A 144179-nucleotide genomic window follows, 5' to 3' on the forward strand; every position below is an offset into this window, starting at 1 on the left:
GCTTAACCCTGATTGCCTTGCATCCAGGGCTATTTCCAGTCATCCTGATTCATATCTGGCTACTGGACCCAGATGGCTCCTAAGCAGAAAGTGAGACTGGTGACTTAGACACAGCCCCCCCCCCCCCACTCAAATCTAATGCTTGTCTTGGCATCACCTTCCTGATATCATGATCTTCTTTGAGAATGAAGAACAAACATCATTTATTAAGTATGTACTATGTGTTGGGCAAAGGTAAGGACCTATATTTATATAGTATTTTCAGGTTTCCTTAGGGTCACATGGCTGATAAGCATCAGAACTGAGATTCAAATCTAGATCTCCTAATCCCATGAATTGCTGAGGCCAAAGTCATATTCCCTGGTTTCAGTTTTTGAACAGTTTCATACTTTGAATGGTCCCTGGACAATATATAGAAGTTTATGGAAAGCCTGGGGTCAAAGGTTTTCCTGTGTTGGTAGTGTTGGTGCTTCCCTGGCCCAGGCTCTGGGATATCCAAGGTCTTTTCCATGATATGATAGAGGGGTGTGTGTGTGGGGGGGCAATAGCATTTCTTAAGCACTAAGCTCTTTACAATTATTATCTTATTTGATCTTTCCAAGAAAGACATTCATTTTATAGTTTAAGAAACTGAGACAGACAGAGATTAAATGAACTTCCAGGGTCACACAATTAGTAGATGTTTGAAGCTAGATTTAAGTCTTCCTGACTTCAGGAACTATCCAGGAACTATTCAGTGAACTATCCATTGTGCCACCTAGCTGTCCAATGTATTTCACAAAACACTTCCAGAGTAAGGTCTCTGTGTGTGTGTGTGTGTGTGTGTGTGTGTGTGTGTGTGTGTGTGTGTGAAAGCAATCAGGTTAAGTAATTTGACCAGGGTCATACAGCTAATAAGTTTCAGAAGTGGGATTTGAATTCAATTCCTCCTGACTCCTGGATTGGTGCTATATCTATAGTGCTATTTAGCAGTATTTTTATAAAACACTTCTAGAATAAGCAAGCTTTTGGTCATCATTATTACTACAGAGTTTCCTGTAAATGGATAATTCCTTGACTTGGTTTTTCTAGAAATTCATGTTTTTCATTTTAAATCCCCCAATGATGGACTCAAGAAAGAGAAACTTCTATAGACTACTTTCAGTCATGTCAGAATCTTCGTGACCCCATTTGGAGTTTTCTTGGAAAATATACTGTAATTGTTTGCCATTTCCTTATCAGTTAATTTTACAGATGAGGAAATTGAGGCAAAGTTAAGTGATTTGCTCAGGGTCACCCAGGTAGTAAGTATCTGAGGCTAGATTTGAGTTCATAAGGACAAATCTTTTTGATTTGACTTGGCTCTCTGCTCACTCCGCCACCTAGTGGCCATAGAGAGAGGTACATGATACTGAATGAGGGAGAAGAGAATTGGAGTGCCTTTTGCTTTGCTCATTTTGTTGTATTGTGGTCAGTATTTTATGACGGATAATTACAAAATAGAGAGAAAATCATCAAAGACATTTTGGGTTGAATGAGAAAAGAATTGAGGGATCGAGTCATGATCATTGCCTGTAAGTGTCTGAAGGGCTGTCACATGGAAAAGGAATTTGCTTTCTCTTACTTAGTCACAAGCAAATTTAGTTTCTATGTCATAAAAACTTCTCCAAATTCTGGATTACCCAAAAAAGAGAATGAGCAGCCTTGGAAGGTATCAAATTTTCCCTCATTTAAACAAAGCCTGGATGGATACTTGGTAGCATGACAGTTGAGATTTCTACTGCAGTATGGGATGGAATAAAAGGTTTTGTGGTACCCTTCAACTCTGAAATTCTATAGCTCTACGAAAACGAGGATCCAGCATGAAAATTACCAGTCTACTTTGAGATTGGACAAAAGGAGTAAAGTTTCCTTCATTGACAGAAGCTGAATCTTAGAAAGGAGAAAGATAATGACAATGTGTTTCTGAAACATTTACTGAGGGATTCCCAACAACTCCCTGAAAACTGTGGCAGAGCAGGCAGATGCCCAACTCAGGGACTGGCATGGCATCTAGAGATAGGCTTAAGGGCATCTAGGGTCTGGGGTCATTACAGCCCCTTGGCCCTTCTAGCCTTTCATCAGGAAGTTGGGTCATGGCAAGATTGACATTTTTCTCATTGCCACAGTATCGACAGATATGGGCAATGATGAATTGCACTGGCATTTCCACCATGATTTTAGGAGTATCAGGAAGTAGAAATATATCTGGCATGGAAAAGATTTGGTGGAGGAAGAGATTGGCTATTATTTGGAAAGGATAGCTAGTGTGTGATGGAGTCTTATTTGGGCTGCAGAGAGCATTTGATAAAGATTGGAAGAATGAATGTGTGGCATTAACAATTAATTTTTGAACTAATAGAATTTGCAAGGCACAAGAAGCTATAGTCAATAAGTAAATAGTAATTTGTTAAGTTCTTACTATATGACAGGTACCACTGCTAGGTGGTGAAATGTGTATCATGACGATCTGACTTAAAATTTCGTCTCAGATTCTTGTTAGCTATGGGACCCTGGGATCCTATTTGCCTCAGTTTCCACGTTTGAAAAATGAAGAAGGAAATAGTAAACCACTTCAGTATCTTACCAGATGAGGTCACAGGGATTTGGACACAACTGAAATGACATAGCAGCGATAAATGCTAGTGATGATCAGATGGAGAAGACAGGAAGTGATAGGATCAAGATTGAATCTAGGTGAACTGATGTTGAGTGAAGTGAGCAGAACAAGGAGAACATTGTACACAGTAACAACAACATTGTGCAATGATCAACAAAGATGGATTTAGCAATACAATAATCAAAGACAATTCCAAAAGACTCATGATGAAAAGTGTCATCCGTATTCAGAGAAAGAACTATGAAGTCTGAATGCAGATAACGCAAACTATTTAAACTTCTTTTTGTTTTATTGCGTTTTTTCCTTTTTTCCTTTTGTTCTTTCCCAACATGACTAGTGTGGAAATATTTGAGTAATTGCATATCAATAACCTATATCAGATTGCTCGCCATCCTGGGGAAAGGGGATAGGAGGGCAGGAGGAAAAATTTGGAACTCAAAATTTTATTAAAAATGAACATTGAATACTTTCTTTACATGTAATTGGAAAAAACCCACTATTAAAAAGATAGCATGTAGGATTGCATGTATTGGCAAAGAGAAGGTCCCCCTCTTCTATTTAATGAGTGACATTCAAAAGATAACTAGGGAAGAGTGATGTGAAATGAGGAGAAGGTGAGAAGAGGGAATAGTTTAGAGTGTTATATCCTCAAGGTGTTGATTGAAATAATAATTATATTCACATTTATATAATATTTTAAGGTTTGCAAAATACCTTACACATGCTTTCATTTGGTGTTCAAATACTTTTATGAAGTAGATGCAATTCTTCTTTTATGGATAAGGAAACTGAGCCTGATGTTAAGCAACTTGACCAGGTAAAGTTCTCCAAACAACTGGTTCAGTGTCTAGGTCATGAAATTCAGGTCTTCTGGATTTCCAGCCCAATGCCATGGAATTTGAGGGCTTACATGGATGGAACCTTAGAGCATAAAATGTTTACTGGGAGCAAGCTTCAACATAAAATATTGGTGTTCTTCGGGACTTGAGAGAGGATTTAGTAGAGTCTTTTCATTTTACAGATGAAGAAACTGAGACCCAGAGAGATTAAATCACCTGTTTGAACTGTTAGCTTCACTTCTGGTAGCCCTCAAGTATATCACTGCATTGCAACATGGTACAATAGCCATTGTGTGTCATAACCTTGAGTTTTCCAAAAAGAGATAAATTATATGCACCATACATGGATGGACTAAAGTTCATCTATTGTGCTTCTTTGTGACATGAAGACAGTCTTGGACTCTTAAAGGTCTCTTGCATTGTGCTTTGTGGCCATGTTCATGGTTTTTGATATGTCACATGTACATGTCACATCATGTTCTATATATTGGTCATTCACATCAAGTATCAGTTTGAAAAAGAGAGGATGATGAAATGTGATCCTAGAGTTTGCCTCTCTGATGTGTTCATCTCATTCTCATTTTTCTTCAGTCATTTCAAATTCTTTGTGATCCTATTTGGGGTTTCTTGACAAAGATACTGGAGTAATTTGCCATTTCCTTCTCCAGCTCATTTGACAGATGAGAAAATTGAGGCAAACAAGATTGAGGGTCTAAATTGGATTTGAACTCAGATCCTCTTGACTCCAGGCCCAACACTATTCATTGATGGATACAGGATCACAGATTAAGATCTCAAGGGAACCTAAGAGGCCATCTAGTTTAACTCCTTCATTTCCCACTTGAGGAAATTGAGGGCCAGGGAAGCTAAGTGACTTGCAAAAAGTAGTATGGCTCAAGAGGCAGAATTAGAAACCAGGTCTTCTGCTTCTTAGAACCTCATCCCATAGTAACTGCAGCTATTGACTTGACATCTTTTCCATCATCAAGGTCTTTTTCAATAAGTCCCATTTGCTTGTTAAATGGCCAAAGTATTAACTCTAGCTTTAGGATTTGACCTTCCAATGAATAGCCTGAATTTCTTTAAGTGTTGACTTATTTGATCTCCTTTGCTAAGAGACTCTTTAAAGTCTTTTCCAACACAACAATTGAAAGCATGAATTCTACGGTGCTTAGCTTTCTTTATAGTCCAACTCTTATTCTTGAAAGGTAGGCTCCCACTGTTGGGCAAGCCACTTGACTCCATTGTTGCCCATTTTCTCTCACTCCTTGGGAAGGGCAGAGCCCTGGCACTAAAATTCAGATCAGTTTGATGTTAGTTGGATGGAGGTGTGGGGGTTTGGCAAGTACACTGTCATAAAGAACTTGGGAGATGGGCAGCCTTAGGGAACAAGGTGTGGGTGATGGGGACTAGGGAAGATGCCACAGAGATCCAACCAGGTTGGAGATTCCTTTCTGATGACTGGTTCCTTCTAGAGTACAGTATGACATTGGTCTGGACGAAGTGCGAAACAGTTCTTTATTATGTAATTAAAAACAGCTCTACAGTCAATTCTTGATACACATCTTTCTGGTGGGAAAAACCAGAATGACCTGAAAGTTGTGTAAGGACTACCCTTTTAAAAAATGTGTGGTGCCCTGAAGTCCCTGGACCAGTATTGCTGGAATAGGGTTAATGATCCTAACCTGCATCAGGGACCCACACATTTGCCAAAGTCTCAAAAAAAAAAAAAAGAATCGGGTTTCAGTTGAGATTTAAAAAAAAGTCATTCCAGCAAGTCATTTACAGCATATAACCAGCTGCAAAATCATCTTGAATGAACAATAAAACACTTTGTACCGTTTTCCACTTCTAATTTTAAGAAACATTCAGGTGACAGCTTGCTGGGTTAAAATGTGACTTGTTAATCGAGGGCATTCCAATCACTTGCTGTTTTTGTGTTTCCTTCCTTACAAATTTCAATAAGGCAAGAAAAGTCCAGTTGTGACCTCGATTACTAAGTTATATCTACAAGTGCTACATTGTTATTTATTTAGAACAAAGAAAGAATACATTGTTGCTCAGTCAGAGCCCAGCCCCAGAAAGAAAAAATGTCCTGCTCCATCGTCTCTGTAGCCAGCTGAAAAAATTGATGTGTCCTGAAAGTTTTTTGGTTGCTTCCCCATGCTTGCTACAGTGTGGACGGAAGACAGGTTTCTTAGGAGACTCGAGGCCCTGAAGTGCATGTAAAAATCTATACAGTACGACAGAGAGAGAAGATATATATATTTCCCCCCTGGAAAACAGTAATACCACCAAGGTGAACAGATAGCTGTTTGTAAACAATCCCTAGCATCCACAGAATGAGTTAGAACATCAAGGCGGAAACAGAGCTAAAGAGAGCCATTGAAAAGCAGTGAATAACACTGGGAGAAATGCTAATTTTACATAGAGTAAAATATAAAATCTTCATTTTTTTCTCCCCCCTCCTGGCCCCCCAGCTCCTTAAAAAGTGAATGAAGAAAAGTCATAGCCCTTCACTGGAGTTGGAAAATTTAATGGGTTGGGGGGGGGGGAGTAGATGGGAGGAGGTGGGGGGGGGGGAGAAAACAGGATGAAAATCCTGGTATTTAAAAAATGGGCCCATAGGAACCTAGGATTAGGGGATTGAGAGTTGGCAGGGATCATCAAGATCATCTAGCCCAACCCCCTCATTGTACAGATGAGGAAACTGAAAGTTTCCAGAAAGGTTGTGACTTGCCCAAGGTCACACAGGTAGTAGAGAGAAGAATAGATTCAGATTCAGGTCTTCTGACTCCAGCTCCCATGCTCTTTGGAAAATGCCATTCTACCTAAAAGAGTAAAAGCCCTGGCTTTGGGGAGAAACAGGAGGGTTAGGACATGGGGGTTGATGTTTAGGAGAGTAAAATGGAACTTCTAGGCTATTTCATGTTGCCTTTTTTCCAAACCAACTCTGGAAAAAATGGCTCCTGACAGCAATGGCAGCCAATGTGGGTAGTTGTCCAAAACCTAAAGTTTCCCCAAATGTGGGAAGTTGCCAACACAATTCTATTTTGACCCCACATCCATGTTCAGAAGTCTGTGACTCTGACAGAACTTGATCCCTGCTTCCTTCCCCTCTGGAGGTAGATCCCCTTCTTTAGCTCGTGTCTGTCCTCTGGTCTGGCTAGTTGGTTCCCAGTCTGAACGTTCTCATGCTGATCAGAGGGAAGGTTTCTCCTCTGACGGGACCCCAAAGGGTGATGATGGCTGAAGAATTCGGGGACTGAGTTTCCATCTCTCTCTTTTCTGGATTGTGTCTTTCTTCCCTCTTTTCTAGGAGATTTAAAGCCAGAGTTGTCTGACCCATCATCCATACATTAAATTAAAAGTGCTTGGGTTGGGTATGAAGGGGGAGATTTAAACACACATCAGTTTCTCTGGGAAAGTTTCCAGCCATAGACCCATTGAAGTTAGGCTTGTGTATTTTAGCCCAATTCATCTCCTAGATAAGAGACCATTGTCTCCCTGGTTGAAGTATTAGTTGGTTAAGTTTCTCTAAGCTCCTCTATAAGGACATGGACCAGATCTTATCTAAACTTTATTATGTCCCCTGATTCCCAGCATAGGGATCTACATACAATAAGTACCTGATAGATGTTTGCTTAATTGAACAATAGGGAAGCCACTCATCAAATACTGAGAAGTGATTTGAGCCCAGGTTACACCACCAGGCCAAGGCAACTCATTCTTTTGTCAGGGTATTGTCCAATAGTCCTGCTAAGTTTAAGACTATGTAGAGATTGTATGACAGACATGAGATGTCTGTAATGCCAGAAAATGAGGGTTGTGAAGTTTCGCTCTGTGAGGGGTTTCCTTTAAATAAGTTCAGACCCTGCCAACATTGGAACTCCATATGCTCTTGGCTGCCTTTTTTTCTCCACAGGCATGCTCACAAGATAGGCTTTCTGGAAATGACTTGACAGCATGGCTTATTTAAGTTCTTCTAGTCCCGGCCAGTCAACTTTAGGGCTGTCAGAGATCTGAAGACAATATGTTCCAATTTATGTTTTAGGCATTGGTTTAGAGCAGGGAAAGGGAATCTCTGACCCACAGACCATATTGGTCAGGTGTTGCCAAGGCAACTGCAGGATGGACTCGAAATTCAATAAATCTAGTAGTTTTTAGGGATGAATTAAAAAAAGTTTGATCAAATATAACCTGCAAATGATGTTATAAATATTCAAATGACCTTGACAAAAAAAGTTTCCTCATCCCTGGTTTAGAGGGATTAAGGGTGCCTGCTATTAGGTTCCTGCCCCAGTGGAGTCATGTAGGTGGTGATCCCACTCTGTTGCCTCTTCAAACTCATTTGAAAAGCTCATTTGGAGGGGAGAATTCTTTTTCCATTGAGAGCAAGAACCACTGTTGACAACATCTATTTCCTCTGACCTCTGACCCACGCTAGCACTCTCAGACTGACCAGCTTGTGTCTTTCTGGGGAGAGGACAGGGATGGGGGCAAAGAATGAAGAGGACATGAAGTAATGCAGAGATGGTCTGGGGGTTGCCTGGGCTGAGGCTGTTGCAGTTTAGGGAAGAATTCCCAGTGCTGAAATCGACTCTGACCACCTGGGTTACAACAACTTTGAGAACTTACTGGGAAAGTGTGGGGAGCAAAAGGGGCTGGAAGGAAAGAAAGCTAATGCCCCTGCATGCCCCAGGTCCTGAAAGGGACAGCAAACAGAAGGGGGTTTTTGTAGGTTGGGCTGGTAGTGAAAGGCTCATTCTATTATCGAATGACACCTGCCCCTAACCTCCTGGGTTTTGTATTGTTTTGTTTCTTTCTCTGCATGTGTATACGTGTGTTTGGAGTTAGGTCCCTTGTGGAGTGAGGCTAGCGAAGACCTCCCCTGGTTACACAGTTCTATCGAGAAGGGTCTGGTACTCAGCTGGGGAGTTTTTCAGACTCTGAAGGGGAAGTAGCACATTAGGGTCATGCACTACAGTTTCATAGGGTGGCACAGTTTCTAGGGCGATAGTGGAGATGGCCACCTGTCCTTGGGGGGATCTGATGGAACAGCCAGGATCCCCTTCAGCCACAGGCAAAGAAGCCTCATAGTCATCCTCATCCCTCTCCTCTGATGCACTGATCTGGATGGAGACATCTCTGTCCTGGCAAGGGTCATTCAGTGAATATGGTGGAGGGTCTTCGGTGGGGATGTAGATTTGAGTTGACCCTGGTCCCACACACTCCTCGTAGCTGAAAGAGAGAGAGAGAGAGAGAGAGAGAGAGAGACTGAGACTTTTGAGGTCTAATTCTTGGATAAGGGTCCTTTCAACTCCTAAAATATTGTTTTCTCTATTTTTTTCACATTTAAAGTATAAGGTACTTCCCAGTTCTGACAACATATCTATATCTATATCTATCTATCTATCTATCTACACATCCATATATGTATATATATGTATATATACTGACATTCTATGTCTTTAAGTCTCTTCCAGTCAACATTCTAGGTTATAACAAATTAATAATACCTAATATTTATATAATACTTAATGTGCCAGAAACCTTTACAAATATTATTTCATTGCTGCTAACAAATAACCTTGGAGGGTAGATGTTATTATTACTCTTATTTTACATAGGAGGAAGGAAGTAGTTAAGTGGACAGAGTCAGGAGGACCTAAGTTCAAATACAGCCTCAGATACTTAGTAGCTATGTGACCCTGGACTAGTCATTTCACCCATTTCTCATTTGTAAAATGAGTTGTAGAAGGAAATGACAAATTATTCCAGTATCTCAGTCAAGAAAACTCCAAATGGGGTCATGAAGAGTCAGAACTGAATTGATTAACCAACAGATGAAGAAACTGGGACAGAGATCAGGTGATTTGGCCAGGGTCACACAACCAGTAAGTATCTGAGGCTAGATTTAAACTTAGGTCTTCCTGACTTCAGGTCAAGTGCCCTATCCACTGTGTTGTATTCTATCATTAATATTTTGTGTTCTAAGATTTCTTCCAGGTCTGATGTTCAAGCATTCTTTGGAGCCATTCTTTTTTTTTTTTTGGTAAGGCAAGGGAGTTAAGTAACTTGTCCAAGGTCACAAAGCTAGGTAATTATTGCGTCTGAGGTTGAATTTGAACACAGGTCCTCCTGACTCCAGGGTTGGTGCTTTATCCATTGTGCCACCTAGTTGCCTCTTGGAACCATTCTAAAGTACCTTTCAATGATGTTGCTATTTGCCCGATTTATGAGCATTTTCCTGTCCTTGACCAATCTGAGATATCAGAAGGGATGCAATTGTCCCTGCAATGAAAAACTTACAGTCTAGATGAGGGAAGCAAGACACACATACACACACACATATTAAATAATGAGAATAACCTGCATAGTGAATGTATAACAATGGAGAGTACACATTTGGAGCCAAAAAGGGAGGGAGAAAAATGGCTTCGAAGGAATCAGGGAAGACAGAGGAGGATAAGGAGGAAGATAAAGAGGAGGAAGATGACGACGATGACAATGACAACAATAATGATGATGAAATTGGCCTTGAAAGATAGCAAAAGGAAGGCCAAGGGAACTTCAGATTAAAGTGGTCAAACACAAAGTTGCAATAAATAAGGCACAAGAAAATAGATTCAGACTATTAGAAATAGAAGGGGCCTTCGAACAGTCACAGAACGTTAGCGGTGAAAAGGACCTTTGGTAATAGAATGCCAGAATTGGATAAATTCTTAAAATAGAATGTTTGATCTGGGTAGAACCTTAGAACATACAATGATAATGACATTACAGTCTATCTGAGTTCAAGGAGAAATTAGAATATGGGATCTTAGTGTTGATTTTGGAGAGTGATTTTGAGAACTAGAATAGAGACTCTCCTCTCAGTTTACCTTTTTAGTAGATAGAGCACTAGCTGTGGAATCTGGAAGACCTGAGTTCAAATTTGATCTCATGGATATTTACTAGCTGTATGACCTTTGGGTAAACCAGGATTGATTCACATTCAAAGTCATCTCCAATTGTTCTGATCCATATCTGACCACTGGACTCAGGTGGCTTTGGAGAAGAAAGTGAGACTGGTGACGTAGCCCAGCCCCCCTCACTCAAATTCAGTTCATGGGCTTGTCATGGTATCACCTCCCCTGATGTCATGGTCTTCTTCAAGAATGAAGAACAAACAAAAAACAACACCTTACTCCCCTTCACAAATGCTATGGTTTTGACACACTGGTTTTCTTTCTGCTCCTCATAGACCATGCTCCATTTTCCGACTCTGGATTTCTGGATTGGTTTGTTCTCCATGGCTGAAATGCACCCAACTCAACTCCAACCTCATAGAAGACCTGGTCTTCTTGAAGGCATAATTCAAGTCGGACCCTAGTGCAAACATCTACTAGTTATGTGATCCTGGCACATTGCTTTGCCACTATCTGCCTCAATTTCCTCATTTGGAAAATGAAGGTAATAATACAGCTACCTTCTAGAGCTGTTTGGATCAAATGGGAAAATATTTATAAGGCACTTTGAAAACTTTAAAGTGCTATATAAATGCTATTATTATTATTATTATTTCTATTATGTATATTGATCTCTCCAACTACAAATGCCTTCCCTATAAAAATGCCTTGTATTTATTTTATATGCAAATATAGTACGTGTAAATATAATCTATGCTTACATCTCTATATGCAAATATTCTAACTTGTTAGACTATAAACTCCCTGAGTACAGGGACTATTTCATTTTTGCTTTTGTATCCCTGGTATCTAACAGATGCATAGCATATGGTAAGGACTTACTAAATGCTTGTTAGTTGACTGATTGATTGAAGTCATTTGTTCAGGGTCTCAAAGCTCAGTTGTGGCATAAATGGGACCAGAACCATGTACTTTTGAAAAATTGGTGTAAAACACCTCCTGGTTGGGCTTGGGGATAGTTCTTAAATCGTTTTTTGTCTGCTGCTTTCTTCTCTAGGATGATCAGCATTCCTCTTTCTGTATTTGTTCATTATTTTTTTTTGGAGGCAGTATGGGTTAAAAGTAACACCGGGTTAAGGACCATATTTAAACTCAGCTTCTCCTTACTGCAGAACCTTTTATTCTTTTCTGATACTTCCCCAAAGCTCCCATCACCCTTTACTGCCTGTTCTACCCCTGCATCTGTCAGACTGCTTTGTCCTGTTCACTTGAATCCCAGCCATGATTCCCCTTCACTAGCAGATATTCATTGATTAAGGGTGGGGGGAAAGGATTGCTTCTTTGCTTTCCTTCCAAAAAGACTCCTGGCCAGGATTACAGCCATTGAATATTAATAATTTGCTAAAATCTTAACCATGTCTCCCTGTTATCTACCCTTCTTTCCCCTAGCATTGGGGGTTTTCTAGTCAGTTGCTACTTTCTTTGTAGTCATTATTTTATAGTTGTTCAGTTGTGTTTGCCTCTTTGTGTCCCCATTTGAGATTTTCTTGGCAGAGATATTGGAGTGGCTTGCCATTTCCCTCTCCATCTCATTTTATAGTTGAGGAAATTGAGGCAAATAGGGCCAAATGATTTGTCCAGGGTCACACAGAAGATATTTATTAGGCACCTATTAGATGCTGACACTCTGTTAGGTGTGTGGGATACAAAGTATAGTTATTCTCTATCTTGCATTAATAAGGTGCTTTGTGATTGTGAAGCATATTCACATGCATTGGAGATTCACAAAAACTCCACAAAGGGCAGAATGATCATTTTATATTGAGGAAGCTGAGCGTTCAGTGAAGTCATATTCTTTGATAAGCCAGTGAGATAAGGGGTCAGTTCAAATGACTTTTAATGGTCCCTTTCAAGTCCATCAATGTGCCAGTAGGCTAGGACTCAGGTTCATTCCTTGACATCATATCAAATTTTCTAGATTTGCAATTGGGGGGACCTGGGTTCTAATATCCAGTTTGTCACCTTGGGAAAATCATTTTCCTTTCCTCAAGTCTTAGTTTTCTCATCTTTTAATAAAAGGGATTGGACTACAGGTTTAAAGTCTCTTCTACTCTAGAATCGAGGATATAGGGATCATTTAATCCCTCTTTTTGTTCTTTATGAGAAGTTTGCCCAGAATCACACAGCTAGTAAGTGTCTGAGGCCAAATTTAAACTTGGAGTCCTTCTCACTCCAAGACCAGTGAGTGCTCTGTTCACTACACCACCTAGCTGAATCCCTCTTATTCACATTTAAGTAGGCCTCTTTTGGAACTAAGTGTTTTGGAAGTAGTGGTAAGGACAGGGTTAATACCTACATCTGAGGTGGTTACCCTTCTACCATTGTGGGGATAGTAAATGGGGGTACCAGGGAAAATAAATCCAGATCTAGCTTTATCCTTTTCAGTGGGATTGAATAGAAGTAGGGTTTGTTGCCTGGGAAACCTAAGGGAGTTTAACTAAATAGCTATCATTCATGAAGAATGACCTTGGGTACAGGGGAGGCTCTTGGGAGGGGGCGCTGAAAGTTGGGAGAACTTCTGACCTTCAGGATAAAGGTATAAAGCTCAAAAACCAAAATGTATCTTTGATGAAAATCTTATTTTTGGCTTCATAAATCATTCAAGAGCTGGATTATCAGAGAGGTTAAGAAAAAAGGACAGGAATCAGAAGACATGGGTTTGGGTCCTGGATCTAACACTGTTACTAGCTGCTTAGTAAATCCCCCAGCTTCTCTGGACCTTGATTTCCTTCTCAGTACATGGGGGGGGGGGGCTCGAAAAGATGGCCTCTTATGGTCCCTTTAGGAAATGACATTGTCTGTATTGGATACTTCTCTCTGTACATGTTATTTTTCCCCAGTAGAATATAAACACAGTGACTATATTCCCGTTTCATCTCTGTATCCCCAGTGCCTAACACAATTCCTTACTTACATAAAGCAGGCATTTTATAGTTGGCATTTATGAAGCACTTTAAAATTTGTAAAGTGCTCTCATTTGAACAGCCCTGGAAGGTAGTGGAGTGATGGCTGTGCAATTATTATTCCCATTTCACAGATGAAGCAACTGAGTCAGATAGAGATGATGTGACTTGCTTAGTCAGTAAGAGTCTGAGGTGAAGTGAAACGGACTCTAAGTCTTCTTCCTGACTCTAAGGCCAGGACTCTAAATACCGTACCACCTGGCTGTCTAATACATGCTTGTTGAATTGAATTGAAGTCTAGGTTCCATATATACCATCTGCATCTATCACATTTGTGCTCCAGAGGAGCCTGGGGAGCAAACAGTGCTTCAAAGATTCTGCCAATTAAACCCAAGGAGAATTTGGCATCCTCAACAAGAGCGAGGTTCAGAGGCTTGTGTAACATGATGGCTCAGTTAGGACCATCTGTTCAAAGTGTGAGACCTGTAAACCTTACCAGTTTTCACTGTACCTCTCATCCACTAGTGTTGGTACCATACTCATAAATTATCACTATCATTCATTCAAAAGCCATTTAAGTGCTCACTATGTACAATGGATGCAGTAACTAGAGCACTGGGTCTGGAGTTGGGAAGACTTGTGTTCAGATTCAGCCTCAGACACTTAATAGCTGTGTGACCCTGGATAAGTCACTTAATTTTTCATCTGTAAAATGTCACCTGTGAAATGAGAAAGAAATTGCAAACCACTTCAATATATTTGCCAAAAATCCTTTACATGAGGCCACAAAGAGTTAAAAATGACTGACTTATAGTTTCTTGAGGACATTTTGAGGAGACAAATGGGACTCCACTTACATCCTCATGGAATTCACAATAGAATTAATAACCTCCACTTCTGTAATACTTAAAAGATTATAAAGTATTTTCTTTACATCACACCTCTAAAGTCAGTAGGGCTTCAAAAATTACTTCTCCATTTTGCTGGTGGAAAAAACCTGCAACCTTTTCAAAGAGAGGAAATAACAGTTTTTCTAGGCCTCAGTGTAACTATCTGTAAAATAAGGGAATTGGCCTAGATGGTTTCTTTAAGGTCCCTTGACTTCTACAGAAGTTGGTAAGTAGCCAAGACCTGACTACCCAATCCTGTGCTCTTATTGCTTCATCTCAGCTCACATCCACATTCATACATTATCACATGAGAGGATATTTGTAAATTGCTTAGCATGTATATAGTAGGCACTTATTCAATGCTTCTTCCCTTCTCTCCTTATAACTCTATTTTCACTGTTTTAATTTAACTCTTTGTTGACTATTATGCAAAGAGCTATGGGGAGGCCAAAGGGAGAGGACATTTCCAAGGTGGGGATCAGGAAAGCTTCCTTGGAATTGGGTCTGGAAGGGATATTGGGAAGGGCCCTGGAAGGACAAGGAGCAGGGTTGGGAAATGAGGAAGGTAATGTTCCTTCTTTGACCAAGGTTACAGGATGTTTTCGATCCAAAGAGCATTGAGTATCAAGCTCCTGCTCTAGTTCAGGCTCCCAGGGAGCTCAGCATTGTCTAATGGTGGAGATAACATGCAGACAACTCTGAACAGACAAGATAGAAACAGGACTAATTAGGGATATTCCTTTTTCTTAATTTTTGCAAGACAAGGGGATTAAGTGACTTGCGTCACACAGCTAAGTCAATTTTAAGTGTCTGAGGCTGGATTTGAACTCAGTCCTCATGACTCCAGGGCCAGTGCTCTAGCCACTGCATCACCTCAGTGTCCCAAATTAGGAATATTCTCATAAGAAGTTACCACATAAGCTTAAAAAGGATTTTTGAAAGTCTTCCTGTAGAAGGGGGAATATTAATTAAGGTTTTAATAAGTCAGGGAAGACAGGAGCAGTGGGGAGAGCATTCCAGGCAAAGTGGTCAGTCAATAAAAATGCCTGAAGTCAGGAGATGGAGTATTTTGTGGGAGGTACAGTAAGCAGACTGGTGTCCCTGGATTAAGGTCATCATCATGAGAAACTGTATGAGGTTGTAGAAAGCTCATCAAATTTATCCTCAAAGATATGGGTTTGAGTCAGGCATAGCCATTTATTGGCCATGTGAATAAGTCATTCCCCTTCTCATAGGGTCTATTTGCTCATTTGTAAAATGGGGATAAATCTATAAAGTGGGCAGCAAGGTGGTTAGGTGGAATATTCATTTCTAAAACTAGGGTCCCACTAGTGTTTCCCATTAATAGTCATCCAGTAGATGAAATGAGCAATTAGTAAAGGCATTTATAGCTATTTAAAACTCTATAAAATTTTGTTTAGGGTAATTAAGTGGCACAGTGGATAGAGTGTAGGCCTTCAGTTAGGAAGACACATTTTCCCAAGTTTAGATCCAGTCTCAGACACTATCCTGGGTGAGTCACTTAAACTTCTTTGCTTCAGTTTCCTCGTTGCAAGGAAACCCCCAAATGGAGTCACAAAGAGTTGGGCACGAATGAAAACCAACCAAACAATAACAAAATGGGGAGTTGTTAGGAAGCTAGAATTAGATAATACATGTGATAGTATTGGCATCATTATGGATATTCAGCATATATCTAGCATCCTACGGTAGATGGCACAGAATTTGGTAATCTAGGAAGTTCATTCCAATATTAATCATAACAAAAATCTCATTAATATTGGCAGACAACTTGTTTTTGTTTTTTAGAAACACTTTTAGCTCTGATGATGAACTAATTTATCTTCTTTCCTTTAGTAAGGACCTTCTATATATAAGAATGGTTCAGTCTCTGGGAACACGGAGTTAAAACATTGGTAGCCCTTGACCTCAAGAGGTGACATTCTACTGAAGTGGGCAACATTTGGAACCTGGGTTTGGAGTTAGGAAGACCTGGGTTTGAATCCCATTTTAGACTTGCTATGTGATCTTGGGCAAGTCACTTAACCTGTTAGCCTCAGTTTCTTCATCTATAAAATGGGAATAACAATAGCAACTACTTGCCAGGTTGTTGTGAGCATCAAATGAGATAATATATGGAAATTACTCTGTGACATTCCCAGTGACTGGAGTCTCTTTCCTGAAATTTCTTTTTATTTATTGGTACGTGTTTCTCTTCTGGTAGAATCTGTAAGTTCCCTTAGAATAGAAACTGAATGTGTGAGTTCATTGGTTCTAGGGTAGGAGGTTTTAAAAATGAGGTCTGGAGGTCTGGAAACCAATGGGAGTCTCCAAAACCTTTCAGGGGGTCTCAAGACCAAAACTATTTTTGTAATAACACTAAAACATTTTAATTTCTAATATGATCAATGTCCATTCATATAACCCATATAATAAGAACACTAGGATTCCTAATTTATAAGAACATAAAGGGATCCTGAGACCAAAAAGTTTGAGATCTTCTGGTTTAGGGAACTAATAAGGTAGCTCTGTGGTTAAGGATTAGACTGGAACTCAGAAAGACCTAAAATCTGTCTCAGGTATTGAAATAGCTGAGTGTATGACCTTGAGCAAGTCACTTAACCATAGTCAGTCTCAATTTCCTCATACATAACATGAAGGAGTTGGATTTGATGGCCTCTCTAAGGCCCCTTCCAGCTCCAAAGCTATGTTTTAGATTTAAATTAGGTTGTGGGCAGCTAGGTAGCTGGGATAGAGGATAGATAGCTGGGATAGAGAGCTGGGTCTGGAGTCAGTAAGATCCGAGTTCAAATCTAGCTGCCAGTGCCAGTGGCTAGAGAACCTTGAATACTACAAACTGTGCAACCCTGGGTAAGTCATTTCACCCTGTTTACCTTAGAGTCCTCCTCAGGAGAAGGAAATGGCAAACTCCATAGTGAAGAGTGGACACAACTGGACAACAAGGATGAACTCATAGATGACTTTCTTTTTCAGTATCTTCTCTACAACTTATATAGTCTCTCTATATTCTAGTTACCTAGAAGTGTAATGTCAAACTCCAACAGAAAGGGATTCCTGAAGGGTACAGATTGCCTTAGAAAACCACAAATTCCAATCATCTTTGTTGCACTGTATGCTTATTTCTTTTGTTCAATATTTCCCAATTACATTCTAATACAGTTTGGTTCAACCTGCTGGATCTCTGAGCTGTTGCCTCTGGCTTTGCTCATTAAGAGGTGAAATGACTTACCCAGGCTCACTCAGGTGTCATTTGAACTCAGGTTTTTCCAGGCTCTCGAGCTACCATACCATGATCCCCATTTCAATTTTGCCTTTGTATACCCTTGGCCAGCACAGTACCTGATGTGTATTAGGCACTTAATAAATGCGTGTCAGTTGACAGACTGGGCACAGACATAGACAGAAGTTATTCAAGGTCTAGAAAGGGAGAACTTTATGTTTTAAGAGATTAATTAACCTCCCAAATGAAGGCCAAATAAAAAAAAAACAGTTCCATGTGAGCAGGTTGATGAAAATAAGAGAGGTTTGTAGGAGAGGCAGCTCCAGGGAGGGGAGGTAGGGAATATAAAAGGATGGCTCCCAGCTGCTCCTGGTGAATGAAAAATAACCTTGCCCCCTCCCCCCATCCAAACTTAAGGTGAAATGAAACCTATTTCCTAAGAGATTGAGTTGGAGAGAAGTTATTGGAACACTTAGCATCTCTGTGGCCCTTGGTAAGGCTTTTCCCAGAAGTATGGTGGTGATTAATCAGTGAAGCCAGCCTGTGACCTCCGGAGATGGCCAACATTATCACTGCTATTTTCCCAGGGAGGGAAGGAAACCACAGAGGTTAAGTGGTTGGCCCCACAGCAATGGTGCTCCAGTTCCAGAGCCATGAGCTGCATTTGAAAAGGGCTATAGTCTTTTTCTTTTAAGTGTCTTTCATGTAGTAGGTACTTAATAAATTCTGGTTTTCTTACTGCCTTTCCTCTTTCTTTTCTCCTTTCTTTCCCTTCTTCCCTCTTTTCCTTCCTTCCTTTCTTCCATCCTTCCTTCCTTCCTTCCTTCCTTCCTTCCTTCCTTCCTTCCTTCCTCCCTCCCTCCCTTCCTTTTGTCTCCCCTCTCTTTTGTTAATTAATATTGTTGATTTAATGAAGGATCACTATCCTCTGTGCTTTTCCAGTAGCATGTCATGCTGAATAAGCAACACGGAGTGGGAAAATTTCCAGAAGGGAGTCGGGCAATTTGGGTTCTCGTGTGACTTTGTAACTCAATAGTGGTATGAACTAGCTATGAAGCCTCTTCTCTTCTTCCTAAAGTTCTTCTGGTGTGACATTTGATTAGACTGTTTCCCTAAAGCCCCTTCTGAGGTGACTATGTGGTGCAAGGGATAGAGTACTGAGTCTGGAGTCAGGGAGATTCATCCTACCTGAGTTCAAATCCAGTCTCAGACACTTAGTGACTGTGTGACCCTGGGCAAGTCATTTAACCCTGTTTACCTCATTTTCCTCATTTATAAAATGAGCTGGAGAAAAAATGGCAAACCACTCTAGTATCTGTGCTAAGAAAACCTGAAATAGGATCAAGATGAGCTGGAGATGCCTGAACAACAACAGCAAAGTTCCTTCCAACTCTAAGAGTCTATGTTCCAAGATTCTTTCCTGATTTAACATTCTAAGTCTTATGTGATAGGACATGTCTACAATCCCTAATACTGGGAAGACCGAGGCTAATGGATTGCTTGAGCATAGGAGTTCTAAGTAATTGTAGGTTAATGGGTATGATTGCAGTGCTCAATTGCAATGCTACTACTGCATCCATGGCCATCCCCAGTTGTTCTGTCCATATCTGGCCACTGAACCCAGATGACTCCAGAGGAGAAAGTGAGACTTGTGTCTCTTTGCACAAGCCTCTCTCACTTAAATCCAATTCACTGGCTTGCCATGGTATCATCTCCTTGGCGTGTTGGTCCTCTTCAAGCACAAAGGACAGGGGCGGCTAGGTGGCGCAGTGGATAAAACACTGGCCCTGGAGTCAGGAGTACTTGAGTTCAAATCTAGCCTCAGACACTTAATAATGACCTAGCTGTGTGGCTTTGGGCAAGTCACTTAACCCCACTTGCCTTGCAAAAACCAAAAAAAAAAAAAAAAAAGAGAAAAAAGTTAATCATGCTATTAACATTATTCTAATATTCCTTGTTCTCAGGTTCCCTCCAACTTTAACTTTTTATGGTCATAAGAAAGGAGAGGAAGGTGATCCATTACCATAGGTCATTGTTGTTGCTGTTGTTGAATGAGAGGAGAAGGGAAAGATATGAATTGTGGGAAAAGTAGAGAGAGAGAGAGAGAGAGAGACAACATTTTACCAATGTTCAAAGGGGTGCTTGTGGACTGTCTTTGCAGGCCCATCATTTCCCCCCTTGCCTGGGGTTTACAAGTGTCTTAGAGCAGAGGAAACTCTCTAAAGGAATGGGAACGAGAGCATGTCTAGTCTGAGAAAGCCCACTGGAGGCTGTGAAGGGCAGAGTTACATCAGCTTGTCTCCTTTCCCTTCAGGCCTGTCATCTTGCAGAATACTTCACATGAAATCAATGTGACAGGCAGGGCAGAGACTCATGGATTCATGAGGGAATCAGTAGCCCTTGGGGTAGGGTGCTGGTGACCTCTTCAGGGTTGTCATGATGGATTGAGTAAATAGCTATTTGGGGTGGGACAATCCTGAATCCCTTCAGGACCCTGACCAACCAAGGGGTTCTGTCACCCAATTCTTCCTAACCGGCTGTGGAAAACCATTTCAAAGAGAATTCAAATTCCTTCATGCAAGCAGCTGTTTTTAAGAAAATGGACATGAAAGGAATCTGGTCCAATGGCTTGGCCCTGTATGATCTCAAACAAGTGACCTCTTGTCTCCAGGTCTCAGCATCTGCTCCTCACTCAAATGAGAGGGTTTGACTAGATACTGTGTAAGGTCCTTTCCAGCTCTGTGTCTACTTTCAAACTTTCTGCTATTGAGCTTGTAGGACATTGAGGTGGGGCCAAAGATAGGAAAGAGGAATAATAAGTAAAGAGAATCTTAGTTATTTGACTCTCTCCAGTTATATAGTGGATTTAAGCCTCTAGTTCCATCACTTTAGAATTCAAATGTAATAGTTCATTCAGCCCCACACTTTCATTTCCCATATAAGAACACTGGAGCCCAGATAAGGAAAGCAACATTTTTTAGATCGATTTAAGTTAATAAATGATAGAGGATAGAATCTGAACCCAGGTCTCTTAGCTTCTTTCTTCCCACAGTACCATACTGACTTTTTGTTGTTGTTTTTTTTGGCAAGGTGATGGGGTTAAGTGGCTTGCCCAAGGTCACACAGCTAAGTAACTATTAAGTTTCTGAAGCTGGATTTGAACTCAGGTCTTCCTGACTCCAGAGTTGGTGTTCTATCTACTGTGCTCCCTAAACTGCCCCTCCTACCATACTGACTTCTAATCAGAGCTTAGTTTGGGATGGTATATATCGTATATATGGTTCTCTAATGAAAAATCAGACCCTGAATCTTAGCCCTTGTTCATCTGATTTGGGCTCCTAGGGTTCCATTTCTTCCATTTGGAGCTGTCCAAATGTTAAGAACAATCCCTGAGACCAGAGAACCTGAGTTCCAACCTTGTCTCCATTCCTTATATCAGAGTTTTCTCATTTGTGTAGCTTTGGGGAAGGTGTTTAATCTGCCTGGGCCTCACTTGCTTCATCTATCAAATGGGACTAGTAATAACACCTACCTTATGGGATTGTTGGAAGGACTGAACAAAGCCCTTAGTAATCCTCAGGGGAGGTATATAGCTAGGAACTAGCTAATGATAGGATCATGGGGTCATATATTTAAAACTGGAAGGGATCTTGGAGGTTATTATGTCTTACCACCTCATTTTACACATAAAGTTACTGAGGCACAGAGACTTTAAAGTAAAAAGCATTTATTAAATAGTTACTTTGTCCTGGGGCTTAGTGCTATTGGTGCAAAGAAAGGCCCAGAAATGGCAGCATGCAAACAACTACATACAGACTAGAGATAACCTGGAAGGGTTTCTTGCAGAAAGTGGAATTTTGAGTGAGACTTGAAGGAAGCTAAGGAGGCCAGGGGTCAGAGGTGAGGAGGGAAAAAATTCCAGGCATAGGAGACAGCCAGGGAAAATGCCTACATTTGGGAGATGGTGGGGGGGATTTGCATGTGGAATGGCATGGAGGACAGTATCACGGAGAATGTCGAGAGGAATATAATGTAAGAAGACTGGAAAGGAAGGGGAGGGACAGTTTAGGAAGAACTTTAAAAGTCAAACATAAGATTTTCTGTTGCATTGTTGGGGTATTAGAGAGCTAAAGAGTTTACTGAAAAGAGGGAAGGGGTCTGCACTAATATGTTCAGACCCCAAAAGAACTAGAACCTCCAAATTCAGGGCTCTTTCTAGTACAGGGTGCTTTTTCTACTAATGCTAACATTCTGTTCTGAGGCAGCCTGTCTCCTTGACTGTAGAAATCTATCACGTTCAGTTCCTAATTCCCACTCCTATATATTCCCCCCATGGCCACAATTCAGCTTTAGGTCATTGGAGTGTGTTTTCTAGGGTTCATTCACAAAGGAAATAGAACATACAAAATGAGAAATGATATACCACAGGAAGGTCATTAGACATGCAGATAAAAGCAGTCTCCTTAGTTCCAGACTGAGTGGCACCTAAGCTTTCTAATCTAATCCTTAAATTAAATTCCCTGGGTTTAGCATGGTCAGAAACCCCAAACCAGGGCACCCAAGGCTCCCTCTTGGCTCCAGATGAGGAGGGCATCTATCTCTCTCGGCCCTCCCCTCCAATTCTTCAGTACTGATTTGAGCATTCACCCATCTGTGCTCAATGGACCGAGCTTATTGGCTTCTCTTGCCAATCAGACAGTTAGGAAGCCACCAGATGGCATGAGGGACTGTGGGTATTTACATTTCATGTTTCCATAGCATCACGTTTCTGACTGATTCTTCCCTCAATCAAGAGGGATGAAAATGACATGGAACCGATATGGACTGAAGTCCCATTGTCTCAGGAAAAACAGAATCATTCAACACAACATTTGCCTCAACCCTGGAGTTGAAAAAATACAACTCTATTCCTTGAAGCCTGTGGTGGAAGGGAAAGAGGAATATGGAGTTCCAAGGCCTGGGTTTGAATCCTGACCTTATCACTAACTGGGTAAGAAAGGGGAAACCACCAGTCTGGTCTGAGTTGCAGTGTCCTTCTCTATAAACCTACTGTGGTGAAGAAAGTCCGTTGTGAATATTAAAGAATTTTAGAAATATGGACTGGATTAATGTTACTACACAGCCCCATGGCCAAACTGCCTTCAAAACTAACGAAAGTCTTGTCAAGAAGAGCCACATTAATGTCCTCAATGAATGAGGCACAATAATATTCCTAAAGACAAACTTCCCTCTCCCTAGGCATAGGGAATGGTCTGGGGTTCAGATAAGTAGAGCTTCTGGTAATATTCTCCATTAACTATTAGGGGCTGCATTGACTTATGGAATAATAATATTAATAATAATTGTAGCTAGGATTTAAGACTGGCAAAGCTCTTTACATGTTATCTCATTTGATTCTTGTGATAACCCTGCAAGGAAGGTGCTCTAAATATCCCTATTTTATAGCTGAGGAAAATGAAGCTGGGGGAGATTAAGTGACTTGCCCAGAGTCACATAGCCAGTAGGTGATGCAGGATTTGAATTCAAGTCTTCCTGAATCCACAAATATTGTCTCTTCCACCAGATATGAAGGACCTTTTTTTTTTTGAGTCTTTCTTTGTATAACCAGACCTGTATAAACATGCCAGATTACCTAACATGGAAGCACTCTGCATTCCCTATTGTGTGTATATATGTGTGTATTTATATGTGTGTGCGTAATTCATATTTAAAACTGGTGAGGAGACTTCACATTTTCTGCCTCGCATTCTTTTCTTTTTTTCTTTCTCTAAAAAAATTATTTATTTAAAGCAATGGGGTTAAGTGACTTGCTCAAGGTCACACACTAGGCAATTATTAAGTGTCTGAGGTCACATTTGAACTCAGGACCTTCTGACTCCAGGGCTAGTGCTCTATCCACTACTTTGTCTACCTGCCCCTTCTCACATTTTTTTCTAAACACCCCATCTTGCTGCCTCCAAAGGGTGAACATCACAATTCATCCATGATGGGAGCATCATGAATAAAGTGATGAGAAAGATTTTCCTTTCCTTGCCCTCTTCTTAATTTCTTGGACTCTAAGAAATGGGTCTAGTGTTCTAAGTTTCATTTCTGTTTTGCTTGGCCTCAGTTTTAGGTCCTGGTGGTGAATCTCATATAACTCAAGTCATGGAAATCTTGTGCTGGGACTCCAGGTGGGTTGGTGTAAGTAGTCACCTCAGCTTGGAAACCCAGAGGAGCCAGGGTGCCTGGGACTTGAGCCTTGAGGGAGTTTTGTTCTATAAGAATTGATCTAAATCTTGTACCTTCTTCCTCTCTCCAGACTGAGGTGATACAAGGGTAGGGATGGAGAGAGAAGACTATATCCCCAAGTACTGGAGGAATGTTTGTTGAAATCCTACCTGCGGAATAAATATTCCTTTGTAAAAGCTAATCTGATTCTTAGTGGTTAAATGGAACTGGGGTTCAACATATCACCCTCTACAATAAACAAGAATATTATTGGTAGGGTCTGGAGCTGTTTAATAGGGAGCCTAATCCTTCCCTCCCATCAAGTCCTTTAATAGTATCTTAGAACTCTGGGGGAGGAATGAAAATAGGAGATACAGGCCTTCATAGTACGTATCACAAAGCTACACAATAAGAACTTAATAAATATTGACTGATTAAAAGATAACAAAAGATATATAGACAATATTTTTAAGGTTTGAAAAGCATTTTATCGTTTTTTTCTTGTTTTAGTTTCATAACAACCATGAGGTAAGTTCCTCAGATGCTATTCTGCCCATTTTTTCAGACTGGATAAATGGGGTCTTGAAAAAATAAGTGACTTGCCCATGGTCCCACAGTGTCACAGGTGAAATTCCAATCTAGTCTTGCATGATTCCAAATTTGGAACTTTTGCCAGAATAGAGAAACAATATGAAAGTATGTTGAACTTGGAGTCACTGGGGCTGAGTTCAAAATCTGACTCTGCCATTAATTATGTATTTATAACCTTAGGCAAGTTGTTCAACTTCTCTATGGCCTCAATTTCTTCAGCTGTAAAATAGGACAATTGGGTTGGATGAACCCCAAATACTCTTCCAGATCTAAATGTTTGGTTTAAGAATGCCTTTGGCTGTTGGAAGGAGAACAATTCTAGAGAATAGGAAACTGGTCCAGGCATTGGACACCAGGGACCTAGTCCTCACCGTGCCTCTAAATGCATTCACTGTGTGACTTTATGTGACTTGGTTTTCTCACCTGTAAAAGGGGCTAATTCATATTTGTACTACTTATGTTTTACAGGCTTGTTGTGAGGAACAATGAGATAATGGACATGGAAGTATCTGATAAATTAATAAGGACTTTAATGGAAAAACCATTAGCTCTTAAGTCAGAGGACCTGGATTGGAATCCTACCTACCATTGCCACTACTTCCAGTGTGACTTTGAGCAAGTCAGGTCACCTCTCTAAGCCTTACTTTCTTCAACTGTAAAATAAGGGCATTTGGCTAGCTTAATATCCTCTGATAAAATTATCTCTAAATTATCTCCTATGATTCTTTGTTCCTAAGATCTCTGAGAATTCCTTACCCTGGTGGTGAGTCTGGGTACAGCACGTTGACTTGGGACAAGGTCTCCATGTAGGCACCAAAGTCGAAGGCTGGTGGAAATTCCTCGATGCAGGTGGATCTCAGCTCTCCAACAGAGCCACCATAGGAGAAGCCATCTGGAGCTAGAAAAGAAGGGTTAAGCTTTCAGTCCCTGGATCCAGGAAAGGGGAATGGCAGCCAGTGTGAGAGAGTGGTAGCAGCAGACGTTTGGTTGGATCTGTCTGGAGAGCGCTGTGGTGGAAAGAACACAAGTCTTGGTGTTTGGAGGGGTAGGTTCAGCTCATATACTTATTGCTTTGTGACCTCAAGCAAGTTGCTTCACTCCTCTAAATGTCTTCCTTCAACTATCAAAATGGAAACAGTGCTAGGTGTACTATCCAACTCACAGGACTGTGATGAAAGCCTTTTATAAGCTTTAAAACCCTACAGAAATGTGAATGATTATGATGATTATTAATTATTAAACAAAAATCTACCCAGAACAGGGTTAAAGTAGCCACACTGTTGGGGAAGAAATCACAAAATCAACTCAGTTTTCTTCCTTTAGATTATTTGGTGTGAGCATTATCACTGTACCATGTGGAGAGATATTTATTTTTCCCCTTCATGTGGTTTTTGGTTGCGTCTCTCAAAGGCTATAATGGAAACTTATTTGAATATCTACCAAGGGAGAACGAATTGGTGTTGCTTACTTTCATCCTGGTACTGAATTGCATTGCTTCTTTGGATCAGATCCTGTATTATCTAACCCATTCTAGTATTGTATAGCTTCTCGATGAATACGGAGAATAGAGAATTTGACTGTCTTTTTAACTTTGTTACTTCCCTATCCTCCTTTGGTCTCTTCCTCCTCCACAGTCTAGCAACATCCAGGAAGGTACACACATAGGAATCTCAAGGTTTTATTGAGATCTTGAAGCATCATAACTTAAGAGATATTACAGTACCGTAGGTGATACTTTGGCTTCCATTTGGTGCAGTGGATAGAGAATTGATCTTGGAGTCATGAGGATGGGAGTTCAAATTTGGCTCCTTAACTCTTACTGTGTGACCTTGGGCAAGTCACTTAACCCTGATTGCCTTGCATCCAGGGCCATCTCCAGTCATCCTGATTCCTATCTGGCCACTGGACTTAGATGGCTCTGGAGGAGAAAATGAGGCTGGTGACTTAGCCCAGCATCCCCTCACTCAGATTCAGTTCACTTTCTTATTATGGCATCCCCTCCTTAATGTTGCAGTCTTCTTTGAAAATGAAGGACAAACATTATTTCTTTTTTGGTAAAATAATGGGGGGGGGGAGGAAAAGTAAGGGTTGTTAGGTTAGATGAACTCTAAGGTATTTTCTAGCTTCTATCAATCTTGCTTTCATCTCTGATATTAAACTAATCCTAAGGTTCTATCTCTATCATTTGATTAAAATTTTTTATTTACTTAGGTCTCTTCTTCCATTGATATTGTATCTCATGTCTGTTTTGGCTTTAACATTCTGGGCTCTATGGTTCCCAAAATCTCTGTTCTGGGTTATTTCAGCTCTAACAGTCTATATTCTAATATCTCTCAGCTTTAAAATTCCATGAAATCTCTATGATTGTGCAGTATATAAGTTGATTTCTGTTCAGTGACACCTGAATGGTGGTTCCTGAATCAGCACTCCATGATTCTCTAAACCTGTAGCTTCTGGATGCTATTATATATTTTTATCTCAGCTTATTACACTTGAATCAATCAGGTTAATCTCTTCATGCTTCTCTGGTAGAAGACCATGACAAATATCATGTTGGTTGTTTCTTTAGCATAAGTAATAGACCGTTATATTCAAGTACCATAATTTGGATAATCATTCCTCAGCTGATGGGTATTTTGTCTTTAGTTTTTTACCACCTTAAAAGTTTCCCTATAAAATATGTTGATGCACATAGATTCTTTCCTTTTGTCAATGACCTTCTTGGTGTATTTTCCTAGAGGGGCAAAGGGCATGGGCAATTTAGCTGCATTATTTATATAATTTAAAACTGCTTTGTTGAATGGTTGAAATAAATTATATTTTTACTAACACAGCAATAGTATGGCTCAATGTTTTTGATCCAATGTTTTGATCCTGACATTGTCTCCATCTGTAGAAAGGTTGATCTGACACACAATAGGGGAAGTGGCTGCAGTTGATTAAGGGAGTCCTTCCTGTCTTGAAATAAAATTTAAAATGAAATACCCAGTTTTAGCCTGATGAAACAGAAAATACAGAGCCAGGGCCAGTGGGATCTAGAATTACAGAATTTCAAGGATGGAAGGGACCTTTAAGATGATCTAGTTCAACTTCTTCATTGCATCAATAAGAAATCTGAGGAGGCTCAGTGAATAGACAGTACTGTGTCAGGAGTTAGGAAGACATGAGTTGAAATTTAACCTCAGACACTCAAATATGTGATGCTGGGTAAGTCACTTTGTTTGCCTCAGTTTCCTCCTCTGTAAAATAGGAATAATAAGAGCACCTACTTCCCAGGGTTGTTGTGATGCTACAATGAGAAAAACTGAACACAGTAACTGATACTATCATAGTGACTACTATCTAAGAGTTAGCTTGCAGTAGTAGTGTAGGTGTTGTTGGTAGTAGTAATAGTAGTAGTAGTAGTGGTGGTGGTGGTGGTGGTGGTGGTAGTTAGTAGTAGTAATATATAGTAAGGTAGAGATTTGAATCCTGACTTCTAGTCCAGGGTTCTTTCTGCCTCTAAGACATAGCCACACATTAGGTCTGCGTGTATGCGTGTGTGTGTGTGTGTGTGTGTGTGTGTGTGTATGTGTGTGTGTGCTTGAGTATTTCCCTTGCTATAGATTTACAATGTCTGTTGCCCTGGGTAGGGAGAGGAAGATACTGGAGTTGATCCCTGAGGATTGGCAAAGGCTCTTGGGCTCCACTCAGTTTCTAAGATAACCTAAAATCCTATCCTGCTTATCCCCTGTCAGATCCCAGGGCTTTTGTTTTAGGGATGGGCAAGCCAAATGGATCAAAGTATGATTTATTAATGTGCTGAATCTGCTGTACAAAGGTCTGGGCCTTCAAAGATGAGACAGAGAATTAAGAATGTGCATGAAATCTATCTCCCTGCACTGCTGACTTGCCTAGGACCAGCCCACAATGCCAAGAGAAGAGCCTCCTTCCTCTACTTTCCTGGAAGGAAGAGCCTTCTTTGTATCTTGAGGCATCGCAAAGAGTGACTCATATTAATAATGGTAAAAATAAGTCCCAATTACATAGCACTTCAAAGCAATTTGGACATATCATCTCAAATTAACTGTATAACCATGGCTAAGTCACTTAGAGTCAGGTGATACAGAGTAAAGGCACCAAAAATACAGAATACTGGACCTAGAGACAGGAAGAGTTGAATTCAAATCCTACTCCAGACATTGACTAGTTGTGTGATCTTGGGCATGTCATCCTCTTGCACCTTCAGTTTCTTTATAAAATGGGGGAAAGACTCATACCTATTTCACAGGGTTATTGTAAGGATCAAATGAGATAAAAATATAAAGTTTTTAAAATTACAATATAAACATTAACAGTAATTATTAAAAACTTTCTGAGTCTCAGTTTTCTCACATGTAAAATTATTATATTACTTGTCCTACCTAATAAAATATAAGAAAATCCCTTGGTAAACCTAATGCTCCTATAGACATATAGACATAGTAATTTTGTTATTATTAATCCTCACAGACTTACTATGAGGTAGGTAGTATAGATATTAATTCTACTTTACATGTAAAGAAACTGAGGCTCAGAAAGATTAATAGAATCACAGAACCATAAATTTAGAGCTGGAAGGGAACTTAGAGGCCATTGAGTCTAATTCCTTCATTTTAGTGATGAGGTAACTCATCAATAAAGGCTGAGAAAGATTAAATGATTTTCCAAGGAAACTGAACTAGAAAGTCTGAGGCAGTATCAGGTCTTCCTGACTCCCTTGATCCACCTAGCTGAGTTAAGTGGCTTGCCCACATGAACATATTACTAATAAATGTCACAAAGTAGGTCTTTCTTACTCTTGTATTTATGCCCTCCCTTTCTCCTTCCTTCATCAAAGAATTATAAATCCTGCCATAGCCATCATAACATTGTTGGGCTGCTCGGTTCCCTGTTATCTGTAGGAACATTTCCCAATCTGTCTCTTTTCCTGTTCCCTCAAGCCTTGGGGTAAGCTTTTTTTTTAACAATATTTTTTATCTTGTACATGTCCTGATTTTTCCACTCAATCCAAATTGTCTCTTCCAGGGCAGGCAATCTGATATGGTACATGCCAACTTATCTCCCTGACACCATAAAGTCCTGCCTCTTTTCTGAATGTCTAAACCCTTGTACTCACACAGCTTAGTGAATGTGAATGATTACAGATCAGAGCATGTTTTAAAGCTGAGTGAGACCTTAAGACCATTGAATCCAACCTTTCTATTTGACAGATGATGAAATTGAGGCTTAGCGATGGGGTCATTGTCATAGTCAATCCATGACTTGTGGCAGAGCTGGGACTCAAGCTCAGGTGTTCTGCCAGTATTCCAAAATGAAGTGAATTGAATATACTTAACTAAACATCCATAAAATGCCTTTCTATTCTCGAGGGAACTGGGGTTGGTCTTGGGGATGCTAAGATGAAAAGCAGCAGCCCTTTCCCTCAAAGAGCTTTTAATTTATCAAGAGGGGCTAGAGGTCGTGTATATATATATGATAGCATTTGATAGAGATAAAGTAGTGATTCAATCAAAGTGAGCTGGGAAAAATCTCAGGAGGGAGAGTACTTCCATTTGAAGGAACAACAAAAAAAGGCTTCATTGAAGACGTGACCGCTGAACTTTGAAGGAAGAAACAGATTCAGAGAGGCAAGTTGAGTGGAGGACATTCTAGGCATGAGGGATGGCTTTTATGAATGCACAGAGGTGGGTGGTAGAATGTTGAATTGCAAGAACAGTCAGACCAATGATCAAGTGGTCCACTTAAGCAGGAATGTATGAAGGGGAATAATCTGAATAAGGCTGGAAAAGCAGTTTGGAGCCAGATTGTGGAAGGGCTTCAATTTCAGGATAAGGAACACTATTTGCACACCAAATATGTTCTATTGGTTATACAATTGCCTTCCTAATGTACCACTATGTTTATGTCATTTTTCTGTCTCAAACTTAGGATGACTCTCCATTGCTGTTTGTTCATTTTCTTTCTTGAAGGGAATGAAATCAGGAGGGTGATGTCTTTGCAAGTGAATTATATTTCAGTGAGGCAAGATTATTTAAAGTCACTGCCTCACTTTCTCCTTCAGATTCATCTGAATTCAGTGGCAAAACACAGGTCAGAATGACTGGATGCAGCAGGAGATCTTGGCTTTTTTAAGCTAAGGTCTTTCCCAGATCTCAATTTGTCCGAGGCAAAACCCAAACAGTGATTTAAGGCTCATTAAGAAATGAGGCAAAAGATGACCTAGTTTACCTTCTCAAAAGAAAAAAAAAATCAACCTCAACAGGGAAGACCTTAGGGTTTCTGACCAGGTCAGAAACATTTCCTATTTACATTCACTCTATGAGCCATCATAACCCAAACAAAGACCAAATAAGGTTTGGACTGGGACCTATTATTGGCCAATCAGTGAAAGCCAGAGTGATTGTATTTAAGGTGTATTCAGAGAGTCCATTTGAATTCTAATTGCCTTTTATCAAAGCTGGGTTTTCCAGAGCTCTATTTCAAGAAATAATAAATCAAGCTACATGGGGCAAAAGAGTTAATTGTTCCAGTCTTAAAAAGAATAATAGAATACATAGTTAGGGAAGAGAAAAAAAATTTTAAAAATTTAGCTTCCAAACCCCAAGAAATCTTGTGAGGTTTAGATGATATGAGCAGAGCACTCACATGGAAAGGTATGTGGATAGAGGAAGAGAAGGAAGGAAGGAAGGAAGGAAGGAAGGAAGGAAGGAAGGAAGGAAGGAAGGAAGGAAGGAAGGAAAGAAGGATCCTTTCCACTGTGGAGTAAAGAAGAAACTCACAATTCTGTCATTCTGAAGTCTCTCTAATTGTGTTGTAAACTACTAGTCCAATCATCTCAAGTATTCTCCATATAACCTATATTCCTGCTCAACCTTCCATTTCTGGTTTTCCTCTTGCCTGACCCCATCTCTGTGCTTTTACTCAGGTCATTCCTCATGTCTAAAATGTTTTACTTCTTCCAGGAAACCTTGGAAGCCTCCACAAACCCCTTCAGCCCATCTCTACTGTGTGGAGTGGAGATGAGTTCTCTCAAATGACTCATAGCACTTATCAGGAAACTCAACTTTGCTTGTATCTCACTCTTTTTTGTACCATAGATAATTGTACATTTATTCCATTGGATTGTAAACATCTTGAGGGCAGGCCTGTACTACATGAACCACTGTTTTCCTAAGCTTGGGTACAGGCCTTTAGACATGGTAGATACTTAAAAAATATGAGTTGTATGTCTGAAAGACTCTTTTCATAGATTTGTGTTACATAAAGACTAGGACCTCCAGGGTGACTACAGCAATGAAACATAGTTCACAACAGAGCAACAATTCCAGTTTTCTTTAAAGGTCACAGGACATAGGTTTAGAACCAATGATAGGAAACCATTTAATCCAACACCCTCACTGTACATATAAAGGGGAAGGGAATAAACATTTACATTACTCTTACTGTGTTTCATAACTGGCCCAAGCATACTTTTTTTTTTTTTTAACAAATATGAACTCATTTGATTCTCAGGAATAAATCAGGAGACAGAAGTCCAGAAAAGTTCAGGTTTTCAAAGTGACAAAGTTAGTGACAGGTAGGATTGGAAGCCAGGTCCTCTGACTCCAAACCTCAATTTCTCATGTACGCTGATGCCTTCTTTCTGCAGATACATCTAATTCATATCCTTATAGTTACAGAAGTAAGTCATTATGCTTTCATCAGGGCAGGTGAGTGCACAGATATGTTTGACTAGCCCAGCTTCCTGGTACTAGAGGAGAAATTTCTGAAGCTAATATTCAACGTATGTTACAAAGAGCTTTAATTTCTAAAGGGACAGATTCTTACTGAAATAATTGACTTTATTCAAAGAACCATAAATGGAAATACAAAGAGTAAACATGCAATTTATTCTTCCCCATTTTACAGTTGAGGAAACTGAGGGAGAAAGAGATTAAATGGCTTGCCCAGGGTCACACAGCTAGTAAGGTCAGATTTGAACTCAGGTCTTCTTGATTCCCAACCTCAGTGTTCTATTTCCTGAGTTACCAAGAGGTTGGTAAAGTACTATATGGCCATTCAGAGAGGGAGTGTAGGAGTTTGGACAAGTCACATTACCTCTCTTTGCCTCAGGACATTACTCTAGAGGTGTCATGGTGGCTAGCAACACTCCCAAGAGTGGACATTACTAGATCCCTTCCAGTGCTAACATTCTTTTTTTTTTTTTTTTAGGTTTTTGCAAGGCAATGGGGTTAAGTGGCTTGCCCAAGGCCACACGGCTAGGTAATTATTAAGTGTCTGAGGTCGGATTTGAACCCAGGTACTCCTGACTTCAGGGCCGGTGCTCTATCCACTGTTCCACCTAGCCGCACCTAGTGCTAACATTCTAAATTCTTTCCATGTTCTAACTTTTATGTTTCAAAGTCCCTTTTAGCTCTAATTCTTAGATTGCATTTATTGGTCACTGGAATAATTGACTTCAACCTGTGACTACTCTACCATTGAGGCCAAGTGAGGGCTTGTGAGCCAGTGGGCATTCAGGGACCCAGATTGGGCTAGAGGGGAGGGGCCACTTCTCTCTCACCATAGGTGGGGTCTCTCCTCAGGTGTGGGTGGTTCCGGAGTCTCCCATCCTTCCGAAGGCTGCCCACAATGATGGTCACACAGGACAGAAATAGCACCAGGCCGATGACCACCCCAGCCACCAGCAGAGGGGACACCAGCAGGCTGGGGTCACCGGTGCTCTCCGTGAAGACTGGGTACTTGTTGATGGGGCCGCTCTGATTGGAGTGAATTTCTGTTGGGAGGGGTGTTGAGGGGGGGAAAAAAGATATATGAGTACAGCCAGTAGATAAAGGAGTCACTTCTGCCTTAATAATGAATGCCTCATGACACCTTTATTTCTTTATTCTCAGAGCCACAACCTGTTCTAGCACTCATCATCACCTGAACCATAAGAAGAGCTCACATTTCCTTAGCATTTTAAAGTTTTCAAAGTGGCCTTTCTATAACAACCATGAAATATAGCACAACTGTTTTTATATCTATTTCAAAGCAGAGAAAACTGAGAACAAGAAATCAAATGACTTGCCTATATTTACATAACTAGTGCTGAAAGAATATGGTAAGAAATAACACAGTGGATGGTACACTGGCTCTGAAGACAGGAAGACCTGAGATCAAATTTAGCCTGTATGACCCTAGGTAAGTCACTTAACCTCATTTGCCTCAAAAAAAGATAAGAAGATAAGAAAAAAATTAGAGATTCACAATAGAGGTAACAGTTGACCCAAAGTCACACAGAGAGTAAGCAGCAGAATTAGTAGTAGACTCTGACTCTGACTCTAAAGATATGTCTACTATGACTACCATCTTTAGGGCCAGTTATGTGGTACAGTATGTTTGGAGTCAGGAAGACTCATCTTCATGAATTTAAATTGGTTCTCAGGCACTTATTAACTGTGTGACCCTGGGCAAGTCTCTTAACTTTATTTACCTCTGTTCCTCATCTGTAAAATGGTCTGAAAAAGGAAATGTCCAACTACTCTAGCATCTGTGCCAAGACAATCCAAATGAAGTCACAGAGTAGAATTATGACTGAAAAAACAACCAACTTGTAAAGTTGATTGAGTAAATCCATCAAGTAAGCCCAACCCACTTAAAATGATAAGATATTTATGGTCATATAACTTGATGTCATGAGGCAGTTAGGTGGCACAGTGGATAGAGCACTGGCCCTGAATTCAGGAGGATGGGTGTTTGAATCCAGTCTCAGACACTCACTAACTTTGTGACCTTGGGCAAGTCACTTAACCTTGACTGCCTCACATCCAGGGTCATCTCCAGTCATCCTGATTCATATCTGGCCATTGGACCCAGATGGCTCTGGAGGAGAAAGTGAAGCTGGTGACTCAGCATAGCCCCCCTCATTCAAATCCAATTCACATGTTTGTCATGCTATCACCTCCCTAACATCATTATCTTCTTTGAAAATGAAAGACAAACATTTTATTTGACCAATCACTCAAAGACTTTAGATTAAATGTGAAATTCCTTGGATGGACTAGAGTGGTATTACTAAGAACATTCTGATTGTCTTAGGAAACTTAGTCATGCTCTGTGGGTCATCTCTAAAGCTGAAGACTAGTTGAGAATCCAAGTGAATGGCAAGCAAGAAGAGACCATTTCAGGTAATCTCCCTGAGAAGTTGCTTAGGGTGGGGAAGAAAGGACTTTGGTCTGGCCTTGATTTGACTCTGGAGGAGGACCTTTTAAGTTTCAAAGGGTCAGAGGTTCTTGAACTTCCCTCATTCCCTTTAGTATCATATCATAGTCCATGAGATAGCAAGTAATGAAAGCAACATCTTCATTGAGAGCCAAGGACAGATTGATTGATCCTGATTGACTATTTGAAAATCATGGCAGGAAATATACCAGTGCATGCTGGTGAACTCAACAGCACTGCAAAGATGACCTCCAATCCCTAGAGCCCTGAGGGGACATTATAGCCGTGCTCAGGGGACCTGACCAGTCAATAGTTCCAGAGCACAAGCTTCATGATTAATATTGTACCCGTTATAACCTTCCTTTTATCTCTGTAAGCTCTGTGAGAAGTGTGTCTTACTCTTTTCTGTATTTCCTCCTGTGGCTATCTAGCCGACATTCTGGTGTACAAGAGACACTTAGCAAAAAAGATTTGTTGAATGTGGGGCCTCAGTTCCCAGAGGATTTCCAAGACTGCCTCTGCTTTCTGACTCATATTCCAGCTTGCCTTCCGGAGTTATTTGATTCTGTCCTATGAGGGCCTCTTTGGCTCTGGCCCTGTCAATCTTTTATGGCTTATCAGGTGACATGTTGGGGCAAAAGGTAGCCATCGGGCTCTGGGACCTTTGGCATCTGCTGACATTCTGGACCCATTTCTCCTTCCCATTTGCTATGGGAGCTATGAAGCAGGTAAAAAAGAAAGTAAGCAAAGCGCCAGACATTTATCAGGCATTATTAAGTAAGTACCTATAGACACTCACCACAGTGGGAAGAGATATAAAGATAAAGAAGGACTAATGTAAGTCACAGAGTGTTAGAAGTGGAACTGGTAGTCGTAGAAGTGGTGTCAGAACAGAAAACGTTTGAACCCAGAATATAGAACAGCTGGATGTGTTACCCACCATGATCCCCTTTCTAGATCGTATCTTCCCCGTTAGAAGGTAACAGCAGAGATTGTCTTCTTTGTCTATATTTGTCCCCATCACTTAGCCTGATAACTGATATTTAATAAAGCTTTATCTCTCCATTTCCCCTTACTCTCCCTTTCCCTCTCCTCTTTCCCCCTTCTCCCCTCTCTTATCTGTGGAACAAAAAATGGTAGAGCTGAAAGGGTCTTCACTGAGACCAAGCTCTTCATCTATACAGTCATTGACCTCAAAAGGGTGCCCTGCCATCAGGGAGGTGATACCCTCATATGTTTGTGAATTGTATTTGAGTGAAGGAGTGTTGTGCTAAGTCACCAGCTTTGCTTTATCCTCCAGAACCATCCTATCTGGGTCCTGTGGCCAGATATGAGGTAGGTACTGTAATTTGTTCCTATTTTAAAGTTGAGAAAACTGAGGAAGCATCTGAATCTGGATTTGAACTCATATCTCCCTGAATCCAACTTTGGTCTCTATCCACTGGTTACCTAGTTCATTGCATTTCCCTCAAAAGATCTCTGTGAAATAGTTAGTACAAATATCACTATTCCCATTTTATAGGGGGGGAACACTGAGAGAAGGAAAATTACTTTCTCAGGATCACAAAAACATAGGTCAGAGCTAGGACAGACATGAGGGAGAATGATGGGTTAGGAGACCATTAAACATTTCAGGTAACAGGTTCTTCCCCCCACCTCTCTCTCTCTCTCTCTCTCTCTCTCTCTCTCTCTCTCTCTCTCCCTGCCCCAGCCTCCCTGTGTCCCCCATTTTCTCCATTTCTTCTACTCTCTCCTCTTCCCCTCCCTCTGTTTCTCTCCCTTTCTTTGTGCTTCCTCCCTTTCCCTCTCTTCTCTTCCTCCTCTCTTTGTCTTTCTCTGTCCCTGTGTTCGACTCTCAGAGTAGAGATGAAGGACGCTCACAGTGCTTTTTCCTTTTGAGGGAGAGAAGCTTTGTTGATGCAAATAGGATGAAGGTCCTGAGACTTCCTTTAGCCTAAGTGGACACGTGGGAGAGAATTTTTTAGGCTTTCTGAGACATTCTGTATTCTTCCATATTTGCTAACAAGGGCCGCCAGATTGGAAAGTAGCCCTAAGTTCCTCTGATAGGCCAGAAAGAAGAGTAATTACTGAAGCCCGCCTGGTAACCTGGCTGTGATTGGGGATCAGGGAGGGAGGAGATCATCCATCCAAGGACAAAATCTTCCTTGTGCTCACTTTGGCTCAGCCAGCCGGACCAATCTGCCCAGGCACTTCCACCCATTCTCCTGGGCCCACTGGGGAGCCAGGGCAGGCAAAGGTGACCTCATTACTGGGACCACTTAGCATCTGAAACTCATCCAAGATCCTGCCCTTGCTCCTTTTGCTTAAATCCTGAATCCCAGTAGGCCACGTATTTCTCACTTTCTGAATGAATAACAGAATTAGCTGTTAGAGATGAAACGAATTGGGGGTTGAGTATTTAAACTTAAAGGAATCTTAGAATATGTAATGTCAGATCACAGAATATCAAAGCTAGAAAGGACCTTAGGACATTGAAAGTTAGAGTTCTTGGGATTTGGGAAAAGGATTAGAATTAGTTATGGTTCTTAGAGAGCATCTAATGCAATCTCCTCATTCTATACATGAGGAAACTCTGGCCAGTTCTATTTCTCCTTACTACACTGGGAAATGAAGATTTAAAAAGGGCAGTATCGGTTGGGTCTGTCCAATCTACTTGAAAGAAGAAATCTGCTTTGTTTCCTATAGGCAATATTGTTTGTATGCATCGAGTGCTCCCAAAGCATTGACTTCTTTTGGGTAGGTTAAAAATGGCCCTTGTAAAATCTTGCCTTTGCTATTTCTTTGATTAGCATCTCTTTCTATATAGTGAGCACAAAGGCAGACACTAGGTCGAAAACATTTGAAGACTTCTGAATCTCACCAGGCTGAGGATAATTGAATAAAGTACATGCCCAGGGGCCCTGCTCTTCCTAGATCCGGCTTGGCATCTTGTCAGAACTCCATGGAGAAGGCTGCTAAATTGAATTTGTACACTGTCATCTTGTGTATCTGTATTCAAATGCCTAATAAAATGATCTTTTAAAAATGATTATTATCCAGGCATTACTCTCAGTCAATTTTCTTAGATTATTATCTTGTAGATTAGTGATTAATACTGCTCTCTGATCACATGATATTCCCACTGAAAAATCTTCAATGGCTCCCCATGGCCTATTGAATAAAGGATTGATTCCTTTTGTCATTCAGTGCCCTTAACAATCTGACTTCTATTTATATATTGAAGTGGGTACCATGCTAGTTCAAATCTAGCCTCAGGAATTTATTTGCTAGCTGTGTGAAACTGGTCAATAAGCCCAACTTTTCTGAGTCTCCATTACCTCATCCATAAAAACGAGGGAGTTGGATTTAATGACCTCTAAGATCCTAGCACTGAATCTATGATCTTATGATTTTATACTAGCTGCTTTTTTCATATACTCTTTGTTTCAGACAAACTGGACTCCTCTTCATCCCCTGATCCCACTTCACCTTTTTCCTTTTCCTAGTCTTTTCTTATGAATCTCTGTTTATTGAAGTCTCTTCCTTTACTCAAGGCCCAGCATAGAGGTCATTTCCTACATAAACCTTCCTTGATAATAATCTCTTCTCTTTCTCCTCCCCAATTGCTTTCTCTTCATCAAAATTCTACAGCAATTTCCTGGAGCGCTCCTTTGCTCACTCCCCTTAATTCTCTGTATAAATAAGCTCCTTGATGGTTGTTTTTGGTGTATCTGACTCTTTGTGACTCCATTTTGGTATTTACATGGCAAAGGTACTAGAATGGGCTGCGTTTCTTTTTCTAGTTCATTTTACAGATGAGAAAACTGAAGCAAATAGGGTTAAATGACTTGCTCTTGATTACACAGCTAATAAATGTCTGAGGTCAGATTTGAACTCAGGAAGATGAGTCTTCCTAATTCTAAGCCCAGTGCTTTATTCACCGCACCAGTGAGGATGGTTTTATTTTTGTATTTCTAGTGCCTGGCTTGTTGTAGGTTTTTAATATATGTTTATTGATAGACTGGTCAATCTGTGTCTTTGTTTGGACAGCAGGATGCTTGAGAGCAATGTCTTTGTTTTTGTCTATTTTTCAGTCTCTGGCACTAAGAGTATGCATTTGAATAAAGTAAATACTTAAGAAAATATACTCAGAATTGAATTGCATTAATGTCTGTTATAGTTCAGCAAGCAACAGAGAAACATTTGGAAGTATTTTCTATCAAAACAATAACAGGAATCTGGTCCACTTGGCGCTTGGAGGAGAGAGCTGTGTGTTGCCTTCACTACCATTCCCCTCACTACCCTTCCCTCTAACCCACACAGAGTGGGTCAGAATGCCTTAGGCAGCCTGGAGGTTTGCTCACATTTATCTAAGTGACAAGGTCCATGAATCCTTTCAAGCCCTGCAGCTGCCTGAGAATGGGCTTTTCTCTGAAAAATCAATACCCTCTATAGATTTTTTTCTATCTTCCCTTAGTTTCTCCCCATGCACACTGTCTCTCCTCTTTTGGTCCCTGGTTATGAAGCAATAACCCTGTGAATCTTGCAACTCAATGACCTATATTATATTAACAGCAGCCAAGTACAAAATTCTAGCTTTATCCTGAGAGGACTCTCTAGCATCCTCTTTCTTTGCAGTTGATTTTGGTCAACTGAAACAAACAATTGATGTGTATGAGTCTAATATTGTATGAGTCTCAAGGGTGTAAGTTTAATTTTCATCCCCAGTTCCTTAGATAAAACATGATTGTTGTATTGACTGGACTTCTGTTGGTGCTAGAATGTACTGGAGAACAAAGAATGGTAGAAGGTAGAAAGTCAGAACTAGAAGGGACCATAGAGCTGAGAGTGTCAGAAAGAGTGTCATGAAAGAAGGAAGTGGCAAGGGAGAAAGAACAAGGGGGTCATTCTAGTTATGTGAATGTGGGCAAGCTGCTCTGAACCTCAGATCTCATCTGTAAGGTCTTTAAGGTCCTCTCAAGCTTGAAATCCTGTGGTCTTATATTATATGGACTATCCTCCATATCTGAAATAGTCTCTTCCTTATTTGGAGTAGCTTAGTACTTCAGTCTGATTAGAATCATGAAGAAATTAGTCTGGTATTGAAAACTGGCTGGGTGGTACAGGCCTGAAGTCAGGAGCATCTGAGTTCAAATCCAGCTTCAGACACTTACTAACTGTGTGAACCTGGGAAAGTCACAACCCCATTTGCCTCAGTGTCCTTATCTGTCAAATGAGTTGGGAAGGAAATGGCAAACCATTCCTCTATCTCTACCAGGAAAACCCCAAATGGGGTCACAGAAAGTCAGACATGACTGAAACAATGCAACACCAAGAGAATGGAGACTGGAGTCAGACTGTTGACACTTAAGGACCAAGTTGAGTTTGTTTTTAATTCTGGGGGCAAGAGGGCCAATTAAGGATTTTTGAACTAGAGAATGACATGGTGCTTTAGGAAGAGTATTTGTGCTACTATGTGGAGGCTGGATTGGAGAATGACTAGAAGTAAGAACAATTGGGAGGTTATTATCACTCTCTAGGTGAGGAAAGGATGCATGAGGAAAGGATGAATGGGTTTTATGAAGAAGAGAAAAAGGATTGATGAAAGGGATTTTTTTTCATTTTAGATGTTTTATTGAAACTCTTATTAATTTCTTTGATTTTTTGTTTTTGATTTTTGCAAAGCAATGGGGTTAAGTGACTTGCCTAAGGTCTCACAGCAAGGTAATTATTAAGTATCTGGGGCTAGATTTGAACTCCAGCCTCCTGACTCCAGGGCTGGTTCTCTATCCATTTTGCCACCTAGCTGCCCGATACTCTTATTGATCCTACCTACCTTGCCTTGTTCCCCCTGCCAACGCCACACCACCTCTCTGACTCCTCTTTCCATAGAAGACTTGCTTGTAATAATTAAGTAAAATTCTGGCAAAGCAATCAATACATTAGCTATATCTGAAACATGCTTTATTCTTCACTTATGGTTTATTACATCTATGTCTTAAGATGACAGGGAGAAATGAAAAGACATCATTGACAAGATGTGGCAACTGCTTGGATATGGGAGGTTATGGAGAGGGAGGGGAGAGATTAGGGATGATTCCAAGGCTATGAATTTAGAACCATCTTTGACAGACACAGAAAAGTGTGGGAGAGGGGTTAATTTATGGGGAAGGATAAAGATGCATCAGGTAGTAGACAGAACATTGGGCATGGAGTCAGGAAAACCTTGGTCCATATCCTGTCTTAGAACTGGCTATGTGACCTTGGCCAAGTCGTTTGAGCTTTCTGTAAAATGAGGGGCAGGATTGATGACATCTGAGGTACTCTTCCAACTCATCTATAGGATCCAAGAACAAGTTACGTTTTGGTGTTGAGTTTAAGGTATCACTAGGAAACTTTATTAGTAGATGGGCATCAGAACTGGGCCCCATGTCTAAGGTATCCAACCTTGATTGTGACCTTGAGGAAGTGAAACAAAGCAGAAAGGGTGGTCTGTCCTCCTGAGATCTCTAACTCTGCTTCTCCTTTATCGTGTCTGCCAGCTAGCAGATAATGACTTTTCTCTTCTTGCACTGACATCCTTATTATAAAGGCAGGATGGATCAGATTGGCTCACCGACTGCCTGCAAATTGAGAATGTCAGAGGCTTGCATGAGGGCCGAGAGAATAAATCTTTCCAGCTGCTGTGGCTTGAGGGCATTATACTGACGCCACACCAGGCCTGGCAGGGGCTGTTTCAAATTAAGAGGAAAAATCTTCCAATTTTCCAACCCGAGGCCCATTTTATCAACAAGATAAATATGACTGCAGTAAAACAATATAGTGAGAAATCTCTCCCGCTCTTGCAACCCCATGCCTTCTACCCATACAAGCAGAGTTCAAATGGACCTTATATACAGAACTCTGGTGGTGGCCTTGTACCTAAGGGAGAGTTGCCCCAGGTTTCCACTGGTTAAAAAAATTAAGGGTCTTAATATGAAGTTAAGGATAGATCACTGAAATACCTAAATTCACTAGAGCCCATTGGAAATTCTAATTTAGGTTTAACAACAGCAACTTTTTCTGCAGCTAGAAAAAGATTGCTTTCTTCCCTTGGGTTAATTCATCTTAAAATGAGAAATCAAAAAGAATTGGTAGAAAGAATCAAAAAGCTATGTCTGTCATTGCATTTATAAACCAGAAGGTGAAGACTATCTTACTTGCATAAGGTGTTATTTGTTACTTTCTTTATACTACTATTCAGAGGTGGGGGGCAATGGGAAGAACACAAGATTTGGTGACCAGAAGACCTGAATTTCAATCTTGGTTAAGTGGTGCAATGGATAGAGTGCCTGGACTGGAACCAGAAAGTAGTTGTTATTTTCAGTGTCTGACTCTTCATGACCCCAAGAAAAACCATAGAATTTTCTTGGTAAAGCTACTGGAGTGATTTGCCATTTCATTTTCTAGCTCATTTTACAGATGAGGAAACTGAGGCAAACAAAGGTTAAAGTGACTTGCCCAGAGTCACACAGTTAGTAAATGTCTGAGGCCAGATCTAGCTGTGTGACCCTGGGCAAGAAACTTTAACCTCTGTTTGCCTCAGTTTCCTCATCTGTAGAATAAGGAGAAAAATAGCAGTTTTTTTCCCAGGGTTGTTATGAGGATCAAATGAGCTAATAATTTGTAAAGTATTTAGCAAAGCGACTGATGTACAGCCAGCCCTATATAAATGGTTAGATTTTATTATTATTGTTAACTGATACCCATGAGATCTTGGGCAGATGATTTCCCCTCTCTGAACCTCAGTTTCATCATCTGTCTGATGAAGGAATTGAGCAAGTGATCTCTAAGTTCCCTTCCATCTCTAACATCTATTTTATGCTCTAACATTCTACATTCTGAGGTCCCTCCTAGCTCTGATGCTCTCCCTTTTTAGCTCTATAATCCCACGACCCATTGGTTAGCCATAAACATACATTTGGGGAACCCAGGCTAACTCCCCATATGGTCAGTCCCTTCTCTCCCCTGCTCTGTTAATGCATGCACAATCAGGTCCTATTGCTTCTCTTCTAGGATTTGGCAATAATCACTTATAATTGGTCTCCTTGTTTCTGGTCTTTCTCCTCAAAAGTGTAACTTGCACACAGTCTGACCTATGTCACTGCTGTGCTCCACTGTATTTAACGGCTGCTGTTTTCTTCTAGGATAGTACCTCGGCCTGGGATTTTGGCAGATTTGATTCTCTAATCTGCTTCTTATCTGCCCTTGTAGACTTGGTTCATATTATTTCCCTCGACATAGTCTCATCCAAGCTGGCCTAATTATGCTTTTACTACAACATTACATTTCCCAACTCTGTACTTTTTTTACAGACAGTTCTATGGGACTGGAATGCCTTCCCTCTTTACCCTCCCTCTTGGCATCCCTAGCTTCTTCTAAGACTCAGTCCAACTGTCACTTCCTACAGAAGTTTATCTTGATTCCCCACTGATAATAGCTTTTATCTTTCTCAAATTAGATTCTATCTGTATCTATCATTTATCTCTTTCTCTCCAACCCTTTAATGGTATCTATCATCTCTTCATTCCTCTTCTCTTTTCCATTCTCCTCTCTTTCTCCATCCTTCCTCTTTCTCTTTTCCTCTCTCTCTCCCTCTCTCCCCCTTTTTCCTTTCTCTCCATTCCTTCTCTTTCTCTTTCCCTCTCTCCTCTCTCCCCCCACCCTCCTCTCTCTTCCTCCTCTTTCTCTTTCCCTTTCTCTCCTTCCTACCTCTCCCCTCTTTCCCTATTTCTTCCACTATCTCTCCTCCTCCCTCTCCTCCTCCCTCTTCTCTCTACCCCATCCTTCTCCTCTTCTTTCCATCCCTCCTATTTTTCTTTCTCTCTCTCCCTCCCTCCCTCCCTCCCTCCTCTCTTCCCCTCCTCTTCTCTCCCTCCCTCTCTCTCCCCCATTCTCCTCTTTATCCCTCCTCTTTTTCTTCCCCTTTCCTCTATTCTCTCTCCATCCCTCTTTTTTCTTTCCTTCTCTCCCTCTTTTCTCTCTCTCTCTTCCCCCTCTTTGTCCTCCCATTCTCCATTAATTGGTATCTATCTTTTATCTGTCTATTCTTCTATTCATCTATCATCTAGCTATCTAATATCTATTGATCCATCTGTGTATATGTTGTATTCCCCCTGTAGAATGTCAGTCATTTGATATGTATTTATCAAGCATCTACTATATACCAGCTCTGGTTTAAGGACTAAGTGCTCAGAGAAAGGCAGAAACTTAGTCCCAGTTTTCAAGGAGCTCATACTGATGATGACAGTGGCATGAATACATCTATGGACCAAGGACTAAATACTGGGCAAACTGAAAAGAGTGAATAGAATAAGCCTGGGGAAGGCCTCTTGTGGAAGGAGGGACAGTGGTTGAGACTTGAAGGAAGCTAGGGAACCAGGAGGTGGAGATGAGAAGGGAAAGAGTCCCAGGCCTGGGAGATGGCCAATGAAAACTCTCAGACTTGAGCAACCGCATATCTTTTGTGAGAGCAGCCAGGAGGCTGATATCTCCTAATTGCAGAGTATGTATAGGGAGAAACGTATGAGAAGACTGGACAGGTAGGAGGAGGCCTGGCAGGGGCCTAAAAGACAAGCAGGAGGTAGTATATTTGATCCTGGAGGTGATAGGGAGCCAAGGGAAGTAAATGAATGAGGTCAGAGTTGGGGGGGGATTGGTCAGATTTGGGTTTTAGGAAGATCCTTGATAGCTGAGAAGAGGTTGGAGAATGCAAAGACACATAGGTATATATATGCATGTGTATATATTTATATATATATATGTATATATATAAATAATTCACATACATACATACATATCTGATTGGCTTTTTCCTTGGTACATGGACCTTATATAAGCAGACACTATCTCTATGGATGCAGACCAACTTCTATTCTGAACCTTAGCATCTTGAAGAATCACCTGGGGCACTATGTTAAGAGGTTTGCTCAGGGTCGCATGGACAGTGAATATTAAGCATTAGATCCAGCCCCAGATGAACCTGTCTCTAAGGGTCGCTTTCCTTCCTCTACACATTACGTATTTAATCTTCATTATAAGAAAAAAGAAACAAAGATATATTAAATGCCTCCTATTTGTCAGCTTCTCTGCTCTACAAATCCTATATCATGTGACCTCCACCACTTTTGGAAGAAGGTTCTATGACCATCCCCACTTTAAATATGGGAAAGCTGAAGCTGGCCAAGGTGAAGTGACTTGTCTAGGATGAGTAATAGTGATTGGTCCTTAATGACTATTTGTTGACTTGAATCACAGATGCCAAAGGTTCATCAAGACCCCAGGGACTATATAGTTCAACTCTTCCACTGGGGGATAAAGGGAAGTGACTGACTCAAGGTTACAAAGTTAATTAATAGCAGAAGTAGGAATAGGAGAAAGGTCTCCTCATTCTTCATTTGGGACTCTATCTCCCATATCATTCATCATTCACACACCCCACACTAGAAACAAGTATCATAATAACAGTAATATGTCCCCCCAATAATTGGTAGTTGTAAAAGCCCTTAGAAGTTTACAAAGTGAATTCTTCAGTACAACCCTGTTAAGAGAGATGTACATATATTCATCTACCCATTTTACAGATGAGGAAACCAAGTCCCAAAGAAAGAAAATGACTTACCCATGGTGATACAACTGGTCAGTGACTGAACCAGGCCTGGAATGAAGGTCTCCAGACTCTTTTACCAGAGTCCTTTCCATTACATGGTGTAGCTTTTCTTAACCTTTACTCAGTCCATCTTTCCATCAATAGTCAGTCCATTAATAACCACTACTGTGTGCCTGTTATATGTATAGCACAGTGTCAAATGACAGACACTATCTCCTCTCCAGGGAGAAAAAAGGGCTTGATGTCAGAGCTGAGCTGCATAGCAATGATCTAGGAAATACTGAGTTTCAGGAAGATCTGGAGTATGGGGCCACTGGACCTGGGGGCAAGGGCGGGCAATAGGGGTTCAGAGGCACCTGGGTTTGAATCCTAGCTCTGAAACCAACTGGGTGACCCTGGGCATTCCACTTAGTCTCTCTGACTGACTTGGTTTTCAGCTTTTGCAAAGTGGAGAAACTACAGAGATCTTTCCAACAATATTAGCAATGGAGTGATGTGTGTGTGTGTGTGTGTGTGAGAGAGAGAGAGAGAGACACAGACAGAGACAGAGACAGAAACAGAGAGACACAGAGAGACACAGAGAGAGAGACAGAGAGTGAGGGAGATAGAGATAGAGATAGAAATAGAATGGGACAATGTCAAAGAGAGATACAGACACATAAGAAAAAGACAAACATATACAGACACCGAGACACACACATGCCACATAAACACATACATACACATACACATAGCAAGAGAGACAAAGACAGAGATGGAATAGACAGACACAGAGAGACATAAAAAGAGGTAAGAGACAGAGACAGACAGACAGACACATATACATAGACAGACACAGAGACAGAGACAGAGAGTATCTGGTACAACCCCTTCACTTAACAGATCAGGACTTTGAGGTCCCTGGGAGAAAAATGATAGGAAGGTACTTTTTCAACATTAAACTACTATATAAACCTGTTATTGTTATACTTTCTAATCTGTATCATATTTATCATCATCACTCTTCCCTTCTTTGGGTTTGGTTGGTAGGCAATAGCATGCATATTTATCCAGGGACATAGATATGGAGGATAAAACTGGAAATCCATAGAGCCCTTTCTCATACCCTCTTCTCTCCCTATAGAAGGTCCTGACTCTGAAATAATGGAACCAAAGCCCAAGGTAATGGAATGTATGAATTGATGCTACTTATCCCAAGGATTGTCAAGCACATTAGTTCCAGCCTCCTTTTCCCTGGAGAATTCAGCACCAGCTACCCTTCTATAACTCTCCTGTACCCAAGATGAATGTAACTGGAGGAGGGCAGGGAGTGTCCTGCCTTTGCTCTCCCACCACCACATCCGCCTACAGTTCTGAGAAAGCCGCCATTACTCACCAGAGACCCAACTTTGGTGTACAGAACAGGTTTTGGAGAATAGGGGCTGAGAGGCGTGCATCACCCCCTGGGGCTGAGCCAATCTGGGAGGGACAAAGCTTGGGTTATTAGTGGTCACAGAAGGGAGCAGCCATCCAGACCTGCAGGGGTGATAAAGTGATTTGGAGTTTGTTCTTTTCCTGTTTTTTTCCATTTCTCTTTCACTGTCGAGCTGCATGGGGTGGGGGCATAAGGGGGGAATCTGGATGACCTTGAACAAGTCCAGACTGTTTCCTCACCTGCAAAATGACCAAGATAAGTGGGGATTTCTTCCAGGAATCAGCTGACCTAGATGATCCCTTTGTGACTCAAAAATTCTGTAATTCTTTCAAGTTGAATTAAATGACCTCTAAGATTCAGGTTTATTTTGTAAAATTTGTCCCCAAAATTTAATGCCATTTTAAGCTATGAAAGAGAAATAAATATTTATTTGGTTCCATCCTTTCAAGTTTAAGACTGCACTACGGTTTTTGGAACACTCTATATTCTAATGTCCCTTTGTGCTTTAACATTCTATATTCTAGGAACTCATTTGAGTTGCAATATCCTGTTCAGCTTTAAAATGCTGTGTTCTGGGTTCCTTTGAGTTCCAAGTTCCTTCAGGTATTGACTCTATAATCATTGTTTCTGAGATTCGGGATTCATTATGTGGAGTATCAGAGAAGTCAAAGACATTTGTAGTATTTCTTGGGAGGTAAAGTGGTATTTGATCTCCTTATAGGACCAGGGCCAGGGGGCAGATTGAGGAGAGCAGGGCAAGTTCCTTTAAGAAATTCCAACCCTTTTCTTTTAATGACAACAACAATAGCTATGACTTTATATAGTGCTTTCTCATTTAATCCACATAACAACTTTGTGAAGTTATTTTTCCAATTTAGAGAAAAGGAAACTGAGGTCTAGGGAGGTGAAGGGCCATGTTAGATATTTAATGTCTGAGGTAGGATTTGAACCCAGGTCTTCTTGACCCCAAGTTCAATATTTTATCTACTACACCTTGCTGTCTCCCATTTATGCTTACATTGGAAGTATTTTTGAAATGAGATCCTCTTCTTCTGGGAAGCAAGTTCTGCCCTCTGTTAATTGCTTTTAGTGACAGTATGGTCCACTTGAAAAATCTCATTGTCTTCAATGATTAAGGATGACAAAAGTGGATTGTCCATGCTTAGCTTAGAAGAAACTGCGGGGAATCAGTGTTCTGTGAGGTCAGACATTATCTAGCATCAACAAAAGAGAGCTATAGAAGAGACTGAATCCCCAAACTTTGAGTACTTCTTAATAAAGGCTATTATTTCATGTATGTTAATAAAGGCTATTATTTCATGTATACTCTCAGCTTCTTGGGGACCAGGAATTCATCTCATCCATCTTTGTGTCTATCTACAATGTCTGCCAGAGGGGAAGGTACATATTAGACATTCAAAAAAGATTGTTTGTGAGGAAGATTTGGGTCAGATGGGTTGGATCACATTGTCCTCCTTCCTTCAGGAAGCTTCTTAAATGACTTTTCCTAATTCTGATTGGATCTCATTGTACGTAAGCTGGGAGGTAGCACTGTTTAGTCAGTCAAGAAACATTTATTAAGTGTTGACTGTTTGCTAAGTATTGTACTAAATATCTGGGATACGAAGAAAAGCAAAAGACAACCCCTGATCTAAGGAGCTCACGAAGTAGGGAAAGGATTTGGATTTAAAAGACAGAAAAACGGGATTTGAGTTCCAACTTTGAAAATGTGTGATTTTAGAATAGTCAGTTCTTCAAACTTTTACTTCATCTGTAAAATGTTAACAATATGTTTCCTGCCTCTCAAAATTATTGCAATGAGGTATTTTGAAATGAGATCCTCTCATTCTGAGGAGTAAATTCTGTTCTCTGCTAATTCCATTTAGTAAAGTCCACTTGAAAAACGTCATTGTCTTCAATGATTAATGATGACAAAAGCTGGCTGTCCAAGCTTAGTTCAGGAGAAACTGGGGCAATCAGTGTTTCTTGCAGTTAGGCATTATCTAGCAATAACATGAGAGAGCTACAGAAGAGACTGAATTCCAAAACTTGGAGTACTTGTTAGTAAATCTCACTTTGTAAATCAAAGGACCATATAATTTTATGAATTGTTATTTTTATTATAAAGTTTTTTCCCTTTCAATTTTTGATAATTAAATCACACATAACCAATGTTTAGGAATCACAATGACCTCTGTTTCATTTGCCCCATATGTGTTGGTCTTGACTCCTTAACTAGACTATCAGCTCATTGAGGGCAGGAGTTTTATCTCAACCATATTTATACAATCTATGATGTCTACTAGAGGGGTAGGTGCATAGTAGACATAAAAAAAGATTTGATTGATTCAATTCAATTTTTTATGTGCTGGGTTGTGTACCAAATAGTAGGGAATTTGAAGAAAAAATTAAAGTCTCTACCCTTAAGGAGTTCACATTCTACTAAAGGCTGGGAACATGTACACAGATAAGTAAATCTAAAGTAGGGGAAGGAAACAAGAATTTATGATGCCCCTACTATTTGCCAGACTGTTCAAAGTGCTTTACAAATATTATCTCATTTGATCTGCACAACAAACCTGTGAAGTAGATGGAAATTTTACAGTAGAAGAAAATGAAGTAGAGATCAAAAGACTCTGGTCCAACACTCTATCCAAAGCACAATTTAGTTGCCTCTAGAGAAAATGAAAAGGAACTACAAAATGATGGTATAAGAGGAAGATTGATAAGAACTAGGAAGAATAGGAAAGATCTCTTGAAGGAGGCGACAGCTGAGCTGAGCTGACCTGGAAGGGAGCTTGCGGTTCCAAGAGACAGAGGCAAAGAGGGAGTACATTCTAAACTTGGTGGGAGGACAACTTTCACAAAGTCACAGAGGCAGGACATGAAATATCTCTGTGCATATATGTATTTATCTATATCTATATCTATATCTATATCTATAGCTATATCTATATCTATATCTATGTCTATGTCTATATCTATATCTATATCTAATCTGGGTAAACAGCAAAAAGACCTGTTGGGCTGGTGCATAAACTGTATGATTAGGAATCATGTGAAGTAAGCCTGGGAAGAGGTTTGGGATTAGATTGCCAAGCCCTTGACAATGCCCCACAAAGTGCAATTTCTATTAGAGAGGAATTATCACTTGGTCAGTTGTATTGAGAATGGATTAATGTCTTAGAAAAAATGTTGGAGAAAGCCAGACCAATTAGTTGGTTATTGTCTTGGTCTACACAAGAAGTGATGAGGACTGGAAACAGGCTAGTGGCTAGGTGATAGAGGGAAAGGGATAGATGGGAGAGATGTTTTGGAGGTAGAGTTGGCAAAGCTTGGCAACAGAATGGATATGAAGTTCAAGGAGGTAGAAAGAGGAAAGAATGTAAAACATAGTTATTAGAAGGATAATAACACACTAGGCAGAAATAGGGATGTTGGAAGAAGGGTAGGTATAATTTTTCTTGTAAAAGCTTGGGTTAAACTAAACATTTTATTATGTGTAATGTTGTAAGAAAGATACAGTTGGGTCTGTCAATCTGTCATTGACAGATTTGTCATCTATTCTTTCCCCAATTTTCTCCTCCCTCACTTTAGTTCATGGCATCATTTCCCTCCCAGTCACCCAAGCTGAAAATCTGTCTCCTTTGATTTCTTTGTCTCTCTTGCCCCTAAATTCAAGCTACTACTGATTTCAGTTCTTTACCTGCCTATTTCAAACTTAGCTTTTTCTATTATCCCTTTTACCTCAAATTTTCTTTTGCCTGGACTTCCGAAATAGCCTCCTCCCTGATCTCTTTGCCTTTAATAATTTCCTTTTTAATCAACCTGACCTTGTTGCTAGATCATCTTCCTTATGCATAGTTTTGATCATTTCAACTTGGATCAAAACTCTTCAATAGAGTCCCATGCTTTATTAAATAAGGTTCAAACTCAGCCTGACATTCAAGGCTATCCAGTCAGACACCAACCCATCTTTTTAGTCTTTGTTTAGTCTTCTCCACTTCATACCAAATTGGACTACTCAATAGTCCTTATCTTATCCTGCTTTTTTTTGTGTGTGCCCAGACCAAACTGTCCCTTTCCCTTACCTAGAATGGAATCCTTTTAGAGAAACATAAATGATGGCAAAGAGAAGCCTGAAATCTCAGTTTCTTTAGAAGCAATATTAAATCAAGCCTCTAAAAATGGCATCCTCTCTGTATCTGAGGAAATTTCCTTCCCTCAGGCCTACCTTCTCCTCCATGCAACCTCCACGCAACTTCTTCTTTCTCATATACCCGCAAGATCTGTAGGAGATGTAAGTGGTGTAGTAGATAGAGCACTGGTCTTGGAGTCAGGACGATAGGAGTTTGAATCCCATCTCGGACACTTGTCACTTACTAGCTGTGCAAGAAGGTGACCTTGTTTCATTATCAAAATTCAAGAAAGGAAGCAAAAGGGAAAGTCCATGGCCACAAATGTCTTGACACAAATATTCAAATATCAGGGAACAGGTAACATTAATAATAATAAAATTGATGATGTTGATAATTATAACTAGCATTTTCATCATGCTTTTAGGTTTGTAAAGCTCTTTACAAATGTGATCTCATTTGATCTTTTTTTTAGGTTGTTTTTTTTTTTACAAGGCAAATGGGGTTAAGTGGCTTGCTGAAGGCCACACAGCTAGGTCATTATTAAGTGTCTGAGACCAGATTTGAACCCAGGTACTCCTGACCCCAAGGCTGGTGCTTTATCTACTATGCCACCTAGCCACCCTCATTTGATCTTAAGAACAACTTAGGGAGGTAGAGGCTATCATTATCCCCACTTTACAGATGAGGAAACAGGGGCAGAAAGAGGTTGGATGATTTGCCCAGGGTCATTCACCTAGCAAATGTCTGAAGTTGCACTTTAAGTCAAATTTTCCTGCCTCTGGGATCAGCTCTTCATCCACTTTGCCACCTAGCTGAAATGATAAACTAGAGGTGCTAATTCCAGGAGGCAAATTTGATCTCTTAGGAATCTTTAAGATTAGGTGTAGGTGAGATTAGGAATATGGGAATATCTGAAAAGGTATAGCTTATTAAAAAGAAATGGGGTGAAAGGGGTAGTGGTAGGGTAGAAAGGTATAATTATTCTAAGAAATGTCTCTGCTTCATTTGACACTGTTGCTTATTCTCTTTTCCTGAATACTCTTTCCTCCTTTAGTTTTTGTGATATTTCTGTAATACCAGATTCTATAGCCTTGGTCACAGAGTAAATAGTATAGGCAGTGTCTTTGACATTTCATTAAATAATCAATACTTAATAATTAACTAGAGTGGGGGCTCAGGACTAATTATTTATTGAGAAATATTGGGATTTTAGTGATTAATAAGAAAATCTCCAAAAATGAGTATGAAAGAGGAAAATGAATTAGCATCAGGTAAAGAGATGACTACCTCTTTTAGGCTATATGGTTTATACATAAATCCTATTTATACAACTCTTTCCTGGTTTTCCTCTAACCTTTCTAACCATTCCTTCTCAGTCTCCTTTACTGTCTCATCATCCAATGTTACACTTCCTAACTGTGGGTGTACCCCAAGGCTCTGTCCTGGGTCCTGTTTTTTCTCTCTCCCAATGACCTCATCAGTTCCCATGGGTTCAATTATCATCTCTATGCAGATGACTCACAGCTACATTTCTCCAGCCTTGAAGCCTTGATCTTTCTCCTTAGCTCCAGTCCTGTATCTCCAGTTGCCTATGGGATATTTCAAAGGAGATGTCCTGGAGGTATCTTAAACTCTACTTCCAAAACATTTTCCCCAAACCCACTCCCTTTTTGGAACTTTCTTATTTCTGCTAAAAGCATAGGAATCCTTGCAAGTCTCCCATGTTAGTAATGTTGATTTTATTTTTGAATCCTCATTTCCCTTTATCTCACATAACCAATCAGTTGCCAAATCTTGCTAATGCCATCTCTACAACATTTTTTGCATTTGACCTCTTTTCTCTACTCATATAGCTACCATCTTAATCCAGACCCTCATTGCTTCTTGTTTGGAATATTGTAATGGCCTTTTAATTGATTGCCTGTTTCATCTATCCCCATTTCAATCCATTTTCTACCCATTCAATCCATTTTCCAGCCTCTAAAGGGATTCTGCCCACGTTGATCTGCCCCTTTTTAATAATTCAATTCTATTGCCTCCATGATAAAATGCAAATTCCTCTGTTTTACTTTTAAATCCTTCACAACCTGCCCTCAGTCTACCCTTTCAGACTCATTATATATTACTCCTGTTTTTCATTCTGTGGTCCAGTTAAATAATCAACCTTTCTCTTTTTATTTCACACGATACTCCATTTCCTATTTTTATGCTTTTGGATTGGCTATCTCTGGAGGCAGTTGGTACTGGGATAAAATGCTAGATTTAGAGTCAGGAAGACAAGTTCAAATCCATCCTAAGACATTAGCCATGTGATCCTAGGTAAATCATTTGACTTCTATTTTAATTTCTTCATCTGTAAAATGGGCACAACAATACCTTCCAGAGTTGATGTTCAAGATCAAAAGAGATTAGCTCCCAGGGTTGATGTTCAAGATCAAATGAGATTATATTTTAAAGGTGCTTTATAGACCTTAAAATGCTATATAAATGCTATATTTTATTTTTAATTTTAAACTTTTTCAGTGACATGCAAATATGGTTTTCAGCATTCATCCTTTGCAAGTTTTTGAGTTTTACACTTTTCTGACACCCTCTCTTCCCTCCCCTCTCCTCATGGCAGTGAACAATCTGATATAGGTTGCATAAGTACAATTGAAACACCACCTCTGCCCCTTCCAATAGTTACTAACTCTCTTTCCCTGTTTAGTAGTTTATTTTGTAGTTATTCTATATAACACAACACCTCACTTTCCCCTCCAGAGCCATCTGGGTTCAGTGGCCAGTTATGTAATCAGGACAACTGGAGATGACCCTGGATATATCTGGAGGTGATTTAGTACAGCACCCCTCACTCAAATCCAATTCATGGTACTTGTCATGGCATCACCTCCCTAATGTCATAGTCTTCTTTGATAATGAAGGACAAACAATATCATTATGTAAGATTTTTGGATACACTATACCTTTATGCATTTATATGTAGTCTCCCCTGTTAGACTGTGAACTTCGCAAGAGTAGGCGGCTTTGTTTTTGTCTTTTGTTTTGTGACTTTTATATCCCTAGCACCTGGTACAATGATTGACACAGAGAAGGAACCTTAATAAATGCTTGTTGGTTGCCTAATTGATTGATTTAGGAAAAGATCAACATAGGGAGAAAGAGCCAAAGTATTTTGTAAACTACTCAAAAGGAAGAAATGAGTAGGAGGAATCTAGGAAACAGTTTGCAAGTCTGGAGTATAGATGGTATACTTCAATTATTTAGACATTTTCTCTCTCTCTCTCTCACACACACACACACACACACACACACACACACACACACACACACTCCTTCTTTACCGACCATAAAGACTTATTCCTCAAACCAAAGTGAAGAAATGCAATCTTGGATTTGATTTTCACTAACAAGGAAGAACAGGTTTGTTAAAATAGAAATAACAGGAAATAACAGGAATTGTAGAGTTTATAATAGAGGCAAGAAAAGACAGATAGTCTGACATGTATACTAGATTTTGAAAGAGTAGATTTCAAAGAATTCAGAGGACAGAGAAATTTTGAAGTCCAGGGTCTAAAATTCTAGTCCAGGAAAGATGGGAAACTCCCAAGAATGAAATTCTGAAGACACAAAGGGAAAACAGAAATAAGGAAGACAAATGAAAACTGAAGAGAGACCAAGGTGGAATGCAGAGGGAAATCACCAGTCAATCCAGATTTTAAAACTATACATACACTAAATAGAAGTGAGGGCCTTTAAGAAAATTGTCAGGAGAATTAAAGCCCAGAATGAGCTAGCCTGTTGAGCAAACAGTAAGATAGTGTTTTGAGGTAGGTTTATATATGTAAGGCAAGAGAAACAAAAAGGAGACAGGACTGTTGTTTTAGGTGCATAAGTAGATGATAATTGACAACAGAGAGAAGGTAGTGATGTACTTGTGATTCCTCTTTTGCCAAAGAGAATGGTCTCACAAATAGGACAGAAATGGTGACCAGAGAGGGGGTATTCATTAGATATGTGTAGCTAGTAAAAGACCATTTCAATGAATGAATTGAAGTCACCTTGAGCAGAGGAGCTACATTCTTTGCTATTGAAAGAAATGATAGAAGTAACACCTTCATGATATCTGAATGATGGTGGATAATGGGAGAGGTATCACAGAGTTAGAGAAAAGGAAACGTCCCAGTTTTCAGAAAAAGGGAAGACATTTCTAAAAATGACTTGCACAATATAATCTGTTGAGTATTATTTCCCTTCCCATAAATATTATTAAAAGGATTATTAAAGATATAAAAAGGGTTTCATCAAGAATAGCTTATACCAATCTAACTTTATCACTATTTAATGAAAGGGTCAAGAAATTGGTAGATCAGGAGAATATTACAGATTTGGCTTACTTAAATTTTTTTTAACAATGTGATGTTCCCCCCAGGTCTTTTCTTCTTCAGGCTAATCATTCCCAGTTCCTGCAATGAATATTCCCAGAGCATGGTTTCCATCCCCCTTCTGCTGTGACTCAGAGACCACAGACTTTGCTTTTGGATTCCCAGACTCGCCCATAAAATCAGTGAGTTTAGAACTGGTAGGGTCCTTAGAGGTTGTTTAATCCAACAAATGATGAAATGGAAGTCCAGAAAAGAAAAAAAAGGAAATCATCCAACACAGTGAATAAATAGCAGTATCAGTAATGAACTCAGGGCTTTTGCCTCCCAGTGAATAATATTTGCACTATGACACAAGGTTAGTTAGCATACAATTGGTGTCAATTAAGAGATTCTTTCATTTTCTATCTGATCATTAGCTACACTATTTTTTTTTTTTTTGGTGTGGGGAGAGGAAGTTTATTAATGCATTTTGCTATTTAAATCATAGTACCGTTCTGATGTAACCTATTTCTCTACAATGGTGCAATAGATAAGAGTTCTGGACCTGGCTTCAAAGATCTGAGTTAAACATGGCATCAGATACTTACTAGCTGTATCATTCTGGGCAGTAATTCAACCTCTGTCTTCCTTGGTTTCCTTAACTGTAGAACAGAGGTCATAATAGCATCTATATTGCAGGGTTTTCATGAGGAGCAAATGAAACAATAATTGATTTAGTTTTTCCTTTCCTCTTCCCTCTCTTCCTTTCCTTTCACTTTCCTTCCTTCTTACCTTCCTCTCTCCCTCCTATCTTATCTTGTTTCCTTCCTCCCTCTTCTCTCCCTCCCTTCCTCCTTTCCTTATCTTTTCTTTCTTGCCTCTTTTTTCTCCCTCACTTCTCCCTCCCTATCTACTCCCCTCCTTCCTCCCTCCTTTTCTCCTGTCCTTCCTCTCTGCCTCTTTTCTCCCTATCTCCCATCCTTTCCTCCCTTTCTTCCTTCTTTTCCTTCCCTCTTTCCTTATTTTCATTAAAATAGGGCACTGAAATAAAAATGAGCAACAAAGAGACCTTGTCTAATAGTACATGTATTTCCACTCCTATAATCCTGTCTCTTTACTGAGAAGTCAGAGGATTTATTTTCACTGATTAAAAATAAAATTAATCCACAAATTTAAAATGAATTATAAGAGAAATAAGTAAAAAATCACAATGAATAAAACTTTCCAATTTGGGGTCCCAGTTTTGAAGGTTAGGTGGGTTATAAGCATATAAACTCTTCTTTTCCTCTCAACAATGGGGCCTGAAGCAGAATCACCTGAAATTCTGTACAAAGCAGTCGAAATGCAATTTTCTTTCACTTATGAAAAAACTCTTAAATAGAACAGGTCCTGACTGTGTCTGCCTCTGAAATTGTTTTAGCCTCAAAGAGACCAGAGCACCAGTGAAAATCTAATAAGGAGACCAAGCTACTTTATTTAATACTTCTGGGATTAAGAAAACCTGTTCAACATTGGCTCCAAATGTTAGCTTTGGAGAAGACTACTTCAGTTAGAGAATTTCTCACTCAGAGTGCACTCTCAGATAGAAACCTACTCTAAATCGTACATTCATTTAATGAACATTTATTAAGTACTTTCTATATTCAAAATATTGTGTTGGATGTAAGGGAGAATGAGATTAAAAACAACCTTCCAGGGTTGTTGTGAACTCAAATAAGATTGAGATTAAAAAACCAACATTTATTACATATCTCCTGTATGCAAACACTTGTTTCATTTCACTTGATTTTGATCCTCACAAGGAAGTAGATGCTAGTATAATTCCCATTTTATAGTTGAGAAAACTAAAGCAGACAGAGATGAAATGACTTACTCAGGGTCATAAGGTGTGACCATATCTGAGGCCAAATTTGAACTCAGATCTTCCTCACTTAAGATCCAAGACTCTATCCATACTGGTACTAAGTTATTTCTAGATAAAAATGCAAGACAGTCCCTGTCCTGAAAAAGATTATATTCTAATCAGGAGATATGTGTGGCAATGCTGAAGGTGAAGGGATGAAAGAAGAGACCATGTTGCCTAGAAAAGTTTGAGGAGGGAGAAAACCCTTTCGGTTACAGCACAGGTTTGGAATCTTTTTGGTGCCAATAGTCTGGGGTAGCCTATGGATCCCTTTTCAAAGCCATATTTTAAATGCATAAAATAAAATATATAGGATTACATGAGAAACCAATTATATTGAAATGCAAATATCAAAATATTTTTATAAAGCACAAAAACAAAAATGAAGTTCATGTACATCAGGTTAAAAATCTGTGTACTGGAGGAATCAGAAAAGATTCTCATGGAAGGTTGGTCACCTTATTAGCTTGGACCAGCCCTACAACACACTCTTGCTTCCAATGGACCAGCAGGGTCCCTTTTAGAGATCCTACATCTTCTGGAGATACAAAAGGCATCTTCCTTGACCCAATGACTGAAAAGTTGATCTTCTGAGAAATTCATTGCCCCCTACAAGGATAGGTGGAGATCTTTAGGAGGCCTGAGCTTATGAAGAATTCTGCCTGAGGGTTATGTTTCCTTGTTCACTTCTGTTGATTGATTGATTGATTGATTAATTTGCCCAAGGCCACATAAGATTGGTAATTATTAAGTGTCTAATGTCATATTTGAACTCAGATCATCCTGACTCCAGGGATGGTGCTCTATCCACTGTGTCACCTAGCTGCCCTGTCCCTTTCTATTTAAGTCATAAACTCGTCCTTTTTTCCTTTTCACATGCATCATCTCATTTAATCCTCAAAACAACCCTGAAAAGCAGATATTTTAGATATTATCACCTCTATTTTATAGATGTAAAAATTACTTCAGAGAGATCAAGTAAATGTTAACTACCACTCAAATGTTAAGAATCAAAGACAGGATTAGAACTCATATCTTTCCTGACTCTAAACCCAATATTCTTTTCACTATACCCTGCTAACTTGCACAGTAATAATTGATACAATGGCTCACCTTTCTGTATCACTTGAGAGTTTTCAGAATATGGTTCTTATAAAAAAACTCTGTGAATTGGATAAATGTATAAAGTGTTGCCCCTTTTACATATGAACAGTTTGGTAAAAGAGGAAGCGAAAATCAATTTTATATAAGGAAAACTGACCAGAAATATAGTCTCTAAGATAAAATATTGTGAAGACAGACTATCTGGAGGAAAACTGCTCTTCAGATGAATGTACTGTCGTACATGTACAAAATGTAATGAAGACAGAACAATGAGTTTAAAAATGACCTTTGAGCATTGTGGTCCATGAGCTTATGACTTATTACTGACAAAATTATAAATTAAGAAAAACTATGATTGGAAGATTTTTAAAAAGACTGTTTGTTTCATACCTGACAGAAATACAGGTTTCTTGAGTTTTATCTCATAGGGTAGAAGATGAGTCACTGACCACAAAGAAACTCTGATTGGAAACAATGGAAGATGAGAGAAGCCAGAGAAGAAACTTTGAGAGGGAAACTATAGGGAAGAGAAAGAAGCTAAATGCAGGAGGTGTCAGAAGAAATTGGAGACAAAAGAAACAGAAAACTTCCAGCTAAGATAGCTAACTCTTCAGTTGCTTTGATGGGAGCTTTCTGATTGGAAGAGAGGTACTACTTTGTAGACAGGTGCTAGAAACTTCATTGGATGAATTTAATCTTACTGTTGTGGAAAGACCTATTGGAGTTGGCTTTCTTGTACCACCTACAGCCTAGTAGAAGGAAAACCTTTTGGGGTACCAGAGAGGTCTACTCTCTCATAAATAGCTGTTTTTTTGCTTGGGACTTCCTTATCATGAGAAGACCCAGGAATGGGACTTTCATACTCCACTTCTGAATCTCTCTCCAGTATGCTTCACGTCTACATCAGATGCTTGTTATGAATACTTCTCTTCTCCTCTTCCCAGTTCAGTTTTTCAACTTCTTTGTTTTTGTCTTCCCTGAATAGAATGGAAACTTCTTGAGAATAGGTACTATCTTGTTTTCATGTCTTCAACACTTAATGTGATGTCTGATGCATAGTAACTACCTAATAAAAGTTCCATCTATCCATCCATCCATCCATCCATCCATCCATCCATCCATCCATCCATCCATCTATTTATCTTTTACCATATATCTATTATCTATCTTCCTCCCTGTCACTGTCTCTGTCTTTTTTCTATATTGCTTCACTGGTTCAAGAATAAAACCTCAAGGATTTTGGTCATCTGAAGAATGGCAGGGAGGGCAGACCAAAAAGCAATGTGTTCTAATGGATAAAGCACTGAATTTGGAGTCAGCTAGATGGTATAATGGATAGATTTACTAGACCTGAGTTTAAGTCTGGTTTCAGAAATCTAATAGCTGTGTGACTCTTGACAAGCCATTTAACTTCTGTTTGCTTTAGTTTCTTTTACTGTAAGATGGGGACAATAATATCATCTTCTCAAGATTGTTGTGAGGATTCAGTATTTGTAAGAGAATATTTGTAAATCACTTAGCACAGTGCATGGACTTAGCAGGCACTTAGGAAATGCTTCCCCATCTCCCCCCACTCAACTGAAAGACTCATTTCAGAAAATGTATGAATCCAGACAAATCTCTTTGTGCTTCATATTTTCTTGATGGAAAAAATGGAAGAATAGGACTTGATGGTATTAGGTGATTTCTAGTTTTAATTATTATCCTATAGGAGAAGCTAGCAGAAAAGCAGCTTTGTATGACACAATTGATTCCGAAAGGACCAAGGATATCAAAGTTTTCAGTCAAGAGTTGAGTAACCCACAAATGATTTTGGGACAAAGGAAAATACATACATATACACATACATACATAATATATATGTATATATATATATATATATATTCTAAAATACTTATAGAAGCTCTCTTTGTGGTGGCAAAATAACTGGAAATTAAAGGGACGTCCATCAGTTGGGGAATGCTGAATAAATTGTGGTATATGATTGTGATGGAATATTACTATACTAGAAGAAATAATTGAGGTGGTTAATATTTAGAAAAACACAGATAGACTTCCATGAAATAATGAAGAGTGAAACAAACAGAACCAAGAAGACATTACAGACAATAACAGCAATATATTCCTAAGAACAACTCTGAACAACTAAGTCATTTTGGATATTACATATCCTCAATTCAACTACAAAGAACCCACATGCAGAAGAAGAATTGGTAAATAGAGTCTTTTTACTTAAACATATATAGTAGTGTCTAATAGTAGCCCTGTCTAGGGAAGGGTAGGGAAGGAGGAAGGAAAAAATAAAACATGCATAGCAGAGAATAAAGGAAAACTTTAGAAGGAAGCATAGAAAAGCAGTTTAGTTTTGAAAATGATGTTTAGGAGGTAGAGTCAAAATGGTTGAGAAACAGCAGGAAGTTACCTGACTTCTTTTCCAGTTTCCAGAAATAACCTTGAAACAAGGCTCAAAATGAATTCTGGAAGGAAACAACCCACAAAAGAATGGGGAGGAACAACTGTCCAACCCAAGATAATTTGGGATTGCAGAAAATGTCTATCTCACTTGGAGAAAAGGGAAGCACTGTCCATCACAGGTTGTATCTGGGCAAGTCAGCAGGAGACTCCTAGCCCCAGTACAGATCAGTAGTTGAGTTCCTGTGGTCCTGGCTCAGCAAGACAGCAACACAATGACCAGCTCTCATTCAGCAGGCAAACTGTCAGCCCTGGAAGCCCTGATACAGAAAGTCAGAGACCAGACCCTTGTCCCTTGGTTCAGTAAGCTTAGGACAATGCCCCCTGTGTCCTAGGAGCAGAACTCATCTTTAAAAGTCACTTACTAGGCTGGAAATGAGCAAATTCTCCCCAAAGCCCTTACTATAGAAAGTTAATAGTGACAGGGAAGATCAAAACAGAAACTCAGTACATAGTAGAGAACAAAGAAAAACTTAGATGGAAACACAGAAAAGCAGTTTTGCTTTGAAAATGATGTCTAGGAGGTAAGAGTCAAGAAAATGCTTGCATGTGAAGCCTCAAAGAGAAATAAAAATTGGCCCACTGCCCAAAAAATACTTCTGGAAGAGCTCAAATAAATTTTCTTTAAAAATCAAATAAGAGATAGAATAAAAATTGAGAAAAGAGATGAGGGTATAAAAAGAATCAACAGATAAGAAAAAGAAAATTCCTGAAAAAGGAGAATTGAACAAATGGAAAAGAAGGAAACAAATGCTATCTGAAGAAAATAATTACTTACAAAATAGAAGTGGACAAGTGGAAGCTAATGACTCTATGATACATAAACAATCTATCAAATAAGATCAAAAGAATGAAGAAATACAAGAAACTTAAATACCTACCTGGAAAATAACTGACCTGGAAAGTAGATCCAGGAGAGATAATCTAAGAATTATTGTACTACCTGAAAGTCATGATAAAAAAAGAAACTGATCAGCATCTTTTAATAAATTATCAATAAAAACTTCCCTGATACCCTAGAACCAAAGGGTGAAAGAGTAATTGAAAGCATGCACTAATTACCTCAGGAAAGAGATCCCAAAATAAAAATTCCCATATTATTGCCAAATCCCAGAACTCTCAGGTCAAGGAAAAAATACTGCAAATAACCAGAAACAATTTAAATATCAAGGAATCACATTCAGGATTACACAGGATTTAGAAACTTCTACATTAAAGGATAGGAGGGCTTGGAATATGCTATTGCAGAAGGCAAAGGAGCTTGAATTACAGTGAAAAATCAACTACTCCACAAAATTGAGCATAAACTTTATGCTCCATCCAATAAAACAAGGGACTTTCAGACTTTCCTGATAAAAAAGACCAGAGTTGAAAAGAAACTCAATTTTCAAATACAAAGACTTAAGAGAATCATTATAAAGAAGCTCTGCAATCACAAAATGTCAACCAGAAAAAGAAGCATCTAGAAGACCTCACCATCCACAGTGAATGATTCTTTGACCTGGAGTTTGTGCTATATTTCCATCACAGTGTTATGTTTCTTTGGTGAACATATACCTTCCTGTTTTATGATCTCCCCAAGTTTACTTGACCTAAGAGGTCAATTAACAGTTACTCTCGCTTCTTCTTCCAAGGAACCTTGAATAATTATGATACATGGAAGAGGAGACAATTTATAAAAGAAACAGTAACATGATACTTTGTTCTGTCATATCAAATGCTTTATATAATCAGCAAATATATACTATTCAATCTTCTTTCAGTTAATTGTAAAATAGTAGATATAGGGTTCACTGTTGACTGATCAATTCTGAATGACAACTATTATAAGCAGTACAATGATTTAAGACAATTGCAAAAGATTTATGATGAAAAATATTATTCATCTCAAGAGGAAGAATTGATAGAATTTGAATATAGATTGAAACATACTTTTTTAAAGATTTTTTTTGTATATATTTTCCTTCACAACATGACTAATGGGAAAATGTTTTGCATGACTGCACATGTATAAACTCTATCAAATTGCTTTCCTTCTCAATGTAAATGTAAGGGAGGTTAGGAAGAAAATTTGTGTCTCAAAATTGTAAAAAGTGAATGTTAAAAATTGTTTTTACATATAACTGGAAATAAAAATAAAATATTTAAACCTTAAAGTGCTATAAAAAAGAAGGAAAATGATGTCTAGTATTTGTTAGGTTTTTCTTTAAAAGCATAATTAGTGTGATGTAGAATTTCATAGTTTTATGGTGAACCCTCTTTTCATTGTGCTGTGTACATGGAAATGTTTTGGTTTTTGTCTTTTTGTTTTTAAGTTTGAAAGGAATAAATATAAAAAATTTTTAAAAAGAATTAAACCTGTCTATATGGGTTTTCCTAATTCATGTGTAAGCTTTCTCCTAAGTTTCTATAAGTAGGTACCTACCCTCCCATAAACATTGCAGGTTACCTTGGAGATTAGCTAGGTTTATAGTAGTTTATGATTTTTGCTTTCTACTTAGTAACTAAGGTTTTATTATCCTTGCTTTTGTTTTCTATTAAGAGCAATGATTAACCCTGCTTTTTCCTTATTCTTTAATAAAAGTTTTATATTTGAGTGCCTAATAACAGTGACGACTTTTGTATAATTGGGAAGCAATTATACCTCAAAACCTTGATGGTATTAGCATATTGTTCCCCAGGATTGCCCCCAAGGACCCTAAGAGAGTTTTGAGTTGTAGTCAAATGGTATATTTACCACTTTCTGAGCACAATAGACCTGCCAGAGTGCATTTATATTGGAGTAAGACAGTCAATAAAACAAGAGGGAAGGTTCATATCATATCCAGGATTCATAAATTTAAATTTTATTTTTTGTTATTATATCACTGTAAATTCCAAATATCTTTGCCCCTCCATCTAGTGAATCATTTCTTTCTTTTTTTAAGTTTTTGCAAGGCAAATGGGGTTAAGTGGATTGCCCAAGGCCACATAGCTAGGTAATTATTAAGTGTCTGAAGCCAGATTTGAACTCAGGGACTCCTGACTCCAGGGCCAGTGCTCTATCCACTGAGCCACCTAGCCACCCCGCCACACCGAGTGATTCATTTCTTAAAACAAAGAATAAAAAAAGAGGAGAAAAAACAATACAACCAAAGTAATCAACTGAATTTGACAGTACATACAATATTCACAACCATAATCCACCATGTCTGCAAAGGGAGGAAGGTTCATTTTCTCAACTCTCCTCCACAGTCAAGCTTCTTGCTCATTATAATTATCCTGAATTGTTTTGGCTTTTTGTTCTTTCCAATGGAAGTGCTGCAGTCATTGTGTAGATTGTTTTCCTGATCTTACTTACTTTACTCTGTACCAGATCCTGATTTTGCAGATATTTTTACAAATGTCAGGGGATTACATGATGCATACATAAGCACTGCTGGGAAAAGGTGCTAGACATTAAATGTCTTTGCCTCTCAAGGATTCCAGCATCAGACCCTTGGGAACCATTCCAGTTGTGCTGGCATTGGTCACAGAGATTTGGTGATAAAGCCAGTAAGTAAAAGAAGAGTCCCAATTATGTTCTGCTTCTGGAATTTGTGAGAAGAGGTAGTCAATGTAACAAGAAAGAAATCTTTCCAAAGGTCAACACAGCTTTAGCTTGTAGAATTTTTGAAAAAGGAATGTTTGTATGTAACCCTTGAGCACACATGTTCTACAATCCATGTTATTTATGTTGTTTTGTTCACACAACTCAACATCTCCCCCACTTCATGATTTTCCATAGAATGTCCTCTCTCATTCCTGGACCACTGCCTCCTCATCTCTAACTCTTGGCTTTTCTGGCTTCCTTCAAGATTCAACTCAAATCCCACTTTTGCAAGATGCCTTTCTTTGTTATACCTCTCCTACTGCTAGTATCTTTCCTATGAAATCATCCCCAATTTATCCTGTATAATATATCTTTTTTGGACATGATGCTTGCACATTGTCTACCCCATTAGTCTTCTTGAGGATATAAATGGGTTTTGATCTGGATTGGTTGCAAGAGCTCCTACACTAAGAATTTACTCCATTGTCAAAATAGCAAGCCCTCTAAATATCCTGTGCTTTCTGCACTCTGGCACCACAAGAGGCTATTGTGAGGAAAGGGCTTTTGTAAAAGGGAAAATATTACAGAAAGGAGAGCCCTTCTGTATTATCCAAAGGGCTTCTCCAAAGAAATTATCTACCCCTTCTTTCTGAAGAGTAAGGAAGAGAGGTTTAATGATGGCTTTGATTTAGACAGGGAAGACAAGATAATAATCTAAATGACAATCAATAAAGGAACACAAATCAAGACTCTTATCATCGGTCTCCAAGGGCATAGAGGATTGCCATTCTCCATGCCCAGAATATATATTCCCTTCTTCATTTCTGTCCCAGGAATTTCTTCATTTTCCTCAATCTACAACTTTTTACCTCTTCCATGAAGCCTTCCCTGAGCCCCCAGTTAAAAAAGAGATAGGAAGAGAAAAAGAATAAGTATTTTTGAAGTACATACCATGTACCAGACATTGTGCTAAGAGCTTTACAAATATTATCTCATTTGACCCTCATAACAATTCTGGGAGATAAAAACTGTTATGATCCCTATTTTTCAATTGAGGAAACTGAGGAACAAAGAAGTTAAGTGACTTTCTGAGTCATACATAAGTGTCTGAGACTGGATTTGAACTCAGGTCTTTTTGACTCTAAACCCTAAACTTTATCCACTGCCTTTTTTCCTTTTCTTTCTTCTCTAATTTTCCTGATGCAATTACTTCAGATCTACCTTTTCTTCCTATTACTCCACAACTTACTTTGGGTTTATTTGTGTATATATCAAATCCTTATTCTTCCTTTCTCCTGGTGGGAATGTGGCTCCTTTAGTATGGAAGTTATATTATTTAAATTCTTTGCATCAACATCTCCTAGTCCAGATCCTCCTACATAGGTTGTTTTTGTTTGTCCTTTGTTTTTGAAGAGGACCAATGACATCATGGGGTGCTATTTTGACTCATGTGAATTGGACTGGTGAGGCAGATTTGTACAGTCATCAATTTCATTCTCTTCCGGAGTTACCATAGACCAGTGATAAAACGAAAATCAAAATGACCAGAGATAGCCTGGGATACAGTGAATCACCCTGGTGTGTCTGACTAAACCCTAAGTACTCCACAGTCATTGGCACAAATTGTTTTCATCCACCTATCCTGCTAGGAGAAGCATGTGTTTGGGGTAGATATCCCCCTAACTCATTGATAGTATTAAGGTCTATTGGTTACCCTCAACTTGGTTTAGCCCCATCTAATGGAGATGGTTTTACTGGAATGTGACTGCTTTCCTGCTCCAACTTCTTGGAGCCATAGGTGAGAGTTGGGTGGACACCAAAGGCAGATGAACAACCCTGAAAAAGACCTGGCAAGCCTTCACACTAGAGAAGCCAGTCCTCCTTAACGTGCCATCTCCCCTTATTTACTGAATTGACTTGTGAATAGGATGGGGAAACAAAGACAAATAAACCTGTATAGTGGCAATGTGGCCTAAATTTGTTCTGTTCAGCCCTTGTCGGAAGAACCAGGACTAAAAGGTGGAAAGTACAGGAGTGAGCTCCCTTTGTATCACAGTATCTGACTAGAGATCTGTGGCTACCCCATATTCCTGAAATGCTCGCTCTCCTCACTTCTGTCTCCAAGCTTTCTTTGAGACTAAGTTCCTCTGCAAAAACATCTTTTCCATTCCCCTCCCTCATTCTCCACCCTCCACTGCTCATGGTTTCCCTCTGAGATTATCGTCCATTTACACTACCTCTATGAATGTACGTAGCTATTTGCAAGTTGTCTCTCCTGTTAAAAATGTTAGCGCCTGGAGAGCAAGGACTGTTGTTGCTTATTTTTTGCATCACTAGCCCTTAGCAACATGGCAAGGGGCCTGTCACATGGCAAGCACTTTACAAAAGCCTCTTGACTGACTGATTGACTAACTGATGGCCCTGTTAGGATGCTAAAGAAGATTCCCTTTCACTGAGGGCTTGAACTAGATGACCTGGGAAATCCCTCCAGGATCTAAGAATCTGTGTTTCAAGGTCATATTTTACTTAAATAATCATCACTCACATTTATATAGGCTGCAAATATTTCTCTCACATGAGCTAAGAAGGGCAGATGATATTATTATTAATTATTATTTTGAGTCATGACAGAAAGAGAATTTTGAAGGTTCATCATCAGGTGATTTAAAATTTTTTAAATACAGTAAAGGCATGATAACAATGCAGGGTATATTTATACTCATGAACTCCTAGCTTTTTGTAGCGAATAATTCTCTCCATTTTACAGATGAGAAAATGAAGTCTTGCATAACAACAATAGCTAGCAAGTGCGAGAAATGGGATTTGAATCCAAATCACCTGCTTCTAAGCCTAGGGGTCTGAGGACCTGAGTTCAAATCTGACCTCATACACTTAATAATTACCTAGGTGTGTGAACTTGGGCATGCCACTTAACTTCATTGCCTTGCAAAATAAAAACAAAAAAAGGCAATGAATAAACCTAATAGCCAAGCACCTCCCACAAAGGTAAGTTCTTACTGATGGTCTAACTGGTGGTCATCTGCAAAATCCAAATTCATCTCACTCTAGGCAGGCTCTCAAACTCAAAAAAAGGTATATATGTAAATCCACTGTCAGTTTATTTTGCATAATGAAATGGAAAGAAGTTGGAATGTTTGAAACTCAGAGAATATCAGACAGTTGAAATCACTGCCTTTCCATCTGATCTACCTTTAAGTGGATCAGATGCTCCTACCTTCACTATTTTTAGGATCCGTCTGAGGTTGGTGAGCTCAGTTGGTAACAGTTAATGAGGCCAAGGTCATTGGTGTGGTCCCTCAGCTTCATTCCACTCTCAGAAAATAGGCCCAAACCCAGGTCACAGACTGACCTCTAACCCTTGCCACAGATTAAAGCTTTACCTTAGTGACAGACTAAGCCTGATGATGACACAGGGGAATCTTCATTTGGGGGGTTGTAAACTAAAAAAAATACAGAGATTCTGAAAACTATATTTCAATGTAATTGGTTTCCTTTGTAATCTCATGTATTTTATTTTATGCATTTAAAGACAAAATTCTGAAAGGGGTCCATAAGTTTCTCTAGGCTACCAAGTTTAAACCTTAGGTCTACTTCTGTCACTAATTTAGCTCTAATCCTGTTGACAAGGCTAAACCCTACCAGTGATGATAGCTTAAGTTCCAGCCATAGTGATAGACTGAGTCTGAATCTAAACTAATAGTCATATAAATAGAGACTGACAGTGATTAAAGGACAAGAACAGAAATTAAGAAATGAATGAATGCCTCCCAAACGTATCAACGGGAAAACTCTTCTGGCACCATGCCCCACAAACGTTGTCTCATTGGCTGTGACACAACAGATGGGTCTGTAACACTTTACACTTCTAAGGTGCCTCACATAAAAGAACCTCATTGGGCCCTCTTTCCATTTCTGTGAGGCAAGTGGCACAAGGAGCATTATCCCAGTCACACAGCATCTAAGTATCAAGAAGCAGGTATCCCATCTTTCAGTTCAGCCCAGTACTCTTTGATTTTGGGAGTGGAAACACCCAATGAATGAAACGAGATCTATAGTGCAGCTTTGTCAGCAACATTCTATCTGATTAATCAAGCAGACAAAGGAATTTTTATGGAGGGACAATCAAGCATATGATAGCAAGTTCCCACATCTAGATTGCAAATGGTTTTATTATTCTATGGTTTACAACTGAAATTCTGGGAGAAAAAAGTCACTCAATAAATAACCAATCACAGTTTGTGAAAACTAAGCAGATTGGTGAGTTTGAAATTCAGAACACCTGAGTGATTTGAATATTGATTAGTTCTGTGCCTTTGGACCAGACCCTTAATTTCTGTCTTCTCAGTTTCCTTATCTGTATAATGGTAGTAGTAGTAATAATAGCATTTACCTCCCAGAGTAGCTAGATGGAGCTTTGTTAGGTGATGCAGTGGATAGAGCACTGGTCTTGGAGTCAGGAGGTTGGGAGTTTGAATTTAGCCCCAGACATTTGACTTACTATCTGTGTGACCTTGGACAAGTCACTTAATATTGACTGTCTTGCATCCAGGGCCATATCCAGTCATACTGATCCATATCTGGATATAATACTCAGATGGCTCTGAAGGAGAAAGTGAGACTGGTGTCTTACCCTGAACAAGAAGGAATGGCGAGACAATCCCATTCCAATGAAAGGGTGTCAGTACTTGTGTAGAACTCTGGAACATCCATGAATGCACGCATTTTACTCTCTCTTTGCTTTATCAACAGCTGCTTGAGAATAATATTAATTGATTCCATTATAAAAGTGTCCTGCTAATTACAGGAGAAAATAGTTTTCCTTGCAAGTAGTGCTCCAAGGATTGGGCTGACATCTGGCAAATCCTCTCAGCCATGCACCAGTATCTTTCAGTCCTCCTTGGTATCTATTATAAATGGTGCAGGATCTCTCCTAAGGAAAGCTCCAATCTTATTGAGGAGATTAAAGCATGGTAAATGCATCTACATCTAGCCCCCATCTGCCTGTGAATCTAGGGCCCCTTCCTAACCAGAAAGGGAAGATCCTGGAGTCAAATAAACTATAGCTAAGGTATTGGGGGGTACAGAGGATAGAATGCTGGTCTTTGAAATCAGTTGAAATTCTACCTTAGACTCTGTTTAACTCTGGTTAAGTCACTTAACTTTGGTCAGCCTCAGTTTCCTGAACTTAAAACAGAGATTCTATAATAGCTCCTATTTTACAAGATTATTGTGAGGATCAAATGAGATAAGATATGTAAAAACTTTGTAAAATGTAAAATTACCTTTAATAGTCATTACAGTATAATGGAGAACGTAGAAAAAAGGAGTCAAGAAAGTGCTAGCTTTGCCAAATACTAGCTGGGACTTTTGGGAAAATTATTCCTCTTCTCTGGTCCTTGTCTCTACAATGAAGAGCGTGTTCTAACCTTCAGTGTTCAGGTTCTGATTTTCTGTGCTTTGCATTCCAATGTTTGAAGGCACCTATGGTTCTAACAACAATATGCTATGTTCTGAGGTCCTTTCCAGTCCTAACTTTACATGATAAATGTAACATCATAGTAAGTATGACAACCCAAGAGCAACAATTCCCAGGTCCCATTTTGCTTTAGCTAATGTATGTGTCTCCTGTTACCTCTAAAGGTATCACAAAAATCTAAAACCAATTAATGTTAAGATGCTTTAATTTACAACCTAACTTTAGCCATTCTGCCCATATTTGCTATTGGTTAAAAGAGAACCATTAAGAAATCATGAAAAGTCCATGACCTGGTAATTACCTGTTTGGAGGAACAAGTCTTAATTTTCTTTTTTTTCTTTCTTTTCTTACCTTTTCCTTTCTTTTCTTTTCTCTTCTTTTTTCTTTTCTTTCTCCTTTCCTTTCCTTCCTCCCTCCTTCCTCCCTCCCTCCTTCCTTCCTCCCTCCCTTCCTTCCCTCCCTCCCTCTTTCCTCCCTCCCTCCCTCCCTCCCTCCTTCCTTCCTTCCACCCTTCCTTCCTTCCTTCCTTCCTTCCTTCCTTCCTTCCTTCCTTCCTTCCTTCCTTCCTCCTTCATTTCACCTTTGGCTTTATTTGCATTATTTTTTGCATTAAATGATTAAAAACTTCTTTTTGAACATGTTAAAAACTAATTTCATTTAGGAATTTGTTAAATGACTCCTTTGTACTAAGCATTGTGATAAAAGCTTGCGATACAAACAAGGCGAAAACTGTCCCTGCCATCAAGGAGCAGACAACATGTTAAACAAACAAGACAGGTATATTATATATTGGGAATGGTTTCAGAAGGAAGGCACTAAAATGGTATGGGATCTTATGTTGGAAAAAATACATGTTTTCTGCAAGGTTTATTTGTTATTTAGTTGTTTTGGGTTCATTTATAGGTTAGAACTGCAACCATAATAGTTCCTTTATGAAATTCTTCATTGGGTCCAAGTTTAGCACAAAATATTTAGCACTGGGATGAAAAGAAAACATCTTTTCATCACAGAGTTAAAGAGGACTAGAATTAAGTAGGGATAGGGATTGAATCTATTTTTTTATTATTAGGGAACTCCTATTACCAAAAGCAGCAAGGTAGTTCAGTGGAGAGAGTGCTGGTCCTGGAGTCAGGAAGACCTGAGTTCAAAACTGATCTCATACATTTGGTTGGTTGTTGCCCACTGTTCTCAGAGAGTACCAAAATACATAACTATGCTGAGATCAAATGTGTTGACAATGGCTGATCAGACCATTATGAGTGTGGAAGGCTCTATCACAGATCTGGCACAAATAGTCCTCAGACATTCGCAGTGTGACCATGGGCAAGTCACTTCATTCTGTTTGCCTGCTTCAGTTTCCTCATCGTAAAATGATCTGGAGAAGGAAACGGCAAACCACTTCAGTATCTTTGCCATGAAAACCCCAAAAGTGGTCAGAAAGATTGGGACACAACTTAAAAAACAACTAAGGAACAATCTTTTATCAGTACAGATCAATAGCTTCACATCAACTTGAGTCTCAAAAAGTTGCCTAGCCCTCTGAGAACTGAATGGATCTGCTTCAGATCAATTTATCTTCCTCTCCACCATGTTATACTGCCTTATTAATTTAATTATTATGATTGCATAAAATAAAACTTTTAAATTCTTCTCTTTGAACTTCCATTAGAATTCTTGATTCACTCATTCTCTGTTACTTTTCCTCTTGCATTGTGACATTGGTTCTACTTTTCTTCTTTGCATCATTTCATAAATCTATTTCCAGTGTTTAAGATTTTTCATTGTCAGTGTTAATTCTATTATGTTAATATATCATAATATATTTAAGCATTCCCCTATTGTTGTCCTTCTAGGTTATTTTCAGGTTTTATTTAATTTCCAAATAATTTTGGAGAAGATGGTGGTTGGGAGTTGGTATCCAGACTTGTGATTTCATTAGCATATGGGACTTCTAGAATGAAAATTCTCTCTAAGCATCTGTTATCTAGGTTCCATCTCTGTGCTGGTCAATAGGAATATAAAGAAATAATACTTGTTCTCAAAGAGCTCATTTTATATTGTGAAAGATGGCATGCACGTTTATAAGGATATACAATGTGCATACAGTGTTTACATTTAGAACTATATCCAAAAACTTTTTGAGGAAGGATACTAACAAGAAGGCCAGGAAATCAGGGGCAAAGCCTTTTGTGGAAACTCTGGGGCTAAGATTTGAAGAATTTAAAAGATGTTCTTAGAGTAATGGTAAGGAGGGAAGTGCACTCTAGTCAGGACAGGTTGGACAAAGACATAGAGCTTAGAGATGGAGTATGGTGTATGAAGAGAAGGAATAGAGAGAGCTTGGCTGAGTCACAAAGAATGAGGACGGTAAATTCTAATAACACAGGGAAGTTAGGTTGGATTCAGGTGTGAATGAATTCGAATGGCAGACAAATGAATCTATATTTGAATCAGAGGTAATAGGGAGCTACTTAAGTTTTATGCATAAGTGACAGTATGTTGGGCTTTGGGAAAATCTCACTGGAAGTTGTATGGAGGATAATTTGGAGAAGGGGAGAGATTTAAGAAAGAAAAACCCACGAGGAGGCTACTTGAATAAGCCAGGTGAGGAAAGATAAGGAATTGAACTAGAATGGTGGCTATGTGAACTGAGAGAACGGAATAAAGATGATATACTAGAAAAGAAGAAATAAGAAGAGAAGAGAATGACAACTGATTAGCCATGGAGAGTGAAGCAGAATGAGTATGAATGACTGGCAGGATGACAGTTCCTGCCTACTTCAATAAAACCCTGTTTGCCATTGAAAGGCCTTCACAATTTGATCCTAATCTACCTTTCCAGTCTTATTTCATTTGACTTTCCTTTATGCTTCTCCCTGTGGTTGAACCAAAGTGGCTGTCTACTGCCTCTCAGAGACATCATGATCTCCTACCTCCATACACAGGCTGGCCTCCATGGCTGAAATGCATTTTCTCTCCTCACTTTCATGCCACAGAATCCAATGTTTCCTTCAATTTACAGGCCATTTCTATATTAAGATTTTCTTGATCCTCCCAGCTCCTGTGGTCTTCCAGCCTCACCATCTTTATTTTGTGTATATGCATGTGTTATGTATATCTACATAAATGTATTCAACCATTTTTTCAATCATGCCTGATTCTTCATGACTCTATTTTAGGGCTTTCTTGACAAAAAATACTGGAGTGGCTTGCCATTTCCTTTTACAACTCATTTTACAGATGAGGAAACCAAGGCAAAGGGTAAAGTGACTTGCTCAGGGTCACACAGCTATTAAATGTATGAGACTAAATTTGAATTCAAGAAAATAAGTCTTCCTGATTCCAGGTTCAGCACTCTATCCACTGTGCCACCTAACTATATAGATGCACACACACACACACACACACACACACACACACACACACATTTATGTATACTCACAATGTATCCACATACATATACACTTGCATAACATTTATGTAGCTATGAATATATTATACACAAAATTTATATATGCATGCATATGCACATTTATATATACTTATATGTAATATTTGTATTCCAATAAAATAAAATATAAGTTCCTGGAGGGAAGGACTGTTATAACATTACTACTTGGTGCTTTATAAATGTTTACTGATTGATTTAAATAAAGAAGTTTGAAGGAGGGGAAAGATGATTAAATCTATGTAGATCATGTTGGTTTTAAGATTCCTTAAAATGAGATTACTGAATTTGCTTGCCTAAATTGGATATCCAGTTCAAAATGTTTAATAGAAAATTGGTGAGGGGGGTTTGGAGTTAATTGGTAAGAATGGATATAAAGATTTGGGAGTCACTTGCATAGAGATAGTATTGGTATTGATGATGTCACTAGAAATAAGAGAGAAGAAAGGGAATAGAAAAGAACCCATTCCAGAACCTCATGTTCTACCCACAATTATGCTTTTGATGATCATATGACCCATCAGAGGAGACCGAGAAGGAACAGTGAAACAGAGAGAAGCAGATCCAAGGGAGATCAATGTCATGAAAACCCTCAGAGGGATATAGGACAGAAACAGAGTGACAAATGATGCAGATATCCAGAAGGAAGGAAAGTGAGAAAAGACCATCACATCTGGCAATTAAAAGATCGGTGGTAACTTTAGAGACAGCAATTTTAGTTGAGTGATGAGGTCAGAACCCAGGCTGCAAAAGGGTTGAGGAGTGAATGAGAGGAGACAGAGTCAAGACAGCTTTTTCTAGGACTTTGACTTTGAAAGAGAAGAGAGATAAGAGGCTGATATAGTAGGGTTGTTTGTTGGGTGGCAAGGAAGGAATGAGTATAATAATAATAATAATAATAATAATAATAATAATAATAATAATCTGCATTTATATATAAATGCACTTTGAATTTTTTGCAAAATGTTTTATGAACGCAATCTTATTTGAGTTCACAACAACCCTGGGAGGTTGTTGCTTTTGCTATCTTCATTTTCAGATGAGGAAACTGAGGCTGATAGAGGTTAAATGATTTTCCCTGCATCATACAACTAGTAAATTTCAAATTCTGATCTTAGTGATGCCAAACTCAGAGCATTCTCAACGGATAGTATATAGAGAAAGACTTAAGGTCCCCGAGGGCAATCTGCTGGAGGAGACGAGATCAAGGGCACACACAGCAGTGGAGAGAAGGGTCATCTCTTCATTAGATATTGGAGAAAAGTAGAAGATTCGTTTTTAAGGTAGCGGAGTTCAGGGTGGATTGTCTCTCTTTTTCAGTTAAGTATGAAACAAAATCCTTAGCTGTTGGGGGTGGGGTGGGAAATGGGGCAATCTACTGGAGGACAAAGAGACTTGGGGCAGGGAGGTTGATCAGTGGGGGGAAAAACCTCACAAAATGGGGGATGGCCACTGGACACCAGTAGGGTAGAGAATTTGGTGAATGGCATTCCCCCAAACTCACCCACATTCTCTCTCTCTCTCTCTCTCTCACTGACACAGCTCTGTAGATCATTGACCAGCAAAACTTGGAGGTGGATGAGTACATAAAATGACAGCAAGATAATTTTGTGGTCACCATGGAAAAGTTCATGGGGGCGAAGGGCCCTGAAAGCAGAGAAGCTCTCTGTTCTAGCAGAACAGGCTTGCAACTTGGTTTAAGGAGGATGATTAAAAACCTGCACCTCCAGAAGAAATATTTTTCAAGCCATCTGTTAGTGTCCACTGGGTGTTTTCCACTACTGAATGTCATATTGAATTGCAAGGACAAGGACGGCAATCTGTCTTTGTATGGAAAGCAGAAAAACACACAAACAGCTGTTCTTGTTGCTCTTTGCTTCTCTCGGTTCAATGTACCAGAACTGGGGAAGAGGGTCAGAGGACCCAGACTTCTTCCTTGGGTATCTTCCCTTAATAGTAGAGATGGGGATATCTTTAGTCAGACTCTCCAAGTCAAGCTAGTCAAGCTAGAGTCCAGTGGGAATCATCTTTTACCAAAATGACTTGTTCAATTCAATTTCCATTTTTTCTTGATACCCATAGACACATAGTGGGGAACCCTACCTACAACTTATGTTCTTCTGAAGAAATGTGAAGATAGTACTTTGTCTTCCTCAAGTATTTCCTGACTGTCAGAGGAGCTCATGCAAAGGTCATGTGTGTGCTATAGATGGGAGAAAAGTGAAATGTTATAGAAAGGGTGCCAGTTTTCAGCTGTTAGAGCTGAAACCAGGCATTGAGCCTGGTTCTGACATTACTAGAAGCATGTTTGTGGATAAGTCCCTTAGCCACTCTGACCCTTTGTTCCCTCTTCATTTTACAGAGGAGTTCATGATTGAACTGGATGATCTTTAAGGTCTTACATTCTGTGGAACTAGAAAATACTGAAGCCCAGATGAGGGAAGGATTCCAGATGTTACTAGGGAACAATTTTCAGGGTACACAGGCCCATATGAGTGATCTGACTGAAGAATTGCAAAGGATTTCTGACCTGAAGACAGAAAGGCTGAGAAAATTGATTTGTCAGATAACCAGCATCAGGAGTTCTTAACTCAGGTAGATGCAGTCTCATTTTAATGACTTCCAATTAGTAGAGGAGATGCTCTGTCTCTGCTACATGCCTTTGAGCTCTGCTGGCTATCATCGGATTGTGAGGGTGGTTTTCACCAAGTGTGTGACCACACTGTTCAATTGCCAATTTTATGACTATTTTAATGGAGAACTCACAGGGGGCAAGTGTTCACATGGAGACCAGAAGAAGCAATACAAGGACACTCTCAAGGTCTTTCTGAAGAACTCTGTAGTTGATTATGAGACATGGGAGACACTGGCACAGGACTACCCAGCATGGTATGCCTCCATCAAAGAAGGCATTTGCTCTATAAGCAAAGAGTTATGGTAGCGCGAAAGAAATGAGACGCACTCATTTTGAGATAATAATAATAATAATAATAATAATAATAATAATAATAATAATAATTTTTGTCCTTCATTTTCTTTTTTTTAAAATTTTTTTTTGCAAGGCAATGGAGTTAAATGACTTCCCCAAGGTCACACAACTAAGCAAGTATTAAGTGTCTGAGATCAGATTTAAGCTCAGGTTCTCCTGTCTCCAGGGTCAATGCTCTATCCTCTGTCCTTCATTTTTGAAGAAGATCATGACATCAGGGAGGTGATGCTATGACAAACATGTGAACTGAATTTGAATGAGGGGATACTATGCTAAGTCACCAACCTCACTTTCTCCTCCAGAACCATCTGAGTCCAGTGGCTAGATATGAATCAGGAACGACTGGAGATGACCCTGGATGTGAGGCAGTCAGGGTTAAATAACTTGCCCAAGGTTACACAGCTAGTTAGTGGCAAGTATCTAAGGCTGGATTCGAACTCCCTCCTGACTTCAATGCTAGCGCTCTATCCACTGTGTCCCCTAGCAGCCTATATCTTCTCTCCAAATGTTCTTGTGGACTATTTGTAAGCCTTTCAAGCTTATATTGATCTGATCAGCCATAGTCCTGTACCTTGACTTTGACATCATGATGACATTTTGGTCCTCTTCAGATATGAAGGACAACATGTCTTATGTGGGGTGTATGAATGTGTGTGTGTGTGTGTGTGTGTGTGTGTGTGTGTTTGTTATTTTTCTCAGGTACAGTACTTTCGGAGCCTCAAGGCTGCTTTCTCAGTGACAGCTGTACAGTAAAAGTTATGGTTTCAAGGAGACAAGGTGATTTGGTTCAAGGAAACAAAGCTATGCCAGGGATTGTTGACTTGGGTGTCCTGACAACCCATGCTGGAGGTCTGGATAAGAAGGAAGGTTCTTTGTAGACCTGAGAATGGGAATGCAGATCTCTTCCAAGGAATGACTAAGGGCTCCAGGTGTTCACAGTTACATCTGATACATTTAGACAGAGGTGGGATAAGTTGTTCAAGGGCTGTCAGCATGGTGGGCCCAAGTTAACTGCTAGAGGGGATCAGCAGATCCCACAAAGAGGCCTGGCCACAGTTGGCAAACAGATTTTGCCTTGAAATGGAATAGAAGACTCCTTTTTTTGGTAATAATTGTAGATAACAAAGGTATACATCTCCTGGTGAGGACTCTGACCTTTGGGTTCTTCTCTGGGAAACAGAACATGTGTCTGTCTAGTGGGAATGGTTTCTGTGTATGATAGAATACAGAAGTGGTGTGGTATCCACCAGAAAGCAAACTGAATGCAGAGTCAGAGAATATAAATTTGAATCACATCTTTACTACCTGGGCACAATTTATTAATCTGCACTCTTTCTGACTTCTCCCCTACCCCATCCCTGTGCCCACCTTTATCATTGTCATTATCAATTTATCATAATCTTATCCCAAACCTTATTTTGAGGAAAGACCCAGACCAGCTCTATTTCATTCTTTGGGCTCTGTCACCATGCCCCTGCTCAGGTACCCCCTCCTCACTTTTCTACTCTCCTCCTTAGTATGTTGTTGCCACTTATTGCCTCAATCTCCAAATTTGTAAATGGAATGGGATGGACTAAAGTCCCTTCTATTCCAAATTTGGGGAAAGTTGGGAGAATGACTTTATTGTTGACTCCCAGTATTCAAAGGGCTGCTAAGTGAATGAGAGAAAATGCTTGTTCTTTGTGGTGACGAAAGCAGGAAAATGACAGAAGCATATTTTGGTTCAATTATTCAACTCAATAAAAATTAATTAATTGCCTACAATGTTCAAAGCCCTATGTTGAGCCCTGGATACAGTAAGATTGAAAATGATTTAGCCTTTGATCTGAAAGTATTTATATTCTATTAGGAGAATTAAAACACATAGAAAGATAAGTATGATATATAGTAGAATGAGATGTGACAAAGGGAGGAGTCATGAGAAATGCTCTAGAAAAGAGTAGAGAATCTTTCCTCTTAGACAGAGGGCCAAACAAGGTTTTGTGGAATAACCCTGAGTTGGAACTTGAAAGAGAAAGCTTTCAATAGGCAGAAATAACAATTGAATATATTTTGGTATGGGAGATGATTAGCATAATGGCACTCAAGTCAGTAAACATTTATTAAGTGCTTACTTATCATTACTTATTGTGTATTACTGAATAGTACTGAATCCTATAATGGGGAATACAAATCCCCCCCACCCTCCCAAAGGACAATCCCTCCCCTCAGGGAGTTTACATTCTAAGGAGGAAGGGAGTAGAAAAGTGAAGAGAGGGTACCAGAGCAGAGGCATGGTGACAGAGTCCAAAGAATGAAATAGAGCTGGTCTGGGTCTTTCCTCAAAATAGGATATGGGATATGATTATGATAAATTGATAATGACAATGATAAAGGGGTGGGGCACAAGGGTGGGGGTGGGAGAGAAGGCAGCTGAAGAGCAGAAAGAGTGAAGATTGACAAGCCAAGAGAGAAACAGCTAATAATCTGATCTGGCTGGCACAGAATATCAAAAATAAATCTAGAAGGGTGGGCGAGACTCAGGTTGTGGAGGCAGGGCTTCAAATGTCAAAGAAATTTGAAATTTATCTCAAAATCAATGGTGAACCAAAGAAGAGTCCTGATCAGGGAGTGTTATGGAGAGAGGAGGGAGACTGGAGGTTGGAAGGTTTAATTTAGGTTCTGTTACACTGTTCCAGAGAACCTTGGTTGATGGCTAAGTGAGAGGAAAAGGTGGGGGTAGGATTAAATAGGGCTTAGTGGATGGAGGGGGAGAAGGGAGAAGTAAAGATAGCTTATAGGTTTGGGTTCTATGGGTATACATCAGTACCCTAAAGGAAATTTGGAGGCAGGGCAAGTTTTCAGAGGAAGATGAGTCAGTCCCATTTTAAATACTTGAATCTGAGGTACTGACAGAAACTACACTCCCTCAGAAGGACTGCTGCCCTTTGGTTTTTGTATCCCCATCATATCCCCAGTGATAGTAGGCACTGATATATGCTTGCTGATAACAATTGAACTGGAGGTATATCTTGACAGAATTGTATAATGGCAGTCACTTGGAGATGTGGGGGTGGAGTTCAGGAGAGGAATTGATTAGCTCTGGATGTATAGATTGGGAAATCATGAGCTCAGAGGTGATTGATGAACCCATGGGAGTAGAGGAAACCACCAGAAGAAGAGAAATTGGCCAAAGATAGTAACTGGGAGGAACTCAGATGGAAGATGAGATTTCAGAATCTTTGGAAAATGGAACCATTTACCTCAAGGGTGGAGAGTTCCCTGCCACTGGAAGTATTCTGGCAGAAATGGAACATGACTGCTGGTGTTGCTATTGAACAGTTGTTTGAACTTAATGGGAGATTCCCAGGTCTGAAAGTCTACAATTCTATTCCTACTTGGGAGCAGTAGGATTAATTTGGATTAATATTCATTTCCTTTTTATGCTCCTCTATCCTGGGCTTGCTTCAGATCCTTCCCTCCCCTAAGGGTTCCCTGTGGAGCTGAAGGGGCAGAGATAAAGAGTAATTAAATGGAAAGTCCCAGCTTCTCTGCTACTCCTCCCTTTCCTATTCAGCTCTAATTCTTATACATATTAAATAGAGAAGGCCCTCTTCTCTTTTTCCCCTGAATAAAAAAAAAACTTGAAGAATTCATGGCTAAGATTTAATAATCAGGGAGAAAGATAAAGGCACTGGTATGCATGTGGGGAGGGTAATTAAACAGGATGGCACTTTGTTGCTGTTTAGTCATGTCTGACTCTGATCTCTTTTTGGGCTTTTCTTCTCATAGATACTGAAATAGTTTGACATTTCCTTCTTTGGCTCATTTTACAGATGAGGAAACTGAGGTAAACAGGGTGAAGTGACTTGCCCAGAGACATACAGCTTGGAAGTTTCTGAGGCTGGATTTGAACTCAAGAAGAGGCATTTTCTTGACTTTAGGCCCAGCACTCTATCCACTACTCCAGCTATCAGCCCCCATCTGTAAAAGGAGGAATTTGGACAAAATAACCTTTAAGGGTCCCTTCCCACTCTAAATCCATGATCTGATGATCTAAATCACACAGACTGGATGCAATCTTCATTGGTAGAAGGAATTCTCATGCTAGAAGTCTTCATACTATAGAAATCACAACTCTTTTATTTATATGTTTTCAGTTGTTCAATACTTTTGAAGCACTATCCTAGGATAAGAGAATGTTAAAGCTGAAAAGGGCCTTAATGCTTAGAATGGTAGACAGAAGCATTGGAAGGGACCTCAGAACATAGTGTGAGAGTTGAAAATGACCAGACATATAATAGGTCATTAATAAAAATTTATTGCTTGATTGAATATCATGTTACCTTATAGGGGACTTTAAAACAAAGAATGTCAGAGTTTAGGGACTAAACCTCTTCTTTTTTCAGTTAAGGAAATTGAGGTTCAAAGGGTTAAATGAGGCTGGACATGAATCCGATTTCCTCATTCTGAGTCTAGTATATATAAATGCCTGCTTATTAATTCATTCTGTCATTAATAGATATGTCTGAGATCTGGCATTTCCTTTTTACTCTTTGCTAAGGGTTACAATTTCTTTCTAGGGCCAAATCAACTTTTCTTTTTTTCCTCCTTGGTTTATGCTACTGTCATAGTATCTCCCCCTGTCTCACACCCAACATTCTTCATTGTGTGTGCTGGGCCAAAATAATCTTATTTTTAAAGATGACCCTGGAAAAGGAGATTTGACTGTGTGTGCTATGAAAAACTGGTTGGAGGCTCCTTCTGGGGAATGACTGGCCATAATCAATGGCGCCAGAGCCAGTCAGGCCTATTTTGATGGAATGGATGCTGACAACCTTGTCCTTTTGGCCAGGACAGGCCTGGAAAAACCTTAATGCTAATTTCAAGGTGGCGACAGATTGGCCAGTTCTCTTCCTCCTTCCCTCAGTTCTCCTTCTCCAAGCAGTTCAGCTGTTTGTCATGGTGGGGACAAAAGTTAAGGCAGGTCTGCAGAGCTGTGAAAATATACTGCCAATCTCATAATAGCTTGTCCAAGAGACTGTTGGCAGTTCTGGTCATCCACTCCCAGCCTTTGGTTGGCTTCTAAAAAAGGGCAGAATTTCTGGAAGATTTCCTCCTTTCTTTCATCTGTCTGTCAAGAGGTGAGAACAATAACCTTTCCTAGGAAACTCAAGATAGAACAAAGACCAAGGAGAACAAAATAAGGTTTGTTATTAAGAGAAGTTTGCCTTCCTCCCATGTCTAAACTATATTGGGAGACAAAAAAAAAGAAAAAAATTTCTTAGGCCTTGAAAGGGACCTCCCAACTAGAAATAGGAGGATGGTATAGTGGATGGAGGACTGACTTGGAGTCAGGGGGACCTGGTTTCCACTTAACTGTGTGACCCACTAGAGCCCATTTAACCATTTTGAGTCTCAGTTTTTTCTTCCATAGGTGGGGCCAATAATAGCATTTCAGAGGGATGTTGTAAAAGTTACTAAACACATGTGTCCAGGTACATGCATGTGTCTTACCATGCAGCATATTATCTAACTGCAGTTTACTTAAGTTTATTCATACATGCAAACACACATACACACAACATACAGCTATACAACACTCATTGTTGTTATTTCCATTCTTTGTTCTTAAAGTGGACCAATGACAGTAGTATCTTGACTTGTGAGTGAATTGGATTTAAGTGAGGTAGAGTTGCAAAAAGTCTTTCGTAGTCATTGAAGTCCAGGGGTGGGAAGAAAGTCAAGATGACCTGAGATGGCCCAGGATGCAGGGAATCTTCAAAGTCTGACCAAGCCCTAAGTGCTCTACATGGTCCTTGGTACACATTGTCTTCATCCACCCTTTCTGCCAAGGGAAGTCTTCATGTGCTTGGGGTAGCCATCCTCCTCATTCACTGACAAGTCCATTGGTCACCCTCAACCTAGCTTATCACATTTGCTAAGACAGGTGGTGATGCTGGTCATGCTTTGCTTCTTGGAGTCTCAAGGAAGAGTTGGGTGAAGGTAGACATCAAAAATGGAGAGCAACCTTGAAGAGAGTTTGGCAGCCATCACACCAGAAGTACACCCTTACACTGTATTTTAAGAGGCTATCACTTAACAAATCAGTCAGCAATGTTTGTTAGCCACCTAGTTTTTGTCAGTTCGTTTTCAACTCGAACGCTATGTTTCAAAACCCTTTCCAACTCTTAAATGTCTATTTACCATTCTAAGTGTTAAGGCCCTATCCATCATTCTCTGATTCTATGAGAGTGCTTTAAAATTTGTTGTTGTTATTGTTGAGTTGTTTCAGTCATGTCTCACTCTTCATGATGCCATTTGGAATTTTCTTGGCAAACAGACTGGAGGGGTTTGTCATTTCCTTATCGATTTTATAGATAAAGAACTGAGGCAAACAGGATGAAGTGACGTGTCCCGGGTCATACAGCTAGTAAGTATCTGAGGCCAGATTTAAATTCAGGAAGATGAGTCTTTCTGTCTCCAAGCCTCCTTCTCTCTCTTTCCACTTTGCTAACTGCCCATTTCAGAATATTAAACACTATATATCCATGTACACCCATGAACATATGAGCACACAAACAACACACATACATATACAACAAATGTGTATGCAGATATTTACACAATACATTTATACATATACAATACTCAGTGTATTTATACATACATACATGTGTATATACATATATTCATATATAAATACACACACACACATATGAAAACCCTGTGATTTCTACAGCATGGGCACCTAGCCTCCTACTATAGGAAATTGTTCCACCAATGAAGAGGGTATATCTTCTCTTATCTTCTCTTGTATCCCCTCTGTGTGACTTGGTAGATCATCAGATCATAGATTCAGAGTGGGAAGGACACATCTTGCTCAAATCCCTCCTTTCACAGATGAGAAAATTGAGGCCCAGTGAGGATTGTGAGGTTATTGTTCAGGGTTATATAGATAATAAGTTATAGGGTTAGGAAGTGAATCCAAAACTCCTCACTCCAAGTCCGATACTTTTCCCACATAACACCTCCTTAAATCTTAGGGAAGTATTTGAGCACAGAGATCAAAGGACTTAGCCAGACTCAATCTAATAATAATGTCTGAGGCAGGATTTGCAACCAGGTCTTTCTGACTTCACTCTGCCCACTATACAACACTGCCTTTATATGAATGCAAGTTGTTGGTTTTAATTATTATTTAAAAGGGCCTATGAGTTCATTTCCCAAATAATGTAAACAGTTCCTGGTGTTTCCTGGGATATTGGGAAGATAAAGGACAGCCGGTGCTATGGTGGAAAAAGTTCTGGGCTTGGAATCAGTAAGACCTGAATTTCAATCCTGCCTCATAGACTTATTTTTTTTTTTAGATTTTTGCAAATAGGGTTAAATGTCTTGCCCAAGGCCACACAGCTAGGTAATTACTAAGTGTCTGAGGCCAGATTTGAACCCAGGTACTCCTAACTCTGGTACGCCACCTAGCAGCCCCCTCATATACTTATTAATTGATTGATCCTGGGCAAGCAGTGTAACTTCTCTCAGCCTCAGTTTCTTCATCTGTAAAACAGGAATGATATATGCATATATGTGTGTGTGTGTGTATGTGTACATGCACATACACACACACACATATATATAACTTTGCAAACCTTCTATAAAAGTTGTCATTAGGGCTTGATTCATTATTTTGTTGTTTAGATTTTAAAAAGTGATAAAGAAAATGTAAAAAATGCAGATAAAATTTGAAATTAAGGATGCCTCTATTATTCATCTATCTCTATAAAGGAAAAGGAAATAGATTGTTCTGTTACAATCACATTCTCTCTCTCTTATTCATTGGTTGCAAAGTTCCTGCCAAAGTCTTCCTCAACAGGCTGACCCTTCACCTGGAAGATTATCATCTGTCTGAGAGCCAGCAGGGCTTCAGAAAGGGCTTTGGAAAAGTCCACATGGTGTTTGCTGTCTGACACCCAGGATAAATTCCCATGCCTTTAGTTGAAGGAGAAGGGAGAAGGCTGATGCCCTGCTAGACCTTCTCTGGATCTCCAACCCTTCTCTACCCATGACTACTCATAATGGGGTAGGAAGTCAAAGCCTCAATAGGGATTATTATTATTTTTTCAGGTTTTTGCATTTTGGCAATGGGGTTAAGTGGCTTGCCCAAGGCCACACAGCTAGGTCATTATTAAATGTCTGAGGCCACATTTGAACTCAGCTCCTCCTGACTCCAGGGCTGGTGCTTTATCCACTGGGCCACCCAGCTGCCCTGACTGTGCCACCTAGCCGCCCCAATATGGATTATTTTTTGATCCACACAGAACTCAGTGAGGTAGGTAGTACAGGTATTATTGTTTCCAGTTTATAGAATAGCCAGTTACCCAGTTGGTTAACAAACTTATGTACAAAGCAGAGAAAGGTAAAAATATGATCTCTGCCCTCAAAAAGTAGACATAGGCAGCATATAAATATGTGAGATATGTATGTGTATTTACACATGCATGTATGATATGTATAGATATTCACACATATATGTAGAGAGAAAAGAGAAAGAAGGGAAAGGGAAAGGAAGGAGAGAGACAGACAGAGAGAAAGAGAGAGGGGAAGGAGAAAGAAAGAAAGTGGGGAGAAAGACAGAGAGAGGGAGGAAGGAGGGAGAGGAAGGGGAGAATGATTTAGAGAGAACAGAGGGAGGAAGAGAGACGGAGAGAGGTGAAAGTAATTTTAGAAAAGCATCATAATTATAACTAGCATTTATACAATGTTTAATAGTTTACAAATATCTTGTTTTCTCCTCACAATAACTCAGAAAGGAAGGTGCTATGATTATTTCTATTTTACAGATGAAGAAACCAAGTCAGACAGTGGTTAAATGATTTGCCCAGGGTCACAGAGTTAGGAAGCATTTGGGGCCAAATTTGAACTTAGTATCTCCTAACTCTGGAACCAGAACTCTATCTACTGTGTCACTAAGTTGTCTCTACTGGAAGGGGGGGCACCAAAAAAACCCCCCTATAGAAGTAAGATTTGAACTGAATTGTTTTTTTTTTTTAGGTTTTTTTCAAGGCAAAAAGGCCACACAGCTAGGTAATTATTAATTGTTTGAGACCAGATTTGAACCCAGGTACTCCTGACTCCAGGGCCGGTGCTTTATGCACTGCACCACCTAGCCGCCCCGGAACTGAATCTTAAAAGATATTGTGAAAATGAAAAGACTGAGGTGTGGGAAGCAGAGTATTCTAGGTATGGGAAGGACTTTGCAAGTATGAAGGCAACAAGAATGGAGATGGCAATAATAATAATAATGATAATGATAATAATAACAGTACTATTAGTAGTAATTGTAGCAAAAATGATAATTGCTATCACTTATAAACCACCAATAATTACATACTGAGCCCTTTGCTAATGCTTTACAAATATTATCTCATTTGCTGTGTTCATTGGAATGTAAGTAAGCCATCAGAGACAGATTCTAGACCACGCTAAGGGTAATAAAGTATAAATAAGGTAGAAAGGGGACAGGGGATGAAGACTAAATAGAAGCCAAATAGAAGACTATATTTTAACACAGAGGTAATAGGGAGCTATTGAAGCTCACTGAGTTGGGGGAGGCAGGGAGCTGACATGGTCAGACAAGTGCTTTAGATATCTCACTCTGGTAGATGGTCTATAGCTTGAGTGGGGAGAGACTTGACATAGGGAGACCAGTTAATAGGTTATTATCATACTCCAGGTGGCCCAGGATGAAGGCCTGAACTAAGAAAGGGAAATATGAGTTATTTTACTGTGAAGATACAAATGAGGAGACTTGGGAACAGACTGGATACGAGACTGACTGTGAGGGAGGAGGTGAGAATGAACAGTGAGGTCCAGAGCCTGATGTCCTTAATAATAATAGGGAAGTTTGGAAGGGTGGAAGATTTGGGAAGAAGGACAATGAATCCTATTTTGGACATGTTGAATGTGAGATGACTATGGGACAAAAAGTCCAAAGGGGCATTAAAAGATGATCAAGATTCAGAAGTTAAAATGACTTGTCCAAAATCCCACCCTTTAGTAAGTAGCAGAGCTGAGGGTCTTTTGGTTCCATGTCGAGTGTTCTTTTCACTATACCACAAAATTTTTCCTTTCCCTCCCCTCCCTGCCCTACCTGGGCACCCCCTATTGAATTAATTTATTTGGCAAAACCTATGATGTGTTTAATAAAAACACAACTCTCTTCCCAAAGCATCAAACTCAGAGTTTGACTGGAAAGTGATGAACCCACACCAGATGGCCTAGAGTTCAGGAGATGGTCCCTTCAGGGTGTGGGGTGAGGAAGAGGACTTACTGGAGCAGGTGATTTTGATGGACATGTAGTCTCGACTACAGTCCTTCTTGTAGTGACAGCGTAGCCAGTTCAGCAGGCACAGCCCGTTGTCACACTGCAGCTCCTCCTTCTTACACGGAAGGATGCTCTGCTCATCTGAAGGACAGAGAGATAAAAACAATGACTTTAATCCCTATGCTTAGCTGTAAGAAACCTCAAAGACACAGAATAGCAGGAAGATGGTCACTGAATGTCAGCCTGGCTGACTAGTATAGTGCCAAATCCTGATTTTACAGATGAGGAAACTAAGACTCAGAGTGATTAAATCACTCAACCAAGGGGATACAGCTATTTAATCATGTTCCAGCTCCCAATCTGGCTCACTGCTTAGCATAAAACCGGCTCCTTCTGAACTCTGTATCCCTCATCTAACATAACCCAAGGCCATGACTCTCCCTGATATATTTCTCTTTTTTTCTTTTAGGTTTTTGCAAGGCAATGGGGTTAAGTGGCTTGCCCAAGGCCACACAGCTAGGTAATTATTAAGTGTCTGAGACCGGATTTGAACCCAGGTACTCCTGACTCCAGGGCTGGTGCTTTATCCACTATGCCACCTAGCCACCCCTCCCTGATATATTTCTAAAAGATTTGTGACTAGAACACAATATTCCATCTCTGCTCTTCTTGTCTTTGCATTAACTACCCTTCCATTCCTAGAATACTCTGTTCCCTTACCTCACCTTCCTTTAAGACTCAATTCAAATCCCACCTCAACAGGAGATCCTTCCTGGTCCTCCCCAAGCTGGTAATGTCTTCCTCTTTACCTTGGAAAAGTGACTTTGGTCTGGACATAGGAATAATTCATCTCTGAATTTTTGCTGAGCAAGGACAGAAGTCCAACAACATATAGCCAGGGGTCAAATTTATCTGGGTATCCAAAAGAATATGACCTGGTTACTACAAAAAAGTCAATTCTAATCATTATTGGTCCCATGACAATAAGCACCCCTTGCCCCCATTCTCACATACATACTCCTATATACATCTACAAGAGCTCTTTAAGCCATAACTAACTCATTTGGACAACTAACATGAAATTTATTTAAGATTTTTTTTTTGGACAGGATCTATGGTTCATTAATATAAGGAACTCCTCATCCACATCTATCAATGAAAACTGACATGGGCTCTGAAATTGTGGTCTTAGAGAGTTGTCTAAGCACTAGAAAAAGGTCAAGTGACTTGTCCAGGATCACATGACTGGCATATGTGCCAATCTTGAGGCTAGAGTGGTCTGGTTCAGTGACTAATTCTCCATCTACTCTGCCATGCTGTCTCTCATATATCATAGATCTTAGGAAAATAAATATTTGTTGGGCATTTCCCATGTGCTGGGTTCCACATGAAGACATATGAACTAATCACTTGGTTTGAGAAATTTACAGTATAAAAAGCAAGACATATACAATTAGGATATAAATTACAGGATGATGAGTACATAAGAGAGGTAACAACAGTGTCAAGATGTCCACAGGGATCAATCACCAAGTGGATCTTTAGAAAAAGCCTTCAGACCCAAAGATTTTGAATCAAATGAGGATTAATTAACTTGAAAAGCCTATAAACCAAGATGAAAGTTGGTTCATGAATTTTTATTCTCAGAAGCACTCTCAAGGTCTCTCTGAAGAACTTTGGATTTGACTGTGTGACATGGGAGGCAAAAGACTATCTAGCATGGTGTGCCAGTCAAAGAAGGTGCTATGCTCCACGAGTAAAGCAGAATTTCAGTAGCTCAAAAGAAATGTGAGATGTACAAATTTTGAGACAACTTCATTCCAAGTGAGTTTGTGGCCAATTTGTGGTAAAAACCTTCTGAATTTGTATTGGTTTGATCAGTCACAGTGGACAACCATGACTCCAACATAGTGATATTGTTTTGGTCCTCTGACAATCATCTAAAAGAACTTGGGGAATTTTAGTGTAGAGAAGAAAAGGAATATGATCCTTGTTTTTGAATATCTGGGAAGTAGGGAGCTGAGATTATATACTTTTTTCTGACTCCCAAAGAAGGAACTAGGTCAGTGAACACTGATTGTTCATAAGCATTTATTAAGTGTCTACTATGTGTCAGATGATAGAGGTATAAATTATTAAAGGGGCTAGCTGGCTCAATTTAAGGTAGAATTGTTTAATAAACAACAGAAAGGGCTGCTTGGTAGTGAGTGCCCATCAGGCAAGGTGTCCAAACAAAGGTCGAATCAGCTCTTGTAGGAGCTATTGTGAATGGCATTCTTTATTTGGGTAGAATTAGGACTAGATGATCTTTGAGTTTCTTTTTAGCATTGAGATTTTACGATTCTATGATTTCCTAGAGAATTAGAAAAAAACCCATCACAAATCTTCTCTCTTTCCAGTATGAAAAGGTAAGAGTGACTCATTTATGAAATCAGAGGTTAGAATTTCAAAACATTTTAGCAATCTACTCACGGTTCCATAATCCTACCTTCCTAGAGCAGTGTGGAAATGTGTAAAATAGAATGCAATTTGGGGATTATTTATTTGGGAGGGTGGTCATTTGTACAACACCCCCAAGTGAACTGCAGCTGATGAAAATGTTGATTTAATCCATGCACCAAAGACTTAATTAACAATCAGTCATGCTCACTGGAGGTAAAAACTATCTTGCCAAGAGAAAACAGACCTCCCTGCTTAAGGGCACACAGACCTCATGTAACTGCTAGGGGTAGTGAGTCAAAAGAGCAAACAATGCCAGCCTCTAGAATCGACCTAGTTCCTTCCCTCCTTCCCTCTTTCCCTCCTTCCCTCCTTCCTTCCTTCCTTCCTTCCTTCCTTCCTTCCTTCCTTCCTTCCTTCCTTCCTTCCTTCCTTCCTTCCTTCCTATAGTAGGGATTAGGAAAAAAATAGATTCTTGAGTCTTTGAAATATCTCAGTTGCCCTTGAGTTGTCACCTGTTATAATAATGGTACTCTTAATGAGGATCCTGAGTCCTGAAGATAAGATTAAATCACATTCACAATATCTTTTGTTCACAAAGTTGTAAGATGACAGAGCTCATAGGGACCTTTAGACTTAGAAGATTATCCAGGATGTTTGGAAGGATACTGGGAGGACCATTGGACTGTATCGAATAATCAGGGTTTCCTCACAGTCTGGTGTACCTTTCACTAGGCCAGAAACCTGCTGGGGGAAAATAGCAGCTCAGAGTTGCTCAAGTCCCATGTATCTGTCACTGACTCCACTTACTGAGCCGTGAGTGAATGAGCCCATAGTCTCTGAGCTTAGCTTTCTTCATTTTGCCATTGAAGTACAGAGGAGAGTACTTCCATCTCTCTCTCTGACTCATCTCTAATTGGATTTCCTAACAAGGGGAATTCAGTGTGCAGTACTTTGAGCTATTAAGTGGTTCTGTTATATACACGAAAAGTCTGCTTCATTTCCTTCTCATTTCCTTGTTCATCAGCCTTCCACTCAAGGGGACTCTTAGAAATGCAGACCTAAAAAGGTACCATCCTAATTAAACCATCAACGGACCCCCCCCCCCCTTCTTAACTGAAGTGATTTGGAGGGGAGGAAAAGGGAAAAAGTGACTCAGGAATTTCATGGCTGAGCAGGGCCCAGTTTTCTCACACTTGTACATGGAAGATGATCCATAATGAATGTTCTATCTATGATCATCCTAGAAGAGAATGATTTATCCTCATCAGGACACAGACTTGGTATTTCCACCACAGTAAGAGAAAAATATTGTTGTTGTTGAGTTGAGTCCAATTCTCTGTACCCTAGAGACTTTTTTTGTCCATAGGGTTTTCTTGGCAAAGATACTGGAGTGATTTGCCATTTCCTTCTCCAGATTGTCTCCATGTTAAAGATGAGGAATTGAGTCCAGGGTCTCAGAGCTAGTCAGTGTCTGAGGCCGGATTTGAATTTAGATTTTGATTCTAGACCCAATAGTTGGCCATTTATTCAGTAGAATTTTAAATGAACTTACTAGATCCCTTCCCTGCAAATATCTGTTCCACCTAGGCATCAATGTGTCTGCCTCACTTAAATCCATGTGACAGTCATGTCAGGACAACATCCTCATGATGTCTCTGGTCCTTTCTGAAAAATGAAGATGAACAACAACAGTCACCATGTCTAAAATTCCATCATCATCAGGAATGGATATGAAGGAACAGAAGTCAGAATGGGTACAAGTTAAAGAGAGGAAGATTTCCTCAAAATTAGAGGGAGCTAGCAATAAATGATCTGCCTTAGAGTTCTGTTACTGAAAATTTGAAAGGAGATGTGGAGGACTCATTAGGAGGTACTGCAGAGAGAATAAATGCTTCAGTAAGATAACAGGTTAAATGCCTTTCCGCATCTCTTTTGACCCTGGGATTCTGAGATTACTTGAGTTCCTCTTTAAAAACACACATACTTCTGAGAGGGTCAACAAATTAAGTTATTAGAACCTTGGAGTTTTTTTTTGAAATATATGAGATTACCTGTGTGAAATGCTTGGTAGACCTCGTTCAATTATTGCCGACTTTTTATGACCCTATGGGCTATACTGTCCATATGGTTTTGTTGGCAAAATCACTGGAGTGATTTGCCTTTTTATTCTCTAATGGGGATAAACAGAGGTTAAGTGACTTGCCTAGGGTCACACATCTAGAAGTATCTGAGTTTGGATTGGAACTCAAATCTTCTTGATTCCGGGTCCAGTGCTCTATCCACTGCACCACCAAGTCGCCTGCTAGACGAAAAGTTGTCTTCTAGGGATTACATTCCACCTCCGCATTCTCTAACAGAACTCATTTAAATTTGAGAATATATTGAGATCATTTTGGGCTCTAAGACCTTTAGTCATTTGTATGACCCAATAAAACCATATGGTGGTAGGTTCTTGGGGGAGGTGGTATATAAATACTAGCTATCATCATTATTATTTTAATTATTTTGAGAACTAGAAAAACCTTCTGACCTAAAGAAATCTCCGTCCAACGGGAGTTCCTGCTTATCTTGGTCCCTTGAATCTTGGTAAAGACATCCTGATATGACCTGGCCTGCACTTTTGGGTTATACTTTGCTCTTTGTGATTCAGATTCTACACCATCCTTTCCTGATAGACTTGTCCTTCCTGAATTTGGGGTAAATGTTATGCCCCCCTCCCTGAACCCCCTCCCCCACCTTCATTAGTTGTCTTTGCCCTGAGTGAGATAGCCCATCTTTGTTTCTGAAGAAATCCAATGGCTTCTTATTGTAAGAAATTGATTCCTATCACCTGCATAGGTGCTTACCAAACCTGGTCCAGGGTGCCAGTCCTCCACAGGTTTTCACATCACCCATGACAGAACAACTAGAAGGTACAGTAGAGAGAACACTCAACCTGGAGTCAAGAAGAACTGAGTCCAAATTCAGTCTTAGACACTTCCTAGCTGTGACCCTGGACAAGTCACTTAACCCTGTCTGCCTCTGTTTCCTCACATGTAACTACCTCCCAAGGTCATTGTAGGATCAGATGAGATATACCATGTAAAGTATATCTTCGCATACCTTAAATCATGATTTACTTGCTAGCTAGTATCATTCTCTCCCTTGAACTTGGAGCATCTCTAGCTACTTCACAACTCCTAAGAAATCCAAGTGTAGTATTCCCTTGGGAAAATACAGTTTCTTGGCAAGAAGAGAATTTTTAATAGTGGAACATGTGGCTACATTAAACAAATGGTGTTCAGTGAGGGTAAATGGATTACCATCCCAGAGGCCCCAGAGAAGGTCTTATAATTCGATCTCACTTCATATGTGGACGATAAACTTTTCTTTATCATCTCAAAGGGAGGATGAAGACTCATTAGATTTAAGGGAAAAAAAGAAAGGAAAAAAGTCTGTAAAATGCAACTGGGCCCTTTGAGAAAAGGACTGTTACCTCAGGTACCACCTCCTCCATGAAATGTTCCTTTCTACTTACAAGCTGCTTATTGAAGACTGTGGAAATTTCTAAGACTCACACACTACCCAAAGGACCTTATAATAATAGGTAGAGTGGTATGGGGGGCAAGAATGATGAAATTAGAGTTCATTTCTTGGTCCTGCCACTCATTACCTGCATGATCAATTCCCCCAGTTTTCACATCCATATTGTAAGGAGCTGGACCAGATGCCTTTTCATCTCTAGGTCCTGTGACTGAGAACAGGATGTAGCCCTAAAAACCTGTAGATGAAAACTGGCAAAGTGAGAGATAGAACCTGCCCCAGGCCAGAACAAAAATAATTATAGCTTAGTGTCCTACACTTCTGAAGCACAGTATATACATTGTCTCATTTGATATTCACAGTAACAATAGCATTTACAGAGGACTTTATTCTTACAACAGCCCTGAGAGGTAGGTGCTGCTATTATCTTCATTTTACAGATGAGAACATTGAGACAGATTAAAGTTAAATGATTTTTTCCCAGAGTTGGGAAATTAAAGGCAACCTTTAATTTTTGGTTTTCCTGACTTCCGTCCCAGGGCTCTCTATCCATTCTTCCATCTGGCTGCTTAGAAGTCTGGAAAATAATTCTGACAGCTAGTATCATTCTCACTTTACAGATGAGGAAACTGAGATCCAAAGGGAGAATGTGACTTGCCTAAGATGACATAGAGTAAGTAGTAGAGATATATTAGAATCCAGGTCATCTGATTCAGTCTTGTGAATGATGATACTCTACACAAAGCAATAAATAATGTTTTTAAAAATTCCTTTCTGAGTCAAAAGCCAGTGAATAAAAAAACTGAGTAAATAAAAGTCTCATTTTTTTAACTTAATGAAAGATTTCTTGAATTAATGTCATTGTTTTCTCCCTCACCATCTGTTGTCTCAATAAAGTTGTTTTTAAAATTAGCTTAATTGTCTATGAAGTGACTGTGTTTGCACTCAATACAAAACTTTTAGAAAATGATCTTAGTTGTTTTAAAAATCTTGACTTCCTATACTTGTATAAAGGCTACTCAAAGTTTGCCATTCCTTGGTGCCTTTCATATGTTCTAGGTATGATGCGAAGATGTATATTACACAGTTTCTGATAAACTGGAATCTTTGGTGTGAAGGACAATGGGGAGTCAAAAGTACAATATTCATACTGACAGAAAAGATAATGTTCAATGGCAAAGCAACTTGGGTCAAATATAGTGGACTATGTTGGTAGAAGGTTGTTTGAGCTAAGTCTTCTTTTAACAAAGGGCCATTTATAAAAATTGCAATTACATGTTGTGGCAGTCACAATCAATTGTGAATTTGGATGACTCTCATAATGACTGCAAAACTCTTTGTATTTACTCATCTGTGTATGGCCCATTAATAGAATATAAACTTGTGGAGGGTAAGGACAGCTTTGGATTTCTCTTTGCATTCTCAGTACTTTGTCCCTTATTCTATCTCTTTACTAGAGACAAGGTAGAATGAATCATTGCTGAATAAATTGGAATGGTATAGTGGAAAGAACACTGGCCTAAAGATCTGGGATGGGACCTAGGGTGGGGGGGAGAGTCTAGTTCAAGTCTTAGCTATAGTATGGATTAGTGGTGTGACCTTGGGCAAGTCACTTTCCTATCATGAAGCTTAATAAAATGCAATATGAGGAGACTGGATTAGATGCTCTTTGATATCTCTGAGTTCTCAGAACCTCTGATTGCAATTCTTTTGCATCAGTTTGTAGATGAGCTGGTTTTGTCATGTGATAATAAAAAGAAGAATAACATAATGCATAGGTCCAAGACAAATCAATGCAACAGACTAGGAAACATATGACTAGATTTCTTTTCCTTTTTAGTGATTGGTATGTTGGCTATAGACAAAGTTGTTATTCAGTCATTATTCATCTGTGTTTGACTCTTTGTGACCCCTTTTGGGGATTTCTTGGCAAAGATCCTGGAGTGATTTGCCATTTCCTTCTCCAACTTATTTTACAGATGAGAAAATTGAGGCAAATGAAGTTAAGCAACTTGCACAGTATTACACAGCTAGTGAGTGTCTAAGGACAGATGTGAACTCAGGAAAATGAGTATTCCTGATTCTAGGTCTGTCACTCCCTCCACTGTACCACCTAGCTTCCCCTAGGCAGAGGCAGGATTCAAAACCAGGCCCTCTGACTCATATGCAATGCTCTTCCCACTGTACTATGGTGCCTCCCAGAAGAGGGATGGAAAAGAATAAGGAGTCTAGTCTGTTTGGAACATAGAATGTACAAAGGGGGATGATTTGAAATAAGGCTAGAAAGGTAGGTTGGAACAAGATTGGCAACCTGTATCATTGAGTTTCATGCTCATGGTGTGAGCCCTAGAAATTTCCATAGGTTTCATTGCCACATCACTAGTGCTGGGTAAGTGGAAAAGAATGCTTCATGGAGGAGGTGGTACCTGAGTCACTTGAGCCACTCCTAAAGTAAGGGAAGCATCCTGAAAGGCAGAGAGGAGAGCCCATCATGCATAGACAGCCTATACCAGTGGTTCTTGAAATGAGGTTTACAGATTTCTGGGAGTCCCTGAGGCCCTTTCAGTGAAGGGAGTCCATGAAATCAAAATTATTTTTATAATAATACTAGGATAATTTCATCTCTAAAATGTTCATATTCATAGCTAGAACCCATATCAACAAAAGCTCTTTGGGTGGTCCTCAATAATTTTTAAGAGTGTAAAGGAGAGCTGAGACCAGAAAGTCTGAGGACAGTTGAACTATGCAAATCCTTATGAAGTAAAGCATAAACCTGGTCCAGGAAGAGATCATAAAAGTCATCTAATCTAACTCTTCTCATTTTGAAAGATGAGGAAATGGAAGCCACAGAAAGAAATTAGGTGAATTACTTAAGATCACAGAGGAGGTGGCAGAGCCAAGGTTCAAAATGAGACCTTCTGACTCACATTCAATGCTCTTCCCATTGGACTGTGATGCCTCCCAGAACAGGGATAGAAAAGAATGAGGAGTCTAGTTTGCTTGGAACAGAGAATGTAGGAAGGAGAATGATCTGAAATAAGCCTGGAAAGGTAGCTTGAAACAAGACTGGCAAGGTTCTTCAATGCCATGAAAAGAATGCTAGCTCCTTTCTACTTCATCAAGGGCACTGAACATCAGCGAGGGAAGTGCCCTTAGGTGACTATGACTCTGGGGGCATCAGATTAAATATTTTCATGTGGCAGATGACAATTCAAGTTTCCCCCATTATCCCTAATGACTTTGTTTTCAAACACTGTGTCAAACAGTAGACATAAACCCTTAATTAGTTCTCAATTAATTAACTCCTTTGAGAAAAAGCAGAATGAGAAATGAAGATTATATAAGATAGAGTGCTATGCCATACTCTGCAGGAATGGGGAGGGAAAGACATAGTGTATACACTTGGCTGACTGCACCCCCCCAAAAAACAGGGTTAGAAAGGTCCTTTCTGGGCTTCTAGTCTAACCTGTTCTTGGGTAGGAATCCTCTTTACAATATCCCTTAAAAGCCTACACTTGGAGAGCACCATTATTGATAGGTCAATAAACATTCATTAAGCACCTGTTGTATGCAAGGGCTGAACTGAAGATAAAAAGTAAGACAAAAGATAGGCCTTGCTCTCCCTTGAGACTCACTGTCTAATGGGTAGAACATGGGAACAACTAAGTACAAGCAAGTTCTATTTGCAATAAATTGGAAATGATCAACAGAATGAAGACACTGGTTTCAAGGGATTTGGGAGAATCTTCCTGTAGATGGTGGGATTTTAGATAAGCCAGGAAAAGAAAATCAGGAATGAGAGGAAGACCATTCTAAGCATGAAGAATAGTTAACAAAAAATGATCAGAGACAGGAAATAGAATATGAGGAACAGCCGGAGGTCAGGGTCACTGGATCAAAGAATAAGTGGAGGTAAGTAAGGTCTCAGAAAGGTAGCTAGCTATGTGATAGAGTGGAGAGAATGCTATACTTGGAGTCAGGAGGATGTGAGTTCAAATTTGGCATTAGAAACTTGCTAGCAAGTCACTTAATCCCTCAGTTTCTTCATCTGTAAAATAAGCTGGAAGAAGAAAAAAGCAAACTACTTCTCTGCAAAGAAAACCAAAATGGGGTCATGAAGAGTTAGATACATTTGAAAAACAGAGGAACGACAAAGAGCCAGTCCTGTATAGCTCAATAGCTCAGTTGTGTGTGTGTGTGTGTGTGTGTGTGTGTGTGTGTGTGTGTGTGTGTGTGTATTGGGAAGTTTTTCTATATATCAAATTTAAATCTGCTTTTTTACAGCTTTCATCCTTTGTTCCTAGTTCTTCCCACTAGGACCAGCAAGTGAGGCTAATATTTTTTCCATATGACTGACCTTTGAATATGGGTGAATTAGATAGCATGTGTCCACTAACTCCAGGTTTAGCTCTTCCTAATCTCTTCTAAATCTCCATATAGCCCAGTTTCTAGTCCTCTCCCCGTTCTGGTTACCTCACCCTCTTCAGGACTCTCTCTTGTTCATCAATATCCTTCCTAAAAAGTGTACTTAGAGTGGAACACAAGGCTACAAATATGCTCGGCTCGGGTGGGGGGAGGGGGCAGGGTGAGATAGGACTGACATCTCTCTCTGTCTCTGGAAACTTGGCCTCTCTTAATGTAGCCCTGAATATGTGACAGAAACCTGGAGTTAGCCTTCTGGCATTTCCTGATTGAATTTAACAGCAGTTATCAAGATTATTTAACATTAGAATTATTATTCGCTTAATCAAATCTAATAATAATTGGCATTAATAAGGTGAAGTTTAAATCCAGACTCAGATATTTACTAGTTGGGTGACTCTGAGCAAGTCACTTAAACTCCCTGCCTCAATTTCCTTATTTGTAAAATAGGTTTAATAATAACATCTACCCTATAGGGTTGTTGTGAGGATAAACTTATATCATTTTTATAAAATATTTCATAAACCTTAATGTGATATATAAATGCAATGCCCCTTTACTACTTCTACTAACAGTTCCTCTTCAAGAATGGACAACCAACAATACTACTACCACTACCGCCACCACTTATTACTGACTACTACTACTACTACTACTACTACTACTACTACTACTACTACTACTACTACTACTATTACTACTACTACAACTGCTGCTGCAGCTGCTACTGTTACTTCTGGATTTTCAAAATGCTTAGTTCCTTTGTCTTAATTTATTTTTTCCCCCAATAACCTAGTGAGGTAGGAATAATCATTTGCATTTTATGGACGAAGAAACTAAAGCAGAGAGAAATTAAATGATCTTTAACCGAAGTCACAGAGCTAATAAGTGAAATACAGAATTTGACTCCAGGTCTTAGAATTCCAAATAACAATGGTTTTTCTATCCCACCTCAGTGCCTAAAATGATGGAATCACTTGTGAATGGTTAGCCTTGAACAGAGAAGTTTTGGTGGTGGTGGTGAGGTCCATTTAAAAAAAAATTGAATGTTGGAAAGACTACTATACAGAAGAGGAATTTGATTTGTTTTCTTTCCAGTAGAATACAGGCTCCTTGAGGGAAGGCACCAATTTCATTTTTGTCTTTGTATTTCCAGGGTTGACCCCTAAGCCTGACACATATTAAACATTTAATATTAGTTGATTTAAATTGTTTGGCTCCAGGAGGTAGAGCTTGGAGTTTTGGGTGGAAGTGACCCAGAAGCAGATTTGTCTTGATTTAAGCACAGGGGCCAATGACAACTCAGTCCATAGAATATGCTTGGATTTGCCTTTCCTCATCAGTAGGCATTTGTGCCTGCTTCCATTCTTACATATGGAACTTAGGGTAGTCAGTTCCTGGCCATGAGTAATTGAAGGGTTGGCAGAATATGATGACAAAAAGTCTTCTAATTAGCAGGAGCTGAAAGAAATAATGACTCAGGAGGGCTGAACTGGGATTGAGTTCAAATAGAAAAAGGGCTACTGATCTTTTGATTTCTTTTTCTTTCTTGGTAAAGTAGTGACGTAGGACTGCTGCTAGGTGTCAGGTGAGGGGAAGGGTGGCTGCTCTATCTTCCACTTGGCTTCTACATGTCTGAGGACATTGTTTCTTTCCTGTTTGTTTTCCCTTTAATCTTAGATAATTGAAATATCCTGAAATGGAATAGTCCTGGCATGAACCAGGTGAATTTCGGACATCCTGAGGCTCCATCAGTCATCAGAAGCCTGGTTCATAAAAACAATGGTCATCAGGATAGAGAATCCCCAGAAGATTGTGGTGGCCTGTATTATCATGATCTTTAGTGGCAGAGAGAAGCATTGACTAGAGATTCTAGAAAACTTCTGATCCTCAGAGCCCTGTGGTAAGCTCTACCTAAGGAAAACTAATTAAAGGCTATATGAATGGAAAAGGGACTTTTGGGGTCAAGAGGTTACCCTTTTGCCAGATGAATTCTCTCTATGTGTGCCCCATGACCACTGTACTTCATTGAGAGGCCACTCTCAATGGGGTAATATTTGTAAAACATTTTAGTATATAGTAGGTATTTAACAAAAACTTGTTCCCTTCTCATCCTCCCTGTCTCCTCAAGAACTCTGTAAGAACAAGAATTGAATATAGCCCTGTTTGGGAAGATTGTTTTGTTACAACTGTTTCCTTCTCTGTAAACCCTTTTATAAAGTCTAATAGAGGTCAACTGGCTGATTGATAATGGGAAACATAACTGGTGAGGGCTCAGGAACTATAGTACTAGAAATAGTAATCCCTCAGAGTTAACCCTAAAATCCTTCATGAAGTAGTAGCCAGCATCCTCTGAGGCCCCTGCCTGAAAATGTGCTTGCCAATTAGGGAAGTGTCCCGGAGGGAAATTTGCAATTGGGACTATCTAAAAATGGAAGGAGCTACCTTGGGAGGTACTGAGTTCCTCATCACTGAAGGTTTCCAAGTAGAGGATGGTTAATCTGTTGTAGAGGTGATTTCTTTAGGTACTTATGGATTGAATTTCTCTGGCATCTTTTTCAACTCTGAGATTGCATGAATGCTTAGCACAATCCTTGTATGAAAAAAGGTTAAACTAGTTTCGTCTTGCTGCAAAAACACACACCTTATTTTTAAACCAGTACATAAAAAATTAACATTGCCAGTATACACATAGATTTTTAAAAAAAATGTTAAAATTTATTTAAGGCAATGGGGTTAAGTGACTTGCCCAAGGTCACACAGCTAGGCAGTTATTAAGTGTCTAAGCTTAGATTTGAACTCAAGTCCTCCTGATTCCAGGGCCTGTGCTCTATCCACTGTGCCACTTAGCTGCCCCTCCATCTGGATTTTTTTAAACCATACAGGCTACTATTGTAAAAGTTAGATGCTCCCAGGAATGTACCAGTAAAATTTTAATGAGGCTATCTCTGGGGAAAAAAAAGAAAGTGTCTACTCAAACTTTTTAAGTTTAATCTGCATTCATATTTTCTCCATCACTTTCTTAAGTCTAGATAATTGACAAGACAAATCAAGCCCAGATTGTTTCTGTTTGCTGATTTTGAGACTTTTATCATTTTCCTAGGTATAAATACTTACACTGAAAATTTAACAATTGACTTTTCCTGCAGCACAAGCCGTCTCTAGTATACCCCTGGATGTTCTTAAAGTACATGATCCTCAAGGTCCCTTCAGCTCTAATATTCTCCCTCTTCCCCACACATCTAATCTTCCATAATTATATATGAAATCTTATTTAATTCATCTTGCTAAAGGAAATCATGGTCATTACAGTCTCTCAGAACAATGTGGCATGGAAAGAATATTAGTAAATCAATCAACCTGGGTTCTGTTGCAATTTGGATATTAGCTTACAGCTTGCAAATCACAAGTCACTGCCTCTTTCTAGACTGTAGCTCCCCTCACCCCCACCTTTTTTTTCAAATTGATGGGTTTAAATTGGATGCCCTTAAAGAAGTCTCTCTTGTTAACAATCTCTGATTTCCATAGATGTCCACCATTTCATTTAGTTTCCCATGCTCATCACTTTTTTTGCTGCAAGGATCAGAGGCAAATTCCAAGGGAGTGAACGGAATTTGGCTCTCTCCAATTTTCTAGCTTGCCCTCCCTGCAGCCAGTTCACTCCTAAGGCTTTCCTGCTGATTGCCAGAACCACTGGAATTTCCCAACAGCCTTCAACAGCCTTCCCTGGGCTCTAGCTAAGCAAAAGCTTCCAGCTAAGTGCTGAGAGGCGATCACTGCCCAAGATGGAAATGTAGCATGGTTCAGTGGAAAGAACTCTAGAGTTAGAGCCAGAAGTTCTTGGTTCAAATCCCTTGTTATTTATTTACTCCAAGGAGTCACTTTTTCCCTCTGGGTCTCAGTTTCCTCAGTTGGTCAAGATGATCCTCAAAGTCCTTTCCAGACCAAGATCCTATCCTGAACATGGTCCAAAACATATTTGAAATGGAAAACTGATCCCAAAAGAACCATGAGGGATAAGTGGAAAGGGAACCCTTCTAGCACATAGTTTTTTCCATTTTCCTTTCAGCAGAAATTAGTTTGCTTCTGCTTGCAATGGCTCCCTGGCTCACTAGAGCACTCCCAGATGAATTTTCACATTCATACAGTTGTATGTATTTTACTGTAAGGCAAGATTTTATAGTAGGGGGAAAAGATTACTTATAGACACCAGAATAATTACTTTTTCCAATATAAATGGAGATTTCAGAGGCTTATGAAAGTATGAAGAAAAAAATCTAAGGATGTATGTGGGGTAAGGATTTATAGTTCTTAGGATTTTGTCTTAGGAGTTTTAGGAATCATCTCAGCCAACTACTTTGTTATATGGTTAAAGATAAAGAGGTATACAGTTTGTCACAGACTTGTCCAAGGAAACACAAGTAGTAAGAAGTAGAACCTAGCCTAATAGTCAAAGGATATAAGCAAACAGTTATCAAAAGAATTGCCAATAATTAATGATATGAAAGACTATTTCTCCTTACTAATAATAAGAGCAATACTAATGAAACAATGCATAGATTTCACCTCACCCTCAATAAATTGACAAAGCTGAGAAAAGATGAGACTTGTTCATGTAGGAAGGCTTGTGGAAAGCTAGGCATTTTAGTTCATAGCCAGTGAAACCGTGACTTTGTCCATTACTTCTGGAAAGCATTCTGGAGCTATACTAAGAAAGGGACTAAAATGTCCACACAATATGACCCAAAGATCCCATCATTAGGTTTATATCCTAAGGAAATCAATGATAGAAAGTTACAATATATTTATAGTGGCACTTTCTGCTGTAGTAAAGAATTGTAAACAAAGTAGATGTCCATTATTTGGGGGAAGAACTCAACAAATTGTGGTATATGAATATAACAGAATATTACTTCACCAATAAAATGATGAATAAAAGTAATACATGGGCACATAGGAAAAACTTAGATGAACCAATGAAAAGTGAAGAAAGCAAAATCAGGAAAACATGACCATATCAATGTAACTTGGAAGAACAGTAACAATTAATATCAAATCTGTACACTTTGTAATTATCATGACCAAGCTTGATCTCTAAGAGATATGAGAATGCATCTTCTTCTGTCTTTGTAAAGATGGGGAATTATGGAGGTAGAGCACAGTATACATATGATGTTGGATTTAATTCAGTCTTGCTGAACTGCATTTTATCTCTCTTAAAAATTCTTTATTACAAAGAATGGTCAGGGAGATAGGGATATATTTGGAAATAAAGGTGATGCAAAAAGAGAAGATATAATTTTTTTAAAAATAGAAATTCAAGATCTAAACCTTTTTAATTTTTCTAACTCCAAATTCAATGTCCTTTCTAGTACACTGTACCCATTCTTATGCATCAAGGAAGGGAAGAGACAAAGAGGGTTGGGAAGGATAGGACTCCAGACAAGGTCCTTAATAACAACTGATTTTTGTTTGCTTGCCAGATGTTAATAAATGACACATGTTATTTCTAAAATCTTCCCCTCCCCTTTTTGCCTCTACAATTAGTCCCTTCCTTTCCCATTATTTCCTGTTACAGTCCAAAGTCCTGTTATTTATACATCAATACAAATTGCTTTTGATCCACAAATTTCTTTGGGGAAGGAGGTGGAGGGAAGACTAGAATCAAAGGCTTACCTTGAAGATACTGGGGTTCTCTGACCTTCTAAGAGCTGAGCAACGAAACTCTGACTACCTGTTCTCACAAGCTACTGCCCTCTCTTTATCTCTCACCTCCACCTTCCCTTCCCTCTTCTTCATTGATTCTGAAATCTCGCTCAGGGGGAGTTAAGGACAAGGACAGAACACTAATCTTGGAGTCAAGAAGACGTGAATTCAAATCCTGAGTAAGTGACTAATTTGCTCTATGCCTTAGTTTTCTCATCTGTAAAAAGGAAGGTTTTGTTTTCTTTAGTTTTCAAAATCTATGATCCATTAATTTTCCAAATACCAACTTGAATGACTGTTACTATGATCTGCTCTTGGAAAAAAGGGACAAATGAGTCAGAGCTAAAGCCTAAATGAAATGCCTGGAGACCACCAAGTTAAATGCCCAGGAACCACTGACTAATCACCAGCTAAATGTTTCTTAAAAGAGATTAGGAAAAAGCTGCCTAATTAGATAAAGAAAAGAGTTTTTCTGGCCCCTGGGAGTTTGCCACCCACTAACCTACACCAGGAGCAATCCCTGTTCTTGCACATGAAAGTCATCTGGAGAAAATTCAGCCTATGCTAAGACTTCTTTTTTCCACAATGCTCTTTTTAAACACAAAAGAAGGACTTATCTATGGGGGGGGGGGGTAAAACAATGCAGAGAAAGTGTTTATTTCAAAACAACAGTCTGAAGGTAAGACAAGCATCATTTTTACATTTTACAAATGAAGAAACTGAGCCTTAAGAGTAAGTTCTCCCCATGCTGGAGGCAAGTGAATGACTAGGTGGAATAATGAGGGTGATAAAATTGGAAGTTCCCTTTAGTTACCACCTAGTCTAAAACCTTGATTTTTCAGATGAGAATGGAAACCTTGAGTCTTTCTTCAGGTGACTCAGGGGCCATATGGGGGCAGAGATTGGAGCTCTTCCCAGGTCCTTGGATTTCAAGTCCAATGCTCAGCCTATCACTTGGATTCTATACACTTTACAACAGAATGGGGGGGGGGGGGTGACAGCTACTAATGCTTCCATAAACTTTTTTCTAAATATATTCCTAGTTAAACCCTTCTTCACCACTTGTGTGCTTGCATTTGCTCAGTAATAGAAGGTTAATAAGCTCATGGGCCCGAATATGATGGGGCTTGGGAAATCAAGCCCTGGCCTCCTCTTGAGGTCTGCTTCAGTTAACTAAGCTCCCCTAAATAAGTTGCCTCTTGCTCTGACACAGATTTCTGATCCATCCCCTCCCTTTAAACAACTCTAACAACTCTCTCTGACCTGAATTATCTTGCCCTCTTTGTGATTCTGAGGGGGTGATTTGAGGGTGGGCCCACGGTGGAGAAAGGTTCCCAAAGTTCTCTCCCTATGTCCTGCTATTTGTCGACTTCTTAGAATCTTTCCAAGTGGGACCCCGGACTCCACTGGAGAACCGGATGAGAAGATTAGGGAAGGGAGACCAGGAGGGGGGAAGAAGTGGAAGGCCAAGTTTCCCAACAGAAACTTTCACCCGACCAGAGACTGAGGGGGAGGGTGCGAGGGGGAAGCGACCCCCTCCCCCAACAGTGTCAGTGGTTTGGATGAAAGAGATCTTTAAAATCCCTTCCATTCCTACAGTCTCTCATCCTAAGATTCACTCTCGCCCCCTCATTTCACACAGGAGGAAACTGAGTCGGGAAGGGATGATTTGCCCAAGGTCTTCCTCCCTCCTCTGTCCTTTGGCAGGGGCCACAACTCCCAGCCCAAATGGGGAGGGTGTCAATGTGTCCATCTGCCTGTCCTTTCGGCAGCTGTGACCCCGAACTCGGTGAGTGGAGGCCGATGGGCTGAAGGGGGTGGGGGAGGGTGAGGAAGGGTGGGGGGGGGGGGGTGTTGCGGAGACCAGGAAAAAGACTGCGGGGAAGAGAGCTGGAGCGTTTTCCCTTCCCCCACCCTCCATCCCTCATCCTCGTCCGCTTCTCCCTCCAAGCCCCAACCCCCCGACCCCCGGCCCCAGCATCCCGCAGTCCACCTGGAGCTGCGCCCCCTTACCCGGGCACACGCAGCCGGCCGCGGTCCTCTCCATGCGCCCTGAGCTCCCGGGCGCCACCGCGGGGGGCGGAGAGGGGGCCAGGCGTCTCTCCTCCTCGGCCTCTTCGGTTGGTCTGGGCGGGGCGCAATGGGGCTGGGCGGGGCAGGGTCCGGCCCCCACGGGCTCGGGCCGGGGAGAGAGAGAGAGAGAGAGGAGAGAGAGAGAGAGGAGAGAGAGAGGCGGGGAAGGGCGGCTGACAGTCAGAGGCGAGCCCGGGGCGAGCTGGGCTGGGGGCTGCGCCCGGGGTGCATCTTGGCCAGGCGGGATGCTCGGTCCCCTGGGGCCGGGCCGGGGGTGGACCTGAGCGCTCTCCTGGCCCCGACGGTCCAGCCCACCCCCCGGGGGGCGTCCTGAGCCGCCTCTCTCAGGGCCAGCTCCGAGCTGGGCCGCCGGCCGTGGCGAGCACCGGCCGCAGGGCTCGCCGGCCGCCGCCCATGGCCCCTTCCTTCTCTGGCCAGCTGCCTGGAGAGGCGCAGGGGTGCGCGGTGCCCCCGCGCGGGCTCGGGCTCCCCGGGCTCCCCGGGCTTCCCGGGCTCCGGCTCTCTCTCCGGCTCGGCCCCGGCTCCGGGACGCTCCGCTGCTCCGCCCTGGCGGCGCCTACTCAGGGGCCCACAGCTTCACCCCGCGGGATGTGTCACATTTGAAAGAGTTCAGGGGAGAAGGGAGAAGGGAGAGGGAGGGACCGCAGGCGCGCGCGCGCACATGCACACACACACACACACACACACACACACACACACACACACACACACACACACACACACACTGGACACACACACACACACACACACACACACTGGACACACACACACACACACACACACACACACACTGGACACACACACACACACACACACACACACACACGGATCAGGGAAGACAAGCAGATACGCGCCGAGACAGGGAGACAAGGGGAGACAGGCACACGCATGAAAGGAGAGAGAGCAGAGCCAGGGGCAGACCCAGAGAAGGGGAGAAAGGAACCAAACCTCCCGGGCGGCGGGGGAGGGCAGGCAGGTGGAGAAGAGGGGGGGCGGGGAGAGGACAGAAAGACCGCGGGGGCTGGGGGGTGGGGGAGAGACGGGGAGGTGCCGCAGGATCTGCAGTCTCTGAGCCCAGGGAGGAGGGAAGGGCAGCTGCCTTCTGAAAACAAACTCAATTGCTCCGCAAAGAAGGGTAGGGAGGGGGAGGAGCAAGCAAATGGGCCGCGCGTGTGTGTGTTTGTGTTTTTGTGTGTGTGTGTGTGTGTGTGTGTGTGTGTGTGTGTGTGTGTGTGTGTGTGTGTGATGACTCCGGAGAAAGCGACCCGAATGCTCAGATTTCTTAATTAGTTGCTTGGGCTCTGGTGCCAGGGGGTTGAGATAGACCTTGGAAGAATCACAGACTCTCAGAGATGAAAGGGATCCTGGAAGCTGCAATGTGAAAGCCCAAAGGAATCTTCAGCCCGGAATGTTAGACTGTGATTGGAAGGAACCTTTGACAGCATCGATCTTTTTGTGTCATGGACCCTCTTGGCCCTCTGGTGAAGCCTATGAACCTCTTCTCTGAAGAACTGTCATCAATCTATAAATAAAACATATCAGATTGCAAAGGAAATCTTTATGTTGGAATATATAAAATATAAATATATAAAGTTTGATGTAATTTCCTTATTTTACAGGAGAGAAAACACACTTTGAAAAGTTAAGTGACTTGGTTAAGATCACACATAGCCTATTCCTATATAAAATCTTAGAAGAAATAGAACATTCCTTTAAAATCCATCATTCCCACCCCCCCCCCCCCTTTTAGCCACCCCTGAGTTTGTCAAATTACAGAAGAAATGGTGGAGGCAGTGTTAAGATTTGGCCTAAGGTCTAGGAAATGCATTTTCTGATCTGAATTGCTGCCTTAGACCTGAGCAAGTAACTTTGGTGGGGGAATGGGGAGGAGGGTGAGGGGGAAGGTTAATTATGTGGTGGAGTATAGAGTGGGCAACTAAATGGCAGAGTGGAGTCAGGAAGACTTGAGTTCAAATCCATCTTCAGACACTCACTAGCTGTAGCCCGGGGGCAAATTACTTCTCCTTGTTTCCCTCAGTTTCTTCATCTGTAAAATGAGCTGGAGAAGGACATGGCAAGTCAGTCCAACATCTTTGCCAAGAAAGGGCCAAGAAGACTTAGACATGACTGAAGAGCAACATAAGATAGAGCACACTGCATTGTGGGTCAACAGACTCCAGTGGGGTTTGAATTCCAACTTAGCTCTGTGATCTTGGGCAAATAATTTCTCTTTTGGCAGATAGTGTGTCTCACTTGTAAAAGGATATAATTTTTCCTTTAACGAGGCCCCTCCAAGATGTAAATCTCAAGAAGTATGATCAGATTTTCTGATCTGTCCCAATGACCTGATTAGGTAATTTTGTGGCTGAGATGAAGGCATGTGTTCCACAAATGGAGGGGTGAACGAAAGGGATGAGAGGGCCCTCTCTTCATTCTTACCTTTGTACCCAGCTACCCATCTACATAAGATCCTTGATCCTCAGAGGAGTTTGGGAGGTGGAATTGACTGAATTAGATATGATTACTCCAAGTCAAAGTGGAGTGCCTTATTGAGGAAGGGGAATTTTTGAGTCACAAAAAATTATTGAACAAGAGCCATTGTTTAACATCTTCCCCATACCTGGAGATGGAAGCTTCCTCTCCTACTTCTTGCCTGTAAGTTTGGAGGATAATAATGATATAAATACTAATAATAGCTATCACTTATATAGCAGGTGAAAGGCTTGTTCATATTAATAATAAAACTTAATATTTATATAGTACTGTGCCTTTACAAACTTTACAAATATAATCTAATTAGATCCTCCCATCAATCCTGAGAGATGTCATTATTATCCATATTTTACAGATGAAGAAACTGAAGCAAACTGGTTAATTGATTTACTCAAGATCACAGTTGGTAGTTGAAGCAGAATTTGAATTCAATTTTCTCCAACTTGGAGTTCAGCCCTTCCATCCATTGTATCAGCTAATATGACACTCCACTGAAGGGAATGACGTGCCATCCAGTCAAGCCAGTGACTGAAGGTAGAAAAAAGCCTTCTGTTGACTACAGAAGATTGAACCCAGGGAGTCCAGTGGATTGATTCATCCAGCAGAGATGTCTGATGCTGGGAACAGCTAGTGGTCAAGCAATATCACTGTCTTGGCTCAGATGAGTTTGGCAGCAGTGGTAGAATGTTTGTCCTTATCCAGTAGTCTCTGCTCAGTAATAATCTTCATCATCACTTTTAGCACTTCACATCCATCACTGCAATTTGGTACTCTTGTTATGAGCTCATCGTGGTGGGTTGGTATATCAACCCCAATTTTGCAAGTTTCCCTCTTATGAGCCTTGGACAATTGATTTATTTGATAGGGGCTCTGGGAAGATAGTTTTTCAGCTTTATGACCCAGACTCCTCTGGCATCATCTCACTAACTAGATGTCAGAGTGGTCTATAGAACCCATATAGAGCACCTTAGCTGCTTTAAAGCAGCATCACTCTTAGCTATCTTCTTGACCCCCTAAACAAAATGGCCTTTGCAACTGAGACACATTACCTTGTGCGAAACAAGCCCAGCTTAGCAACCCATCTAATGAAGAAAATAGAAGTTACGCCAGCTGAGAATCAGAAGCAACTTGTCTTTCACAGACAAGGTTGTGTTGACCCAAAGGAAAAAGAAAAGACAGCAAGATCCAGTAATTCAAAAAGTCTTAGTTGCTTTGGTTATGTGGCTCACTACTTATGTGCCTTACTTTATATTTCAACTCTTTCCCCTGTGGAATGTGGAATTTAAGATTGAAATAGCATCCTTGCTATTTCCAAATAGGAAATTTGGACAAATTCCTTTATTTTTTTGGACATCACTTTCCTTATTTCTAAGGTATATTTTGTGTGTGTGTGTGTGTGTGTGTGTGTGTGTGTGTGTGTGTGTGTGTGTAAGACAGATAGAGACAGAGATAGAGAGAGGGAGAGAGAAAGAGGAAGAGAGAGACAGAGAGAAAGAGGGAGAGAGACAGGGACAAAGAGACAGAGACTGAAAAAGAGAGATAGAGACAGAGATAGATCCAGAGACAATATACTCTGGTATTGGGGAAAATGCTTGTAACTACTATTGCTATGACATTTGAGTAATTACCTTTGTTAATAAAGTATTTAATGACTTTGTTAAGGAGGAATTGTTAATAGAGGAAATCATACTAGTAGGGGCTCATAAATTAGTGAGTGTTAAGGGGGTTATCTCTAGTGCCCTGAAAGTCATTGCAGATATCCTTCTGGGAATGCAAATATCAATGCCAGTGAAAGCTGGGTAAAAGAAGCTAGAGAGTAATTAGAGTTATATACACTGAATCTTCCCTCTCATAACAAAGAAGCATATTTAAGCAAAACCAGCATAAAGAAAATGAATCTGATGATATAGACAATGTTTTACATACCTCTAGGTCTCTAACTTCTTTATTTAGGAGAGGAAAATTCTTCAGGACCAAGATTTATTGCACTTAATCTGAGAGCAAATGATTTTTAGTATTTTTTTTAAAAAATTGATATTGCTGTTGTTATTGTAGATCTTGTGCTCCTGGTTTCTGTCTTTTAGAACTCTACATTAGTTCATGTAAGGAGAGTCATGTTTCTCCTAATTTGTTGTATTTATTCTTTTCTATGGCATGATTGTATCTTCTCACATTCACATACCATAGTTTGCTTAGTTATTCCCAATTGATGAGTAACTACTTTGTTTCCAGTTTTGGTTTTGCTTTGTTTTTAATCATTGCAATCTAGATGAAATGATCGAAGTGGGAGAGACCTGGAGGAACATTTGAGAAATATAATCTTGCTGGCAGGAAGTGCAAAATCATTCTAAAAAATAATAAAATCTAGTTTCCTGTAAAGGCTTAGGTTTTTATATTGGCTTTGCTAGTTTCAAATAGGAAATTTGGACAAATTCCTTTATTTTTTTGGACTTTACTTTCCTTACTTGTAAAAGGAGAAGGTTGGACTAGACGCTCTCTAGAGTTTCTTTCAGTTCTAGATTCAAGCCAACATTTTTGTCTTTGTCTTTCACCTGACAAATAGTAGGTGCAAAGGTTTGTTGATGGCAAGTATTTATTTGTGGTTCAGTATGCTTCAGGAATTGTTAGACATGGGATAAAATAGTCCATCATTAAAGAACTTTCATTCTATTAGGAAAGGCTACATGTTATGTATATCTGTATATACAATATGCATATATAATATCTGTATATAATATGCATATATATACTATGTGTATTAATGTATTTTTCTTCTATCTTTCTATTTTTTACATTACCCTAGAAAATTTTCTCAAACCTATTTTCACACTCAAAGTCTTTGTTGCCAAAGGATGTTGGGTATCTTGGTTTTTAAGGGTGACTTGAGTCTGTATTCCTAATGTTATATTGCTTATGAGCCCCCATAGCATGCATCTCATTAACAGTAAGGTAGTAAACACTTAGCTCAAAGAAAAGGCATTTATTAAGGGAGAAGAATAACAACAAAATATTTCTACCTTAAGCCTGTGGAATGTTTCCCCATAAATAAAATTAGCTTTCAAATGAAAAATGGACATAAATTTTGAGTACAACGGTAACGTTGCATACATATAGAGAATATATGACCAAGGCAATTCATGACTCCAGAACTCCAGATTTTGATGTTTCCTTTTTTAGGTATTTCTCATGAACTTCCTCTTTGAGTATAGCATTTTGGTTAGACAACTTATTCAACTCAGCTTCCACACCTCAACATTTGAGGTGAATTCTTTGCTAACTCTCTTCAATGATGTCAGAGCTCACATTTTTCAAAGTGGTTTCTGACCTTAAATGACTCTCTTTCACTTGACAAATAGTAGGCACTGAATAAATGTTTGTTGATTGCAAGTATTTATTGATGGTTTAGTCTGCTTTAGCAACTGTTAGGCACTTTGGATAAAATAGTATCATTAAAGAGCTTACATTATATTAGGAAAGGCTACATGATACGTGTATGGGCAGTAACTTACCCCTGATTGCCTGGGATCCAGAGCTATTTCCAGTCGTCCTGATTCATGTCTGGCCACTGGACTCGGATGACTCCAGAGGAGAAGGTGAGGTTGGTGACTTGGCATTCAAAGCCAGTTCATATACATGTCATGGATATATAGTCTTTTTTGAGAATGAAGGACAAATAACTCATTGTCTCTTTGGTGAATGTGTGACCTGCCTGCATGCATCTTAACTGTGTTTACAACTTGAACTGAGACACTCTCCAACTGCTGAACGGGGTTTATCAAACTGGGTGAATAGCACCACTGCTGAGTGGTTGATTGGATGGGAAGAAGAAAAACTCTCCTCCCCTTGCTGCTCTCTGGTATAGGCACAGGTGTCATATTCCACAACTTCTGCACATTTGCTCCAATAGGATGTTTTTCTACTGGGGAATTGGGATACAATTGATTACCTTCAAACTTGTGACTGACTCCAGAATGTAAATTCTTTTGGGCAGGTTGACAATTTTTTTTTCATCTAACAGAGTCCCTTTAATTTCTTCACATAAAAGATGCTTACAATTTGTAAAAGGAAACACCAAGTGATAACACCTTGTAAAAGAAAATGCCAAGTGATAGTTTTCATCTATAATTACATAAATTGTATAATTCTAATTGACTGCATCAATTATATTTAGATAAGGGGTAGTAAAAGACCAGCTCCCCTCTCTGTTATTCATAATACATTCAGGTATGCTTCAGAGATATTGTGGACTCAATTCCAGACCATCACAATAAAGTAAATATTGCAATAAAGTGAACCATGAGATTTTTTGATTTCCCAGTTCATATAAAAGTTATGTTTTTATTATACTATAGTCTATTGAGAGCATGTATTGTGAATAAAAAATGTACATACCTTAATTAAAAATACTTTATTCCAAAAGAAAATATGCTAACCATTATCTGAGCTTTCAGTGAGTTGTAATCTTTTTGCTGGTAGAAGGATTTGCCTCATTTTGATGGCTGCTTTCTGATAAGGACAATAGTTGCTGAAGGTTTAATTAGTTATGGCAATTTTTTAAAATAAGACCACAATGAAAGCTTACCTCATCTATTGACTCTTCCATTCACCTGAATATTAGAGACTATATTATAGGGTTATTAATTAGACTAATTTAAATATTGGGAATAGGGAAGCCTGAGAAGAGGAAGACAGGGACAGTCGGTTGATGGATCAACTAAGTTTATCTTGTATATGGGCATAGTTCCTAGTTACCCAAAATAATTACAATTGTAGCATCAAAGATCACAGATCACCTTAAAAGATATATTAATAATGGAAAAGTTTGGAATATTCCAAGCACGGCCAAAATGTGGCATAGAGGCACAATCTGAGCACCTGTTGTTGGGAAAATGGTGCCCCACAGACTTTCTTGAAGCAGGGATGACAAACTTCCAATTTGTAAAAATGTAACATCCTCGAATCACAATAGAGTAAGATGAAATAAATTGATATATGTCTGTACAATATAAAAACAGGATAAATTTAAGGTAAGAAAGCTACTACCATCAAGAGGGATCATGAAGGGCTACATGTAGGAAGTGGCATCAGAGTTGATCTTTGAAGGAAATTATGCAAAAGCATAGTAATGGAGGATGGAATTTTGTATTTGAAGAATATTAAGGAAGCAAGTTTGACTGAACTAGAATGGAAATGAAAGGAAGTAATGTTCAATTAGAAAGGCAGGCTGAAGTCAGAGCTTTGAATGCCTAATGGAGAAGTTTGAATCTGATCCTAGAGGTCATAGGGAGTCACTGGAATTTATTGAGTAGAGTTCCATAGTCAGACCTTTGTTTTAGTAGTATCACTTTGGGTAGCTATGTCAAAGATAAATAGAAGAAGGGCGTGGGGATATATAAAGCAATTAGGAGACCATGCCAATAGTTCAGGTGAAAGAGGATGAGAACTAAAACTTTGACTTTCTAGGGAAGATGAAAGAAAGTTAGAGGTTGACTATACAATTGATATAAACTATTTGAAATCTGTTGGCTCAAATGTAATTCAGAAACAGTGAACAAAAGGGCTCTTTCTTTCCCTTGGGGTGTATCCCTACTGGGGATTCTTATTCAGAAAGGTATGCAACCAAATGACCTCTGTGGTCTTTTTCAACTCTGAGACTCCAGGATTCTATAGTTATTTGGAAGAAAGACTTGCTCAATGTCAAAGGAATAAGTTTTCTTTTTACCCTTCAATTTATTTCTTTGCACTTTTTACACTATTGGAGAGTTAACTCTGTTATCATTGTTCAGTGATATCTCTTGGGAGCTACTGAGAGTCAGTCCTATGTCATCCTAGAAAATAAAGTATGCTGGGAGATTATATAAAACCAACCCTTTTGTTGAATAGCATTTATTCTGAATTGCTTCTCTAAGTCTGGAGATAGGCTTCCTGGGCCACTGTTACTAACTGCCAACAACATAGAACCCATGTGCAAGATAGTTGGTTGCCATTAAAGTTCAGTCTGGGGACAAGCTTAACCTTGCTCTCTACAAACCCTAACTTGAAGACTAGAATAAAAAAAAGTCCTTACTAAATTTTATTGGGCTAATGGGAATAAAGATTGAGTGGCTAGAATGGAGCCAGATTATGGATACCTTGAATGATAGTCTAAAATAGAAGGAAGTCAAATGTTCTTGAGTAAAAAAGGGACAAGATTGAGCTTAACTTCCCCATGAATTTTTATGATCATAAACCAACACTTTGGTCAGGTTTCCAACAGTTTCAGAGACCTGGGAAAGTACTTTGGTGAGGAGAACACCTTTCTTTGTCAACTGTTTAGAAGAGAATAGCAGAACTTGAAACTGTCTCAGGATGTATATTGTTAGAACATTGAATATAGAATGTATTAGCTGAAATGTTTTAGAGCAGAGATGTCAAACAAGCAGCCTGCTGGTCCATTAGGGTCACTCACTTGCCCCATTCATAACACTCCTAAGGGGAAGGGAAACCAGACTAAAATTAAATTGAAAAATATCTGACAAAATAAAAATACAATAGAACATAGAAAATGTTAATATAAGATTTTCTATGTTAATTTGCAGCCTGCAGGGATTGTTTTGGATGGGGTAGTGATACTGTTTCTTTTTGAGTTTGATGCTGCTGCCTTGGCACAGAATGTTAGAAATATATATATATATATATATATATATATATATATATATAATCATATTAATATATAAATATATATATGAGATAAAGAACATATAATAAGAGATAGTATCTAAGAATAAGTAATATTAAAAAAATAAGGGCAACTAGCACCAACCCTGGAGTCAGGAGGAACTGAGTTCAAATGTGAGCTCAGACATTTGCCAGCTGTGTGACCCTGGGAAAGTCACCCCATTGCCTTATAAAAAGAAGAATTATATAATATTGCAACCAGAGGAGTGCTAAGTAGTGAAAAAAAGTATTACTTTGGAGTCAGAGAGCTTGACTCCATTCTCTCCTTGCTCTCTACTGTAACCTTGGGCAAGTCATTTAATTTCCCCGAGTCTTAATTTCACCATCTGTAAAATCAGGGTCTTGGACTTAGTTATGATTCAATTTGTTCAGTTCTGTTTGATTTCATAACCCCATATGGAGCTTTCTTGGCAGAGATACAAGAGTGGTTTAACATTTTACAGATGAGGAAAGTGAGGCAAACAGGATGAAGTAATTTGATTCAGATCACGTAGCTAATAAGTGTCTGAGGCTGGATTTGAACTCAGGAAAATGAGTCTTCTTGACACCAGATCTGACTGGCACTCTATGTCCTCTAACCACTATGGTAATATTTAATTCTTCATGTTGGACTAGATGGCCTCTATTATCCCAGGGACAAGCTAGTAAATGTTTAATAGTCATCTCTCTGGGGAAAAAAAAGCATTTGATAAATTTTTAGGTTTAATCTGTCTCATTGACATTTTCTTTATCATTTTCTTAAGTCTCTAAGATCAACAAAATGATAATTGAGAACATGATTTACAACATTTACTAATTTCTGAAGAATAGATGTTTACACTGGAAATTTAACAACAAGGTCTTATAAACAGATTTGCATTGATTAAACAACCCAGTTGAGGTTGTTTCTGTGATAGAACATAGATAGTTGCAACCAGAAAGATTCTTAGAATATATGAAGTAATAGAGGAGATGCTAGAGTTTCTTTTGTGTTATTGTCAAATATTTCACAGAAGGAACACTGGATCTGGTGTTTGAAAATGTGAGTCTGAATCCTGTCTTCACCACTTGCTACCTGAGAGAACTGAGACAAGTCATGTAGGTTTTATCAGCCTTATTCTCACCTGTAAAATGATAGAGATGATCATTTAAGATACCATCTATCTCTTAAGTCCTGTGATTTTATTTAAGCCCTTTAAGTGGAGGATAGCACACTTAGTTATTGATAGAGATGAGACTAGAACTCTTATCTCCTAATTCTTAGTGCAGAGTTCTTTCCACTGCCTCTGATTATTATGAATGGAAAAGACTGGTGTTATTTTTGTATGGGTGAAGAACTGGAGCACATAGAACATTCCACCACACTGTGAACTTTATGACATGATGGGAATATTTCCCTATGAGAAGTGTTGCAGTTGGGAACAAGATCTGGAGAAGCATGCCATATGAGTTAGCTACAGTAAAAGCCAGCCCTCAGCAAAGCACCTGAAGCCAGGACTTGGTTCAGAGAGGACTTTCTGGCCAGACAACACTAATCATTTGATGCTGTGAAAAGGGCCATTGATTTGCAGTTAGATGATTTGCAAACATCATTGAATCTCTGGGTCTCTCTTTTCTCATCTGTAAAATGGAATAGAATGGGATTTAACTCTAAGATTCTCTTTAGTTCAACTCCTGTGACTAGGAGGGAGAGAATAACTCAGGAACCATAAATTTCTCAGATCCTGTCATATAGGAATTCTCTCCTCTCCTCTTCCTCCTAAATTTTCTAGATGTTTGTTGAAATAATTTGATTAACTGGAGAGAGAGAAGTGGGAGGAATCATGATCTATGTGGGCAATGAGATGATTTTGGAATCAGAGGACCTGAGTTATAATAATTGCGATAAAACTAACTAGTATATAATATTCATTCAAGATTGCAAAGCATTTTACAATTATTATTTTCTTTAATCCTCACAACAACTAGGAGGTAGGTACTGTTATTATCTCTAATTACAAAAAAGCATAGAGCAGTTCAGTGACTTGCCTAGGGTCACACAGCTAATAAGTATCTGAGGTCTGATTTGAACTCAGGAAGATGCATCTTCCTGACTTCAGGTCCAGTACTGTGGCACTATCTTGCACCTGGGATTGGGTTAGGTGGCCTCTATTATTCCTTTCAGTCAGGAATGTTCTAGTAAATGTTTAATAATTAGCTCTCTGAAAAAAAAAATGTGTGACACATTTTTAAGTTTAATCTCCATTATTATTAACATTTTCTCTAGACAATCAAAATATTGGCTGAAGTCCTGATTTGTAATATTTGACAATTCTGAAGACAGGTGCTTACACTTAAAAATACTTAACAATTAATTCTAGCAAGGAGGTTGGAGTTGGCTTTAAGCTAGCGCAGCCCCTGTCTCCAGTTCTGGAGCTTTGGTTCTGGGATAATCTGAGACTGGATTTGAAATTCAGCTCTTCCAGACTCGTTTCAAGTACTCAACTCATTGAGCTATCTAACTTGCCTAAATCTCAGAGCTGTCTCTTACTACTCATGTGATCTTGGGTGACTCACTACATGTCTTTAGGCTTGTTTTCTCATCTGAAAATGGATTATTTGGACTAAATGATCTCTAAGTTCATTTCCAGCTCTGAATCCATGTTTGTTATCATTCTTGGCTTCAACAGGAAGTGTTAATGCAAGCAGGCGTTACATTGTTCAGGTGTTTGGGAGAAAGAAGAGGTAAAAAATTATGAGTCTGCCATTGACTGTCATGAATTTACATTGAGTTAGAGATGAGCTTAGGAAGTACAAGGAAGGAGAGTCCCTTCTAGGAACTATACTCATGTGTATGCTATATGGGAGCTATAGGGACTAAAGGAAGGGAAGGTTGCTAATTTGGGAGTATTGTTACTATTTTATAGATTCAGATGTGAATTTAACTAACTTGTAAATATTTTGTGCCTTGTGAACCAGTGCACTGATAAGATCTAGTGCCTAATTTATATATTATAAAAAGGTCAGATCATCTGGAGAGAGACAAATGAGAATTTTCTAGTTTCTTGGTGTAGGATGAGAACCTAATAATGTGAGGATTTGCATCAAAGTTTATAAATACTTTCCTACCCCAACTATGTAGCACACATAGATGAGGAAGTTAGTTCCAAGAGGTGACTTGTCTATGCACTGGCCAAGGTGCTGATCTTGTAATCAAGGAACCTGAATTCAAATCCTCATGTTACAGCTTATTTCCTGTGTTGCTTTGGACAAGATGTTTCATCTCTTTGAACCTATGTGTCTTTATCTGTAATATAAGACATTGGACTAGATTACATGAGCTCTAAGAACTTTTCTAACTCAAAGTCCTCTAGCCTATGTTTTAATACATATAGTGTTTTCAGAAGAAACTGTCTGGGCAGAACAATTTAGGGATTCGATGGTTGTTCTTGACTTCTGAAGGGTTTTCCCCCGAGACCATAATAGTCTTCAAGCATTAAGGCTCTTTACTCTTTTCCTTTGATGCTCTGGCCTGTCTGTCCATATCATCAAAGTTGAGAGACTGTTTCAAGCCTCTGCTCTCCTCCCCTTGCAATTTGCATTCTAAAATCCCATTTAATTTCCCACTAGTCACGTCTTGATGTTTCTCCTATCCTCTTGAAGTATCAAACTTGACTGCCAGTTCGCAGTTAAATATGCTTGCATGACACATCAGGATAATGACCTGATGTCGGTAGGAAGTCATGCAGTTAGTGCTTTGAAAAGTATCAAATGCTGCACAAATATTGAGGCGAAAGATCTTCCCAGTGGCCTGGTAAGGGAAATGATATTTTTATTTTGAAACCGAGGAAACTGAGCTCGATTTGTGGAAGGTTGCATTAGAGCTCAAGGGTTCTTTCAAACTCTTAAACATGAGACCTCCCCCCATCCAAAAAAATGATAAAAGTAAAAAGAAGCTTGGGGTGGGGGAACAAAATCATAGAATGATAGATCTGGGTGGGGCCTTAGAACATACAATGGTAAAGCTGGAAAAATATTAAATTTAGAATATTTTAACTCTGATAGGGACCTTGGAACCTATAAAATATGAGACCCAGAAGGAACTTTAGATAGGCATGGACAAACTATGTCCCAAAGCCATTTGCATTTTAATATATACTTTTGTAAGGACTCTGGGTCATAGTTTACTAATTTCAACTCTAGAACATGACTTCTGATCTGGAAGAGATTTTAGAATATAGAATTTTAGAATTGAAAAGGACAGCATATTCCATCTAGTTAAACCTTCTTGTTTTACAGATGAGGAAACCGAGAACTAAGGGAGTTAAGTGACATGTCTAAGATAGGACAGGTAGCAAAGATCATAGGATGGATTTCAATTTAGGATATTGGACTCCTGTTTTGGCTTTGCTGTTTTTTTTTTTTTTTTGACTTTTCTTTGTGACTTAGCATAAAAGTGGGCACTTAATGAATGAGAGTTGAGTGACTGATTGAATGAGTCCTCCCTCTTTTCAAATGAATTTTTTCCAGGGACTGAAATTCTCTTTCTGGAAGGGATCTTAAAACACAGAATATTGTGGATTGTGGTTGGTATGATGTTTCTTTCCTTTTTTTACATTTAATTTTTAATTTTCTTTTTCTCAATTACATGCAATTAAAAACATTCATTTTTATTAATATTTTGTTTTCCAATTATATATACAATAGGAGTTTTTTTAGGACTTTTTGTAAGGTTTTGAATTTTACAATTTTTCCCCCATTCTCCCTTCCATCCCCCATCCCCCCACAGGAGGCAGTCTGATAATCTTAACATTGTTTCCATGCTATACATTGATTGAAATTGAATTTGTTGAGAAAGAAATCATATCCTTGAGGAGAAAATAAAATATTAGAGATAGCAAAATTATGAAGTATTTAAGACACTTAAAAAATTGAAGGTAATAGACTTTGGTCTTGTTTAAATGCCTCAATTCTTTCTCTGGATAGATGATGTTCTATGTTGCAGGTACTCTAAAATTGTCCCTGATTATTGCATTGATGGAATGAGCAAGTCCATTAAGGTTGATCATCACCCCTATGTTGCTGTTAAGATTTACAATGCTCTTCTGGTTCTGCTCATGTCAACAACAGTTCATGCAAGTCTTTCCAGGCTTCTCTTAAATCCTATCCCTCCTGGTTTCTAATAGAACAATAGTGTTTTATAACATACATATAACACAATTTGTTCAGCCATTCCCCAATTGATGAACATTCACTCAATTTACAATTCTTTGCTAACACAAACAGGGCTGCTATGAATATTTCAGTACAAGTGATGTTTTTACCCTTTTTCATGATCTCTTCAGGGTATAGACCCAGTAGTGATATTGCTGGATTAAAGGGTATGCACATTTTTATTGCCCTTTGGGCAAAATTACAGATTGCTCTCCAGAAATTTTGGATAAGTTTACAATTCCACCAACAATGTGTGTCCTAGATTTCCCACATCCCTTCCAACATTGAACATTCTGCTTTCTGGTCATATTGGCCAATCAGATAGTGAGATGGTCCTTCAGAGCTGCTTTAATTTGCTTTTCTCTAATCAGTAATGATTTAGAGCAATTTTTCATGTGACTATGGATAGCTTTGATTTCCTCATCTGTAAATTGCCTTTGCACGTACTTTGGCCATTTCTCAATTGGAGAATGGCTTTTTAAAAAAATAATAAACTTGACTCAGTTCTCTATTTATTTTAGAAATGAGTCCTTTGTCTGAAATAGTAGTTGTAAAATTTTTTCCTGGATTTACTACATTTCTTTTGATCTTGGTTATAGTGGTTTTATTTGCTCAAAAGCTTTTTAATTTAATGTAATCAAAATTATCTAATTTGTTTTAAATGATGTTCTCCATATCTTCCTTGGTCATAAACTACTTCCTTTTCTATAGATCCAATAGGTAAACTATTCCTTGATCTCCTAGTTTGCTTATAATATTGTCTTTTATGTCTCAATCCTGTGACCATTTTGATCTTGTCTTGCTATAGGGTGTGAGATGTTGGTCTAATTCAGGTTTCTGCTATACTAACTTCCAATTTTCCCCATAGTTTTTTTTTTTTTATCAAAGAGAGAGCTCTTATCCCAGAAGCTGGACTCTTTGGGTTTATCACCAGATTACTATAAATGAAAAACATTCATTTTAAAAGAATATTAAGTCCCATATCATCTCCCTTTCTCATTCTCTCTTTGAGAAGGCAAGCAAATCTGATATAGATTATATATATGCAGTCATGCAAAACATTTTGTATTAGAAATGTTGCAAAAGAAAACACAGATTAAGAAAATAAGAATAATAAAGTAAAAGAACGAACTTTAATCTGCATTCAGACTCCATCAGTTTTTTTCTCTGCAGGTAGATAACATTTTCTATCATGAGTCATTTGGGATTGTCTTGGATCCTTGTATTACTGAGAATAGATGTCATTCGGAGTTGATTATCATATTACATTGCTGCTAATGTTTGCAGTGTTCTCTTGATTCTGCTTATTTCTCTTTGCATTAGTTCATGTAAGATGTCCCAGGTTTTTTCTGAAAGCACCCTGCTCATCATTTCTTTTAACATAATAGTATTTCACCACAATCATATACCATAATTTGTTTGGTCATTCTCTAAATGGTGGGATTTCCCTTAATTTCCAAGTTTTTGCCATACCAAAATAAAGCAACGAATAAATAAAACCATCAACAAGCATTATCTGCAATGGGAATAAGCTAGAAACCTTTCCAACAAAATCAGAGGTGAAGCAAGGATGCCCATCACACCACTATTATTCAATATTGTACTAATAACAATATCTGTCAGAAGAAGGCCATGACATCAGGGAAGTGATGCCCTGACAAGCACATGAATTGCATTTGAATGAGGGGGTGCTGTGCTAAGTCATCAGCTTCACTTTCTCCTCAGGATGACTGGAGATGGCCCTGGATGAGAGGTAATCAGGGTTAAATGATTTGCCCAAGGTTACACAGCTAGTGAGTGGCAAGTGCCTGAGGCTGAATGTGAACTCCTGTCCTCCTGACTCAGAGGTCAGTCAGTTCTCTATCCACTGTGCCACCTAGCTGCTTCAATATTGTACTAGAAATGATAGCTAAAGCAATAAGAGAAGAAAAAGAAATGAAAGATTTAATTAGTCCAGGGGACGAAGGCCTGAATCATAGTTTCTTGGTAGCCTAAGGACAGAAATCCATTGCTCCAATATTTAGGGATAATCCATAAATTTTCTGATCAGTGGACCAGCATGGCCACCACAGAGCTAGATAGGGAAATTTTACCAAGTGAAGCAAGGATGAATTCTTGAATTTTTTCCTCTGGTATAGCTAAGAAAAGCTCCTTTTGTCAATTGTTAGGTAGGCTACAAGTCCTCCATTTTATTTGTATCTGAAGCACAAGATAAACTTGAATTGGGCCCAGCTTACAACAGAGTCAGAAGAGACTTTAGATTATAGATTCTTATAACATAGAATGGTAGCTCTGGATAAGATCTGTAGTACATAGAATGCCAGAGTTGGAAGGAGCCCTAGAACAAAATATATGGGAATTAGAAGGGACCCTAGACATGGACTATTTAAACTGGAAGGGAGCCTGCATCAGAGAATATTAGAGATATCTCTTAAGACCCTTCATTTTGGAGATGAGGAAAATGAAGAGGGCTTCATTAAAAAAAATAAAATAATGTATGAAATGATTTTTCTCAGAGTCACAAAATTAGAGAAGGCTTGAACTACAGCACAGTTTTCTTTTTTTTTTTTCTTTTTGCAAGGCAAATGGTATTAAGTGACTTGCCCAAGGCCACATAGCTAGGTAATTATTAAGTGTCTGAGGTGGATTTGAACTCAGGTACTCCTGACTCCAGGGCCTATGCTCTATCCACTGTGCCACCTAGCCACCTCATACAGCAGTTTTGAGTTCCACATTTTTTTCTCCCTCCCTGGCCTACCTCTTCCCCTTGACAGCTAGTAATCTGATATAAATTATATATGTATAACTATGTTAAACATATTTCTATATTACTCTCTCTCTCTCTCTCTCTCTCTCTTTGGTTTTTGCAAGACAAAGGGTTAAGTGACTTGCCCACGGTCACACAGCTAGGTAATTATTAAGAGTATGAGACTGGATTTAAACTCAGGTCCTCTTGACTGTAGGGCTAATGCGCTATCCACTGCACTACCTAGCTGACCCCATATTAACTCTCTACTGTTAGTAATTGGACTAGGTTCAATATTAGAGAACTCTAATAATATCCTTGTCTTACATATTTAACCCTCGCCAGTAGTCTCCCCCTGCCCCGCCCCGAACCTCTGAATCTGGCTCATTTCTAATTTTCTCCTAAATAATATATTCAGTTCACTTGCAAGAAATTAATAATAAGTAATTGAACATACAGCATACTTATTGCAGAGTATGTGTACGAGTTTCTCCTTATCAAACCCTTTTCATATGGAACAGGAAAAAAAAAAGTACTTTTGTTTGGCTTGGGCAAATGGCCACTGAGTCCATTCATTATTAGCAAGCATAGAGAGAAGCTGATCCAGTTTCCCATATGGGAGAGGCTGGGGGAGCCAGCTTCTGGTAAAGTGATGACTTGTAACAGGAGTGCCTTGGAGAGACTTTGGAGCATCCCTAGATTGTCTTTGCCTGGTTCTGGTCTGTTAACCGCAGGGCAAGAAGGAATCTTTTTGATTTGACTGGGAAAGGCTTCAAAAGGCACTATAGTCTGATTATGAACCTCATCAGTCAACTGAAACTGCTCTCTCCAAAGTTACCACTGACAGATCTAACGGCCTTTTCTCAATCCTCATTCTATTTGACCTCATTGTAGCCTTTGACACAGTCAAATCACCCTCTTCTCATTGATACCCTCTTCCCTCTTCTTGAGAGACAGTTAAATATTATAGTTAGATGGAGCTTTGGACCTGCAATCAGTCAGATCAGACTTTACTAGTAAGTAATTTAACTTCTATCTGACTCAGGCAACTGTAAATTGGGGATAATAATAGCACCAGCCTCACAAAGTTGCTATGAGAATCAGATGAGATAACATTGGTAAAGGACTAAGTATGCTTCCTGACAAGCAGTAGGCATTTAATAAATACTCCCGCCTCCCGTCTCTTCTCTATGTGTCTTTAACAATACTTTATCTTGGATCTCCTCCACTTGTTTGAAGAAAACAAGGATCTTTATGCAGGCTCCCTTCCAGTTTAAATAGTCCATGTCTAGGATAAAACATTGGATCTTTATCCAGTCACTTGCTTAAGGTAAGTATTCCCCAGAGCTCCATCCTGGGTCCTCCTCTCTTTTCTATTTCACTTGCTGATCTCATCAGTTCTCATGGACTAAATGACTGTCTCTGTGTTGAAAATTCCCAGGTGTCCTTATCTAATCCTAACCTCTCTGCTGACTTCTAGTCTTGCATTTCCAACTACCTATTGGACAACTTGAATGGGATGTCTCATAGATATAGCTTTAACTCAACAGATTTAAAATGGAACTCATTATCTCCTCACTAATTCTCTTCTCTTATTCCTAACTTCATTATTATTGTTGAGGATATCACCATCCTTGTAGTCACTCAGGCTTATGACTTAAGTGTCATCTTTAGCTCCTCACTTCCATATATAATCTGTTGCCAGTTTCTGTTGATTTTATCTTTCTATCATTTCTTGAACAATTCATCTTTTCTCCTTTGACCCTGCCATTATTCTAGTGCAGGCCTTATATGTATCATGCCTGGACTCTTGGAGTAATTTTTTTGGTGATTTTTCTTGCTTTAAGTCTATCCTTGATCTATCTATACTTCATTCATTTGTCAAATTAATCTTCCTAATGCATGGATCTGATCATGTCATTCCATTATTCAATAAACTCAGTGATTCCCTAATACTTCTAATATCAAATATCATATACTTAAGATCCTTGATAATCTGGCCTCTTCTTACCTTTCCAGCCTTCTTCCTTCCTCCCTTCCACAAACTCTGTGAATGAGTGACATTGTCATTTTTGGTATTCCTTGCACAATACACTTCATTTGCTTTCTCCAGAAATTTTCACTTACATCTCCATTGCTGAAACATTCTCCTTCCTCATCTCTGCTTAGTGATTCCTTTCAAGTCTCAACTAAAATCCCACCTTCTTTGAGAAGCTTTCCCAATCTCTCTCCCCTCATAATACCTAAACCTTCCTTCTCTTGTTTCTCTCTCTCATCTATCTATCTACCTTCCCATCTATCTGTGGAAATCTCTCTTTGTCTTCATCTCTCTCCTTCTCTGTCTCTCTCTTTTGTTTGTAGATATTTGTTTACATGTTCTCTTGTAGATTGTGAGCTCCTTAAGATAGGACCTGCCTTTCATTTTTCTTTGAATCCCCAATCCTTACCACCAGAGCCTTGCCAACAATAAGAATTTAATAAATGTTTATTGACTGAATCCTCATTCAGCTACCACTGAGCCTGGGTCCCCAGGGTCATTCTTTTATTGCTTTGATGCTAGACTGGTTGGTCACAACACCTGACATGGATTTCACTCCTGGACCTCTTGGTGCTTTGCTCTCCTTTCAAAGCTCTTAAGGTCATTGTCATGCCCAACCTCCTTCACCTAAAATAGGAAAGAAGAAATGCATTGGCAAGGAATGGAGGCTCATATACAGAGGCTACTAATGGATCTTTGGAGGGAAGTAGAGAAAACCTGAGGTCTCTCCCCTTCTATCATAGCTACTCACAAAAATAAGTTAGGTTGGCAAGCTTTTACCAAGGCCAGATCCTAGCTCATTAGTGCCTTTTTTGACTGCATCCCAATCCTGGTGAGTTGCCAATTTATAGTTCACTTCTCCATTACATGATTAGGAATTAATTATATAATACCTTCTCATACTCCAACTGGAGGAACAAGGTGCTTTTATCATTTATGATCATGTTTTTCTGGAAGCAGATTTCCTGTATAAACCCAGTATGTTAATACCTGCTCACCAACTATGTTATACTATGATAACCTATTTTTTTTCATAATTGACAGAGGAATCACTGTATCTGGATGATAACCCCTCAGTTATTTGGAAAAAATCATAAACAATATTGGCAAAATAGTTACTCAAGAGAACAATAGTTATTGCTTACCGATAGGTCAATTTTCTCATATTTATAACATCTTTATGAGAGTAACATATAATTTATATCAAAGGGAAACTTTATGAAAAACATAAGAAGATTTTTATAAATGAATCCCTTTGACAAAAGGATTATTTACATATTTATTGTCATATAATTGAAAGATACTGAGAATAAATGACTATTATGTTTATTGTGTATTATTATTATTATTTCATTTATTAAGTATTATTATTGCATATTGTATATTGTTATTACAACTCTATGACTGTGGACCTTGTCTTCCTTAGCTTTCTTAAATCTAAAATGGAGATCATAAAAATATCCATCTCACAGGGTTGTTGTGAAGATCAAATGAAGCATTTGTTTTAAAAAAAAAAGGGCTTAGCAAAGTATCTGGTTCATAGTAGGGGCTATAAAAATATATATTCTCACCCTTTTCTCTTCATGACTGTTTTTTTTATTTGACTTGATAGAGCAAAATATTCCCCTAAAATTTTTCTCCGACCTAGAGCCCTTTGTGTAGAGTAGGCTAAGAAAATTCTGAGATAAATTATCCCACAGGGATAATTCCACTGGATGATTCTCTGATTACTAAAGGCAATTAAGGTATAATATTGGGAGATATATATTTGATAGCATTTGCCACTGATATGGAAATTTTCTTTTACAAGATCCAAATGGAAGAATGAATCATTCCCCAAAGATAGTGAAATTCTTCAGAATTTCCTCTATATGTAGGTTTCATTGTGTCGGCCAACTATATTAAATTCTTAGAATCTTAAAGATATTCTCATGTATGATTATGAAAAGAAACTATCCCAACACTCTATACATGAGAAATTAAATTGATGAAAATGGACTATTATCCTGTCTACAATATGCAGCTGAATGGCTAATCCATTGAGTTAGTATATTATTCCATAGATATGAGGCACATTGCAGATGGATAGTGAATTGGGCCCAGAACTGAATAGGAGGGAGAAAGTAGGTTGGAATATCTTTGGGAAATCACAAATTTTATTTTTAAATAATTCCAACATTTTTAATCTTTTCAACACAAACTTTTTCTTAACAGTCTTCTTGACAATGTATTATGAATTTTGAGAAGCCTGTCTTTGAGGAATCAAAATTCTGGTTGACTCAAAGTTCACATAGCATGCTAGTCACCTACTGTGGTAGCAAACACTTTGCTGATAAATAGTGGCAAAGAAAGGCAAAATCCCCCTCACCTCTGGTCTTGAGGAGTTCATAGTATAATGGAGACAGCATAAAAACAATTAGATACAAACAATACATACTGGATGAATTAGAAATAATTAGCAAAGGCAAGGCAACTAGAATTAAGGGGGATCAGGAAAAACTTCAGTAATTCCAGAATCTTTTTTATAGTTTAGACAGAAGTCTACCAACCAGTAAAGTAGGAGTACAAGAACTTTATTCTTTTTTTTGGCAAGGCAGCGGGGTTAAGTGACTTGCCCAAGGCCACACAGCTAGGTCATTATCAAGTATCTGAGGCAGATTTGAACTCAGGTCCTCCTGACTCCAGGGCCAGTGTTCTATCCACTGCACCACCTAGTTGCCCCTAGAACATTATTCTTTAAAATAGATTTTATTAATGTATTTTTTATATTATCATAATTTCTGGGTGTATTTCCTCTACAGTACTTCACATCCATTATAGAACTAAGTTAAAAATGACCACAGTATGACTACCATGACTGACCATGTCTGTAGCATTCAATTCTCTTAGCCACTTGTCTCTTTGCTAATGGGAAGTATGTTTTATAGCAGCTACTCTCTAGTACCACTGATGATTTTCCAATTAATCAGAGTTTGACTTGCTTTTATATAGTAGTCATTATATATTTTGTGCTTATGATGATGTTTATTTACTTCTTATCATTTCATGCAAATTTTCTCATGTTTCTCTAAACTTTTCAGATTCGATTTCTAGTCAAACCAGTTTGCTTAGCCATTCTCATTCCCATCTCTCAAGGTTATTATGAGGGAAAAATTATATATATATATATGTGTGTGTATAAAATACACTTAAAAACATGCACTTAAAATATTAAGAAAATATTAAGGTTCACAACAATATTCTTACAACAATAATATTACCTATGACAATAATATTATTTCCTTTCATTTTCTTCTGTTGTCCCCCTTGACCTACTCAAAGAGGATGGCTGGAGAAATACGGCATCATGGACAAATAGCTGACTGCTTGACCTGATGTCTTCACTTTATATCCTACTTAGTTTCTCTAATTAAATTTATGACTAATTATGCAATGTACTGTGCACATTGACTTCTGAATGACTTGTCTGTGAAGGCAGGGTCCTTATTTTCCTCCTTTTTGGAAAATTTTCATCCCTCTCTCCATTTCATAATCTCACACGATCAAGTGTCTTCAGTGAGTATTCTCTGCTGAAGCTTGAGTAAACTTCTGGAGCTTAGTTGGATCAGGCACAGTCATTAACAGGGTTCTATTTCAGGGATATGGTGAGGGTTTGAGGAAGATTTACAGGCTTGAGCAAAGTCTGGGAAAGGACTGCAATCTGAACTTGAGAAAATGGCCAAGGTTTGATTATTCTAATCACAGCTATTCAGAGAGAAGATTTTTTTTTTTGGCAAGGCAGTGGGGTTAAATGACTTGTCCAAGGTAACACAAGCTAGGTAATTATTAAGTGTCTGAGGCAGGATTTGAACTCAGGTTCTCCTGACTCCAGGACTGGTGCTCTATCCACTGCACCACCTAGATGCTCCCAGAGACAAGATTCTTAAAGTAAGGTTTAAATGAAGAGAATAGTCCCTGGGGAAAAAGAATAAGCAGAATGGAAGTACCTACCATTGCTAGAGAGGCCAACTGAGTCAGTCTTCTGGCTCTAAAGTTCCAGTGACTCTTCCTCCTTCTAGGATGAATTACAAACTTCTCTTTCTTTCTTTCTTTTTTAATCATTCAAAACCCTTCACAGTCTGGTTACAGTCTATCTTTCTAAACTTTTTGAATTTTGATTTCTTTTATGGCCTCTAAATTTCAGCCAGACTGGCTTCTTGTCTTTTCTAGTACCTGTCATTCTAGGCTGTGTCCCTTGCCTAGAATAGTCTCACTTCTCTTTTTTACCTCCTGGACCCCATAACTTCCTTCAAAGTTCAGTTCAAACATCACCTCTTTCTTAAGGCCTTTACTGATTCCCTCAGTAACTATTGCCCTCTAAAATACTTTATATTTACATTTTATATACATATTGCAAATTATTGAATATTTATGCATTTTGAAGATGTTTGCATCTCAGAGATCTGCAGCAGTGGGGAAGAGGAGAATAAGGAGCAAAGAGCTTAGAATCTCACTGCCACCCAGTCAGAGAGCTGGAATTGACCATTGTTGTCATTTCAGTCATGTCTGACTCTTTATGACCCCATTTGGGGTTTTCTTAGGAGAGATACTAGAGTGGCTTTTCATTTCTTTCTCCAGCCCATTTAAATAGAGGAGGAAACTGGGGCAAATGGTAAAATGACTTGCTCAGGGTCACACAGCTAGTGTCTGAAGTCAAATTTGATCTCATGAAAATGAACATTCTGATTCTTAGCCCAGTACTCTCTCCAAAGTGCTGCCTAGCTGACCTAGGAACCATAGAGACAATTTAATTCGATTTCATACCTGATCATAAATCCCATCTACCACATTCCTTCCCAAGAAATGCTCATCCAGACTTTACTTGTAGATCTCTAACTAGGAGGAAATTCCTTCTTCTCAAAGCAACACATTCCCTCATTGGTAGTCCTAATTCTTTTTTTTTTATTTAGGCATTCAATTCCATTCAATTTTTTATTATATAAATATTTTATTTCACTTCCAATTATATTCAATAGTAGTTTCTACCAATCATTTTTATAAGGTTTTGAATTTTACAATTTTCTTCCCTTCCTCCCTCCTCTTCCCCCTCCCCCTACCAGAGGCAATCTGATAATCTTTACATTGTTTCCATGATATAAATTGATCAAAATTGAATGTGTTGTGAGAAAAAAAAAACATATCCTTGGGGAAGAAATAAAATATTAGAGACAGAAAATTATCAAGTACATAAGACAATTTAAAAAAATTGAAGATAATAATAATCTTTGGTCTTTGTTTAAACACCACAGTTTTTGTCTCTGGTTACAGATGGTATTCTCCATCACAGATGCTCTAAAATTGTCCTTGATTATTGCACTGATGGTGTGAGCATGTCCATTAAGGTTGATCATCACTCCACGTTGCTGTTAGGTGTACAATATTCTTCTGGCTCTGCTCATCTCACTTAGCATCAATTCATGCAAGTTTTTCCAAGCTTCTCTGAAATCCCAACCCTCTTGATTTCTAAGGTAGCTCTAATTCTTAGAATGAGCAGTTGGGTGGCTCAGTGGATAGAGTGCTGGGTTTGGAAGGCAAGAGAACTCATCTTTTTGAGTTCAAATCTGGTCTTGGACACTTAGTAGCTATGTGACCTGAGCAAATCATTCAAACCTGTTTGCTTCAGTTTCCTCATCTGTCAAATGAAAAGGAAATGGCAAATCACACTAGCATCTTAGCTAAGAAAACTCCAAATGGGATCATGGAGAGTTAGACTGGGCTGAAACAACTAAACAACAACGAGTCTTAGAATGTTTCTTTTCAATAAAGCTTAAATATTCCTCCGTGCAACTTCTGCTTATTGCTTCTTGTTTTGCCCTCTAGATCCAAATAGAACAAGTCCAATCTCTTTCCCACATGATAGTCTTTCAATACTATTAAATCTATATTCCTACCTACCCCTCGTCCTTTCTAAACATTCTTTTCCAAGCTAAATAACTCAATTCCTTCAACTGAGCATAGTATGATGCAGGTGTATTCCTGTAACAATACTGGCCACCTTCCTCTGTACATTTTTGATGTTCAGAACCGAACACATTTCTCCACGTATGCTATGTCTTCAAATTTCATCTTATTAGAAATAGCTTAATCATTTACTAAGCATTTCATTGAACTTTTTGATCCTGACTCTTGTTATTCAATATCTTAGTCATCCCTTCCATCTTTATGCTAACTAGGTATTTAATGAGCATGTCATTTGTGCCAAGGTTCTGTCAAAGAATATAGAGGCAAGCATAGATCCTTAGTGTGCTTCCCTAGAGAGAGTTTACGTCAACTTATCAAGTACTGTTTTTCAGGGTAACTATACCATCCTACCATGTCTATATCATGCTATCTCCATTTATCTTCACATTAGACAATTGAACTCTGATCCCGGAATCACACAGGGTCTTAATAGGCAACTCTTGACCGTTTCTTGCTAGAATCTATGGCGCATAAGGGAGCACCCCCTCACTTCACAATTCTAGGTCCACTTTATAGATTATCTTTCTCCCTTACAATGTAAGCTTCTTGAAGGCAAGGACTGTCTTATCTCTTTTATTTGTATCCTCACTAATAAGAAGACTTCCAGGAACTTAGAATGCATCCAATAAATGCTTTCTGTATCTAATCATTAAAACAGTTCTTAATCCAACTAATTTTACTATTGTGTACATCACACCTCTCCATCTTGTTCACAAGAAGAAACTGAGAGACTTTCTCAACTGTTTTGCTAAAAACCTGTCTTAAGGAACACAGGGACAGCTAGGTGGGGCAGTGGATAGTCAGGAAAACCCAATTTCAAATTTGGCTTCAGACTCTATTCACTGCTCTAGTAGACAAATCATTTAACCTGTTTGCCTCAGTGTCCTTCTTTGTATGATGAACTGGAGAAGGAAATGGCAATCCATTCCAGCTTTGCCAAGAAAACCACAAATAGGGTCGGTCACAGAGTCAAACACGACTTAAAAACAACTGAACAACAGCAAAATGTTAAGGAAATCACCCAATAACAGAGAACCCTCTTTTGGAATAGTCCACTTTATTTTCTGAATTTTCTGGAAAGAGAACCTAGGAGACTGAAATGTAGAATTCTGCCCCACCCCTTGAGTAAGTTTTACACTGAGGTTTTTAATACACCCATAGAGATCTAAAAGTCGTCATTAAATACAATTTACACTTTGTAGAGGAGCCAAGCACTAGAGTAGGAAATCTTCAAAGGAAAGGAACATGAAAGAAGGTATAGCCACCATTTCTTCCTGGAACTATTTTACATGTTTCTTATCAGTGAGTTCTTGCATATCTAGGAGAAAAAGGCTTTTATGCTTAAAAGAACATTTTTGAGGTACTGAGACTATCTGCTGCCTCCTCGAGGTAGAGCTTACTGCTCAGTTAAGAATCAGTCCATTTTAGTAACTTCTAGAGAATCTAAGTTTGAGTTTTGGATTTGAGACTTAATATCCCCAGGATGTGGGTAGTTCTTCCCTTCTTTGGAGCTCTTTTTAGTCCTACAAAAATGTGAATTGCTATTATTAGCATTGGAGAAGCAAGTTAAAATGATTATTGGAGAGAACTTGCAGAAGGACAATGACTTAAAACAGGAAGGGACTTTAGAAGTCATTTATTCTGATTCCCTCCTTTTCCAGAAGAAGAAACTGAGACCAAGAGAGGGGAAGTAACTTAAGATCAAATGTAAGAATATTTATAAAGCTCTTAGAACAGTGCCAGGGTCATAGTAGGCATTTAAATGCTTGTCCCTCTTCCTTATTTCCCCCAAATTCACATTGGAGTTCGAGAGTTAGGATTCAACTACAGGTCCCTTTCATCTCACCCTGAACAAAACTGCAGGGATAGAGATGGAGGAATTAGATGTTTCAGTGACAGGGAATCATCATCATGTTCAAAATCACTGTATTATAGATTCAGAGCTAGATTACAGAGATCATCTGATCCAATCCCTCTCATTTTACTGATGAGAAAACTGATAGTCAGCAAGCACATGGGTTCCAATCTTGGTTCATTTATTAGGTGTATGATTCTGGCCAAATTCTCAGGGCCTTAATTTCATCTTCTATAAAATGAGAGGACTGGATGAGATCAGAGGTATCTGATTCAGGTCCCAGGTTGCAAAACTCACGAGTGTGGTCTGAACCAGATAAAAACACAGATGTTAATCCCAGCATGTTGTAGGAGCTTTTAGAGTCGGGAGAACTGAGATCAAATCCCATTTGTAACATTCACTGTAAGTCTAAACTTGTAAGCCTTTACTCTTCCAAGCCCTAGTCTCTATTAAACAGCAATATTTATACTATTCACTTCACTGAATAATTGGGAAAAATCTTGTTTGTCAATCTTGAAGGATTGTGGAAATGGAATGATAAATAACAAGTATTATTATTATTATTATCATTAATAACAATGATAATGATGCTATTTTAGAATATACTACTATAAGAGAATTCAGCTATTTCACATGATTGTTTATAGAAATGCAATAGGATTCTCGAAATGGTAGCAAGTCTTCTGGGAGTCTGGGTGGGTCTTCATCCTTGTTTTGAGAGCACATTTCCTTAATACAAGGGACTTCTGGGGAAACATGATTAAAAAAACTGGGAGTCAGGGAATCTGAGGTCCAGATGCAGCTCTGATATTAACTGAATTTTTGATTTGGTTCAAATCACTTCAACCATTTGATCATTGGCTTACTTTTGTGTAAAATAAGAGGCTTCTCTGCTTGATTGTAAGGGACATTATGGCTCCAATACCATATCATCTCTGAGACAATAGCCCATTCTCTAGAATTTTCCAATCCCCACCATCAAGACTTAACATTCGAAGTTGAAACAATCAATGAAACTAATAAATGAATGAATAAATAATGGTTGGTAATGGGTTAATGGGTTAAAGTCCTTATACTGTAGGAAGTTAGAATACTTACAACTGGGTCTCATATGACTTTAGAACCCTTGGCTGCTACTGAGGCATTGTGGATACTCATAGAAATAAACTATGACTCAAGCCCCCATCTAGTCCATTTTTAAATGAACAAACCAGGAACTGTTATTTGAATAGCAAAGGTTTTTTTTTAAATTAGAATAGAATGGTTAATTGAATAACCTGGGAAAGTAATTCTCCACATTGTTTTCCTTGTCCTCCTCTACGCTCCTCCCCACCCCACCATGTCTACACACACAAAAGATCATAATTTTACAGCAGAATTATCAAATATTTGGCCTTCTAAGTACTGTCAAATTAGATTAAAATGTAATTGGGAAATATTTAGCAAAATAAATAGATAATATTATATTTTATAACTTAGTCTATATGTAGATCATAGGGATCCTTAAATTGAGATTAGCAGACTCTGCTTCTATTTGAATTTGATATCACTTTCACTATGTTTCTTACTCTGGTCAACTTATGCTTACATTTTTTTATGGTTTTGTATCCTAGAAATGGTTTATCATTGTACTTTCTTCTAAAGGTGCCAATTACACTCCTCTGCTGAGTTAATGCTGTCGTAAGTTAGACCTGTCATCTGCTACTGGGGGGGAGGGCTCTCAGTAAATATTACTTTTTTGTGTTGCTGACTGTTGATGTACCTGGTACTGATCAGTTCTTTTGCTAGGCCTGTTGCATTATGCCTAGCTACATATAAAATGATTTTAAAGTAATTGTTAAAACCTTTTTTTTCTCTTCACCTCAATTCCCTTCTCTTGTCTCCTCCCTTTGAGAAAATTCTTTAATCTCTCCCCCTGTCTCCCCCACCATGGTTTAGAGCAAGTGATTTTTTTCTTTCTTTATATAGTATTTTATTTTTCCAATTACATATAAAGATAGTTTTCAACATTTATTTTATAAGATTTTGAGTTCCAAAATTTTATTCCTCCTTCCCTTTCCTCCCCCTTTCCCAAGATAGCAAGCAATCTGATATGGGTCATATATACATATATATGCATATATATGTATTTATATATATTTCTACATTAATTATTTATCATGTTAAACATATTTCAGAATTAGTCATGCTGTGAAAGAAGAATCAGAACAAAAGGGAAAAATCATAAGAAAAAAAAATAAAAAAATGAAACTAATTTGCTTCAATCTGCATTCAGACTTCATAGTTCTTTCTCTAGATGTGGATGGCATTTTTCCATCATAAGTTTTTTGGAATTGTCTTAGATCACTGTATTGCTGAAAAGAACTAAGATGATGATCCCATAATTGATCTTCACACAATGTTGCTGCTACTGTATACAAAGCTGTCCTGATTTTGCTCACTTTACTCAACATCAGTTCACGTAAGTCCAGGTTTTGCTGGCATCTGCTTGCTCATCATTTCTTATAGCACAATAATATTCCATTACATTCAAAATACCATAACTTGCCCAATCATTGCTCAGATGATGAGCATCTCATCAATTTCCAATTCTTTGCCAGCACAAAACGAGCTGCTATAGATATTTTTGTATATGTGAATCTTCTTCCCTTTTTATGATCTCACAGACCCAATAGTGTGGCTGGATCAATCAGTTCATACCTTTATCAACAATGCATTGGTATTCCAGTTGGATTTCTTTATAAAATGAGTTTTAGGTAATAATTTCTGTTTTTTACAATATCTAAGTCTCCCATGTCTCTCCTCTTTTCCCTTCCTGAAAACCATCTCATATTGCAGATAGATATTTTTAGAGAGGGAAAAAAAGGTAGCAAAAATAATTGACACATTGAAAACGTCTGAAAACCTATGCAATGTGGAACACTTGTGGAGTTAGAAGTATCTTTTATTTCATTATTCAAGTCCCACTTGAGTTTATAATGGCATTACACTGATTTTTTTGCGTGTGTGTTGTAATTCTTTGCATTGTATATATTATTTTCTTGACTCTGCTTCCATCACTACACCAGTTCCCATAAATTTTTCCATACTTTTCTACATCATTTCTTTTTTTCTTTTTTGCAAGGCAATGGGGTTAAGTGGCTTGCCCAAGGCCACACATCTAGGTCATTATTAAGTGTCTGAGGCCGGATTTGAACTCAGGTACTCCTGACTCCAAGGCCAGCGCTCTATCCACTGTGCCACCTAGCCGCCCCTACATCATTTCTTATAGCTGATACATACATATGTAGCCATTCCTTATTTGATGGGCATCTACTTTGCTTCTAATTCTTAGTTATCAAAAAAAGTGCTGCTATAAATATTTTAGAGTATATATGAATGTTTTTCCTTATTGATGTTTCCTTGGTATATAAGTCTAAAATGAGTCTCTGATATAGATATGGATATTTAAGAATTTTTATTTGCATAATTCCATATTGATTTACAAAATGATTGTATCATTTTACAGCTCTTCCAACAATGTATTAGTATGCCTGTCTTTTTATACCCCCATCCATCATTGACTGATGACATTTTTTGATAATTATTCTCAATATGCAGGGAGTGAGTTAAAGCTCCAGGGCTGTTTGGATATGTGTTTTTCTTATTATTAGTTATTTGGGACATTTTTTTCCCCATTTGTTTGTGAATACTTTGCTATTATTTTTTAGAACTGTTTATGTCCTTTGACCATTTACCTATTGGAGAATGGTTATGTCTATATATATATATATGTATATATATATACAAATATAAATTATTTATTTGCTTTTGACACCAAACCTATATCAGAGAAATTTTAACAAAATTTTTTTCCCAATTAAACAACTTCCCTTCTTGCTCAAGATACATTAATCTTGTCTGTATAGAAGCTTTTCAGTTTAATGTAATCAAAGTTAACTACTTTTACTGTTTGTAATTGTTTCTAACTCTGATTAAGAATGCAGCTTTTATTTCTGAGAAAAAAAGAACTCTTCCTGCTATATGAAGAACTAACTGGGCTTATTAGCTTATAGCCTGTGGTAGAAGAGCATGACTTGGTAACCCTCTTCTACTCTTTCTGGTTTGAAAGATATTTCTCAGACCCCAGAAATCAAGTGGAAGTAGTTTTGCAATTTTCCCACTGAGTGGTGCAGCTGGTTAATGAAATAATTTAACACCACTTTAGTGCCCATCCAAAGGAACTGAACTAGAAATAGATAGAACCCAAACTTCAGAGAATGGCTTTATGAAAAGAGCTTAAGACTGCTTTAGGAACCTGAGAAAAGCTAGTAGAAGAGTAGACTCAGAGGAAAATAGGTGATAGGAAGTCAAAGCATCGATATTTGGGTCAGAAGTCCAGAACTGAGTTACAGTGGGCACATGGATTTCCCTATGGAAATTATAGATAGGTTTCTGTAAACATGTAACTTTTCTGTTCCATAGAGTGTACCTTGGTAGAATAATGTGATTCAGGTTTATGGGTGGACTATTTTTTTTTTTTTTGCTTTTGCCTTCTATTAAATAAATGTTATATTATGGTGAATAAAAAGTATATAGCTCTTATCCATAGCTACAAGAGGTATTTGGTCTGTTTCTCTTCAAGTTTTTTTAAATAGTATGATTACTATTAGGGTCACATGTCATCTATTAATTAATTAGGTTTTTGCAAGGCAAATGGGGTTAAGTGGCTTGTCCAAGGCCACACAGCTAGGTAATTATTAAGTGTCGGAGACCTGATTTGAACCCAGGTACTCCTGACTCCAGGGCTGGTGCTTTATCCACTGCACCACTTAGCTGCCCCCACATATCATTTAGAATGTGGTGTGGGGTATAAGGTATTTGTGTAAGCCTAATTTCTACCAGACTGCTTTACAGTTTTTCCAGCAATTTTTTTTTTATCAAGGAGAAAGTTTTCTCCAAAGTAACATTTTTTTTTATCAAATAATGGGTAATTTATTTCTATTATTTCTGAATCTTCCTTACCTAACCTGTTACAATGATCTATTTTTAAACCAATACCAGATGGTTTGGTGATTGTTGCTTTATAAAATAGATTGAGATCTGTAAGTACTATACACTCTTCATCCTTACTTCTTTTCATCATTTCCATTGATATTCAAGATCTTTTGCTTTTCCAAATTAATTTTATTGTTTTAATAAACTCTGTAAAAGATCTCCATTTTAATTTGATTACTATAGCATTAAAGCATAAATTAATTTTGATGGTATTGTCATTTTTATTATATTGGCATGAATTATATACCAATGAACACTGAATATATTTCTCCAGATATTTGGATTATTCTTTATTTCTTTGAGGAACACTTTGTAATTCTTTCTTTTTCTTTCTGTGTGTGTGTGTGTGTGTGTGATAAATGGGGTTAAGTGATTTGCCTAGGGTCACATAGCTAGTAAATGTCACGTATCTGAGGCTGTATTTGAACACAGGTTTTCCTGAATCCAAGGACAGTGTTCTATCCCCTGTACCACCTAGCTGCTCCAGCATTTTGTAATTGAATCTAAGAGTTTTTTCTCTGCTTCTGGTGGTTGATTCCTGGATATTTTATACATTTTGCAGAAATTAGGAAATTAGGAATGGAATTTCCATTTTATTATTACTTCTTATGTTTTGTTATTATATATAGAAATGATATCAATTCTGAGTATTTATTTTGTCATCTGAAACTTTGCTATAACTTATCTTTATTTGCCTTTCATTTTCAAAGAGGATCATTGACATCATGGGGCATGAATTGGATGTATTTGAGGCAGAATTACACAAAATTGACAGTGTCACCTTCTCTTCCTGAGTTATCAAAGTCCGGTGGCAGGACAAAAGTCAAGATGATTGGCAATGGTAGATGACCTTGGCACCTTTGATGTTTGACCAAATGTTTTATTTAGCCACTTGAAAGTGGTCATTGGAGCAAATTGTTTTCATCTGCCCATTCTGCCAGAGGAAGTCTTTTTTTTTAGGTTCATAGATTTTGAGTAGACATTCCCCTAACTCACTGATAGGTTTGAGACCTGTCATCTTTCCTCAACTTGGTTTGGTCCAATTGCTGAGATGATTTACTGGGATGTGGCAACTGAGCATTCATCAGCTTCTTGGAACCACAGTAGTGTGTTGGGTGATAAGTGAACAAAGGTGGATGAGCAACTCTAAAAAGGACTTGACAAGCCCTCACACAAGACATGTTGGTCCTTCTTGAATGTCTATACACTGAAGCTATGGATTGTCTCTGTATATTTACTTATTCCATGGGGCTTTCCAAGTGAACCATCATTTAACAACAAACAATGATAGTTTTATCTTCTCATTACCTCTCATTCAATTAATTCCTTTCTATTGTCTAATTAAGTGGGGACAGTAGGCATCCTCACTAGACTCCCATATTTATTGTAAAAGAGTTTCACACATCTCCATTGCATATAATGCTTACTTTTGATTTTGCTATGTCTATACTTCGTGCAATCTTTTACAAAATGAGAATTGTACTTTTCTACATCTTTTGAGATGATTGTGTGGTTTGGGATATATTGATTTTTAATATGATTCATTATGTTGATTGTGTTCCTAATGTTGGCCTGTCCTTACATCTCTGGTATAAAAATTGCTGCAATCTATCTGTTTGATTTTCTTTAAAAATTTTGAATCAATGTTCATAAATTTTATTGACCTATATTTACCCCCCCCAATCCATTTTATCTTACCTTCCTTTGAGTATTAAGAAATTTGTCTCACAAAAGGATTCTGGTAGGGTGCTTTCTTTCTCAAATTTTGAGAATAATTTATGAAATATAGGTTCTAACTGTTCTTTAGAAGTCTGATAGAAGTCTGTGACTATATCAGGTTCAGGCTGCCCCCCACCTCCACCCCGTGTTTCTTTATAGATAGATTCATTTCCTTTTTGGAGATCAAGTTATTTCATATCTGCATCTAGTCTTCTGATAATTTAAATATTTTTTTATTTTTGATGGTTTTCCTCTAATTTCTTTTGTCTTCTCAGTTTTATTAGCACATATCTATACATAATGTTTTGACTATGCCTTTATTTTTCTGATTTTGTTGTTATTTCACTTTACCTATTTGCAGTTGTATTGATTTGAATCCTTTTAATCAAATTACTCAAGAGTTTATCAATTTTTTAGTTTTTCAAAAAGCAAGCTTTTGGTTTTATTTATTACCTCTATCATTGTCTTTATTTCTAAATTGTCTATTTCCCCTCTGATGCTAATATATCTTCTTTTGTGCTTAATAATTGATTTTTTATTTTTTCCATTGTGTATTCAGTTTATTAATCTCTTATTTTGTTAATGAACAATTATAACAATTTGATTTGCTCTTTGAGGATTGCTTTAGATGTGTCTCAGAAACTATATGTTGTCTCATCATTATCATTTTTAAATATATTATTCATTTTTCTTGATTTGTTATTTGATTTACTAATCATTAAGATTAGTTTAAGTTAAGGGGTGTTTAGGTGATGCAGTGGGACAGAGCACCGGCCCTGGAGTCAGGAGTACCCGCGTTCAAATCCGGCCTCAGACACTTAATAATTACCTAGCTGTGTGGTCTTGGGCAAGCCACTTAACCCTGTTTGCCTTGCAAAAACCTAAAAAAAAAGATTCAGTTTCCATTTGATATTTATTATTCTGTTTGTGTGTCCCTGAACCAGTTTCTATTCTTGTTGCATTTAAATCTGTAAAGGATGTAGAGGTGATTTCTGCCTTTTTACACTTGTTTTTAATATCTTTGTGCTCTAATACAGTATTAGGTTTAAAAGTTCCATGTAGTTCAAGGAAGGATGTATTTTTTTTTTTTTTGCTGTCTCATTTAGAAGATATCACAAATCTTTTAAATCTAGTTTCTCCAGAAATTTGTTTAGTTTCATTATTTCTTTTTAACTTTCTGTTAGACTTATCTAAAACTGATAGAAGGATATTAAAGTCTTATCTTTTGTCTTCTTGAAGTTTAGATATTGTTCCTTTTATGAATTTGAATGCCAATGCATTTGGGACACATAAATTTATTATTGATTTGGTGCTTATTGTTGTTTGTTGTCCTTTGTTCCTTTCAGCATAATAAAGTTTTCTTGCCCCCTTTTTATTTTTTGAATGTTTGGTTTTTCTTTGATAGTTTAATGATAACTCCTGATTTTTGGATTCATTTGATAAATAGTAAATTTTCTCCCTAGTCTTTTAGTTTTATTATGTGTATGTCTTTGTTTTTTTTAAATGTGTTTCTTATAAAGAAGAGTTTGTAGGGTTTTGTTTTCTTATTTTATATATTATTCTTTTCTACTTTTTGGATTGTTTAATCCATCTTTATATACATCATACACACATTATATATGTATATATAGATAAATATATAAATATATGTTTGCTATGTTCTTTATATAATCAAAGCTACAAAAGTATTCATTATAGGATCTGCCCTTTAAGGTGCTTTCTACTACTAACATATAGACATTAACTCCATGAATTCTCATTTTCTGTCGTGTCTCACTCTTAGAGCAATACTAATTACTTCTGTACCAGAAGATACTATCCCTTTGAGGCCTCCTCACTAATCTATATCTTTTTTTGTTAACATTTTTCCTACATTTGCTTAGAAATCTCTCTTGTGAATGTTCTTCCACTTTTCCAGGTACTAGTTGTTCCTAGAGATTTCACTTCCTCTTCTCCCAGGGCAAGTAAACTTTTCATTCACCAAATCACCCTGGTTTCAATCAGTTTAAGGTCCTTAATCTCTTTTTGCCCATAGAAACATTCATTAGTGGAACATCCAACTACCTCCAACTCCTCTTTCCTCCCCTTTTGAATCTTTACCCCACCTTTCTCACCAATTTTTATCTTTCTAAGACCAAAGAAGTCACTTTACTTTCCCAGCACATCAATTAGTCCTCATACCCTGAACACCCAATCTCCTTTCATGTACCCTGTCATGTGGTAATGTAGATTCACAAAAGAGGCATCAGTTCTAAGTATTTTCATTTTTGAAAATAAATTAAGAAATAGACTTTTGTGAAGGGAAGGAGGTCAATCAGGAACTTGTCAATGTTCCAATTTGAAATTACTTCTTTTTTTTTTCCTTTTTACTTCTTGAGGGAAAAAAGTTTTAAAAAATTACATCCATATTTCATTAATTTAAGCAGAAATCTTATTTTACATTGTTCCAGGATCATTTTAACGGAGATCTCTGGTTACTAGTCCAATATATCAGTATAATAAGCTAAATATATCAGGATAATAAGAATGATAAACATCAGCAAAAGGATACCAGCAACCAGAGCCATGAATGCTTTCATTTTGCATTCATAGGACCACATTTATCTTTGATCCTGTTTAGATCTGCTGCTAAAAACTGTTGCATTATCTGATGAGCTTTCTAATTTGTCTTGAAGCTCATCTAGTCTCTCTCCTCTTTCAATCTCTTTTGTAATATTCTCTTGCATGACATCAATTATTTCATCCACTTGATTCTGTACATGCCTATTTTTGTCATTCTGAGTTCTAAATTTTGGTCCAGATGAGCCCCTTAGAAAAAAAACAACTTCTCTTCCTCATCTGAATCTTCTTCCAAGATTTTTTCTTTTGTTTTTTTTTTTCCATGGAATCAGTGACATCATCATCATTATTTAGGTAGTGCTTGAATTTAAGAGGTGTTTTTTTTCTCAAAAAGTTGTTTTTTTTTTCTTTTAGATTTATTTTTTTATTCTCATTTTGTATAAATGTTTTTTTACATTAATAAAATATTTTTGTTTACAAGTAAACAAAATACCCCTCCCCCATGAATATAGATAGACTTGTTTGGGAGAAAAAAGTAAAGGGGAGAGAAAAAAATTAAAAAAATAATAATAATAGTAATAATTGTAGGTATGGCCAGGTGGCGCAATGGACGAAGCACCAGCCCTGGAGCCACGAGCACCCGAGTCCACATCCAGCCTCGTAAACCCAACAATCACCCAGCTGCGTGACATGCAAGCCACCCGATCCCCACTGCTCTGCAAAAACCAAAAAAAAAAAAAGAAAGGAAAAAAAGACCCAAAATAAAATAAAATAGTAATAATAGTAGGGGTGGCTGGGTGGCAGACAGAGCATTGGCCCTTGAGCTAGGAGCACCTGGGTCCAAATTCGGCCCCAGACACCCAAAGATCACCACGCTATGTGGCCCCAGGCAGGCCATCCAGCCCTACTTGCCCTGCACCCTCCCCCAAATAATCATAACAAAAAATGTGCTTGAGTCTTTGTTCCAACACCAACAACTCTGTCATGGGTGGATCTCATTCTTTATGATAAGTCCATCACAAAAGTTATTTCCATATTTTTCCACCTTTGCCATTGCTGATCGCAACTCCCTCCTTTCTTATTTCTCCACTACCATGTACTCTATTTTCTCTCTCCTTTCACTCTGACTCTGCTGTAGGGTAGCTGAGTGGCACAGCAGACAGATCCCTGGTCCTGGGGCCAAGAAGCCCTGAGCCCCCATACCACCCCTTAGGCCCAGAATCCACCTGGACCTGTGGTTCTGGGCAGGCCTTCCATTCCCAGCCCCTTGCAAGAAGTAAGAAAGAAAATGTGTTATATCTGGCCACTCCCCCCCCATGGTCCATCCTCTCCTCCTTTATTCACATCCCCACTCCTTCCCCCTGCTCCCCTCTCCTTCTTACTCCAGATGTCTATACCCCATTGAGTATATTTGCTGTTTCCTCTCCTAGCCATCTCTGATGAGAGCAAAGTTTCCCTCATTCCCCCTTGCCTCCCCCCTTCCATATCATTGCAATAGCTCATTGTAATAAAAAAATCTTATGTGAAATATCTTGGACTATTCCCCCTCTCCTTTTTCTTTCTCACATTCCATTTCCATTTTTTTCTATTGACTCCATTTTTATACCATATTTTATCTTCGAAATCAGCTTTCTCCTGTGCTTCAACTATAAAAGCTCTCTCTACCTGCTCTATTAACTGAGAGGGTTCATATGAGTATTATCTGTGTCATTTTTCTATGCAGGAATACATGCAGTTCATCCTCATTAAGTCCCTCATATTCCCCCCCACTCCTCCAATCTCCGTGCTTCACCTGAGTCCTGTATCTGAAGATCAAACCTTCTGTTCAGTTCTGGCCATTCCAAAAGGAACCTTTGAAATTCCCCTGGTTCATTGAAAATCCATCTTTTTCCCTGGAAGAGGACATTCAGCCTTTCTGGGTAGTTCATTCTTGGCTGCATTCTAAGCTCTCTTGCCTTCTGGTATATTGTATTCCAAGCCCTACGAGCTTCCAATGTAGCTGCTGCTAAGTCCTGTGTGATCCTGACTGCAGCTCCACGATATTTGAACTGTGTCCTTCTGGCTGCTTGTAATATTTTCTCTTTGACTTGGGAGTTCTGGAACTTGGCTATAATATTCCTAGGAGTTGTTTTTTTGGTATCTCTTTCTTTGGGGGATCAGTGGATTCTCTCCATTTCTATTTTGCCCTCTGCTTCTAGAATATCAGGGCAATTTTCCTGTAGTAATTCTTTGAAAATGATGTCAAGGCTCTTTTCCTGATCATGACTTTCAGGTATTCCAATAATTTTTAAATTATCTTTCCTAAGTCTGTTTTCCATATCAGTTGTTTTTTCAATGAGATATTTCACATTTTCTTCTAATTTTTCATTTTTTTGGTTTAGAAGTATTGATTCCTGATTTCTGTTAAATTCATCAATCTCCCTGAATTCTATTCTTTGTCTGAAGGATTTGTTCTCCTCAGAGAGTTTTCTTATCTCTTTTTCCATCTGGCAATGTTGCTTTTTAAAGCATTCTTCTCCTCAATAACTTTTTGAACTGTTCTATCCATTTGACCTAAGCTGGTTTTTAGCATGCTATTTTCTTCAGCATTTTTTTGGATTTCCTTGACTAAGCTGCTGACTTCATTTTCATGTTTTTCCTGCATCTCTCTCCTTTCTTTTCCCAGTTTTTCTTCCAACTCCCTCATTTGATTTTCAAAGTCTTTTTTGAGCTCTATCATAGCCTGAGCCCAATTTCTGTTTTTCTTGGAGTCTTTAGATGTAGGAGCTTGTGCTTCCTCATCTTCAGACTGAGTATTTTGATCCTTCTTGGGCTCATTTGCAAAATATTTCTCAATAGTCTTCTTTTTCTTTCTCTGCTTGCTCATTTTCCCAGCCTGGGCCTGGTTTGGGGTGTTTCTTGAGCTTTTGGGACACTCCCACAAGGGTCTCAGTGTGTGCGGCTCTGTCCTCCCTCCTGGTCTGTGAATGACCATAAGTGCCCCCTCTGCCAAGGGGCTGATGTGGGGGGCAGGGGGCTGCTGTTCTCTGGGGGGGGCCTAGACTGTGGTCAGAATCTGAATGTGGTCAGAGCCCCAGAGTCCTGTTTCAGGGGCAGAGGACAGAGCTCTGCCTGTTTTCTTTTTCTTAATGTTAACAGGCAGATATATATCATCTAGGCCTCAGTCAGCAAGCTACTGGCTGCCCATCAGAATGAGGTCTAGGTGGATTAGACCAGACTGATTTAGAAGAGGGGAGTAACTGGGAGTAGGGATGAAGGAGGAAGAAAGGGGAGGACAGAAAGGGGGAATATCTGTGAACAT

The 144179-nt window shown here is 39.0% G+C and overlaps 1 protein-coding gene across 2 annotated transcripts; it reads right to left on the reverse strand.

Moving 5' to 3' along the window:
* Positions 1 to 2198: 2198 nt before the first annotated feature.
* On the reverse strand, positions 2199 to 104513 carry BEAN1 (brain expressed associated with NEDD4 1). 2 transcript variants are annotated; one of them, XM_074203188.1, is made up of 5 exons: positions 104462 to 104513; positions 86363 to 86497; positions 32868 to 33080; positions 25040 to 25181; positions 2199 to 8718 (listed from the first exon to the last, which is right to left on the reverse strand). In XM_074203188.1, the coding sequence occupies exons 1-5, from the start codon at positions 104493 to 104495 to the stop codon at positions 8373 to 8375; spliced, it is 870 nt and encodes a 289-aa protein (XP_074059289.1). In that variant the 5' UTR covers positions 104496 to 104513; the 3' UTR covers positions 2199 to 8372. The 2 variants fall into 2 exon arrangements, with proteins under 2 accessions (XP_074059289.1, XP_074059291.1); XM_074203190.1 differs by lacking the exon at positions 104462 to 104513 and adding an exon at positions 46531 to 46670 and having other exon boundaries at positions 86363 to 86441.
* Between the last annotated feature and the right edge of the window lie 39666 nt (positions 104514 to 144179).

This window comes from Macrotis lagotis, chromosome 1 (assembly GCF_037893015.1).
Source record: "Macrotis lagotis isolate mMagLag1 chromosome 1, bilby.v1.9.chrom.fasta, whole genome shotgun sequence".
In the NCBI taxonomy this organism is placed as follows: domain Eukaryota; kingdom Metazoa; phylum Chordata; class Mammalia; order Peramelemorphia; family Peramelidae; genus Macrotis; species Macrotis lagotis.

Coding starts and splice junctions, on each gene's coding strand:
- BEAN1 (XM_074203188.1), bottom strand. CDS start 104,495: ATGGAGAGGACCGCGGCCGGCTGCGTGTGCCCGG. Junction 86,498..104,461: donor GGCCGGCTGCGTGTGCCCGG/GTAAGGGGGCGC, acceptor TCTGTCCTTCAG/ATGAGCAGAGCATCCTTCCG. Junction 8,719..25,039: donor TACCCAGACTCACCACCAGG/GTAAGGAATTCT, acceptor TCTCTCTTTCAG/CTACGAGGAGTGTGTGGGAC.